Here is a 144179-nt window from a genome sequence, read left to right on the forward strand (position 1 = left end):
CCTCTGGTGGTACAAAGAGGAGTCGCCCCCCCAAAAAGCAGAAAATAAAAAAATAAATAATATATATATATATATATATATTATATATATATATATATATATTATATAAATAAATATTTATTAACAGTTTGCAGAATTACAGTACATTTCAAGCACAAACTCAATACAAAGACTGTTAACTGTGAGTGGACGACCCAATTAAGCATTACACTTGTTTACAATTAACAGGGTCCACATTGTTCAATTCATCAAAACATTTAGAGACGTACAAATAGACACTTCTATGTAGCTAAAGAACAGAACAGGAATTCATCATAGAGAGCCAAACCAGAGTGTGAGTAGCTACGAGCTTTGACCTCGCCGCAAAGCGGGCACTGCTCCTCCTATGGCTGGAACTTTCCCATTGAGATAGAATGAGCACTTCCGCATTCCATTGTTACAATGAGAGTCAACGCTATAGTGTCGCCACTCTCTCTCTTATTTTGTTACCTCTGAGTCTGAGCCGAGCAGCAGCAGCAGCTCTGGAGCTGAACGTGACGCAGGGAAAGTTAGTTTATAATATAGTAAACAGTGTTTTACACTACAGAGTACATTATTAACACAACCCTCTGTGTAACCTTTATAGTTGTTACACTGACATAGTCTTCGTGTTACAGACAGTCTGTGGAAACCGGAGGTATTTATTTCCACACGGGGAGTTCAAAGACCGTTTGTTGTTTTCGTGGCTAACGCTAAAGCTAGCTTTAAGTGCAATCTAGAGTCGGTTCATTTCAGGCTGAAACAAACGGACGTTTTCTAGTGGATGTTTAATAACGTTAACGTTAACTGCTGCTAAACCTGCACCTTTCAACTGACGGAGGGACGTCCCAACTAACGCCTTTAAGGTACCTCTCTTTGTTTTGACTCACCCAGAGGAGTGGAGTGGCCGTTGGGAGGTTTTGGGCCACAACACCAGAGGGAGTGCAACAAACCATGTACAACCCAGATTCGGCACGAACAAGGGACTAAATAAATTTTGCTCCTATGCCACCAAAATGTGAAACGCCCTACCAACAGTCATTAAGACATGTGGATCCCTTGACTCCTTCAAAACCGCTCTCAAAGGGCACCTACGGACGGCTGCAATTCGAAACTGGCCCCCGTAAAATCTGAATCCCCCCACCCCCTTTCCCCTCACTGTATCTGTATATGTATCTTTTCCCTTTTTACCTCCTTTATGATGAATTCCTGTTCTGTTCTTTAACTACATAGAAGTGTCTATTTGTACGTCTCTAAATGTTTTGATGAATTGAACAAGGTGGACCCTGTTGTAAACAAGTGTAATGCTTAATTGGTCGTCCACTCACAGTTAACAGTCTTTGTATTGAGTTTGTGCTTGAAATGTACTGTAATTCTACAAACTGTTAATACATTTATCAATCAATCAATCAATCAAACCTCAATATCTAGCTCCGAGATTTAGCTCATCTCGGAGCTAAAGCGTAGATATTGAGCTTCCAGACGGAGCTAGCATGCTCGACTTTTTTGGGGAAATAATTATAATATATTTTGTGTTGATATTTTACACGATTACTCATTAATTGTAAACATAATGCATTGAAATATAAAGATATATACTTAATTGTACACTATTTCCTTGCTTGCTTCATTGTTTGATCGTAGACCCCTATTAGTAGATATTATAGAACATTGATATTCTCGTTTTGTGTTTTGTTTTGTTGTTTTTGTTCTTTTTTGTCTTGTTCCTGTTAACTGTATTGTCCTGTCTGTCTTTGTTTTTGTTTTATGTTATCTCTGTTTGTTTTTGTTTTGTTTTCTTGTTTTTTTTTCTCCCTTCTGTTTGCTTTGTTGTATTATTTTACCTATGAAAGCCATTTATCTGTTAGAAGGGGCGGAGGTGGCTCAGGGGTAGAGTGCCTGGATGGTAACCGTAAGGTTGCCAGTTCGAACCCGGGCTCCCCCAGAGTTACTGTCGAAGTGTCCTTGAGCAAGACACTGAACCCCTAATTGCTCCCGATGTGCTAGTTGGTGCCTTGCATGGTTTCCGCTGCCATCGGTGTATGAATGTGTGTGTGAATGGGTGAATGTAATGCACAATCTCTGTAAAGCGCCTTGGATAAAGGCGCTATATAAATGCACCATTTACCATTTAAGGGTAGGCACTATAAGCTTAGGCTTCAGCCTACACCTTTTTGGTCAATGTTTCTTTTGCAATAATGACCAAAATAAATAAACTCTTTCTCTCTCTCCTATACACTGACACGAAACAAGACAGGAACGCCCAAAAACGTCACATCCGTTTTTTTACCCTGGGCAGAATTTTCTATGGCTGCCAATCCTTAATCACATACGGTCAAACATCTATGCCGATAATATCTAACTTGCGGAGGTATAGCGTGCCTTTGTCCACGGGCAACAGATCTTTCAAAATATGGCACTGCAAATACGTTTGATAATCGCTACTCTGCGCAATATTGTTTTGGAAATGCCGCAAATTGCATTGCAGTGAACGAGAGCAAATCACAATTTACCCTGGGGGTGGTGACTCCGCCCTGAATACGCGTTTTCGTGTCAGTGTATGCATTTTAATGTCAGATAATTAGGCAAAGTGGTCATACACTGGTACAGTAACCTACATACATTATGGTAATGTCTTGTGGCGCACACCACACACCACCGTAATACATGTTGGACAGTATTTCTGGTTTCTAATCTAATTGTGTAGACTTATTGTAAATTTAGTGATGCAGATGTTTAACAATAATGTGACTCTTGAGAGTGTAAAATGAAATAAATTTTACACCACCTTTAGGACCACCTGGAACCCCCTCAAGGACCACTGGTGGTCCCCGGACCACTGGTTTGAAACCACTGTTAGAGAGTTGGTCTCAAGGCTCATACATAGTCTGGATTTACGGTGGTGAGGTGACCACTGAACTACAACATGACGTCACTGAGGTGACCACCGAACTACAACATGACGTCACTGAGGTGACCACTGAACTACAACATGACGTCACTGAGGTGACCACTGAACTACAACATGACGTCACTGAGGTGACCACCGAACTACAACATGACGTCACTGAGGTGACCACCGAACTACAACATGACGTCACTGAGGTGACCACCGAACTACAACATGATGTCACTGAGGTGACCACTGAACTACAACATGACGTCACTTAGGGCTGGGCGATATGACGATATATATCGTATTTTCGATAGAAAATGTCTATCACGAAAAAAAAGCTATATCGCTTATATCGCCGTTTCGCTTTACGGCAGTATTTTACGTCACAGCGCTTATATACGGCATGCCCAGCAGCCCACCGCGCGCAATGAAAACAGTGAGCCAACACCTTTCGGATGTCTTCTCTATTATATACTCTAAGGCCAACACGACCACAACACAAGCCGAGGTGGTGCTTGCACCTAAAAGAGGGAGATGATGATGATGGCTGACGAGATTCAGAGCGGTGTAAGGGGCACGTTCGGAAATACCACACCGGAGCGAACTCATCTATCAGTTTGCATTGCACAGTGCGCCTAGTGCGCTATTTCCGAACGCGCCCTAAAGTAACCGGTCATTCACTGTTATAAATGCAGGTTTCATGTTGGGTCAAATTGATAAATTGCGTGAGCCACGCATGTTTTACACAGTTGAACAATAAGCTTGTCCGTCGTCGGGTGCACTGCAAACTTCTTCCAAGACGAAGACGTTCCTCTTACCTGTGCAGTCCTCCTGCTGCGTCTGTCTTGTTTTATTGTTCCAAATAAATTATTCCATTTGAAAAGTCCTTAATTCAGCAACAGCTTACAACAACACCACAAGACGCTGACTTTGTTGTGATCATCAAAAAAAAAGGAAAAGAAAAAGCCCCACTCGTCCCAGACTCCCATATACGCACAGATGTGGGCATGGAGAGTTGACGACAAGATCGCGTTCTCTCTCACTCTCTCTCACTCTATCGCCTGTAGTCAATTAAACATCGTTAAGCTGCCCAACGTCTTTAACAAACTAAACTATAACTACAACAGAACATGTTGATTCCCTATACAGAGCTTAAATGAACTGAAACAACTGTAGTGACAAACTGTGACATGAGATATTTATTTTTTCCTTAAGCCAATTTAATGCAGACACAGGCCTGTACTTCTGTGTCGAATGGCAACGTCTTATTTCTTTCTTTTTTCTTTTTAATTGTCATAATAATAATTATTATTAATAATACTAATAAAACTTTATTTGTATAGCACCTTTCATGACATGAAATGCAGCTCTCAAAGTGCTTTACAGAGCAATGGAGAAAAAAAGAAAAGCAAGGCAACGACATTAAAAAACAAGCAGTGATGCAATACAGTGAGGACATGAATAACAAAAAATAAAAGATCAATTAAAAGCAATGTTGTAGAAGTGGGTCTTGAGCTGTGCTTTAAAAATGTCTACAGAGGCTGAACAATTGAGTTCAGCCTCTAATTATTATTATATACATTTTATTTTGTAATATTTTTGTACTTGCTTTGGGCCTGTCTGTGCATGGGAAGGGCATCAGTATTATATTCATATAAGTAGACTGGATAATGTGAATTTAATTGTTTTTTGAGTGGTGCAACCATTATAGACAGCTATGTGTGTCCCTGTCCCTGTATCCGAGCACGAAATAGCATAACTATTGTCACCACCAAGTGTCACTGTTGTGCAGCCTAACACAGACAGAGGCCAGGGAGGAGAGCTTGTACAGTACAGTACAGTACAGTACAGTACAGCCCAAGTACAGTAAAGTACTCGACCTGAACAAAAATCAATTCTTTTAGATAAAAAAATAGGTATCGTAAAAAATATGCTATATCGTGAGTATATCGTTATCGTGATAAAATAAATTCTATATCGTGATATGAGATTTTGTCATATCGCCCAGCCCTAACGTCACTGAGGTGACCACCGAACTACAACATGACGTCACTGAGGTGACCACCGAACTACAACATGACGTCACTGAGTTGACCACCGAACTACAACATGACGTCACTGAGGTGACCACCGAACTACAACATGACGTCACTGAGGTGACCACCGAACTACAACATGACGTCACTGAGGTGACCACCGAACTACAACATGACGTCACTGAGGTGACCACCGAACTACAACATGACGTCACTGAGGTGACCACCGAACTACAACATGACGTCATTGAGGTGACCACCGAACTACAACATGACGTCACTGAGCCGCGGTGAAGAGCAAACCACCGCCCCAGCCCTTCTCTCTGTTTTTACTCACCACCGCTCAACGTTATTTCAGCTCCGGTGGTCAGCTGACCACCGGAGCGGTGGTCACCTCACCACCGGAGCGGTGGTGAGCTGACCACCGAAAATCCAGACTATGAATAGGCCTTTAGGTACCTTCAGCAAATATTGTTATTCCTCACTGTCTCCAGTTCTTACAGTCATTATTCACTTCCCTCATTTCAGAGCGGTGTGTGGAGTCCAGACTGCAGCTGAAGATGAACCCCCCAGACTCAGCCTGGGACGTCTCTGTTAAACAGGAGGAACCTGAAGACCTTTCTATTAAACAGGAACCTGAAGACCCACAACTCAGTAAGTATTGTCACTATGGGAATAATGTTGGCATTTGACAATGAAAATATCTGGATATGTGACTCGTTTTGATACAGAGACAGTCTCACTGGGGCAAGACTAACTGTTCAGGAGAGGAGAAAAACTGATGTTTTCTTTTAACCCAAAATTAGTTAATAGCACAGAGCAGGGGTGCCCAGACTTTTTTGTACTCGAGAGCTACTTTCAAAAAGGCCAGCTCAACAATATGATCTCATTGCTGAAAATAGTTTAACATTTTACCCGAGGGAACTGGAGTTACATAACATGACAAACACACTTGGGATGGGAAATAAAGGGAGGGGAAATGGAAATAGTTTTAGTTTTTGTAATTTACAATTTACAATTTAGGCATTTAGCAGACGCTCTTAATCCAGAGCGACTTACATTTAAGCAAGAACAAAAGCATGGGAATACATCACATAAAAGCATTTATCATGAAACATGCGTAAGCTAAGAAGGTAACAGTGGAATATCTATATGATGAAACTATACATACACTATACATAATAAACTATACATATTCACTACTATGCTATACATATGTACTATGGCGTGCTATGACTATATACAATACAATTATAGTGCTGTCTACATAACATGCTATAAGTCTGTGTCAAATGCTATCTAAGCCAACAGTAATGCTACTGATGTTTGTGCTCAACATTCTTGAGAACTGGTTAACGGGCCATTTTTGGTCAATCAATCAAGTCACCTTAAAGGACCACTTCACCACTTTTCAATTTATCTTCATATAATAGGTCCTCACTAATAATCATGATAAAATGGCACGATGTTTTTCTACTCAGTCTGTGTCTCATAGGAGGGCTGTGGGCAGTTTAGAAACCGTCTTCCAGTGACATCATCATTAGACTTTTTCTTTTTTTTACAAAAATGTTTAGATTTTCATTATCGTGAGAACGATGGCTTCCATTCTCGCATTGCAACTTTTCAGGACTCGAAAGCCTGCAGTTTCTATTAGCTTGGATTCCCCATCGATGATGTCACTGGTAGACTGTTTCTGAACTGCCCACAGCCCTCCTATGAGTAGAAAACAATTGCACCATTATTTCATGATTATTAGTGAGGACCTATTATATGAAGATAGGTTGAAAAGTGGTGAAGTGGTCCTTTAATTCAAGTGTCAGATCCAAATTATATATTATTTCATTTAAATGATATATGTTTTAGGGACATGTCATGTGATCTACCTGCACAGCCTTTGTGATCCACTGGTATATTGCGATCTACCTTTTGGGCATCACTGTACTATAGCATGTCTGAAATAAATGTCCAAATTGGGCCTCATGGCTACAGAAACAGGAGATAGGCTCCTGCCCCTATGGGCCTCATGGCTACAGAAACAGGAGATAGGCTCCTGCCCCTATGGGCCTCATGGCTACAGAAACAGGAGATAGGCTCCTGCCCCTGTGGGCCTCATGGCTACAGAAACAGGATATAGGCTCCTGCCCTATGGGCCTCATGGCTACAGAAACAGGAGATAGGCTCCTGCCCTATGGGCCTCATGGCTACAGAAACAGGAGATAGGCTCCTGCCCTATGGGCCTCATGGCTACAGAAACAGGAGATAGGCTCCTGCCCTATGGGCCTCATGGCTACAGAAACAGGAGATAGGCTCCTGCCCTATGGGCCTCATGGCTACAGAAACAGGAGATAGGGCTACAGAAACAGGAGATAGGCTCCTGCCCCTATGGGCCTCATGGCTACAGAAACAGGAGATAGGCTCCTGCCCCTATGGGCCTCATGGCTACAGAAACAGGAGATAGGCTCCTGCCCCTATGGGCCTCATGGCTACAGAAACAGGAGATAGGCTCCTGCCCCTGTGGGCCTCATGGCTACAGAAACAGGAGATAGGCTCCTGCCCTATGGGCCTCATGGCTACAGAAACAGGAGATAGGCTCCTGGCCCTATGGGACTCATGGCTACAGAAACAGGAGATAGGCTCCTGCCCTATGGGCCTCATGGCTACAGAAACAGGAGATAGGCTCCTGCCCTATGGGCCTCATGGCTACAGAAACAGGAGATAGGCTCCTGCCCCTATGGGCCTCATGGCTACAGAAACAGGAGATAGGCTCCTGCCCTATGGGCCTCATGGCTACAGAAACAGGAGATAGGCTCCTGCCCTATGGGCCTCATGGCTACAGAAACAGGAGATAGGCTCCTGCCCCTATGGGCCTCATGGCTACAGAAACAGGAGATAGGCTCCTGCCCTATGGGCCGCATGGCTACAGAAACAGGAGATAGGCTCCTGCCCCTATGGGCCTCATGGCTACAGAAACAGGAGATAGGCTCCTGCCCCTATGGGCCTCATGGCTACAGAAACAGGAGATAGGCTCCTGCCCCTATGGGCCTCATGGCTCGGCAAGGCTACTTACTTGCTCTATATTCTGCCTTCCTCCATTCATGCACAATGAATGAGACTGGTTAGTGGTACCTTGCAACTCGTGGCCAGTCTGTTCACCCCCTTTCACTATTCTTGATAGAATTATCCCGTGTCAAAAACAGCCTCTATTCTGCTCCTCTGACTGCCTTCCCTGAGGGGCCAAACTCAGGGAAATGTTGTGGCTGGCGACATCTCCTCATCGACCCTCTGGACCTGGCAGCGGGCCAGTGCTAAGAACCCCCTGAAGAAGCCTGGAGGCGCTGTTCTAGTGGCCAGGCTAGTGCTGTAGTATAGGGGTGTCCAAAGTGCGGCCCGTGGGCCAAATGGGGCCCGGTGGACAGATTTGACACGGCCCTCTGCTTCATATGCGAATTGCATTACCCCAAGATTTTTCACATTTCAGTTATTCAGTTTTAAATGGAACCAAATCGACCCTTATGTGTCCATTTGTACACTCTCAGAGTTACAGACCTGTTATGGTCATTCAGGGAACACTCTCAGAGTTACAGACCTGTTATGGTCATTCAGGGCTGGCTCTGTGTTTAATATTACTGTCCAGTCATGTTGTATGTCACAAAATGGAATTTAGGCTAAAATGTCCACCACAAGCCAGCATGGCCATGACCTCTGGTTAACGGACACGTTGTTACGTGTTTAATCCCAAAGGGATTTGTTTAAGGTTTGGACTTTATTCCAATAGGGAAATTCCTATTTGTTTATTGTTTATTTCATTAAAAAAAACAAAAAAAAAACATATATTTGACAATGTATTTCTTTTACTATTTATGTTTTTTGCAAAATTGTCCAGCTCTACACTACATTTTACTTTGGGCCTTCAAATACAGTACTTTTCTAACAGACAGTAGGCAAGTGACCTTTTTGCTTTTGGAAAATAATATTGAAGCAATTGTTCACCCATTCTGACCTGAGATCAGATTCATACGAGGTTTCCACTGGACACACACTGGTCTGATGAACCCATTCTGACCTGAGATCAGATTCATACGAGGTTTCCACTGGACACACACTGGTCTGATTAACTGGTTGAAGTGTGTTAAATTAAATTGTATGGCTTTAAAAGTGTAATTTATACTTGCAGTCTGAGCAAACTCCTACGTAGAACGGTTTAGGCCAAGAACACTCTTTGATGAATGAGGATAAGATGTTTGGAAATGGACCATTTTATTTACAGCTGAAGTCATTCCAATTACCACATGTAACGTTTACCCTTTTAAAAACTAACGTGTTGCATTGTCTTTTGTATTTATCTCTCTCTCTGTCTAGACATCGTGCCTGTGTGTGACGAGCATCCACACGTTAAAGTGGAACAGGAGGAGCCGCTAGAGACGACAGGAGAGGCTGAAGGGTCAGCGTGGACGAGTGATGAAGACGAGGACGAACAACCAGAGCCTCTACAGATTAAAAAGGAACAGGAGGAGCTACTAGTAACGACAGGGGAGGCTGAAGAGTCAGTGTGGACAAGTGAAGATGAGGAGGAGGACGACGATGTTATTGATGACGACAACAGAGACACAGAGCCTCCAGCCAGCACCTCGACTGAAAACATGAAAACACAAGCTTACATAAAGTACTGGGTTGCGATGCAACAATCGACTGGTGAAGAGCAGCTCCTCTCTTCACACCGTTCTGAATCTGCCACCGGGGAGACGAGTGGCGGGGTCCACACCGGAGAGAAACCTTTCCACTGTACATTCTGTGACAAGAGTTTCAAACACTCCTCAAACCTGAAGACACACCAGCGTGTCCACACTGGAGAGAAACCGTTCCACTGTACCTATTGTGACATGAGTTTCAATCAGTCCAGTCCTCTCAAGGCTCACCAGCAGCGTATCCACACTGGAGAAAAACCTTTTAGTTGTAAACACTGTGACAAGAGTTTCACTGGCTTATCTGACCTGAACAGACACCAGCTTGTCCACACTGGAGAGAAACCTTTCCACTGTACACTTTGCGACAAGAGTTTCCGTGGCTCAGACGCTCTCAGGAGACACGACCAGCGTATCCACACCGGAGAGAAAACGTTCCCGTGTAAACTGTGTGACCAGAGTTTCAGTCGGCCGGGCGAGCTGAAGGCTCACTACCAAAGTGTCCACGCTGGAGAGAAGCCATTCCAATGTACACAGTGTGACAAGACTTTCAACCGCTCCAGTCTGTTGAGGTCACACCGGTTTGTCCACACCGGAGAGAAACCCTTTCAGTGTACACACTGCGACAAGAGTTTCTCCCAGTCGAAACACCTGAAGACTCACGAGCTCATCCACACGGGAGAGAAACCTTTCCGCTGTACACGGTGTGACATGAGTTTCAACCGCTCGTCCAACCTGAAGAGACACGAGCTGAGCCATAATGGAGAAAAACCCTTCAGGTGTACAAACTGTGACAAGAGTTTCATTAACTCCAGTGGTCTGAAGACACACCAGCTGGTCCACACCGGGGAGAAACCTTTCTGCTGTACGCAGTGTGACAAGAGCTTCGGTTTGGCCGTTCAGTTAAAAGCTCACAATCGTGTTCACACTGGAGAGAAACACTTCCAGTGTGAACTCTGTGGCAAGAGTTACAACCAATCGGCCCACCTGAAGACTCACATGCGCGTCCACACTGGAGAGAAACCCTTCCACTGTACGCAGTGTGACAAGAGCTTCGACACGTCGTCCAAGCTGAAGGCGCACATGACCATCCACAATGGAGTGAAACCGTATAGTTGTAATTACTGTGACAAGAGTTTCAACGGCCTGACGGACCTGAAACGACACCTGTTGACACACACCGGAGAGAAACCTTTCCAGTGTACAGATTGTGAGAAGAGCTTCCGCGAGTCGGGCGCTCTCAAGAGACACCAGCGCATCCACACGGGAGAGAAACCTTTCCACTGTACACACTGTGACAAGAGGTTTCGTGAGTCCTGTCACCTGAAGACACACAAATGTCCACTCTCAATTGCCCCACTGGCAGGGTCATGTTAAACGGCTGTATGTTGTCTGGGAGTTGGATGGACAAGGGAAAAATATAATGGATATTTACACAAGTTTTCATTAGGACTCGTCTTTTATAGCCTTTCCCAGCTCTTTTGTTTTCTTGACTTTGGCCCCTTTTCCACCGGTTGGGAGCTGGTTCAGTTCAGAACCAGTGTTGTTTTCGTCGACTAAAACTAAGACGAAAAATGTTCGTCGACTACCTTTTTCCACTGACGAAAACTAAATGGAAACTAAATGAAAACTAAGCTATGATGACTAAAACTATAAGACTAAATATACTGACAATTTCGTCAACAAATAAAAACTAGACTAAAATGTACTCTACGAGCTTGTAGATCGGCTATTTTCAGCGTGTAAGTGTAAAACAGTGTAAAAACAGTCCTTATGACGGCATCAGTGCCCACCAAAATACATTTTAGTCGACTAAATCAACTGTAGATTTAGTCGACTAAAATCTCATGACATTTAGTCGACTAAAATCTCATGACATTTAGTCGACTAAAACTAGACTAACACTAACACATTCCAGGTGACTAAAATGTGACTAAAACTAAATAAAAACTATTCCAAAGACTATATGACTAAAACTAAAATAAAACTTTTCTGCCAAAAACAACACTGTTCAGAACCAGTTCTTAGTCCATGAGCCACAGCTCCAAAACGTTAATTATGCATTGAGTGGGCAAAACCATACCTATATTACATTGTTTACACTTTACAGGGTCGATATAACTAAATTAATACATGATAACCCTTCATTGTAGTAGCTTGTTCATTTTTATCACACATTTTGTTATTTTCACCGTGAAATATAATTAACCCATTCTGAACGGGAACCCATTTTGGTGTTAGCATCGTGTTATGCTTTAGCTATTGAAAAATAGCAGATCTACAAGCTCATAGCGCACCACCGAGTGGCGCGCTACGAGCTTGTAGGTCTGCTATTTTTGAAAAATCGAAGAACGACTGACATTTTTAGAATCTGATCTCAGGTCAGAATGGGTTCATCAGACCAGTGTGTGTCCAGTGGAAACCTCGTATGAATCTGATCTCAGGTCAGAATGGGTTCATCAGACCAGTGTGTGTCCAGTGGAAACCTCCGTATGAATCTGATCTCAGGTCAGAATGGGTTAATAGTTATCACTATGAACCTTCCCCAGTTGATTACTTACTCGAAGATGATGATTTTTATTGTATTACAATTTTTCTGAAATTTAAATATTAGGCATTGCAAAAAAGTTGAAAATATGAAGAAGCTACTATTGTGGAAGGGTTATCATGTATTAATTACTTTGCCCTGTAAACAATGTAATATAGGTTTTGCACACTTGGTTCTGAACTGAACAGGTTCCCAACCAGTGGAAAAGAGGTCTGTGAAAACCTTAGGGTAACGGTAACTTTTCCTTTTTTTTTACCTAGAGGTATTGCAAATAATTGTCTCCACCAGGCCGAAGGCGTGGGGGAGAGTATGTTTTGCAGTCTGTTCGTCTTTGTACAGCTAATCTCTGGCACCATTGGCCCGGTCAATGCCAAAATGTGCACACACACACACACACACTCCCTGGATGCCAACGACGAACCTTCGTCCCACATTTTCCAGAACGGCGTTTCTTTACAAAAACATGAGCTCAAATCATGACTTTGAATGTCAAATTGCCATCAAAGGCGAAAAATCGCACCGTTTTCACATTGGCCTGTTCTAGCGCCACCAGGAGACCTGTGCTCTGAGGTGCACTTTTCCTAGTTTTTTGTGTCATTAATCTTTACTATATATGACCACCATGTACACCATATATATATATATATATATATATATACACCACCACATGTACACCATAATTATACGTAACATTGTACAAGATAGAGACTGTCTTAATAGAAGTAATGCCATTTCTCTGTGTTCTATTGCATGCCCAAATGAATGGGCCACTATTTCATTACTTATTAAATATCAGTTAATTGAGGAAAAATACTTTGCATGTATTTTCTTTTTTTGAAGGGCGGTAGCCCCTCCTATGTCCAGCTTTCGGTGTGTGTGTGTGTGTGTGTGTGTGTGCGTTCCAAATGTTTTCCTAACAAACATTAACCCATTCTGAACGGGAACCCATTTTGGTGTTAGCATCATTTTATGCTTTAGCTATTGAAAAATAGCAGATCTACAAGCTCATAGCGCGCCACCGAGTGGCTGTTTGATATAAAGTTCTCCTTAATAAAGTGGACGGGAGGGACTAGTTTAGTCATGTATGTGTGTATATTAGGTGTAGTGTTATGTGATACCAAAATGAAAGCCTATGCAAAGCACTGTAGCACCCATTTTATTTTAACGGTTTATTTATGTCCACATAAAGGAGAAACTTACAGGGACAAATACTATAGGTGCAGTATGTCCTAACCTGCCAAATATAAAGACAAATATTCTACACCGATGACCTACACTATCTCTGAGATGGTGAGTAGGGGTGGTTGGTATTTAACCCATTCTGACCTGAGATCAGATTCATAACGAGGTTTCCACTGGACACACACTGGTCTGATTAAAGACGTTTACGCCGCGGGCAAAGACAACTTGAGTTGTGACTAATCATGACAAACAATGTTTTGGGCCGAACAAATGATTACAAAGAAGAAGAAAAGACAGGTTTTTTTCTTTCTTTTTCTAATTATATTATTTTATCTAATAATAATAATACCACGTATGTGCTGGTTCAAATTATTAATAATAATAATAATAATAATAATAATAATAATAAACCTTTATAGCACATTTCAAAACAAGGTGACAAAGAATAAAAACGAATAAAAAGAATGCAATGCACACCATCTCTCCTGTCGCACCACATCAATACAGCAAAATGTTATCCAACGGCAACACAATGTTCAAAGTTTTGGTTATGAATCTCATCCAATGGTGGTTCCGTCATTCCGTGGCTCAAATGTCGAATACATATAATTGGCCTTGATATTAAAAGAGTTGAAAACATAACGTGTTACCGGTATTTATTTTAGTTAAACTACAGAAGCGTAGACCTGCCCTTTTGGTTCCATTCCTATAAGCCTGTAATAATGCTGCTGCTGTGACAAAACTCAGTCTTAAATCACTGATCAGCACAACTGATGATATTTCTAATGTGATTAATCCGTTCTCAATCCGTTCTATTAATCAGACCAGTGTGTGTCCAGTGGAAACCTCGTATGAATCTGATCTCAGGTCAGAATGGGTTAATCAGACCGGTGTGTGTCCAGTGGAAACCTCGTATGAATCTGATCTCAGGTCAGAATGGGTTAACGGCTAGCCTCGGTCCCAGGCCTAACGGCTGGGTGTGACGCTCATTTCAGCACGGCTGGTGAGCCTGTTTCAACCAATTGCTTATTGGTCAGAATAACTATACCTACCTGTAGTATCTATAAAATATTGAATTCCACTTAATGTGTAGGCCTACGCCCTACGGTATTTTTCTCTCCTTTTTGGGCGACTCCTCTGTGTACCACCAGGGGGAGCTCAAGTACTGGTTCTGGACTGGTTCCCAAACGTTTTCATGTCAAGGACCCCAAGTTTATGCATTAGTCTACGGACCCCCATTTAATGGCCTTTATATCTTTATATTGTACGATCAATGTTAAGCAACAGAAGATTAACTAATGCAATATTTCATCTATTTGTAAACCACTAAACCTTTTAATTAAAACGTAGGCCTATGCAGATTTTTTGTTTGTTAGTTGTTTCTTTTTAGAAAACAATGAAATTCATGGTACATTAACTATGTTTTATGAGTTTTTTTTATGATCTAAATCTAAACGAGTATTTATGGGGCTTCAGCTGCCTGGAACTCAGAATAGTGTGCGTGTGTGTGTGTGTGTGTGTGTGTGTGTGTGTGTGTGTGTGTGTGTGTGGGTGTGGGTGTGGGTGTGTGTGTGTGTGTGTGTGTGTGTGTGTGTGTGTGTGTGTGTGTGTGTGTGTGTGTGTGTGTGTGTGTGTGTGTGTGTGTGTGTGTGTGTGTGTGTGTGTGTGTGTGTGTGTGTGTGTTTCAACCCGGGCGAGAGAGAGGCACGGGCGAGGACTGTGTCTATGAATACCAAACGAGTCGCTCATTTACCAACTCACCCACGCCAAGAATGAAGAACGGTCCCCCTGGAATTTCAGAATGTGCCGACAACTCCAATCCAAACCGTGGATACGGTAACTCCAACTCACTCCAACCCACATTTCTTTCATCATATTTTAGCTAGTCCGGGGGTATTCAACCTTAGAGGTAGGCCTATGGATGCCAGAATTGGCACAGGGGAGGGTGATCACTGGCACACTGGCATTAGTTGAGAGAGAGGTTTATTTTTATTTTTAAATTAAATATTAAAACATTTAATCAGTTTAGGCTAGCCAGTAGGCTAAACCTAGACCACTTTGTGCCTGGCCATTTGGAAAGTCTGGTGACGCGAGGTTTGTTAGATGCGTCTTCTTTGGGGACGCGTTCCGTCCCTATACACGACACGTGCACGTCAAGAAATACTGGTACCACGGCGTGGTACTATGTGTTCTACGAGCATGACACCACTGGGTAGGAAGTGTGTCTAAACACGTCTTAAATCTAAGGCTTAAGACCTAGGCCTACTGTAATGGAATATATAACTGCATTCTATTATAAAAATGCAACCACACATTTTAATAACATTACTATTAACATTCCATTACTCTCTCTCTGGTTGTCTTTTTCTGTGTCCCCCCCATCATCTCTCTCTGTCTCTCTGAATTGGTGGATCCTGTTGTAAACAAGTGTACCATCCTTTATCATGATGGGTCTGGTTCACAAGATTCGATACACCACCATAAGATACCCATGTAGGCCTACCTGTTTAAATACTTCCTTAATGTAAACGAAGTCCACACCCACAACACCAGAGGGAGTACAACAAACCATGTACAACCCAGATTCGGCACAAACAAGGGACTAAATTATTTTCGCTCCTATGCCACCAAAATGTGGAACGCCCTACCAACAGTCATTAAGACATGTGAATCCCTTGACTCCTTCAAAACCGCTCTCAAAGGGCACCTACGGACGGCTGCAATTCGAAACTGGCCTCTGTCAAATCTGAACCCCCCCACCCCCCCCCCCCCTTTTTCCCTCACTGTATAGGCTATGTATCTTTTCCCTTTTTGCTTCCTATATGATGAATTCCTGTTCTGTTCTTTAACTACATAGAAGTGTCTATTTGTATGTCTCTAAATGTTTTGATGAATTGAACAATGTGGACCCCAATGTGGACAAGTGTAATGCTTAATTGGGTCGTCCACTTACAGTTAACAGTCTCTGTATTGAGGTTGTGCTTGAAATGTACTACAAACTGTTAATAAATGTATCAATCAATCAATCAAATGTCGTCCACAGTAACAGTTTTTGTATTGAGTTGTGCTTTCGTTTGAAATCTACCCATTCTGCAAATCAATCAATCCCTCTGTGTTTTAATACCTCACGAATAAATACAATGGTTTTACTGGGCGACTTGTCCGGACATTTTGGGCGACTGTACCAGGCGGGATATCCATAGGCTACTTTTCTGGGTGACGTACATCGATTATGGGCGACTGTACCTGTTACCGTGTCCGTCCCACTCTCTCAAGTCATCCGGGTGAAATATCACCCACGTCTCTAGAGTTCCGCACGCAGAGTGTAAACACTGATCGGGGGCGTGACTCAAGCACGAAGAGGAAGGACGGAGATTCCGCGATCTCGCCAATACGTAAACAAACGGCAGAGAGTGAACGTGATACAGAGAATTCGAGAGAAAGTGTGTTTAAATAATATATAAGTTTGTGGTGAACAAACCGTTGTGTAACTTGTGTCTGAGGTTGTCTGAGTGACAGGCTGGCTCAGTGTGAAAACGGGAGGAATTTAACACACTTAAGTTCAAAGACTTTTTGTTTTGTGGGCTAATAATGCTAATGCTAAATTAGCTTCAAGTGCAGCCGAGAGGAGACTAGAATCCCCTTACCCACTTTAGAGCTGTTTTCTACCACAATGCATTCTTAGGGAAGGCATGTGTTTGTTTTGTTTAAAGTGCAATTTTAACTTGGAATGTTGGCCTGAAAGAAAAGGGACATTTCAGTGTTATAGTGATCAATGTTCTACTGGTTATTACAGCATCATTAGACCAGTATAGGCTATTTAGTATCAATAGACCTACAGTCTATAGGAATATAAACGCTACAGTAACGGACAGTAGGAATATAAACTACAGTAACAGACACTGCAGAGATCTGCTCATAATTATGACAATGGGTAACTCCAAGGCACGCTTCAGCAGACGGCTGGTAAGTTGAAACCAAATCATAATTTGTACAGTCAAAATGCATAAAGTAAACTAGTCAACAGACAATTGCACATGCATCGTCTGCAACAGTGTATTATTGGGGTGTAATTAGTTGGTTATTTAACCTCCGCACAGGATAAAGTTCTGCCCCCGGCCGTCTTTTTTATAAATACAACAACGTTTCGCCCCTCCGGGCTTTCCCAAGTTCTTCAACAACTTGGGAATGGAGGGGCGAAACGTTGATAAAATATGTTAATGACGTTTAGAAGCTTTAGAACACTTTCCTGGGGGTCTTTATGTGTGTAATATGTTGGTTTTAGATATTTTAGATTGTAGCAGTGAGCACAGTGTCTCTGATGTCATGTAGGCCGTATTGTGGGGTCCCTTTTCGTTCAGGTCCGTTCTCACGGAAGGGGGACTACACAATCTTTTCTCCATAAAAGAGATTTATAGGTAGAAAGTCCAAATAAAATAGTTCTACTCGTGCCGTCCTGCAGTTTTTTTGTGGTCAGTGGTCAAATACGGGACTATTTCTTACAAGGCGTAATAATATGTGAAAGGGGAGTGGTGTGGTTTTGGTCACGTGGACCAATTGCGTAGCCGCTTTATTCCCTTCCCATAATAATCTTAGAGCCATGGCGAGCACTAGTTCAAGTAAAAAGAAACCAAAACAGCGGAAAAAAGTGCGGAAAAGGGATTCAAAGGACTCTAAACGATGCTATATGCACTTTTTGTCAGTACAGAATGAGGACGTCCAGGATTTTACCCAGACAAGGTGGCACACTTACAGGTCTCTCGTCAAACAGTGGCTTTGTCTGGACGGCGATCTTAAAGTTATCGCTGAAACTTTTAAACATTGCGTGGACGTTGATTTTGACCATGTTCCCGAGGACGCTGGGTTTCACGCGACGTGTTACTGTCGCTTTATATGTAAAAGACGATTGTGTTTGGCCCAGAAACGCTGCACACAGAAGGTGCAGGGGGGAGAAGCAGAACCAGATGCAGTCGCTGCCTCAGACAGCCGCGGCCCCGTCAGAGCCACATCTGAAACCCCCCGCAAAAAACTTCGGTCTTGGACAGGTTTGCCCGTCCCTTCTGCTGGCCCTGTCCTTCCAGCCATCTGCATCATTTGTAAAAAAGTGGACAAATATATTACTGTTGGTGGAAAACGTCAGAAGGATCGACTTTCACAGGTAGAAACTGTGTCTGCAGGTAAGCGACCCCCCCTTCCCTCTCTCTCTCTCTCTCTCTCTCTCTCTCACACACACACACACACACACACACACACACACACACACACACACACACACACACACGTTAACACGGTACTGGAAAACATGCATGCCAGTTTTGGACTGAAATATTGATTTGTCATATTATGAAAATAACTGCTATTTACATATAGACCTATCATTGTTCTATTAAATCAGAGGTCTTTGATGTGCTGTGTTTGAGGCCAAGGCTTTGTGGGGTCACTCCTCCTCTATCCTTATTATATAGCTAAATAATATATATTATATAGCTTATATAGCGTATTATATTACTTATCATTGATTAAAAATAAGTGTTTATCTACAGAACTGATTCACTATTTTATTAGCTAACCCTAACCCAGGAATGCAGGGGGCAGGTTACAAGTGCCAGCTGGCCCTTTGTTCACTGTGTTATTTACAGCCCCCCACCCAACACACACACACACACACACACACACACACACACACACACACACACACACACACACACACACAGATAGGGAGCATTTTCTTTTATTGCCTTGATCTCCTTGCCCGCCCCCCCTCACTTCTTTTTTTCTTGTAATAACCATATAATGGATAAAAGATACAAAAACAAATTTCACCCACTTTTTTAATTGTAAATGTGTGATTTGACAGTAAAGCTGATTATATATATTTTTTTGTTTTCAGGCCAGTTGCAGAAGGCTGCTGAGAAGAAGGAAGACTCTAGCAACCTTTTGCATATCAAAGACAAAGATTGTGTGTCTCTGGAAGTGCGGTACCACAGGTCCTGTTACAGAGAATACACAAGGCCAACGTCTACGGCAACACATACTGCAACCACAGATGAAGTGTGAGTTATTCAATTGCATTAACACTGCACATTTCAAAAGTAAGGCTTTGACCAACAACATATACTCTGTATTTTGTCTGTCTTTAGATACACATGTTAAGTATTTTTTTGTCTGCGTGTGTGTTTTCAGAAATGAACAACCCTTTGCTGCCAGCTACAGCATATTCTGATTATTCTGATATTGATTTATTCGCTCACAAGAAAGGCTATGACAGTATGTTTAAATTAATTTGTTTCTCATCGTGAAAAAAATCCCTTTATTTATACATTTGTTCTCGTCTTTTTCTATATTTTCATTTTGCAGGCAGGATAAACTGAAAAGTCGGTTGTCCCGTGATTTCCCCCAGTTGGTGTTTCACAGCCCTGCAACGCGCAACATCTCCGAACTTGTTTTTGTTGAAACATTATCAGCAGATACACTGTTAGACAGGCGACCTCATCCATCAGACATGACAACAACTGAGTCAACCGAGGTAAGCCAAACTGAAAGTGACAATCTGGAACACACATCTGGACAATCTACAGAGCACACAAGGACACTGTATAGTGCAGGACTGATATTGAAGAGAATTGTACATGAATCTCCTGGTATGAAATGCCCCTGGCCTCCCACAGCAGAGAATTTGAATGTAGCTGAAGCAAAATCTGTTGTGCCAGTTGAACTATTCAAGGTCATTTCCTGGATTATAGGTGCAACAGAGGAACCAACACTAGACTGTTATGTTGATATTCCCGAAGATGTGAACCTAAAAGTTTTATCTGTTTGTCAAGACATTGTTTATCTTGCTTCTAAAGGTCGGAAGCAGTCGCCTAAGTCACTGTGTCTTGGTCTAACTGTTCGCCATTTAACAGGTTCATCCAATGTTCTGTCACTACTCAATAGATTAGGACACTGTGCTTCATGGAACACAGTTGTCAGTCTAGACACTAGCCTAGCTCAACTACAACTTCTAGAGGGCAGAGACAACATTCCTAAGGGGTTCTCAAAGAAGGCACCTACCATACTGGTGTGGGATAACATTGATTTTGGGGAGGAGACACTGTCAGGTCGTGGAACTACTCACCATACAAATGGCATTATGCTACAAAGTTCTGTTGTTGAAACAATGTCTAGACCAGACAGACAGCCACTGCCGAAGTCAGTTTACTCATTGAAAGCACCTCCTCCCTTCCTTGTACAACACTATCCACAGTCTAAAAGACAAGGGCCACCTGACACACAAATATGTGTGCCACCTGTATGGCCAATCATCTGCCAAAAACGTGAACGATGCAAGGTACAAATCATTCTGTACGGCATCATCAGTTTTGCCAGAACTGTCCATTCCCCCAACAAGTGATGCTCTCCACCAACATTGCAAAAGGGCAAACTACCAAGCAGCAGTGATGAGACGTTCTCTGACTAGTAGGATGTGTGCTCCTTCACCCATTGGCAGTGGATGGGGCATGGAGGATGGGGAGTTAACAGTACAATGGATGACTAGAAATCCTGCCCCTGATAGTGTGTTGCAGGTAGTCCACTGTAATTGCAAAAAAAGCAAATGTGAGACTGAAAGATGTTCATGTATGTCTGCAAAACTGTCTTGCACTGATTTATGTCACTGCCAGGACTGTGAAAATGTGTCAAAGGAAACAGAAGAAAGAGGTACATGGGATGATGACTCTGATGAAAGTGATAGGGATGAGTAACCCAACATGTTACCATGTAGGCCTACTACTTGTTTTGTTTAACAATCAATTTTCATATATTTCCTTGGCGGGGGGGGGGGGGGGGGGGGGTGGATGTACAGATGACAGATGCTGTGACCCTTTGCTGTGACCCACTTGTAAATAAATAAATGCTTCATACCATATGTTGTAATAATTCTGACCTCTACTACTTTAATTTTTAGTCTTGTCCATTTGTTGCATTATTCCAATTTAGGGGGCGTGGTAACATTTTGATAGATTTTCTGCCATGTTGGTCCAAGGTGCCCTGATTTTCTTTTCTACCTTTCATTACACATTAGGTTGAGACATTTTCTATGTATGAAACATAAGCTCTTGGCACAATTTACTGTGTAGGTTTCATTGTACTGTGTGGCAAACACTTAAGTTGAAGCATATTCTTTAACAAATATGCTACATTTCATGATATAAATTCACATATGAGTAAACTAAAGGCACCAATACTTATTTCAGATGTTAAGTATATGCATTTGACATTTGAGAAAAATGTGTGTTGCCAAAAACACATTTTACAAGCAAAAACAGCAGCACACGATTTTCGTTTTTTGGTTATACACTGTTTATACATTTATGGCTTTAAAAAAAAAACAGCAGGATATTATGAGTAGAACTTTTAACCCAAAGTCTAGAAGGGTATTATCTATGAAAAAATGCATTGAATGCGTAGTTCGCTTGACACTTTTTCATGGGTCCCAACACGGCCTAAAAGTGTCTACTGACTGTAACGCTGTGTGATGGTGATCTACTGACTGTAACACTGTGTGATCTACTGACTGTAACGCTGTGTGATGGTGATCTACTGACTGTAACGCTGTGTGATGGTGATCTACTGACTGTAACGCTGTGTGATGGTGATTTACTGACAGCTGGAAGGCTGGAGAGAGGCCGCACCTCCTCCAACCCCACCCTCTGACAGCCCGCCCCTGGTCTCGCCCCTGGTCTCGCCCCCGGTCCCGGCCCTGGTCTCGCCCCTGGTCCCGCCACGCCCACAGAGACCAGCCTGCTCGGCGTGGCCTGCTCGACGCAGAGTCCGGTAAGAAGAAAATGGCCGATTGCTACTTTACTCACGGGGGCTTCTTTGATGTGCATTCTGTTGGCGCTGGCTCCAGAGCGCCGTCAATGGTGTCGGCATGTAATTGGTTAAAAATTAAAATACACATTTTTAAAAGAGTATAAAATGTGCCTCTGTATTAAGACTTCACTACACACGGGTGTGACTGTTGTTGTATAGTTGTACTGTATATTAATATTGCAATATTGATGTGTGGTCTGGTCACACCTACTGGTCTCATGGCACTCTGTTTGGGAACCGCTGATATACTGCATACACTTTGTAGATCGTGCTTTCCTGCTGTGATTGTGTGTGTGTGTGTGTGTGTGTGTGTGTGTGTGTGTGTGTGTGTGTGTGTGTGTGTGTGTGTGTGTGTGTGTGTGTGTGTGTTCCTAAAGGTGTAAGCGCTGTACGGCGTGCGTGAGGACAAATTGCGGGCACTGTAAATTCTGCAGTGACATGCTGAAGTTTGGCGGAGCGGGGAAGCTCAAACAGACCTGTGTTCTGCGCCAGTGTCTCGCCGTGAGTGTCTGGCCTTTTGATTTATGCGTTCTCTATTAATATCATAAAAGTGCTTATGATGGAACTGTCCTCTATCTGTCCTCTATCTGTCCTCCTGTCTGTCCTCTATCTGTCCTCTATCTGTCCTCCTGTCTGTCCTCTATCTGTCCTCTATCTGTCCTCTATCTGTCCTCTATCTGTCCTCTATCTGTCCTCTATCTGTCCTCTGTCTGTCCTCTATCTGTCCTCTACCTGTCCTCTATCTGTCCTCTATCTGTCCTCTATCTGTCCTCTATCTGTCCTCCTGTCTGTCCTCTATCTGTCCTCTATCTGTCCTCTATCTGTCCTCCTGTCTGTCCTCTATCTGTCCTCTATCTGTCCTCCTGTCTGTCCTCTATCTGTCCTCCTGTCTGTCCTCTATCTGTCCTCTATCTGTCCTCCTGTCTGTCCTCTATCTGTCCTCTACCTGTCCTCTATATGTCCTCTATCTGTCCTCTATCTGTCCTCTATCTGTCCTCTATCTGTCCTCTATCTGTCCTCTATCTGTCCTCTATCTGTCCTCTATCTGTCCTCCTGTCTGTCCTCTATCTGTCCTCTATCTGTCCTCCTGTCTGTCCTCCTGTCTGTCCTCTATCTGTCCTCTATCTGTCCTCTATCTGTCCTCTATCTGTCCTCTACCTGTCCTCTATCTGTCCTCTATCTGTCCTCTACCTGTCCTCTACCTGTCCTCTATCTGTCCTCTATCTGTCCTCTATCTGTCCTCTATCTGTCCTCTACCTGTCCTCTACCTGTCCTCTATCTGTCCTCTATCTGTCCTCTATCTGTCCTCTATCTGTCCTCTACCTGTCCTCTATCTGTCCTCTGTCTGTCCTCTGTCTGTCCTCTATATGTCCTCTATCTGTCCTCTATCTGTCCTCTACCTGTCCTCTATCTGTCCTCTATCTGTCCTCTATCTGTCCTCCTGTCTGTCCTCTATCTGTCCTCCTGTCTGTCCTCTGTCTGTCCTCCTGTCTGTCCTCTATCTGTCCTCCTGTCTGTCCTCTATCTGTCCTCTATCTGTCCTCTATCTGTCCTCTATCTGTCCTCTATCTGTCCTCTATCTGTCCTCTATCTGTCCTCTATCTGTCCTCTATCTGTCCTCCTGTCTGTCCTCCTGTCTGTCCTCTATCTGTCCTCCTGTCTGTCCTCTATCTGTCCTCTATCTGACCTCTATCTGTCCTCTATCTGTCCTCTATCTGTCCTCTATCTGTCCTCTACCTGTCCTCTATCTGTCCTCTACCTGTCCTCTATCTGTCCTCTATCTGTCCTCTATCTGTCCTCTACCTGTCCTCTATCTGTCCTCTATCTGTCCTCTATCTGTCCTCTATCTGTCCTCTATCTGTCCTCTATCTGTCCTCTATCTGTCCTCCTGTCTGTCCTCTATCTGTCCTCCTGTCTGTCCTCCTGTCTGTCCTCTATCTGTCCTCCTGTCTGTCCTCTATCTGTCCTCTATCTGTCCTCCTGTCTGTCCTCCTGTCTGTCCTCTATCTGTCCTCTATCTGTCCTCTATCTGTCCTCTATCTGTCCTCTACCTGTCCTCTATCTGTCCTCTGTCTGTCCTCTATCTGTCCTCTATCTGTCCTCTGTCTGTCCTCTGTCTGTCCTCTATCTGTCCTCTATCTGTCCTCTATCTGTCCTCTATCTGTCCTCTGTCTGTCCTCTGTCTGTCCTCTATCTGTCCTCTATCTGTCCTCTATCTGTCCTCTATCTGTCCTCTATCTATCTGTCCTCCTGTCTGTCCTCTATCTGTCCTCTATCTGTCCTCTATCTGTCCTCTATCTGTCCTCTATCTGTCCTCTGTCTGTCCTCTATCTGTCCTCTATCTGTCCTCTATCTGTCCTCTATCTGTCCTCTATCTGTCCTCTATCTGTCCTCCTGTCTGTCCTCTATCTGTCCTCCTGTCTGTCCTCCTGTCTGTCCTCTGTCTGTCCTCTATCTGTCCTCTACCTGTCCTCTACCTGTCCTCTATCTGTCCTCTATCTGTCCTCTATCTGTCCTCTATCTGTCCTCTATCTGTCCTCTATCTGTCCTCCTGTCTGTCCTCTATCTGTCCTCCTGTCTGTCCTCTATCTGTCCTCTATCTGTCCTCTATCTGTCCTCCTGTCTGTCCTCTATCTGTCCTCTATCTGTCCTCTATCTGTCCTCCTGTCTGTCCTCTATCTGTCCTCTATCTGTCCTCCTGTCTGTCCTCTATCTGTCCTCTATCTGTCCTCCTGTCTGTCCTCTATCTGTCTTCTATCTGTCCTCTATCGGTCCTCTATCTGTCCTCCTGTCTGTCCTCTATCTGTCCTCTATCTGTCCTCTATCTGTCCTCTGTCTGTCCTCTGTCTGTCCTCTATCTGTCCTCTATCTGTCCTCTATCTGTTCTCTATCTGTCCTCCTGTCTCAATCAGCTCATGTAACCGTTTGATGCAAAAAAAACATTGTAATTGGTTAGCAGAATTAGTGGGGGTGGCCTATTAGCGATTTTCAATATTTCCAGAATTGCGTCTTTCTTTTAATTATTTTCTCTGACTTGTTTTCCCTAATAAAGTTGTCCTTTTCCCATGTTTTCTACCCACACACATGCAAAGCGTCTTTGAGTATACTCAATTATAATTATTATTATTCGTCGTCCTGTCAGCCTGGCCTGCCCCTGTCAGCGCTGTGTAGAATCTGTAAGGATGGCTCCTTACAGATTACAGATGCCCAGGAGAAGGCCTTCATGATGCTGATGGAATGCAAAACTTGTGCCCAGATTGTCCATCCTGGCTGCCTCACCGTGGGTGACACACACACACACACACACGCACGCACGCACGCACGCACACACACACACACACACACACACACACACACACACACACACACACACACACACACACACACACACAGCTCGTTAATATCCATTAGCACTCCGATTGCCCGGGGTTAATTTAATCCTTTAAATCAGAGCGCCCAGCGATGTGTAGCAACGGAGCACTTTTACCGACGGACCGGATGTTATGCCGGATGTGGCCACAACAACGGGGGGCATGATTAACCCATTCTGACCTGAGATCAGATTCATACGAGGTTTCCACTGGACACACACTGGTCTGATTAACCCATTCTGACCTGAGATCAGATTCATACGAGGTTTCCACTGGACACACACTGGTCTGATTAAATCTACCGCGACTATAGCGACTGGACAGCAGTGGGCCGTCTCGCACAGGATCTTTTCTTAGAATTGGACGGGATGATTTAGATCAAGAGTTATTAACGTTTTAAGATTTTCGGTCTCGACAGCTAAACAGGGGGGGGGACCTCCACCCTGAAATCCTCCGGGAATAAAGTCTATACAGCAACATTAAGGGTTTTTCATAGGGATGCCACCGAATAATCGATTTTCCGATTAATAGTTGCAGTCTCCGAAATCGATTTTAATATTTCATAATCGAAAATCGAAAAAAGAAAAAAAAAGTTTATTTTTATTTTTATTATTTTTTATATAGCCAAAATATTGGCTAATAAGTAAGGCTGCATGATATATCGAACATGTACCTTCATCAGAGTGGAGAATATAAGTATAAATCAAGTTGAGCAAAGCCACTCTTCTCTGCCCCTCTCTCTAAGGTCAGATTCTCACCTAATACTTCGGTAGACTCAGATCCGTATGGGCGGGGAATTGGGATTCTTGCATATTTAATTGGCTGGGGTTTGCCTTCACACTGTCATTCGCAGCAATTGGAAACGCAGCAGGGGGGACCTTTATCAATGTGTTCCATTCATAAACTATAGCCTGCCCTACACAGTGAAATCTATGGTGATAAAATTACACTCATAACGTGCATGTGTCGTGCCGTCTGGGACCCCCCCCCCCCCTCTCTCTCTCTACGCACGCAGCCGCCACACACTGTTCTTTTGGGCATGCAGCACAGCGCTGCATGAACGCACTGATATAACTCCCTCCCCAGTCCCACACAGTGACAGCACTCCATGTTTACGGCACGCACAGACAGACAGACAGACAGACAGACAGAATATTATGTAGGCTATAATACACTGCAGTGTTTTTATGTGTTTTCTTAAGCAATTGATTAATGTACACGTCCTCATTTCGATCAGGGCTTCAGTCTCCTTATTCGACCACGTCTATCCACAGTAACGGGACATCTTTGCGCTGCGTAAAATATGCCTTCTCCGTCTCCAACTGTGTTCAGCTCCTCACCCGCCACATTATGTTTGCTTCATTTCCTTTATTTACTGCGGATTGCATTCACACCTGCACCGAATCGTAGTCAAGTGCGATTCGAAGCGAAGCGAAACCCACGTTTTTGGGCGGAGTAAAATGCGGTTATTTGCTGCGCATTAGGATTCGAATGAGCCTTCACACCTGCCAAACGAAGCGCACTTTCTGACAATGCACAGCAGGATTCATTTTAATCGCAGCAAAGCTCTCTGGTATGAATGTGACCTAACAGACACAGTTAACGATCGCTTGTTAAGTGCCTGCCAGACAGACAATCAGATGAAATGAAGGCAGGTGTAGAGTAGAGTGTAGACTAGTGAACTGAACATGTTCTCTTTATATCAAGTACTTCATACCAGCCCCTTATGAAACTACTTCTCCCCAAATCCAAATGGATTTCATTTTCCATCCTGAATGGCACTGAGAAGATCTCCACCGATTAATCGATTATTAATCGCCAGAGCTGTAGATTATTCGATTGGGCAAATGGTCACTTTGTGGCATCCCTTTTTTCAGGCTTCAGGCCTAAGTGGGTTAAATGTAAGATTGTGTGCGTTTCTGTGTTTCAGGTTGAAGGTGACGGGGTGGTGAATAGAGACCTGCCCAGCTGCTGGGAGTGTCCTAAGTGTGTTCAGGGCATCACTGACCCAGAGGTACGTAAACCACCAACACTCTCACACCCCATGGAAGCTGCTGAAAGTCTGGGTAACATCCACAACCAATATAATATGGCAAAGTGTTGTAAATTGCATTATACTTTAATGTGACGTGTCAAACTAGGGGGTTTTCATGATTCTGAATCCATTCCAAGCGTTAATTTTGCACGAAAAACCCTCCTTGGGCTAAAAACGGCCATAGCCACTTGCCCAATTGTGTTGTGATGGCCGTTTTTAGATATAGTTTGTAGATAGTAAAGTGTGGAGGAATCCCGAGTTGGCCAGACCTCACCCTCACAGTAACTAACAGTAACTAACTATTAAAACCCATAGTCTGAACAGCATAAAACCCATCCTCTGAACGCTGCAACGTGAAGCCATGCTCTGAGGCAGAGACTGCAGCACAGAGACTGCAGCACAGAGACTGCAGCACAGAGGCTGCAGCACAGAGGCTGCAGCACAGAGACTGCAGCACAGAGGCTGCAGCACAGAGACTGCAGCACACGCATCATAAATGCTGTTAAGACCGAGTCATATGTTTGTTTTCCCCGCGTCTCCTGTCTGTACATTTCTCTCACCCAGATGTTTTCTCTCCTCGTAGCGGCCTAAAGAAGAAAAGGTGTTTCCACTGGTAAGTTAAGACCATTCAGTATCGAAGCCCTACAGTACATGTTTAGCCCATTCTGACCTGAGATCAGATTCATACGAGGTTTCCACTGGACACACACTGGTCTGATGAACCCATTCTGACCTGAGATCAGATTCATACGAGGTTTCCACTGGACAACACACACTGGTCTGATGAACCCATTCTGACCTGAGATCAGATTCATACGAGGTTTCCACTGGACACACACTGGTCTGATTAACCCATTCTGACCTGAGATCAGATTAAAAAAATGTCAGTCGTTCTTCGATTTTTCAAAAATAGCAGACCTACAAGCTCGTAGCGCGCCACTCGGTGGCGCGCTATGAGCTTGTAGATCTGCTATTTTTCAATAGCTAAAGCATAACATGATGCTAACACCAAAATGGGTTCCCGTTCAGAATGGGTTAGTTGACGATGACGACTAGTGAAAATAGCCGATCTACAAGCTCGCAACGCGTTGTGATGCGACACATTGTGAGCTTGTAGATCTGTGCGCCACTCCTGCGTGATGAAGCACGGCGTTCATTCACTTAAAAACATACGAAGTTTTTTATGCCTGACAGCAACAGTATAACTCTCCCTCAAAACACACTCTCTTCCCTCCCATCGACCTTCCCCTTTTGTCTGCTCTTCAGAAGAGGAAGTCCTCCTCTCTGTTTCTGTCTCCTCTTACCCTCCCACGCAACGGCAAAATATACCGACGCCGCAGGGACTTGCACGACCCGCTCAGCGACGACTCGGCTAGCAACTCGACCAGCGACTCAACGACCGACACGGCCAGCGAGGGAGACCACAACGGTTTGTGGTTGGCCTGTCTAGAATGTTGGTGCTGATGTTGGAGAGACATAGGAGACCCCAATTTTCACGATAAGGGTCTCTGACGTAACCAGCAGGATAGGAACCTGATGGGCAGTTCGGCTCCCCAGCACCAGAGTGCCTGTCCCAAAAGACCAGCTAATTAGTTCCATTGTTTAGTCAGAGATTTAGACGAGAGTCAGTGTAGAGAGAGAGACACGTAGTGCAGGGAACAGGCAGAAAGAGAGAGGGAGGGAGGGAGAGAGAAAAGATGCGATCGCCTTCTTCAGAAGCAAGAGAACAATATGACTTATTGTGCATATTATATATATAAATTATTTTAGTATATTGCATATACCGTTTTCTGTCATTGCTTGGCCCCTGTTATCACTGCTTGCAGGTATATTTATTATTGTTTTTGTAATGTCTTCTTCTTTCGATCCAGGGCATAATTTGACGTCCAGCTTTAACAACGTCCATCCTAAAGTCTTCGTGAAGAAACCAGTGATCAAGTTACACAGAATAGGTATGTGGCTGTGCTGGTTTTTTATTTTGTTAAGGGGTCAAGCCCAAAGGGACTATATGGTCCCTTATTGTTTGTGTACCTTATGTTAAGGGTAGGTCTAACATAGTTTTGCTGAGGTCAGGGTTAAGGTTAGGTTAAGGAATAGTTTTTTACTGAGGTTAGGTTACGGTCAGCTATTTAAAATGCTCATGGTGTTCTTTCTCTCAACGTCACTGTTGTGTGAATGTTTCTATAGTCTTTTTCTTATTGCTTGGCCCCTATTATCGATGCTTGCAGCTATATTTAAGGGACCAAGACTACTTGGTCCCTTATTGTCATTGTCTGTTTTTTTCCCTCCTCTTCTTCTCCATTATTCTTCCTCCCTAATACATACATGCATGCATGCAGCGTTTACAGTATGGTAGAGGGTCATGCCAAATAGCACTGAACCCAGTCTTACTCCAGTTGGCTTCGTTTGGCCAAAAGCCATGGATCTTGTTTACACATGTGACTTGACTCATGGGGAACACATCTGTCACTTTGACCAGTAAGCTCCGCCCTCATGTTCGAAAAATGCTTAATGAAATGTTCTGCACACAATCTATGGACCATTAACTGAAATCCCAGTTGATGAAGGTTTTGTATGCAAACATTTGTAAAATAAATATAGCTGCAAGCAGTGATCTGATAACGTACACATTGAACAGGCATAACTCACGGTCTGTCTGCCTGTCTGTCTGTCTGTCTGTCTGGCTGTCTGTCTGTCTGTCTGTCTGTCTGTCTGTCTGTCTGTCTGTCTGTCTGCCTGCCTGTCTGGCTGGCTGGCTGGTGTACGAACAGCTGCAATGGTCCTGTCTTATTGGTGCTTACAGCTATACTTAAACTTATTTTTGTAATCTTCTTTAGATCCAGAGATATTTAGATATAATTTGCCGTCCAGCTCTAACAACATCCGTCAGTGTGTGAGGAAAGGATTTGTAGCAGCGATGCAGACCACCGTGTTGAAACGAGTCATCAGGTTACACACAATAGGTAAGTACTGTTTTTATTGTTATTGTTTTTAAGCCAGAAGGGCCTCTGGTCCCTTATTGCTAACCCTAAACCATAGCCGACAGAAATGGCAGCATCGATCTGAGTATCGCTGCATTCAAGGTTCATGTAGAACGGGCTCCATTAGGTCTCCAGTTCTTACAGTCATTCCTCCATTTCAGACCGAGTCCGAGAGTCCGAGACCGAGTCCAGACTGCAGGTGAAGATGAACCCTCCAGATTCGGCCTGGGACGTTTCTATCAAACTAGAACCTGAAGACCAGCCACACCTCACTGACCTCAGTACGTCTTTATCCTATGATAAGCTTGGCAAAACATATCATGACAATGTACATACTGTATCTATATATGATAATGTACATACTGTATCTAGATATGATAATGTACATACTGTATCTAGATATGATAGGACCACAATGGAAACAAGTCCCCAGGACCTTTCAGTTGTTGTCACTGTACCTCTGTGATATTTGCATTGTTTGACTAATTAAGTAATCGATAAGGCAACATGCATAACCCTCATTGAATATGCAATACAAAAGAAAAACTGTTTGTTTGATTGATTGATTGATTGATTGAAATATTTATTAACAGTTTGTAGAATTACAGTACATTTTAAGCACAAACTCAATACAAAGACTGTTAACTGTGAGTGGACAGTACAATAAAACATTTAGGCTAAAAAGGATAACTTTGGATCATGGTTTAACATTTCCAAACCCACCTGTAACACCCTGTAGATATTTAGTTGTCGGTCTCAGTAGGTAGGTAGGTAGGTATTCACATGGAAGATGGAAATAGATTTACATTTGAGGAATCCTGTGTTGACCGTCATGTTATGTTTCTGCTCCTAGACATCCTGCACATGGTTGTGTGCAAAGAGGAGGTTTCTCCTGGACAGGAGAGGAGCTCCAGTCTGCTCCAGGAGGAACCAGAGCCTCCACACATTAAAGAGGAACAGGAGGAGCTACATCAAAGACCAGAGGATCCTGTTGGGTCAGGGACTTTACCGGCAGTGACAAGTGAAGTTGACGATGAAGAGAAGCCTCCACACTGCTTTGAAATCGAAGTTGAACTTGAATCGGACACTGACGTCACTGATGACAGTGATGATTGGGACGAGACCAATGAAGGTCAGTCAGTGTTAAACACGGCGACCAGAACTACATGAGTGGGAAAACTTGGAGTTGGTATAATTATTGAAAAATTAAATTAAAACACGTAGTATTAACAGAAGCTTCATTGCGTAAGAGGGACTTTCTTGATAATGGAAGCTTTGAACCACCATTTTAACTATAGGCATGTCGATACCGATACTTGTATCGGAATGCCCTCCGATATGCCCTTATTTGGTCATATCAAGGGAGCAAGTTACCCTGGCTGCGCAGCTGCGCTGCAGAAACAGACTGATCTACAAGCTCTCAACGCCTAGCGAACGGAGCTGCAACGCGGCGCCTTGAGAGCTTGTAGATCTGGCTTTTTTGCGACCAGTGAGCTGTCACTTTACTTTGAAAAAAATTGGCATATCGCCCAACCTTAGTGTGTATGTGGGGGGGGGGGGGGGGGGGGGTACTTACAGTGCTTTTATTAATTTGACTTGTGTTTGCAGTGTTGTACATTTATTTTTAAATGTTTTGCAGTGTTCTTTTTTGTACTATGTGTTTGCAGAGTGTTAGTGCATGTGTTACTGTACTATTTTCATTTTTACTTGGGGTGTGTGTGACTGTGTGTCTGTGTGTGTGTGAGAGAGTGAGAGAGACTTAAAGTGCCAGTTTTGCACAGCACGATTGTAGCATAATTGTAGCTCACATCTGTGGAAAAAATGTATCCTTATTGTCTCCACCAGGCCGAAGGCATGTGGGGAGAGTATGTTTTGCACTTCGTCCGTCCGTGTGTCCGTCCGTCCGTCCGTGTGTCCGTCCGTGTGTCCGTCCGTGTGTCCGTGAACAGCTAATCTCGGCCACCGTTAACCCGGTCGATGCCAAATTTTGCACACACACTCCCTGGATGCCAACGATGAACCTCTGCCCCAAACTTTCCAGAACGGCCTGTTATAGCGCCACCAGGAGGCCGCTTTGTGCAAAACAAGTTTTTTCACAGTACACCTACAGATTTTGTCCAAACATCACGCAAATTAGTACACAGTCTCTCTAGAGCCATTCAACGAAACGGGTCTTTCAGATTTCTCAGACTCCATCCTGATTGGTTAAGATTGGCTTCCAAAGTTCACAGGAGTGCTCAGTTTCAAACAAAATGCTGCAAATCATGAACACATCGCGTGATTTCCGTGAAATTGTGCACGCACATTCCCACTAGGCCGAGGACGAAATGCCACATGAACAATTTCAACTCAGCCTCAAGGTGGCGCTATAACTGGCCGAAAAGTGTTTTTACCTCTAACTGCACGGATCTGTGGATAACCTGGTGGAGACCTGTGCCCAGAAGGGCACTTTTTCTAGTTAGGAATAATTTGCCTCCTGTGTGATATATAGCTGAATATTAACATTGTATTTTAACATTAACAGTTTCCGTGCCTTGAATGGATTACTCCAGGTTAATGTCGCTGCCGTATCGGACATACCCGCCTTTTGTTTTATGTGTTTAATCCGCCGTAATGTAATGAATCAAAAGAAAATCCGTCTTCGTCGCAGAGTATGAGACTGGATGGCTTCGCTGTGATGACGAAACCGGAAATCGTCACATGCTGTGGGCTGCTAGGGCTTCTGGGAAATTGAGGCCAATGGAAATGCATTGGGTGCAACGCCTCATTGAAACCAATCTTGTGTGCGTCTTCCGCGTGCACCAAGATGGTGGATGCTACACACAGATCATAACAAACCACGGGAGCTTTTTTTGATGGATTTTCGCGGATTAAAAGCCCAAATAATTCAGCGTATGCTCTAAAGGTAATACAACAATCTCGGCAGTGAAGGGGGGTTGATTAAAATGCGGGTTAATCGTAAAAAACAGTCAAACTGTTAATGCTGGACATATTGGTGGTGGTACTTGGTTAAAAAAGGTTGAGAACCACTGCTGTACAGCTGCTTAAATTGTGCTGCCTACCTACTTGTTTGAAGTGAACTTAAGTTACAGACAGTACTTTGCACTTTTTTTTAAAGCACTCTGGTATCGGTATTCAGTATCGGTATCGGCTAACACAGAAATTGTTGGATCGGAATCGGATCGGAAACGAAAAAAGTGTATCGGGACATCGCTAATTTTAACCCACCTCTCGCCTTCTGTCCCTCTCTCTGACACAGGTCAGCCAACATCTTCCAGTCATCACTTGAACAGCACTTCTGTCTTTACTTCAATTGGACCGAGAGAAGTAAATGCATCTCATCTGATTTCCACAGCGAAGAAAACCCACGTCTGTAAACAATGCAACGAGGGTTTCTTAAGCTCATCTCTGCTGAAGAGACACTACCGTATCCACACCGGGGAGAAACCTTTCCACTGTAAAGATTGTGGCGAGTGTTTCAAATATCCATCTCTGCTGACGGCACACCAGCGTATCCACACTGGAGAAAAACCTTTCCACTGTAAACAATGCAACAAGGGTTTCAGCCGCTCATCTCTGCTGAAGAGACACTACCGTATCCACACCGGGGAGAAACCTTTCCACTGTAAAGATTGTGGCAAGTGTTTCAAATATCCATCTCTGCTGACGGCACACCAGCGTATCCACACTGGAGAAAAACCTTTCCACTGTAAACAATGCAACAAGGGTTTCAGCCGCTCATCGCTAATGAGAACACACCAGCGTAGCCACATCAGAGAGAAACCTTTCCACTGTACACATTGTGACAAGAGTTTCAGTGATTTAAGTAACATGAAGGCTCATCAGCGTATCCACACTGAAAAAGAAAAACCTTATAGTTGTAAACACTGTGACAAGAGGTTCAATAGTTTACATGACCTGATGAGTCACGAGCTCGTCCATACCGGAGAAAAACCTTTCCACTGTACACATTTTGACAAGAGTTTCAGTGATTTAAGTAAGGCTCATCAGCGTATCCACACTGAAAAAGAAAAACCTTATAGTTGTAAACACTGTGACAAGAGGTTCAATAGTTTACGTGACCTGAAGAGTCACGAGCTCGTCCATACCGGAGAAAAACCTCTCCACTGTACACTGTGTGACATGAGTTTCAAATATCCATCTAATCTGAAATCACATCAGCATTTCCACAAAGAAAAACTTTATAATTGTAAATATTGTGACAAGAGTCTCAATAGCTTCGCTGACCTGAATAAACACCAGCGTATCCACCCTGCAGATCATAGATATGCACTTATGCAGTCCACTGTAAACAGTGCAACAAGAGTTTTAAACAAAAATCTAATCTGAAGTCACACCAACATATCCACACGAGAGAAAAGCCCTTCCGATGTACACATTGGATTTATGTAACCTGAAGGCACACCAGCGTATCCACACTGAAAAAGAAAAACCTTATAATTGTATCCACCCTGGAGAAAAAACACTCCACTGTACACAGTGCAACAAGAGTTTCAAATATCCATCTCTGCACCAGCATATCCACACTAGAGAAAGAATATTCGACTAAACATTGTGACAATAGTTTCAATCTGTCAGGTGCCGTGAATAAACAGCAGCGTGTAAACGGTGGAGAAAAACCATATAGTTGTAAATATTGTGACAAGAGTTTCAATCTGTCAGGTGCCATGAATAAACAGCAGCGTGTCCACAGTGGAGAAAAACAATCTATCCTGTAAACATTTAGTGACGGGAGGTTCAAATTCGATAACGCTGGTCACTTGAAAGGACACCAGTGTATTTACGCAAAGGAGGAAATACAATGAAAACCTAGTCTAGTTTAGTAAATAAACACCTGTATGTTGGCAGGGAGGTTAAATAGAAAAGCTGAACTATTATGGATATGGATGTTCATACTGCTCCTGTCAACAGAGGCCTCACCCTGACATGGTATGGGGCAGTATCTCTCACCCTGACATGGTATGGGGCAGTATCTCTCTCTCTCACCCTGACATGGTATGGGGCAGTATCTCTCTCTCTCACCCTGACATGGTATGGGGCAGTATCTCTCTCTCTCTCACCCTGACATGGTATGGGGCAGTATCTCTCTCTCTCACCCTGACATGGTATGGGGCAGTATCTCTCTCTCTCACCCTGACATGGTATGGGGCAGTATCTCTCTCTCTCACCCTGACATGGTATGGGGCAGTCTCTCTCTCTCTCACCCTGACATGGTATGGGGCAGTATCTCTCACCCTGACATGGTATGGGGCAGTATCTCTCTCTCTCACCCTGACATGGTATGGGGCAGTATCTCTCACCCTGACATGGTATGGGGCAGTATCTCTCACCCTGACATGGTATGGGGCAGTATCTCTCTCTCACCCTGACATGGTATGGGGCAGTATCTCTCTCTCTCACCCTGACATGGTATGGGGCAGTATCTCTCTCTCTCACCCTGACATGGTATGGGGCAGTATCTCTCACCCTGACATGGTATGGGGCAGTATCTCTCACCCTGACATGGTATGGGGCAGTATCTCTCACCCTGACATGGTATGGGGCAGTATCTCTCTCTCTCACCCTGACATGGTATGGGGAAGTATCTCTCACCCTGACATGGTATGGGGCAGTATCTCTCACCCTGACATGGTATGGGGCAGTATCTCTCACCCTGACATGGTATGGGGCAGTATCTCTCACCCTGACATGGTATGGGGCAGTATCTCTCACCCTGACATGGTATGGGGCAGTATCTCTCTCCCTCACCCTGACATGGTATGGGGCAGTATCTCTCTCTCTCACCCTGACATGGTATGGGGCAGTATCTCTCACCCTGACATGGTATGGGGCAGTATCTCTCTCTCTCACCCTGACATGGTATGGGGCAGTATCTCTCTCCCTCACCCTGACATGGTATGGGGCAGTATCTCTCACCCTGACATGGTATGGGGCAGTATCTCTCTCTCAGGCAACACAGACTTGTCATCATTTAACCCATTCTGACCTGAGATCAGATTCATACGAGGTTTCCACTGGACACACACTGGTCTGATTAAGGAAATTCTCAATACACTGAGATATCGGGACCTAACGCCATCCTCCAGGATGACAACGCTCACCCCCCACAGAGCCAAGATAGAGTACCTGTGATGTGAGAGTACCTACTGAGTTCCTATACGTCTGAGTGTAAAATGTATAAAGTGTAAAAAATGACCAATATGTGTTGTTCTTTCCTTATTACTGTGTGAGAGTGCAATCATCCAATCCACTAAGTAACTCAAATAAAAGGGTTAATAACTGAATACCGCGCTGGACCACAAGATTATAGCTGTGCAAACTGTATGCCCAGGCAAACATTTTAATGAGGACATTTTATAATTGCTCTTCAGATGTCCAGGTATCACTGTTTAAAACTTTCTGTACACTGTTGTTAAATGTATTTAGTTGGATTAGACACTGTTGTTAAATGTATTTAGTTAGATTAGACATTGTTGTTAAATGTATTTAGTTGGATTAGACACTGTTGTTAAATGTATTTAGTTGGATTAGACACTGTTGTTAAATGTATTTAGTTGGATTAGACACGGTTGTTAAATTTATTTAGTTGGATTAGACACTGTTGTTAAATGTATTTAGTTGGATTAGACACTGTTGCACTCCTACATGGATGTTCTCTACAGGTCGAAGGTCACCAGACCCATTCTGTCACTCCCCAAAACATGGGTATTCTTAACAAAATAATATTAATTTAATTAAAAATCACACCCGTGTGAAGTGAGGGGTGCTAATAAAACCCATTCTGGAGGGGAACCCCTTTTGGTGTTTTAACTAAGCATCATGTTATACTTTAGCTATTGAAAAATAGCAGATCTACAAGCTCATAGCGCGCCACGAGCTTGTATAGGTCTGCTATTTCTGAAAAATCGTAAAAATGCGGCACAAATCTTTGAATATATATATCAGAGCGAACTCAACTCATGTTGCTATGATTAGGTGATGTAAAGACAAAACAAACATTTTTTTGATTGATTGATTGATTGAAATATCTATTAACAGTTTGCAGAATTACAGTACATTTCAAGCACAAACTCAATACAAAGACTGTTAACTGTGAGTGGACGACCCAATTAAGCATTACACTTGTTTAATTCATCAAAACATTTAGAGACAGACAAATAGACACTTCTATGTAGTTAAAGAACAGAACAGGAATTCATCATATAGGAAGCAAAAAGGGAAAAGATACAGTGAGGGGAAAAGGGGGGGGATTCAGATTTTACAGAGGCCAGTTTCGAATTGCAGCCGTCCGTAGGTGCCCTTTGAGAGCGGTTTTGAAGGAGTCAAGGGATTCACATGTCTTAATGACTTGGTAGGGCGTTTCTGTTGTAAACAAGTGTAATGCTTAATTGGGTCGTCCACTCACAGTTAACAGTCTTTGTATTGAGTTTGTGCTTGAAATGTACTGTAATTCTACAAACTGTTAATACATTTATCAATCAATCAATCCACATTTTGGTGGCATAGGAGCGAAAAGAATTTAGTCCCTTGTTTGTGCCGAATCTGGGTTGTTAAACTCTATTTATTGTTAATGGCATTTAATGTTTGTGTTAGCGACTAAACAAACATTAAACTCTGCCCACTGTCAATGGCGTTTTTAATGTTTGTAAACCTGAAGCAAGAGCGCCCCTCAAAAACAAGCCAAAAGTTGCGGGAAATAAGCGGACTTGGCAACCCTGCACATTAAATCGACACTACTCTAGCCTAACAGTAGGGGGCAGCAATACTCCGTCTGGCTGGCGCCTGGACAAACTGTGTTGACCAAAATCCAGTCCAGTGGTTTTCAACCGGCTCCGTCTTATGAGCAAATTTAAGACTTCCGCTCTGAGAGCTAGCAGATTTAAGACATCCGGTTGCCTTCAGAATAAAATAATATTTTAATTCGTTAATTAAATAACTATTACGTTACATTATTAGTGTAAAAGTGTGTTCTTTTCGTTAAGAATCACCCAACAAGGATTGTAGTTTAGCCCAGCCGGGCAATAGTTTATTATAAAGTCCCGTGCTAAGAGTAGTAATAAACAACCTGTCAGCTCAGTCTAGTGCAACCAACAACAGGTACCGTGCGAGAGGTGCAACCAACAACAGGCACCGTGCGTACCGTGCGTCACGCACTTGTATAAGCAAGGTTCCTATCCAAACAATAAAGGTTCCTATTTCATCAAGCAATAATATACACCTATTATAACAATTAGTATTATTATTACATTACAGTTATTGTAAAGACACACATTATGTTTCTGTGTAAAAATAAGTAATTAAATTACTAATAAGTAATTAAATAATAATAAAAGTTATCTAAATGGATAAATGCTATTCACTGGAGTGCATGGACTTTATAAAGTGGACACTGGACAAAAGAGGCCTCCGCGAGGCAACTATCTGGACATACCCACGCGTTCGGGGAGATGTCCTCTACCACACTCCACTCTCCGCTAAGCGGGAGAGGTGTAAAATTCACAGCAGCAGACCGTCTACTGTGGTCAATGCTGAAAAAAGTACCGTTTCCGGACCCAGAATGGACACTGGACAAAGAGGCCTCCGCGAGGCAACTATCTGGACATACCCACACGTTCGGGGAGATGTCCTCTACCACACTCCACTCTCCGCTAAGCGGGAGAGGTGTAAAATTCACAGCAGCAGACCGTCTACTGTGGTCAATGCTGAAAAAAGTACCGTTTCCGGACCCAGAATGGACACTGGACAAAGAGGCCTCCGCGAGGCAACTATCTGGACATACCCACACGTTCGGGGAGATGTCCTCTACCACACTCCACTCTCCGCTAAGCGGGAGAGGTGTAAAATTCACAGCAGCAGACCGTCTACTGTGGTCAATGCTGAAAAAAGTACCGTTTCCGGACCCAGAATGGACACTGGACAAAGAGGCCTCCGCGAGGCAACTATCTGGACATACCCACACGTTCGGGGAGATGTCCTCTACCACACTCCACTCTCCGCTAAGCGGGAGAGGTGTAAAATTCACAGCAGCAGACCGTCTACTGTGGTCAATGCTGAAAAAAGTACCGTTTCCGGACCCAGAATGGACACTGGACAAAGAGGCCTCCGCGAGGCAACTATCTGGACATACCCACACGTTCGGGGAGATGTCCTCTACCACACTCCACTCTCCGCTAAGCGGGAGAGGTGTAAAATTCACAGCAGCAGACCGTCTACTGTGGTCAATGCTGAAAAAAGTACCGTTTCCGGACCCAGAATGGACACTGGACAAAGAGTGGAGTGTGGTAGAGGACATCTCCCCGAACGTGTGGGTATGTCCAGATAGTTGCCTCGCGGAGGCCTCTTTGTCCAGTGTCCATTCTGGGTCCGGAAACGGTACTTTTTTCAGCATTGACCACAGTAGACGGTCTGCTGCTGTGAATTTTACACCTCTCCCGCTTAGCGGAGAGTGGGGTGTGGTAGAGGACATCTCCCCGAACACGTGGGTATGTCCAGATAGTTGCCTCGCGGAGCCGTCTTTTGTCCAGTGTCCATTCTGGGTCCGGAAACGGTACTTTTTGTCAGCCTTGACCACAGTAGAAGGGCTGCTGCTGTGAATTTTACACCTCTCCCGCTTAGCGGAGAGTGGGGTGTGGTAGAGGACATCTCCCCGAACACGTGGGTATGTCCAGATAGTTGCCTCGCGGAGCCGTCTTTTGTCCAGTGTCCATTCTGGGTCCGGAAACGGTACTTTTTTCAGCATTGACCACAGTAGAAGGGCTGCTGCTGTGAATTTTACACCTCTCCCGCTTAGCGGAGAGTGGGGTGTGGTAGAGGACATCTCCCCGAACGTGTGGGTATGTCCAGATAGTTGCCTCGCGGAGGCCTCTTTGTCCAGTGTCCATTCTGGGTCCGGAAACGGTACTTTTTTCAGCATTGACCACAGTAGACGGTCTGCTGCTGTGAATTTTACACCTCTCCCGCTTAGCGGAGAGTGGGGTGTGGTAGAGGACATCTCCCCGAACACGTGGGTATGTCCAGATAGTTGCCTCGCGGAGCCGTCTTTTGTCCAGTGTCCATTCTGGGTCCGGAAACGGTACTTTTTGTCAGCCTTGACCACAGTAGAAGGGCTGCTGCTGTGAATTTTACACCTCTCCCACTTAGCGGAGAGTGGGGTGTGGTAGAGGACATCTCCCCGAACGTGTGGGTATGTCCAGATAGTTGCCTCGCGGAGGCCTCTTTGTCCAGTGTCCATTCTGGGTCCGGAAACGGTACTTTTTTCAGCATTGACCACAGTAGAAGGGCTGCTGCTGTGAATTTTACACCTCTCCCGCTTAGCGGAGAGTGGGGTGTGGTAGAGGACATCTCCCCGAACGCGTGGGTATGTCCAGATAGTTGCCTCGCGGAGCCGTCTTTTGTCCAGTGTCCATTCTGGGTCCGGAAACGGTACTTTTTGTCAGCCTTGACCCCAGTAGAAGGTCTGCTGCTGTGAATTTTACACCTCTCCCGCTTAGCGGAGAGTGGGGTGTGGTACAGGACATCTCCCCGAACGCGTGGGTATGTCCAGATAGTTGCCTCGCGGAGCCGTCTTTTGTCCAGTGTCCACTTTATAAAGTCCATGCACTCCAGTGAATAGCATTTATCCATTTAGATAACTTTATTATTATTATTATAATGATTTAATTACTTATTTTTACACAGAAACATAATGTGTGTCTTATAGCATCATATAGCATCATTTAAATGCTTAATTTGTAGTTTTAATGTGCAAATTAAACTTTTTTTCAATACTCTAGAGGGTACTCTTATTTTGAAGAGATCGTCCACCGGAAGCCTTAAATCTGTTCATTAGATCTGTTCACTAGACGCTGCCTTTTCAACCCTTTTCATTTAGCCTCACAGAACAAATAGTTTGAATGTTTTGTTGTCGTTGGATCCTTCCAGCGACGTAGAGTCTGTGGGGGCCACGGGGCCATGGCCCCCATGAAGAATCCTAGGGCCCCTTTCGGCCCCCATGAAGATTTTCGTGGACATTTTACATTTACATTACATATTTTCTGGGAATTCCGAACATTTTGGACCTCTCCGCCGGCAATCTGAGAATCCCATCGTCAAATATTCGGGAAAACAGCGCCTCCCCTGTTGTTCCTCAGGCAACAGTCTGTCTTGAGAGACACCGGCCGTCCAAGAGGTGTTAAAAAGTGCTAATCGGGTTTCTTTTGTAGTTGTTCTTGAGGCGTGACATAATAACACTGATTAAGAATTCACCAAAGAGACCTAACCACAGACTAGTGAGACTACACACTGACTCGAGAAAAGACCCATATCGTCCAAAATAGGCTGATCAGTCGCTGTCTGTGTATAGGCTAATTCATTGGTAAAAGTATGCTAAAGAACTCATTTTTAGACCATTTGGGAAATAAATAAATAAATAAATCCGCGGCGGCGGCCTCGCTTCGCTCGGCCGCGACAGTCCCCCCCAACGCAATTCTGTAGCCTACGCCTACCCAAAGGTAAAACGCACCCGCCGCCTATGATCTCTCTCTCTCTCCCTCCATCTCCCTCTCTCTCTCTCCCTCTCTCTCTCTCTCTCTCTCTCTCTCTCTCTCTCTCTCTCTCATAATAATAATAATATAGTCCTGAAAGTCCTCACCTTGGCTTGGACATTGGCCTATAGAAGCTGCTTTAAAAGTACCAGCGAAAACAACTTATTTTTTTCCGCGCTGCGGCGGGGGGTGCGGGGAGGCGGGGCTGCGGGGGGGGGGGGGGGGGGGGGGGGGGCCCATGAGGATTGATCAAACTCTTCGGCTCTGGATCCTTCTACTCATAATCTACTTCATTCTCTAATTGTGTAGAATGTAGATGTCTTGTGAATTGAATAATTCCAGATGTTTAACAATAATTTAACTTTTGATAGCGTAGAAATGAAACCAAATTGGACCTATAGTGTACACGGGTCCAATTTGGTTTCATTTTACACTCTCAAGAAAGAGTTAAAAGATCTATATATAACAGTGTTGTTTTTGGCATCAAATTTCTGTTTTAGTTTTAGTCTTTGTCTTTTGAATAGTTTTTCTAGTTTTAGTCGACTAAATGTCATAAGATTTTAGTCGACTAAATCTACAGGTGATTTAGTCGACTAAAATGTATTTTGGCGGGCCTTGATGCCGTCGTAATGACTGTTTTTACACTTGCAACCAAGTGTAAAATGACTTATACTGGATCTCTTGTCCACTAGTCCCTTCCTAACATTTTAGTCTAGTTTTTATTTGTCGACGAAATTGTCAGTATATTTAGTCTTATAGTTTTAGTCATCATAGCTTAGTTCTCATATAGTTTCCATTTAGTTTTCGTCAGTGGAAAAAGGTAGTCGACGAACATTTTTCGTCTTAGTTTTAGTCGACGAAAACAACACTGATATATAAGGGTCCATTTGGTTACCAACTCTCCATGGTCAATTAACTGGGGCCCACCTGTCCTGGAATCCCTCTTCAAGGACCACTAGTCTGGTGGTCCCGCACCCAGACCCCGGACCACTGGGTGAGAACCACTGCCATACAGGGCGTACGTATGGGGAGCGACAGCCCCGTCCCCTCAGCAGAGTTGCGTCATTGAGGGGTCAGAAACCTGTCCATGCAGTCTGGATGGAGAGGGACAAACATTGTTTTGAAATACATTGTTTTCAACGAGGGCGGCGCAAAATAAGAGCTATTTTAAGCATGTGTGCAACATGACAACTGTTTTAAAGTATTGTACAGTGACAACTAAAAAGTAATGTTTATGTTGTACTAGTCTGTTACTAAAAAAAAACCGATCTAAAATAAAGGGATTTAAAGTTTGAGAGCAAGAGTGTCTGTCCTGTTGTCTGTTTTGTTCGTCTGTTTTTTCATGTTTATCACATTTATATGTCTTTTTTTATTATGTATTGTATGTGGAACATTTACATTGCCTGTTATTTTTTTCATTTTATTTAACAGAACTACTCATTATCATTGTCGATAATATTCTGATGTTGTCATACAAGAAAATGCCTAATAAAAACAGTATTAAAAAAGAAATAAAATAAAATAAAATAAAGGGATTTAACTAAGATCATTAAAGCCGGGCTGTCGTGAGTCCATGACATTGTCACTCTTATATATGCTCTTCAAGCCTACGTGGAAGAAGAGCCGCCATATTGGACTGAGTTAAGCCTCATGAAGTGAACGGAGATGTCGTAACTCTCTCCTCTAAACGGCGCTGCCGTGCCGTTGTGTTCTGTAGACCGTTGGTCGTTCAATCATCCACCAAAACAAACACACACAGAGAGAGAGAGAGAATCTGCTGTTGGTGAACAGACCGCTGTGTAACTGACTGGGGGTGAGGTACTCTGTAGAGTAACTGACTGGGGGTGAGGCTGTCTGTAGAGTAACTGACTGGGGGTGAGGCTGTCTGTAGAGTAACTGACTGGGGTGAGGCTGTCTGTCTGTAGAGTAGAGTAGAGAGACAGGCTGAAAGGCTCGTTGTGGAAACATTTACACACGAAGTTCAAACTGTTTGTTTTGTGGGCTAATGGTAATGCTAAGCTAGCTTCAAGTACAGCCGAGATTCTATCCTTATTCGTTCCCACGTTGGAGGTGTTTAACAGTGTGTTAGGGTTAGGGAGGTGTTTAACAGTGTGTTAGGGTTAGGGAGGTGTTTAACAGTGTGTTTTCTACCAGAAGAAACCGTCGGGGAAAGAAGGTATGTTTATAATGTTTTAGATTTGTTTATATAGCCTTACAATAAGAATGTGACTTAGTTCAGTAGTATGATAGTAAACATGAGCAGTGTTTATCTGGAATAAAAATAAAACAATGTTTTCATTAGTAGACTAGTACTAGTAGGCAGCATGTCATCATTTACACATCATGACTAAATGATTTAAATTTATATTTTCTAAAATAAATTATATCTACTTAATAGGCCTGCCTCTTTAAAGAGAATTTTTTCTATCAGAGGGCTAATTATAATGGTAACAAGAAGACTCACCCCGGACGGTGCATGCCTGTTTTTCCTCCCGGAATTTTCCCCAGTGAGGGGGATAACTTTGTAATATGCTATTGGCTGTTTGTATTCTTTTTGTAAAAATATAAAAGGATACTCCTGTGGAAAGGCTATATTATTTGACTTATATTGACCCTATAAACAATTTAGTATTATTTAGTATATGTAAGGTTTTGCCCCCTCAAATGGTACCATGTCAGATAATCCCCACATATCCTACAACAACTTCTGTGAACGGACTTCACTGTAGTAGCTTTTCATAAATTATATTTGTAGGCTACTTAGGCTGTTCTGCTGTCATGAAAGTTTATAGTTAGAGAAATTCAAACTTGTCCAGCCTTTCTGGGAGGAAAACAGAAACGGGGCGAGTCTTCTTGTATTCATTATAATAGAATTATTTTTACACACCATATCGGACCATAGTGGTTAACTGCAGAACCATTCACCCACCGACTTCATTCGACAGGGAGGGCAGTGCCCGGTGTCGAGTCGGTCGGACCCACGGTTGTCCAGGACCGCCACAAAAGGCCTCTGCCCGGGCTCTGGACCGGGCCCCTGCCCCCAGGGTCCATATATGGAGCTGGCCTGTTCTGCATATTTGGGCAAGGCCCGAAATAACTCCATATATGGGCATAAAAGGGAGACAGACATAATATCTGGGTGGGGCATCCAATTCCAACTTGCATCGTTCCAAGTAGGCCAGTGGCCAACCGGCAACGCACTAGTGTTGTATTAATTATAATTGCATATTGAGGAAGTGCTATGTGAAAAAGTAGGCCTCTCGCCCCAATTGATTATCTGTTAAGTAATTAATTGATAACCTTATTGATTGATTAACCGCTTAGTTGATCAGCGGCGGTACGAAAATCAGTCTTAATTTCCCTCAATGTCTAGCATAAAAATCTATACTTTGCTGATATACAGAAATATTCCAAAAGGCATATTATATTAAAATGAGTCAAAATGTATTTGACCATTTGAGATACAGGGCCAGGCAATGGCATCTCTGTGTGAGGAATAAAACTAAATGGAAAATGTGCACAATGTCGTCTGTCACTTTAACCCTCTAAGACCCGCATTAATTTCTACTTGCAAAAAATAGATTTCAACCTTACTACTACTTTGTACTACTAGGACTAAGACTAAAAAATATGTTGAAAAAATAAAAAAATAAAGTTTGATGAAAAATTCATAATAATTATATAATAGTTATATAATATAATAATATAATAAATATAATAATATAATAATAATATAATTTACATTTGGGGGATATCTTTCACAATAATGAATAAAACATGTTCTAGACATTCTAATGATCACAAAAAACATATATTACAATTATTGTACCTACTTTTATTAGGGTAAAGGTCAAAAGTCTTAGGTTTCGGCTGAAGTAGCGCTCAAGGAAATGACGTTTATTGTTTATAAGGATCCCCATTAGCTTTTGCCTTGACAAAAGCTAGTCTTCCTGGGGTCCGACACAGACAAACATTTAACATTTAACATAGGCAATACTTACAATTGTTTACAAACACTAACTCAAAATAAAACATAGTGAAATAAAATATAAAATAAGAAAATAAAAAACATAGGAGAAATAAAAAATTTGATTTACATAAGGTGTTCTGTTCTGTTCTGTGAACGTTGATGCTTTACAAATCTGTTTACAGTACCCGTGTATGAAACAGGTGTTGTGATTGGTCGAAAAATATCGTATCCGGGGGAAATAAATTAGACGGACTACACACACACACACACACACAGAGACACTCTCTCTCTGTCACTACTCCGCCTGGCTGCGCACCAACTCAAAGGTTGTTGACATCGGCTGCATTCTTAACATCGGATCGCTGCCGATCAATTTAAAATAAATGACTATCATAGACCGATACAGATGTGTTTGCTGATTATATCGCCCATCACTAATAAATCAAAACGCTAATGAACATGTCCGGATGGGTGAAGATGATGATTAAAGTTTCTTTATTAGGAAAAAGGTTTTCGAGGGGCTCCCAACACAGATACATGTCACAACATTATTGTACGTGTAAACGGTAAAACAAAACAAATTACATACATACACCTAACATGGACACTATACAAAACATTAATCGTTGAAACGTTGAAAACCTTACAACCTCGTTGCGGCTTTGAATCCAATAATATAATGTAGCACATTATGAAGATTCTACGGAGTGCAAAAAAAAAAATAATAATAATAATGATAATAGTAATACAAAATAAAAGAATGAAATAAATTAATAAACATGGTGATATAATGGCATATTTACCGAAAGCAAGAACATAAGACTTTGAAGTAGGAAGACAGTGCACTTTTGAAAACTGGGAATGATGAGATGGATCTAATGTTATTTGGTAAAGTATTCCAGTCTGTAGGGGTTTTAAATGATGAGATGGATCTAATGTTATTTGGTAAAGTATTCCAGTCTGTAGGGGCTTTAAATGTTGAGATGGATCTAATGTTATTTGGTAAAATATTCCAGTCTGTAGGGGCTTTAAATGTTGAGATGGATCTAATGTTATTTGGTAAAGTATTCCAGTCTGTAGGGGATTTAAATGTTGAGATGGATCTAATGTTATTTGGTAAAGTATTCCATTCTGTAGGGGCTTTAAATGTTGAGATGGATCTAATGTTATATCTAATGTTATTTGGTAAAGTATTCCAGTCTGTAGGGGCTTTAAATGTTGAGATGGATCTAATGTTATTTGGTAAAGTATTCCAGTCTGTAGGGGCTTTAAAGGAAAAGGCATATTTACCAAATTCAATACTAACCAAAGGAACATTAAAGTAAACCTGAGTGGAGTGTCTGGTACGTTGTGTTGAAGGGATAGAAGTTAAATAACGTTTTGAGGTAAATAGGATAATTGAAATAGATACATTTAAAAACCAGTTGAAGCCAGTGCAATGTGTCTTCATATAATGTAAAGGTGTCCATTGAAGTCTGTCATACATTATGCAATGGTGTGTGAAAAGGACAAATGGACAGAGTCTATTGTATGGGTGACAGTCTCTCATGTTTCCTCCTAACATAATTAGTATTTTTTTTTTTATCCTTCCCCAGAAATGAGACAAACTGTGAAAGGCGTTCTGGACGTTGATGTCTCATTGGACGATGTCTCATCCAATGGAGACGGAGAGACGGTCAGACAGCAGAGCTCCACGACATCGACATCCACCCAGACCTCTGAGCCAATTGCCATCAAACAGGAAGACCACGCCCACACAGACCACGCCCACACAGACCACGCCCCCACAGACCACGCCCACACAGACCACGCCCACAGCGGCGTCTCTGGACATACTGGTAAATACTGACTCCTATTGGAACACAGTTTTTTTGACCAACTTTACTGTTATAGTTAATTCTGAGGTTGTTTTATTCAATCAATTAGATTCTGTTTTGAGTTTATACTATTATATTGCTTTTAGTAAGAGAAATCTATGAAAATCTGGGAACTAAATCGTAACATGTACTAAAAGTTTGAAATTCAACTTACCCTGATTGGCCAAGGGTTCCCACCGTGGTGGTCCCTGATTGGCCAAGGGTTCCCACCGTCATATGGATTTGCTCAGACACAAAATATGACGTAAATCCTCCATCCATTGTCAACGGGAGAGAGGAAATGTAGGGAATGTACATATTTGTCGTCAAGGTCTTTTATGCAAAACACATTTAACTCAGGAGGAATTCTCAAGTGTCTAGACTCGCCCACACATAAGTAGTTACATTAACCCATTCTGGGCGGGAACCCATTTTGGTGTTGGCGCTATGTTATGCTTTAGCTATTGAAAAATAGCAGATCTACAAGCTCATAGCGCGCCACTCGGTGGCGCGCTATGAGCTTGTAGATCTGCTGGAGAGCAGTTGTAGGTCTGCTTGAAAAAATCGAAGAGCGACTGACATAGAAGACATTTTTAGAATCTGATCTCGGGTCAGAATGAAAACTGTCAGGATGTAGAAGACATTTTTAGAATCTGAACTCAGGTGTGAAGACACAGCCTACTGGGGCTCAGCTCCGCTAGTCCTACTGGGGCTCAGCTCCACTAGTTCTGAAGACACATCCTACTGGGGCTGAGCTCCACTAGTTCTGAAGACACAGCCTACTGGGGCTCAGCTCTACTAGTTCTGAAGGCACAGCCTACTGGGGCTCAGCTCTACTAGTTCTGAAGGCACAGCCTACTGGGGCTCAGCTCTACTAGTTCTGAAGACACATCCTACTGGGGCTCAGCTCTACTAGTTCTGAAGGCACAGTTGCCGTGCACTCCATCACTCATCCGTACTAATTTTAATTAAGGGATAATTCTACCCTAAAATATGAATCTCATTATCTTTTCAATTTACAATTACAATTTAGGCATTTAGCAGACGCTCTTAATCCAGAGCGATTTACATTAAGCAAGAACAAAAAGCATGGGAATACATCACATAAAAACATTTATCAAGAAACATGCGTAAGCTGAGAAAGTAACAGTGGAATATCTATAATGAAACTATACATATAAACTATACATATACTATACTATGCTATACATATGTACTATGATATGACTACATACAATGCAATTATAGTGCTGTCTACATAACATGCTATAAGTCTGTATCAAAAGTCTACAGAAATGCTATCTAGCTATTTTCACCTCTGGTTAGAGAGTTGCAGGGCTTCGGTACCTTCAGCATATTACTGTTATTCTTCACTAGGTCTCCAGTAAATAAAGTAATTATTCAATTCCTTCATTTCAGACCAGAACTCTCCGGACTCGGCCTGGGGCATATATATTAAACAGGTGGAACCTGAAGACCTTTCAATTAAACAGGAACCTGAAGACCCACAACTCGGTACGTATTTTCACTACAATGTTGGCAAAAGTATCAAATGATAATGATAATATCTGGATGTTAATATTATTGAGACCACAATGGAAACAATGTTATCATGTTGGCCCAAACGTTTTACTGTATGTGTGCACTGTGAGCGGACACCAACACACACGGCAGGATCAGAGCAGGGGGGCAGTCAGCCAGATATTTCGTGAAGCCTCATTTGAAATCGGTAGTTCATATAATGGCCTGTTGTGGCGCTGGACTGGACCCAAAAAGCCCCATAGCTCCATAGAGGCCCATGTATTTTGGCCCAACTTCACCTAGACTGTATTACCTTAATAAACATGGTCATGAATACTTTCTTCTTCCAGTCACTAGTTCAAAGTCTCATTTCTAATGTCATAATATTCTTTTTGGAAAATTATGGTCCCATTAATTAAAAAAATGACCATAAAGAAAAAAAACCATCGCGTATGTTCTGAGGGGCGTGGCTACCGTTACAGTCTATGATCGGGATTCCCCTCCCACTCGAGTCAAAATAAAAACCAACGGAGAAGAAGGGGGGAAGTCCCGCCTCGTTGTCTGGGCAGCCAATGGCCAGCTGGTCCAAAACGGAGCCAGCCAATGGCCAGCTGGTACCAAACGGATCTAGAAAGATGGCGACTTACATCAGGAATTACCATATTATTACAGGCTTCATTTTACGTTCATGTTAGACCCGGCGAACGCTTTGTCCATATTTTTTACAGTCTATGGATCAGAGTTCATTGTTACAGTCTCGCTGCATTAAATGCAAACAAAATGGTATAGGTCCTTCTCTCTCCTGGTGTCTGTCAGGGCAGTTAGAGTCCTTTTCCCTAACTGCTATATAACCATACTCTGAATCCCCGGGTCTGACAGGTATACGTTCCCTGTCACTGTACTAGTGGTGTCAAAATATAACTCCCCAGTAAAAAAAAAACTGTTTTAAATAGACACTAGTGCTTTCTTTGCAGACGTGTTCTTCTTGGCTGTCACTCTGCCTCTCCCCCACTTTTTTCTTTTTTTTTTTACTAATAAATCAACCAATCAAATAGCCTGGCCATCATTTAAAGGACGACTTCACCACTTTTCAACTTTTAATCTTAACTGGTTGATGTGTGTTAAAAACGTAATTTGCATTCTGAGCAAACCCCTAGGAGGGTTTGGTAATAGAGCACCGAAGTCCTGATGTAACTCGCTCAGCCTTCGATTCCCCTGGTTCGCGGAAGTAATTTCTCTATGGAGAATAACATGGGCTCATCTTAAAATCGTTTCATATAAGTGTTAATAAAAAATAAACAAGCTGTCTCTGCGTTATTGTCAGGGAGGTGTCTCTGTATCGTTTGCAACAGTCAGTCACTCATATATGATACAGTCTGCTTCTAGCGAAAATGTAACTAATTCAGTAGCAGTAACATTAGCGTTTTCTCTCAGTCAGTTGATTCTTCATATCCATATGAGTGAAACGGCCGGAGTGACATGTTTATTTTTCAAACACAGTTCTTATATGAGGCTATCTGAAATCCCCCCTATGGGGATTATAATGCAAATAAAAAGTACATGAACCTGTAGATTTGCGCCCTCTACCGATATTGACGTCAGACTTCGGTGCTCTATGGACCATTTATTTACAGCTGAAGTTATTCCAATTTCCACATGTAAAGTTTACCCTTTTAATGGTTCCACAAACGAACAACGTGTGGAGAGATGAATACATATAGAGACAATGCAGTCTCTAAATTAAGTATATAATAAAGTATTCATCTTTCTCTCTTTCTAGACTTTCTGAGCCCTGAACTACGGGGGGAGAGGAGCTCCAGTCTAGTCCATGACGAACCAGAGCCTCCACAGATTAAATGGGAACAGGAGGAGCTACTAGTAACAACAGGAGAGGCTGAAGGGTCAGCGTGGACAAGTGGAGATGACGATGATGACGTCAACAGAGACACAGAGCCTCCAGCCAGCACCTCGACTGAACACATGAAAACACAAGCTTATATAAAGTACTGGGTTGCAATGCAACAATCGACTGGTGAAGAGCAGCTCCTCTCTTCACACCGTTCTGAATCTGCCACCGGAGATCATTGCACGGAGACAAGTGGAGGTGTCCACACTGGAGAAAAACCTTTCCACTGTACATTTTGTGACATGAGTTTCCGTGAATCGGGCGCTCTCAAGAGACACCAGCGTATCCACACCGGAGAAAAACCTTTCCACTGTCAACAGTGTGACAAGAGCTTCAGTCGACCAGGTCAACTGAAGGCTCACCAGTTTGTCCACACGGGAGAGAAACCTTTTCAATGTAGACATTGTGACAAGAGTTTCACTCAGGCTCATCACCTGAAGACCCACGAGCGTCTCCACACGGGAGGAAAACCTTTTAGATGTACACTGTGTGACAAGAGCTTCACGCAGTCTCACCAGCTGATTGGTCACCAGCGTATCCACACTGGAGAAAAACCATTCCACTGTGCGCAGTGTGACAAGAGTTTCAATACGTCGTCTAAGCTGAACGAACACCAGCGTATCCACACTGGAGAAAGACCATTTAAATGTAAGCATTGTGACAAGAGTTTCAATACATCATCTAAGCTGAGGACTCACGAGCTCATCCACACTGGAGAGAAACCTTACCCCTGTACACTGTGTGACAAGAGTTTCAACCGCTCACAGAACCTGAAGAGACACGTGTTGAGCCATAATGGAGAGAAGTCTTTCAAATGCACTCATTGCGACAAGAGTTTCATGACTTCAAATAATCTGAAGATCCACCAGCTGGTCCACACGGGGGAGAAACCCTTTAAATGTACACATTGCGACAAGAGCTTCGTTAATTCAAGCAATCTGAAGACTCATCAGCGCGTCCACACTGGAGAGAAACACTTCCAGTGTGAACTCTGTGGCAAGAGCTTCAATCAATCGGCGCATCTGAGGACGCATCAGCGGCTGTCGCACACCGGGGAGAAACCATTCCACTGTACGCAGTGTGGCGAGAGCTTCAACACCTCGTCCAAGCTGCAGGTATAGTGTGTGTTTAAAGCTTCAACACCTCGTCCAAGCTGCAGGTATAGTGTGTTTAAAGCTTCAACACCTCGTCCAAGCTGCAGGTATAGTGTGTTTAAAGCTTCAACACCTCGTCCAAGCTGCAGGTATAGTGTGTTTTTAAAGTTGACGCTTTGGCAGAAATGATGAGGTCGCGACAGGGTCAACAAGTTGTATAAAAGTGAAGATGCTTCATTGATAGTTATAAAATAGTGCACCCACTAAAGGTTGTGAGTGGAGTTATCCATGCCATCTTCTGTCCCTCTTGTCGTAGAGGCATCTGGGCCGGACTAAAGCTTTGTCTGCGTCTGTCTTATTTCTAGTATCGAGGTTCAATGTAAATGCTGTCCTCAAATGCACGCATTGGCTCCATGCGCGTGTACTGCGGTTTCTCTGTGCCAATCAGGCCTTACAATTTACAATTTAGGCATTTAGCAGACGCTCTTAATCCAGAGCGATTTACATTAAGCAAGAACAAAAAAGCATGGGAATACATCACATAAAAACATTTTTCAAGAAACATGCGTAAGCTAAGAAAGTAACAGTGGAATATCTATATAATGAAACTATACATATAAACTATACATATATACTATACTATGCTATACATATGTACTATGATGTGCTATGACTACATACAATGCAATTATAGTGCTGTCTACATAACATGCTATAAGTCTGTATCAAATGCTATCTAAGTCTACAGAAATGCTATCTAAGGGGGTAGGGTAAGTGCTATGGGCCATGATGGAGTCTGAAAAGGTGGGTTTTCAGACTACGGCCTTCACCTCAACTCACCTTATCTGTCCTTGGTCCACGTTTTAATCCTAGTAACGGAAGGGGGTTTGCTCACCGACATGTATGTGTGCTTCCCTGTGTCTATGTGCGTCTTCTGGTGCACGGTGACCACAAAGCCCTTTGTCCCTGTGTGTGTGTGTGTGTGTGTGTGTGTGTGTGTGTGTGTGTGTGTGCGTGTGTGTGCGTGTGTGTGTGTGTGTGTGTGTGTGTGTGTGTGTGTGTGCGTGTTTTGGTGCAGAGGTCGTATAATAATAAGTATTAAGTATTTATTGATCCTGACAGCAGTGTTTTGTTTTTGGCATCAAATTTCTATTTTAGTTTTAGTTCTTTGTCTTTTGAATAGTTGTCATTTAGTTTTAGTCACATTTTAGTCACCCGGAATGTTTTATAGTTAGTCTAGTTTTTAGTCGACTAAATGTCATAAGATTTTAGTCGACTAAATCTACAGGTGATTTAGTCGACTAAAATGTATTTTGGCGGGCCTTGATGCCGTCGTAATGACTGTTTTTACACTTGCTGAAAATAGCCGGTGAGCTTGTAGATCGGCTATTTTCAGAATGCAACCAAGTGTAAAATGACTTATAGTGGATCTCTTGTCCACTAGTCCCTTCCTAACATTTTAGTCTAGTTTTTATTTGTTGACGAAATTGTCAGTATATTTAGTCTATAGTTTTAGTCATCATAGCTTAGTTTTCATTTAGTTTCCATTTAGTTTTCGTCAGTGGAAAAAGGTAGTCGACGAACATTTTTCGTCTTAGTTTTAGTCGACGAAAACAACACTGATTTCCTGAGTACTTTACATAATGAACAATATGGCCCTGCTGCCATTGTATCATATACTATCTATTAATGTCTATCATGATCTGATGTGATGCAGTGTTGTTTTCGTCGACTAAAACTAAGACGAAAAATGTTCGTCGACTACTTTTTCCACTGAAGAAAACTAAATGGAAACTAAATGAAAACTATCTATGATGACTAAAACTAAGACTAAATATACTGACAATTTCGTCAACAAATAAAAACTAGACTAAAATGTTAGGAAGGGACTAGTGGACAAGAGATCCAGTATAAGTCATTTTACACTTGGTTGCATGCTGAAAATAGCAGATATACAAGCTCACACCGCGTCGCGCTGCGACGCGATGTGAGCTTGTAGATCGGCTATTTTCAGCAAGTTTAAAATAAGTAATTATGACGGCAACAAGGCCCGCCAAAACACATTTTAGTCGACTAAATCACCTGTAGATTTAGTCGACTAAAATCTTATCACATTTAGTCGACTAAAACTAGACTAAACACTAGAACATTCCAGGTGACTAAAATGTGACTAAGACTAAGTGAAAACTATTCAGGAGACTATATGACTAAAACTAAAATAGAAATGTGCTGCCAAAAACAACACTGAGGTTGATATCATAAGTCTGCTCATCTCCTATACAGGCTCACCAGCACATCCACACTGGAGTAAAACCGCATAGTTGTACCTCCTGTGACAAGAGTTTCAACGGGCTAAACGACCTGCGGAGACACCTGTTGACGCACACCGGAGAGAAACCTTTCGACTGTCCACGGTGCGACAAGAGCTTCCGTGAGTCGGGCGCTCTCCGAAGACACCAGCGCATCCACACGGGAGAGAAACCTTTCCACTGTGAACACTGTGACAAAAGGTTCCGTGAGTCCTGTCACCTGAAGACACACAAATGTCCACTCTCAATTACCCCGCTGGCAGGGTCATGTTAACCCATTCTGAACGGGAACCCAATTTGGTATTAGCATCATGTCGTGCTTTAGCTATTGAAAAATAGCACGACTGACATTTCTTTAGAATCAGATCTCAGGTCAGAATGGGTTATAATCAGACCAGTGTGTGTCCAGTGGAAACCCCGTATGAATCTGATCTCAGGTCAGAATGGGTTAAACAGCTGTATGTTGTCTGGGAGTTGGATAGACAAGCAAAGATGTAATGGATATTTACACTCTGCTCTGTCAACAGAATCAGGTCTTGTCTTTTGTAGTCTTTTCCCTGCAGGGCTTTTGATTTCATTCTTGCGCCTCTGTCAAGGTTTTTTCTTTTAAGGAGCCGTGATCGGCAGTGCTTTAGTTAGCGGGCCCGTGAATTCAGCTTGTTTTGATTTAGAATCGGAATCTGGGAAAATAATCCAAGATAAAAGCAATAAAAAAAAATCATAATAACTGGAGGTGTTTCCCGTTCGTTGTCTGTTTACTTGATCGCATAGCAAAGGGTGCTAAGTCCACGGGCGCAAAGTCCATAGGGGGATTTTAGATCGCCTCGTAGAAGAACTGTGTCATTGTCATTCATGCCGTTTGACTCATATGGATATGAAGAATCAACTGACTGAGGGTAAACGCTATTGTTACTGCTACTGAATTAGTTTAGCTAGAAACAGACGTGTGACTCCATCCATCCATCTTCAACCGCTTATCCGTAGTCGGGTCGCGGGGGCAACAGCTCCACCAGAGTGCTCCAGACTTAGCCTGGTTAATAAACCAGACTAATATCGCATGGACCGCGGGATATTAGTCTGGGGAGGCTCAGCTTGGATTTCATTTCCAGGGGAGCGGGTTGAAAATTTTTCTCTTTGACGCAATTGGTCAGAGCTACTGTCAGTCAAAGGTCTCAAGCATTGAAAGTCACTGTACCAAAGCCCGCCCATATTGCATACCGTGTCCCGATTGGCCGCCCCATTTCTCTGGTGTAGGAAATGGGCGTACAATTGAGCCTCTCCAGACCGTAATCCGCCGGCAGGCAAATTTATTTTGCCAACGGCTGATTCGGTCTGGTTTATTAACCAGGCTACTCCAGACTTCCCTCTCCAGAGCAACATTAGACGTGTGACTGACTGTCATAAACAGTGCTCCCACTAAGGAAAGTAGGCTTTCTAATGGCACAACCCGCCCTTGTTTTGGTGAGTAGCAAAAACGTTATTTTATTTACGCTAAAGAGGAGAGGCTGGTCTGCATTCATGCGAGCAGCGGAAGTCGAGAGTAACATAGCTCTAAATGCAACACATTAGAGCTATGGTAGAGTGTTATATGTAAAATAATTTTGGTGTTAATCACTCATACTATAAATTACTATATGGTGCAACTGCTTTCTAGAATTCTACAGTTTCGACATTCATCAACGTTATCTTGCTGTTTCATTACACCCAACAGGTGGCACAATTTCAGTTATTTTATTGGTTAACTGAGGGGAGAAAAGATTTGTTTTAGGGGCTTTTCTGCCTATATTGATAGTAGACGGGAAGAACGGGGAGAGAGACGGAGAGTTAAAGGCCGTCAGGTGCCCAGACGTTTGAGCTAAACGTCCAGGCCGAATGTATTTTTAATGAATTATGAAAATTATTAATGCAATACTCTGCAGTCATATGTATGTAGGCCTACTGCACATTGTTTTCGTTATATTCACTTATACTATAAATGACCGGCATATAAACAATACATTTTTATTCATTTATTTTTTAAATAAATTTTTTATCCCACCATTTTGCAACCCATTTTCACCCAGTGTCAATTATCTAATGTCTCTAATCTGGGCGCTACAATTCCCCTCTGCCAACCTGGGAGGGCAGTGGACTGACCTCATGCTTCCTTCTATGCATGAGGAGTCCAAGCTGATGGGGGAGTTTCCCCGGCCGGCCGGACATAGCGCGTGGAAGGAACATGTTATTCCGACCAGTTCCTTTCCCCTCCATCAGGCGCCCCGCCTGGCCAGGGGGGTGAGGGTACACCCGGGGACAGAGAACTTGCAAACTCCACACAGAAAGGCCCTTTCGCCAACCCCGACTCGGGTATGGGCACTGATGACACGGAGGAGAGAACACGCCGCCAGCGCCCACAGGCCACAGCGTCCCCATAGCGGGAATCGAACCCAGGACCTTCTAGCTGTGAGGCGACAGGCAGCACTACTGACTGTGCACAATGCCCCCAACACAATACATTTCTTATGATAGAAATGTGTTTCTAGAATGTTACAGTTTAAATGTCATGATATTTAATCAATCACACCATTGCAATTACTATGTATTATTCATTGGTTAACTGAGGGGGAGGGAATAATGGGTTAATGATTTATGCTTCATATGATTAGTCTACACTTAATGGAATGGCTATGATCAGTATTACGGTAAGTCATATTACAATATTAGATTAGTGGCTCAAATGCTGAATAGATAATGGGCCTTAACAAGGATGAACACCACACTGGATCACTCAATAACGCCAGCTACACCAGCCTCAGTGGCCATGCACGGTAGCCTGCCGTACCTTTGATCGTGGCGCCATCTGCTGACAGAAAGTAGCTATCGCACCATTTACAATTGGATGTGAAAACTGACCCGTTGATTAACGTGCATTGTCCACTTCAAATAATAATAATAATAATTACACCCGTGTGAAGTGAGGGGCGCTAATATATAAATAAATATATAATAATAATAAAACAAACACAAACATTAAGGTTGCCCAGACGGTTGAGCTAAAGTAAACGTCCAGGCCGAATGTATTTTTTAATGAATTATGAAAATTCTTAATGCAATACTCTTTGATTGATTGATTGAAATATTTATTAACAGTTTGTAGAATGTACAGTACATTTTAAGCACAAACTCAATACAAAGACTGTTAACTGTGAGTGGACGACCCAATTAAGCATTGCACTTGTTTACAACAGGGTCCACATTGTTCAATTCATCACTCTGCACACGCCGCGAGCCTATAGTGTCTCGCGTTACCAGACTATTCCACAGTCTCCGAATGATGTTGTAAGGCAGTAAAGCAGTCTGGTATTAACGCGAGACTATATGTGTCTACCGTTTTATTGTGAAGGGCCGGAAGCGGAAGCAGTATTAGTGTTTCCGTGTGGGTTTTTTTTGTCGGCAGGCAGGAGGTGTTTTTATTTATTTACACGTTTATTAGTTTCACTTCAGAGAAAAGAAAACACACTGAGAGACGCTTCTTTCTGCCTGGTTCTGTACCGCGGACCGGACCACCTGGTTCTGGAGGACTAAAGGCTGTCGATAGACCGCGGCTTGGGTCGTTACGTGTCGCTATACCCCGGTGTTTATCTGTTGTAATATCGGTACCGTACCGTGGTCTGTTGTTATTGTAATATCGGTACCGTATACCGTGGTGTGTTGTTATTGTAATATCGGTACCGTACCGTGGTGTGTTGTTATTGTAATATCGGTACCGTACGGACCGTGGTACCGACATGGCGGGTCTGGAGGTTCTGTACCATCTGGTCCAGTCCGGTATCAGCTGCCCTCAGGACGCTGTGGTGGTTCTGACCCACTGGGAGATGATCAAACACGGCCTGAGGTGTCTGGGCTCCGGAGACCAGGTAATAAATAATAACCATAATATGTTTACATAATATCATATTAATAATTCATATAATGTGGTGGTTCTGAGTTCTGACTCACTGGGAGATGATCTGGGTGCAATTTAAAAATGTCTGGGTTCTGGAGAGCAGATATTGGGTAATAATAATCATTCATAATTATGTAGGCCTTAATGTATACATTAATAATTCATATGTGGTGGTTCTGACTCACTGGGAGATTACATCATGGGTGCAAATATCTGGGTTCTGGAGACTCGTAGGTATTTGTGCGTCTCTAAACCAAATGGTATGATGGATTGAACATGGAGGACCCTGTTGTAAACAAGTGTGTCGTCCACAGTTAACAGTTGTGCTTGAAATGCACTGTAGTTCTGCATACTGTTGATAAATACTTCAAATCAATCAATCAATCAAATTGGGTCAATAATAAACATCCATAGTTCATATGTAGGCCTAATATATAAAACCATATATAATTCATATATGTGGTGGATCTGACTCACTGGGAGATGATGAAACATGGCCTCAGGTAATAATAATAATCATGTATACATTAATATTTATAATAATATAATGTGTCTGGGATCTGGAGACCTGCACGTAATAAACTTTCATATTCTCAATTCATTGAAGTATTTAAAACCTTGTTTTGTTTTAATCTTGATGATTATGGCGTACAAGTCATGAAAATCAACAAATTTTAATATTTTACGAGACCACTTTTTTAAACGAGAAATATCGACCATCTGAAAAGTATATATAATGTATGCAGTTAATACTTGGTCTGGGCTATACTTTAAAACTTTTAATTATTTAATCAATAATAATAATAATAATCAATGTGGCATGGAGGTGATCAGCCTGTGGCACTGTTGAGGTGTTATGAAAGCCCAGGTTTGCTATGATAACAGCCCTAAATTAATTTGTATTGTTCAGTCTCATGTCTCACACCTTCCTCTTGACAATACAACCTAGATTCTGTATGGGGTTCAGGTCAGGCCAGTTAAGTACATTAATACCATGGTCAGTACACCAGTTACTAGTAGTTTTAACACAGTAATAACATGGTCAGTACACCAGTTACTAGTAGTTTTAACACAGTAATACCATGGTCAGTACACCAGTTACTAGTAGTTTTAACACAGTAATACCATGGTCAGTACACCAGTTACTAGTAGTTTTAACACAGTAATACCATGGTCAGTACACCAGTTACTAGTAGTTTTAAGACAGTAATACCATGGTCAGTACACCAGTTACTATTAGTTTTAACACAGTAATACCACGGTCAGTACACCAGTTACTAGTAGCTTTAACACAGTAATACCACGGTCAGTACACCAGTTACTAGTAGTTTTAACACAGTAATACCACGGTCAGTACACCAGTTACTAGTAGTTTTAACACAGTAATACCACGGTCAGTACACCAGTTACTAGTAGTTTTAACACAGTAATACCACGGTCAGTACACCAGTTACTAGTAGTTTTAACACAGTAATACCACGGTCAGTACACCAGTTACTAGTAGTTTTAACACAGTAATACCATGGTCAGTACACCAGTTACTAGTAGTTTTAACACAGTAATACCATGGTCAGTACACCAGTTACTAGTAGTTTTAACACAGTAATACCATGGTCAATACACCAGTTACTAGTAGTTTTAACACAGTAATACCATGGTCAGTACACCAGTTACTAGTAGTTTTAACACAGTAATACCATGGTCAGTGCACCAGTTACTAGTAGTTTTAACACAGTAATACCACGGTCGGTACACCAGTTACTAGTCGTTTTAACACAGTAATACCATGGTCGGTACACCGGTTACTAGTAGTTTTAACACAGTAATACCACGGTCGGTACACCAGTTACTAGTAGTTTTAACACAGTAATACCATGGTCGGTACACCGGTTACTAGTAGTTTTAACACAGTAATACCATGGTCAGTACACCAGTTACTAGTAGTTTTAACACAGTAATACCATGGTCAGTACACCAGTTACTAGTAGTTTTAACACAGTAATACCATGGTCAGTACACCAGTTACTAGTAGTTTTAACTCAGTAATACCATGGTCAGTACACCAGTTACTAGTAGTTTTAACACAGTAATACCATGGTCAGTACACCAGTTACTAGTAGTTTTAACACAGTAATACCATGGTCAGTACACCAGTTACTAGTAGTTTTAACACAGTAATACCATGGTCAGTACACCGGTTACTAGTAGTTTTAACACAGTAATACCGTGGTCAGTTACTAGTAGTTTTAACACAGTAATACCGTGGTCAGTACACCAGTTACTAGTAGTTTTAACTCGGTAATACCATGGTCAGTACACCAGTTACTAGTAGTTTTAACACAGTAATACCATGGTCAGTACACTGGTTACTAGTAGTTTTAACACAGTAATACCATGGTCAGTGCACCAGTTACTAGTAGTTTTAACACAGTAATACCACGGTCGGTACACCAGTTACTAGTAGTTTTAACACAGTAATACCATGGTCGGTACACCGGTTACTAGTAGTTTTAACACAGTAATACCATGGTCAGTACACCAGTTACTAGTAGTTTTAACACAGTAATACCATGGTCAGTACACCAGTTACTAGTAGTTTTAACTCAGTAATACCATGGTCAGTACACCAGTTACTAGTAGTTTTAACACAGTAATACCATGGTCAGTACACCAGTTACTAGTAGTTTTAACACAGTAATACCATGGTCAGTACACCAGTTACTAGTAGTTTTAACACAGTAATACCATGGTCAGTACACCGGTTACTAGTAGTTTTAACACAGTAATACCGTGGTCAGTTACTAGTAGTTTTAACACAGTAATACCGTGGTCAGTACACCAGTTACGAGTAGTTTTAACACAGTAATACCATGGTCAGTACACCAGTTACTAGTAGTTTTAACTCAGTAATTAATACCATGGTCAGTACACCAGTTACTAGTAGTTTTAACACAGTAATACCATGGTCAGTACACCGGTTACTAGTAGTTTTAAAACAGTAATACCATGGTCAGTACACCAGTTACTAGTAGTTTTAACACAGTAATACCATGGTCAGTACACCAGTCACTAGTAGTTTTAACACAGTAATACCATGGTCAGTACACCAGTCACTAGTAGTTTTAACACAGTAATACCATGGTCAGTACACCAGTTACTAGTAGTTTTAACACAGTAATACCATGGTCAGTACACCAGTTACTAGTAGTTTTAACACAGTAATACCATGGTCAGTACACCAGTTACTAGTAGTTTTAACACAGTAATACCATGGTCAGTACACCAGTTACTAGTAGTTTTAACACAGTAATACCATGGTCAGTACACCGGTTACTAGTAGTTTTAACACAGTAATACCATGGTCAGTACACCAGTTACTAGTAGTTTTAACACAGTAATACCATGGTCAGTACACCGGTTACTAGTAGTTTTAACACAGTAATACCATGGTCAGTTACTAGTAGTTTTAAGCATCGACATAAAGCGCTCTCTCTCTCTCTCTCTCTCTCTCTCTCTCTCTCTCTCTCTCTCTCCCCCCATCAGTCGAGCAGTGATGACAGGAAGTCAGAGTTACTTCCTGCAGGCTGGAACGACAACAAGGAAGTGTACACGCTGCGTTACCGCGGTGACGATGGGAGCCACGCCCACGTGCTCAAAGCCATCGTCGTTGACTCCTCCCTCCTCTTCAACCTGATGGTCGGTGTTCATTAATTATCCACTTTTAATTGAACGGCTTGGATTAATTTACTAGTTTAATTAACCGCCTCAGTGTTTGTACTGGTTCATGTGCGAGTAAATACAACTTGTGCCACACCTGTGCGTGCCTGTGTGCTTTTTATGTGATGTATTCCCATGCTTTTTTGTTCTTGCTTAATGTAAATCGCTCTGGATTAAGAGCGTCTGCTAAATGCCTAGATTTTAAATTGTGCGTGCGCGTGCGCCTGTGTGTGCATGCGTGCGTGTACCTGTGTGTGCGTGCGTGTGTGTGTGTGTGTGTATGTGTGTATGTGTGTGTGTGTGTGTGCATGCGTGCGTGTGTGTGTGTGTGTGTGTGTGCTTTCAGAACACGACCACACAGCAGGTGTCAGAGTTAACGGTGGTCATCGCTGATCACATCAATGAAGACCAGCTGCACTCATTTGACAGGTATAGGTTGTCACGATTCATACTCCTATTTTAAAGCAGAATAAAAGTCGGTTCGGCGCTGTAGAGCCTACAATGTGACGTCATTTGAGGTTCGGGGGGGGGGGGGGGGCGGGTACCGTCCTAAAGTCGGCTCTTCGGTGCTACTGAAAATATCTGATGAGCCGAAATCATTTCGGCTCTACAGCGCCGAAACAGCGGTAAAATAGGAGTATGAATCGGCCCTAAGGACCAGGCTACACCTACTATCTGGGCGATGGATCTTTTTGCAAAATGTAAAGAAATATTTGTGAGTTTCAGCCACACGCAAAAGGCGTTTTATGTTCCCCAATTCTGATTTTTAGAGGTTGACATAAGCCAAACCACGCATTTCAATAAGCATACCACAATGTGTAGAGTTGCAATTGATGAAGGATTTGATTTTGTTTCCCCCAGGGTCTATAAGGACTCTCAGGCTCTCTCGGAGCAGGTGAGGAGACATCTGGTGTCTCCAGAGGAACGAGGAGGAGGAGGACGGAAGAAGGACAAGAAGACCAAGACGGAGCAGGAAGAGCAGCGAGATGACCACGACCCTCTACGCATCCCTACGAGACACCCGCGTGCTGGAACACACCCACACTGGTGAGTCCAAACATCCCCACGCTCCGGAACACACCCACACTGGTGAGTCTCCACATCCCCACGCTCTGGAACACACCCACACTGGTGAGTCTCCACATCCCCACACTCTGGAACACACCCACACTGGTGATTCTCCACATCCCCACGCTACGGAACACACCCACACTGGTGAGTCTAAACATCCCCACGCTCTGGAACACACCCACACTGGTGAGTCTCCACATCCCCACGCTCAGGAACACACCCACACTGGTGAGTCTCCACATCCCCACGCTCAGGAACACACCCGCACTGGTGAGTCTCCACATCCCCATGCTCAGGAACACACCCACACTGGTGAGTCTCCACATCCCCATGCTCCGGAACACACCCACACTGGTGAGTTGTACCCTCTACGCCAGAGCCATTGAAATGCAACAGAGTTATGACAACTCCGGTCACTTCATGGGGCTTCAGTCCAATAGAGGCTCTCCTACATAGACTTCTATTGGCTTCAGTCCAATGGAGGCTCTCCTACATAGACTTCTATTGGCTTCAGTCCAATGGAGGCTCTCCTACATAATACTTCTATTGGCTTCAGTCCAATGGAGGCTCTCCTACATAGACTTCTATTGGCTTCAGTCCAACGGAGGCTCTCCTACATAGACTTCTATTGGCTTCAGTCCAATGGAGGCTCTCCTACATAGACTTCTATTGGCTTCAGTCCAATGGAGGCTCTCCTACATAGACTTCTATTGGCTTCAGTCCAATGGAGGCTCTTCTACATAGACTTCTATTGGCTTCAGTCCAATAAAATTTATATCCCTTCTCTGTCTCCAACTGTGTTTAGCTTAATTTCATTTATTTGCTGCGGATTGCGGATGGCGGAGTAGAATGTGGTTCTTTGAGGCGCATTACGATTCGAATGATGCTTCACACCTGCCAAACGAAGCGCACTGTCCGACAATGTGCAGCAGGATTCGTTTTGATCGCAGTAAAGCTTTCTGGTGTGAAGGCGACCTTAGATCGTCTTTTAGTAATAGTACAACACAAACATTACAGAGACTTTAAAACAGTCGCACACAATGCAAAAATAATTGTCTGTAGACATTTTTAAATCTCAACTCAAGACTCCCCTCTTCACCCTTGCTTTTAGTTGAGTTTTATTTTTTCACTTTGAGCTGCATTTATGTATGAAAAGTGCTATACAAATAAAGTTTATTATTATTATTATTATTATATAATAGAAGTGTATATTTGTGAGTCTCTAAATGTTATGATGAATTGAACAAGGTGGAGCCTCTTGTAAACAAGTGTAACGCTTTATGGTGTCGTCCACTCACAGTTAACAGTCTTTGTGTTGAGTTTGTGCTTGAAATGTACTGTAATTCTGTAAAACTGTTAATAAATACTAATCAGACGTTTGACCTCCACAATGACTTTGACACTGTGTGTGTTTGTGTGTGTGTGTGTGTGTGTGTGTGTGTGTGTGTCTCAGGTCAGATCCCATGGTTCCTCCATTCGCAGCAGGAGGTGCAGACCTGGACCCGTTAGGGTGAGTCTCCTCCCACCTCTCTCTCCTCTACTCCACCCATTAGGGTGAGTCTCCTCCCACCTCTCTCTCTCTACTCCACCCATTAGGGTGAGTCTCCTCCCACCTCTCTCCTCTACTCCACCCCTTAGGGTGAGTCTCCTCTCACCTCTCTCTCCTCTACTCCACCCATTAGGGTGAAGGCTCATACATAGTCTGGATTTACGGTGGTGAGGTGACCACCGAACTACAACATGACGTCACTGAGCCGCGGTGAAGAGCAAACCACCGCCACCGGTCCAGCCCTTCTCTCTGTTTTTACTCACCCCGCTCAATCTTTTCAGCCATTATAGGAAGCCGCTCAATTTGGAGGAGGCGTTGTTTCCTTTATCCATGATTTATGTCTGCTGTCCTGTGTCCGACATGTCAGCTGTACTGTATGTAACGATGCTGTCCTGTGTCCGACATGTCAGCTGTACTGTATGTAACGATGCTGCCCTGTGTCCGATATGTCAGCTGTACTGTATGTAACGATGCTGTCCTGTGTCCGACATGTCAGCTGTACTGTCTGTATGTAACGATTCTGTCCTGTGTCTGACATGTCAGCTGTACTGTATGTAACGATGCTGTCCTGTGTCCGACATGTCAGCTGTACTGTATGTAACGATGCTTTGCCGTCCATGCACGTTGTAACTGGCTCCTCTCCCACTGTCAAACTGCACTGGCAGTACAGTAACAAGGTATTCCTGTACTTCTCATTATGTGGACATAAATAAACATTTCAAATGTGTGTGTGTGCGTGTGTGTGTGTGCGCGTGTGCGTGTGCGTGTGTGTGTGTGTGTGTAGGATGCGCGGGGGAGGGGGGATGATCGTGGACCCTCTGCGTTCAGGGTACTACCCGCGCGCGCCCAGCGGCATCCCGGACATCCTGCCTCCAGGAGCCGTGCCCCCGGGGGCCCGCTTCGACCCGTTTGGGCCCGTGGGACGACACCGACCAGGGTACGCACACACACCATACACACACACACACCATACACACACACACACACCATACACACATTCAGTGTTTGTTTTTTGGCAGCAAATTTCTATTTTTAGTTCAGCCATAGTCCCTGTAATGAAACTTTTAGTCCTATTTTAGTCACCTGGAATGTCTTAGTGTTAGTCTATTTTTTTTTTAGTCAACTAAATGTCATAGGATTTTAGTCGACTAAATCAACTGCAGATTTGAAAATGTGTTTTGTCCCTGTAGGACTCAGAGCAGCGTATAACAATTTACAATTTAGGCATTTAGCAGACGCTCTTAATCCAGAGCGACTTACATTAAGCAAGAACAAAAAAGCATGGGAATTCATCACATAAAAACATTTATCATGAAACATGCGTAAGCTAAGAACGTAACAGTAGAATATCTATATAATGAAACTATACATATATACTACTATGCTATACATATGTACTATGACGTGCTATGACTACATACAATGCAATTATAGTGCTGTCTACATAACATGCTATAAGTCTGTATCAAATGCTATCTAAGGCCTCTTTTAGACGGCGACGATCTCCATATAACACGTCAAAGTCCCGTTGCGTTCTCATTTTTTCTTACCCTTTACACGAGAACGCACACGTTATGATATGATGTGCTATTATGCTATACTGTCGCTAGGTGGCGATAACGGGCTGCCAAATAGACAGGTCACCCACGTACAAGAAGAAGAAGCCCTTCAAAGTGGCGCAACACTGCTCTGGGCGCGCCACGGGATGGTATATATTTTATAATACATTAGGCTACATAAACGCTGCTGCCGCGGCTGCCGTCTATCACAAGGCTTTTTATTTACATCATGGTTTTACATTCAACATCGCTGATGAGCATCACTTTGTAGGCGAGGAGGGAGGCTTGTTCAGGAACTCCATTATATCATAATGATATAGCTCTGCATCAATGTAATAAACATATGCGCTGTGATCCAACGTGAGCCATGATGTCATAGGTTTTGGGGATTCACCGTTTTGCCTGTTTATATGGAGACCAGAGGGAACGGCGTTCTCAAAGATTTCCACTCTGGGAGGTGGTTTCACTTCGTTGCGTTTTCACCTCCTGAGAACACGGTTCTCGTCTAAATGACAGCAGCAAACGATACTTTATTTTGACGTTTTATATGAACACCATCCTCGTGTAAATAGCACCTAAGTCTACAGAAATGCTATCTAAGGGGGTGGGGTAAGTGCTATGGGCCATGATGGAGTCTGAAAGGGTGGGTTTTCAGACTACGGCGGAAGATTGGGAGTGATGCTGCAGTTCTGACTGCAATGGGAAGTGCATTCCACACTTTTGGAGCCAGAAGGGAGAAGAGTTTGGGACGTGTGGAGCGTTGTCCCGGCGTTTTGATTATAAAACACTATATCTGTTCAGGAAGGTCCGCTCTCTCTTTTTCAACGACTCCCTGATTACAGTAATCAACCAGCCTGCACTGACATCAGCGTTGTTCTTGGCAGCACATTTCTATTTTAGTTTTAGTCATAGTCTCTTGAATAGTTTTCACTTAGTTTTGGTCACATTTTAGTCACCTGGAATGTGTTGGTGTTAGTCTAGTTTTAGTCGACTAAATGTCATGAGATTTTAGTCGACTAAATCTACAGTTGATTTAGTCGACTAAAATGTATTTTGGTGGGCACTGATGCCGTCGTAAGGACTGTTTTTACACTTGCTGAAAATAGCCGATCTACAAGCTCACAACGCGTCGCGCGTAGCTTGTAGATCGGCTATTTTCAGCATGCAACCAAGTGTAAAATGACTCATACTGGATCTCTTGTCCACTAGTCCCTTCCTAACATTTTAGTCTAGTTTTTATTTGTTGACGAAATTGTCAGTATATTTAGTCTTAGTTTTAGTCACCATAGCTTAGTTTTCATTTAGTTTCCATTTAGTTTTCTTCAGTGGAAAAAGGTAGTCGACAAACATTTTTCGTCTTAGTTTTAGTCGACGAAAACAACACTGACTGACATGCATAAGATCTGGTCATCCCAGCTTAGTAAGATGTTCAAAGTACAAATATTTAGGACGGCCGTCGAGCTGATTCTACTCTATGGCTCCGAGACATGGACACTTTCAAAGAAACGGTTGGATGGCACTTACACACGCGCCTTCTAATGAGAGCGCAAAATCTGTCTTGGAAGAGCCACCCATCGACTGATCTAATATACGGCAACGTTCCCTGTGTTTCTTCACTAGTCCACCCATCGACTGATCTAATATACAATTTAATACAGCAACCTTCCCCGTGTTTCTTGCTGTGAGTCCTGCCTCAAAGCAGACCAGACGTAGAAAACTGTCATTCCCTGATGGTATGGCATGGCATGGCTCCCCCATATCTTGCAAGTATGATTGAACCCTACAAACCCTCCCGCGCACTCAGATCAGCCAACGCAGGGAAGCTGGAAGTACCCTCACTAAAAATGCCGGGACAACAACGCTCCACACGTCCCAATTTCCCAAACGCTTCTCCCTTCTGGCTCCAAAACTATGGAATGCACTTCCCATTGCAGTCAGAACTGCAGCATCACTCCCAATCTTCCGCAGTAGTCTGAAAACCCACCTTTTCAGACTCCATCATGGCCCATAGCACTTAAGGCTCATACATAGTCTGGATTTTCGGTGGTTAGGTGACCACCGAACTACAACATGACGTCACTGAGCCGGTGAGCCGCGGTGAAGAGCAAACCACCGCCACCGCTCCAGCCCTTCTCTCTGTTTTTACTCACCACCGCTCAACGTTATTTCAGCTCCGGTGGTGGTCACCTCACCACCGAAAATCCGGACTATGAATAGGCCTTTACCCTACCCCCTTAGATAGCATTTCTGTAGACTTAGATAGCATTTGATACAGACTCATAGGCCTAGATTTTGAAGATGCGTTTTACAATGGGGTAATACATAAATTGCCCTCGCTCTGCGCACATTCGTATTATGAAAGGCATATCGGCCCGTGTTGAACGCACACACATATGGCATACGGCGTTCCTGAATATTTTAGCATTGTGGGAGTGTCCATATGTTAATTATTTTCGCTTTGCGCAATTTGCTATTAGCCCTTGACCTAAAAACACTCAGCGCATAACGATTAGACGTGGGTCTGACCACCTCATAAACGCAAAAAGCACTGTTTGATTGTACACTTGAGCGGCTCTGGGAGGCTGCTAGAGTGTTGCCATGTCTGTTTATTATAAGCGGCTTTTGGGCTTTTCTCCTAATGTTGTTTAAACCAGTGATCCTCACACAGCACATTCCCATGTCAAGGATCCCCAGATGAATGCATTTGCCCAACTAAGGACGGCTAATCCAAAAATTAAATTAAAAATTTCCAAGATTACTTTTGAAAATAGCAGATCTATACCAGCTCACAATGCATCACATTCATTCATTAAAACTATGAACTCTGACTGCAGGGGGATATATAATGATCATTATAACAATGTGCAAGAAAATATTTAAAAAGAAGGAAGAACTTTATATTTGTGGACAATCAAAATGATTTTTTTATTTTAATGTGGTGTCATTAAAAAAAAACTATCTAGAAAATAAAAACATGGCACTTCATTTAAAATAGGTTACAGACCCCTGTTATATGCGCTTCTTTTGGGATTATTTTTATAGACCTATTTAGTTGTTTCTATGTGACATGGCAACAGAGCTCTCTGCTGCGGCAAAGAGAGAGGCTTTCTTTGGTAAAATGTTGAGATTAGAGACGGCCATAATTCTTACATTTCTCAACCTTTAAAAAAAACAAAACATCTCCATAATCCTTGGGAAGTTTGCTTTCATACGCTGTATCACACCCGATTCAAGTCTTCTTCAATAAAATGCTACGAGCGAACTCAGCGAAGACCATACCATCGGGGCCACAGCATTACGCAGCACGCATTCAACTCATTCCTTCGTCGTGACTTGAATGAAATAAAATATAATAAACGTTATTTTACTGGTGTTTTTCAATAGAAACAAATAAAGAGCGTGTGTAGGCTACTGTGTGCAAGTGCAACAGTGCATATACATGCATGCACTAGGCTATATTTCTTCCGTGTCGGGATGGTGATTGAGCTCTTCAAGTTCACAGCCCGTTTGTCTTTCATAAAAAAACGTTGATATTAGCCTATAAACACTCATGGTTCTCTCATTTCTCAACCGTTTTATTAAATGTAAAAATCTCCATATTCCTTAGGAATCTTGCTTTCATTCGCTGTATGGTACATGGTTCTATCGTTATCGAATTAAACAATATCAAACGAACTTGCATGTTCGGGGGTTAGACGATTCTGGGAACATTACGCATGGATTGCCAATTTGCCAATATGCTGCTATCTACTCGCAGTTCCATTCCGATCTGAAAGGTATAGGTGGGTCTGTTCTTTTGAGGCATAAAGGTGATAGCATGCAGTGCAATAGGAATAATTAACCCAAATGTGACAAAGTCATGTCATGTCTTCTATGGTGCCAGCCTGAAGAAATGTAATACCACGATCCCCAAAGGGCGCATTCCGTATGTGACATCAGCTGACTGGTAAAGAGAATAGTACGGACATGTTGATTGGGTACGTCTCAAACACTCCTTAAACACTCCCATGACTAATTCACGGCCGTTTTGCGCACTCCACAGGGTGTCGAAAGCGCTTCTTACCATGCCCATAATTGTTATATGACATTCCACACGCCCCCACCTCTTAAAACTGTAATATTATATGTAATATTGTTCCACTTGCATAATCGACCCCATAGCATGTTATGTAGACAGCACTATAATTGCATTGTATGTAGTCAAAGCACGTCATAGTACATATGTATAGCATAGTATAGTATAGTTTATATGTATAGTTTCATTATATAGATATTCCACTGTTACGTTCTTAGCTTACGCAAGTTTCATGATAAATGTTTTTATGTGATGTATTCCCATGCCTTTTTGTTCTTGCTTAATGTAAATCGCTCTGGATTAAGAGCGTCTGCTAAACGCCTAAATTGTAAATTGTCATCGCTAGGGACACATGCATCAGTAAAGCAGGAACCGGGGATGGCAATGAAGGACCGGGTAGTCTGGCGTGGCGTTGTGGAAACCATGATCTTGACGGTGGTCGAACAATGATGATGTATGTAATGTGTGTGTTATAATTGTCGTGTTGTGTCGTTTGACTGACAGGCCGGATCCAGACCACCTCCCGCCTCCCGGATATGACGACATGTACATGTAGAACTGACATCACTTCCTGTCATCCTGACTCCTGGCCAATAGGGAGGCTTGTCTTTTCTGCCACGCTCCCCGTCAAGCACATAGGGCCTATAGAATGCAAAGCTGAGTTTTTGTTTTTGATTTCAGATAAAAAAATAAATAGTTTTTGGGCTTATGAATTTACATGGATTGTTTTTCTTCTATATGTAGTCATTTAGTAATAATAATAATAATAATTCAACTTGGAACTGGGACGTTCTGGATTAATTGAATTGGTTCCCCACTGCATGGCAGTGAATGGAGCCGGCTGGACCAGCTCATAGCAAACATTATTTATGAACCATTGATACCTTTGTCATATAATCAGTTCAGGAATATAAAAGAAGACATCATTATCACAGGTTGTTTTCTAATCACTTGCTCTTCGATGTGCACAGAGTGCACAGTATATCATTTTATCTGAGGATCTAAACAGCAGCAGGTATATCGTTTCTGGCTCCGAAGTATCGCGATATTTGGCTGCCAGACAGGAAACGGTGGGAAGTCTCGCGATACTTGGTACATTCAGAAAGGTACTTGTGCTCTTTAGATACCATACCTCTATAAGAAATTACACAGTGTACACATCGAAAAGCAACACAGCAGACAATAATGTGTTACATGTCTTATGTTATTTTCCAGAAGTGATTACTTTACAAAAGATCTCAGTCATTCATAAATAGTGTTTGTTCATGAGCTGGTCACTGAGCTCTCATTGACTCCAGTGTTCATGAGCTGGTCACTGGGCTCTCATTGACTCCAGTGTTCATGAGCTGGTCACTGGGCTCTCATTGACTCCAGTGTTCATGAGCTGGTCACTGAGCTCTCATTGACTCCAGTGTTCATGAGCTGGTCACTGGGCTCTCATTGACTCCAGTGTTCATGAGCTGGTCACTGAGCTCTCATTGACTCCAGTGTTCATGAGCTGGTCACTGAGCTCTCATTGACTCCAGTGTTCATGAGCTGGTCACTGAGCTCTCATTGACTCCAGTGTTCATGAGCTGGTCACTGACCTCACTCCTCCCGTTCAACATTCCCAGCTGACAGGCTCATTAACCCATTCTGACCCGAGATCAGATTCTAAAAATGTCTTCTACATCCTGACAGTTTTACATTCTGACCTGAGATCAGATTCTAAAAATGTCTTCTACATCCTGACAGTTTTCATTCTGACCTGAGATCAGATTCTAAAAATGTCTTCTATGTCAGTCGCCCTTGGATCTTTCAAAAATAGCTAAAGCACGATATGATGCTAAGACCAAAATGGGTTCCCGCCTAAAATGGTATAAAGTTATAAATCAATATACCGGTAGTTCATTTTGTTTGTCGTATGTGTGGTTTTCATTTTGTATTGTCAAAATACACTGAGATTACCCTGAACTGAATTTGTCTTTGAAGATAAAGTTTTGCGACCATTTGAAGCTTAAAACTTGCAATTTGTTATATCAGATAATTTTGCTGAGGACCTCCTGGAACCTCTCCAGGGACCCCTGGGGGTCCCCGGACTGCTGAGGACGTCCTGGAGCCAGTCCAGGGACCCCTGGGCGTCCCCGGGCTCCACTTTGAGAAGCAATGCCCATACCGCATAAGGACAAAGGGTTAATAATCTGCCTGCTCATTTTGGGGCAACATTTAAAAATAAATAAGTAGATTATTAAATTATTATTATTAAAGTAGATTATTAAATTATTATTATTAAAGAAGTAGATTATTAAATGACAGACGAACCAAGACATGCAAGACCTGAGGACGATTCTACAAATGCTTTCAAAATTCTGACAGTTTTCTGAAAATCCTCATGTTTCTGTATCAGTCGTTCTCAAACATTTTCATGTCAAAGACCCCCAAAAATATATGTAATTGGCCGCCGACCCCCATCTGAAAATATGTTGTTCCAGGTACCCCCCCAACCCCCCCCCCCCCCCCCAAAAGGTTTGTGGGACATTTTCACAATTTTAGATCTACAAGTGCTCCAACTCCGTGGTACTCCAACGTTGAACCCCTGAATTGACCATGATCTAAATGTATTATAATAATCTGTTTATTATTTGGATGACCCTAATTAAGGATCATACAAAAAAACCTTGATCGATTTACTATTGCAATTTATTTTGGGTCAAATCTTAGGTTGTTGACGTCACTGGCCTATGAAGCGTTTCACTCAAGCTTTGAGCTATGGATGATTATCCGTGCAGGAATGAATGCAGTCCACTAGGGGGCACTGTCACACTGGATAAACAACACAGTGTGTAGAGGCATCTGTGCTCTGAAATAGAAAGCAGGATTTCTACACGTTGGCCTGATTGATTGATTGACAGACAGGTTGCATGGACAAGAGCAGGAAAGTAGGCTATAGTACAATGCAAGATCTGCTAAAAATAATTATTTTATTAATTGAGTAGCCTATGAAGGACCCCAATGGAAACAGGCCTTTTAGTGCTTTCTTGTGTTAACTTAATTAATACAATCCTCTTTGTTTGAACTGTACTTTACTGTACTTTTTTCTGCAAACTGTTAAAGTATTCAATCAATCCAAGAAAGCCTATTTGTCTTGTTTCCATTTGGGGCCTAATGCGGAAAACCACCAACTTGTGAAATTGAAAAGAAAAAAAAATTGTCCCATTAATATTTTAGATAGAATTATATAACGGTGTTGAAACAAAAAAAAACATCACACCCGTGTGAAGTGAGGGGTGCTCTTATCATCTTGATTATGTAAACATTGAGACAAAAGAAACATTTAATTCTATGTATTGTTAATTGCGTTTTTAATACAAACATTGTTACGGTGCGTGTCAAAGTAGAACCCAAATGCAGGCAACACAGGCAGAGTACTTTGCAAGAGTTTTAATGAAGACCAAACTGAAGCAGGCAGGACAAAAATCATAAATCCATCCAGGCAGGTCAAAAGGTAAACAAGGAGTAACATGTATCAAAGTCCAAAAACAACGCAGGGAATCAAACCTGAGGAACACTCGGGAAAGAAGTACTGAAATGCAGTAGTCCGGAAAACACACTAACAAATGGTTATACTCTAGCAAAGAATGAGCAGAAATAGTCCAGTCTTATAGGTGGAGGCTTGTTAGGGGAAGTTGGCACAGGTGAGTAGTGAGAGGGGAACAATTGGGCTGATGAGGCAGTTGGAGACAGGTGTGTGTAGAAACAAAGGGGGGGGGGGGGGGGGGGGGGGAGAGAGTGGCCAAAGTGGAAAGATGGACAGGCAGGGAGCCAGACCATAACAAACATTATACTAAAAACAAACATTAATCCTGTATATAGGAGGGGCTAGCACCCCTCAAATAATTAGGGTTGTGATTTTATTCACACTATTTTAATGATTAATCATCTATTAATTCACAAACTAAGTTAGAAACTTTGGCCATTTAAAAATACTTTACACTTTTGAGGGTGAGTTGGAAAAGATGTGAGTTGCCTTAAGTCTAAGATAATCAGTTTGGCTTGATGTTTATTAAATATATGGTTTTGGTTTGGTTTATTTATTTAGCATGTAGTACAAAAAAATAGACAATAACATATCAAAGAACAAAAATACAATGCAAGGAAACGAAGAAGCCAGAAGGCTTATTTGGAATCCTTTCCTGAAGGAAGAGGTCATTGGTTTAAAAGATTAAAAGTTCATAAAGAACAGTACATAAGTCTACAAGTTGGCAACGGGGGGCAACTGTGCAGTAAAGAAATAAAAACACAGACTGCACAAAAAACAGAAATAAACAATACAACAATACAACAACAAACACACAAAAGAAAATATAACGCATCAAAGTTAAACATGTAATCTACAGAGAGGAAAAAATAAGATATTTCTTTAGATGTTTTTTGAATATTGGCAAGGATAATGAGGATTTAAGTGAAGCATCTAGGGAGTTCCATAGATGAGGGCCTCTAAATTTGATGACAGATTGATGTTTGGAAGTGCGACAATAGGGTAATTCAAAATGATCTCTTTGCCTTGTGGGGTAGGAGTGAATGTCAGAAGTAACACGGAAGAAATTGAGAAAAGAAGACGGAATGTCTTGTATGCATTTTTTTAATTTAAACATAAATAAACAGGTCTGAAAAACGTTTACTTTGTCAATGGGTAATAGTGAGTATTTAATAAAGAGCGGGGCAGACGGCTCATACCGATTTGAATGTGAAATCATTCTCAGAAACCTTTTTTGAATGATCAGTAATTTAGTGAGATGTGTTGAATATGTAGCAGCCCAGACAATATTACAGTAATTAATATGAGGGAAAATTATTATTACTTATATAGCCTTACATTGTATAGATCTGTAGTTTCAGGTTATTGGTAAAACTGACATCAAATTAAATGAAAATAAATCCTATGAAATCACAAACAGTTACGTGATAACAAATGAATGTACAGATATATATATATATATATATATATATATATATATATATATATATAATATATATATATCCGTCCTGTGAAAGTATCATAGAATCTGTGATCTGCTTGAGTCTCTTTGATCATCGATTGCTCTCCCCTGCAGAGGAAGAGGAGTCTGATGCTAATGCTAATGCTAACGCTGCACAACAACACCTCTGGTCTGCGGGGTTGTTTACGTTGCGTAACCATGGTGATTATTAATGCATATTCTGCACTAAGCGGTGAGTCAAAGCTGTGTTTATTATTATTATTGTCCATTCGGTTGATAAGAATGTTTGTTTATTGTTAACGCTACAACGGTGTTAGCATCATAGATATATATCTATTATGGTTAGCATGTTAGCCCTGACCAGAGCAAATCTACTCTGGGACAAACCTAGCCCTCCAAGCAGAACCCAATGGTACTGAAGTTTCTGAAAAAAACTCATCAAAAAACTCATCAAAATTTCAGAAAAGCTTTATGTAGGGTCCCGAAAGGGGCTAGGACAAACCAACAGAAGTCTGCTTCCTATATGATGAATTCCTGTTCTGTTCTTTAACTACATAGAAATGTCTATTTGTATGTCTCTAAATGTTTTGATGAATTGAACAATGTGGACCCTGTTGTAAACAAGTGTAATGCTTAATTGGGTCGTCCACTCACAGTTAACAGTCTTTGTATTGAGTTGGTGCTTGAAATGTACTGTAAATTCTACAAACTGTTAATAAATATTTCAATCAATCAATCAATATATATATATATATGGTTAGCATGTTAGCCCTGACCAGAGCAAATCTACTCTGGGACAAACCAACAGAAGTCTGTGTAGAAGAGTCGCCATTGAACTGAAGCCACATTAAGTTTTTGATTGATTGAACTGAAGTGTTTATTAACAGTTTGCAGAATTACAGTACATTTCAAGCACAAACTCAATACAAAGACTGTTAACTGTGAGTGGACCACCCAATTAAGCATTTACACTTTAGATAAAAAACAGAGAAGGATCCGGGCACACACACAAAAAAAAAAGAAGAGGAACGCCTTTATTAAATTAAAAAGGCATTGAACTGCCAACATGTTACGACCTAACAGGTCTTCATCAGGGCAAGAATGAAGGACAACATCAAACATACTCATTATATAGCAACAGCAATGAGATAATTATAGCAGTGTCAGAGCATTCGTTAATACAGCCGTAATAACATGGACATGCCATTATAGGCACTCAATCAACAGCTGACGCCACACATGTGTGTGACAGCCAGAGGAACACCAAATATTCAACAAAAGGAAAATAACACTTTATTATAGATCATAAAAAAACAATAGTAAACAATAAACAAGGTAGAAAACGAAAAAACTAAAGAAAACACATCAAATCAAATCAATATAATTCATTAAGGCCAGGAGGGGTGAGGGCGTCTAATGGAAATTAATCCAAAAAGTTTCCTGTTGATTCAATTCATAGCCTATTCATAGTCTGAATTTTCGGTGGTGAGGTGACCACCTCTCCGGTGGTGAGCTGACCACCACTCCGGTGGTGAGCTGACCACCACTCCGGTGGTGATCTGACCACCACTCCGGTGGTGAGGTGACCACCGCTCCGGTGGTGAGCTGAAATAACGTTGAGCGGTGGTGAGTAAAAACAGAGAGAAGGGCTGGAGCGGTGGCGGTGGTTTCCTCTTCACCGCGGCTCGTGACATCATGTTGTAGTTTGGTGGTCACCTCAGTGACGTCATGTTGTAGTTCGGTGGTCACCTCAGTGACGTCATGTTGTAGTTCGGTGGTCACCTCAGTGACGTCATGTTGTAGTTCGGTGGTCACCTCAGTGACGTCATGTTGTAGTTCGGTGGTCACCTCAGTGACGTCATGTTGTAGTTCGGTGGTCACCTCAGTGACGTCATGTTGTAGTTTGGTGGTCACCTTAGTGACGTCATGTTGTAGTTCGGTGGTCACCTCAGTGACGTCATGTTGTAGTTCGGTGGTCACCTCAGTGACGTCATGTTGTAGTTCGGTGGTCACCTCAGTGACGTCATGTTGTAGTTCGGTGGTTACCTCACCACTGAAAATCCAGACTATGTATGAGCCTTTAGGCGGTCGCCACCTCTTGGAAAAGGTTTGATGTTTTCTGTCATTGTTGTTATGGCATTGGTTGAAATGTCTAGCAATCGAATAATTGATATTAAATGTGAATGGCATATTTGTGTTCAGCCATTCCATCCCTGGGGTGGCGCTTTGTCCTGCCAATATAAACGATGTTAGGACAGGTACATGTCAAACGATATATGCATGACGTGAGTAGTATTGCAATTGATAAAGTCGTTAATCTTCTAGGTTTTCTGTGTTTTGAAATCTATAAATGATTTAGTCTGTGAGACACTGGAGCAGTGGGGGCAACACATGCACTTGAACATACTTAATGGTTTGTTAAGCCAGGTCTGCTTTTTAATGGTGGAAGGTGGAAGGTAGCTGTGCATGAGTTTATCCCTCAGGGTGGGGTCTCTTTACCAGGTGGAAGGTAGTTGTGCATGAGTTTATCCCTCAGGGTGGGGTCTCTTTACCAGGTGGAAGGTAGTTGTGCATGAGTTTATCCCTCAGGGTGGGGTCTCTTTACCAGGTGGAAGGTAGCTGTGCATGAGTTTGTCCCTCAGGGTGGGGTCTCATCCAAGAGAGAAAATAGGCAGCTTAGGAAATAAAACTCTCAGGGAGGAGTCACTCTCCACAATCGACCAGTTGTTTTTTATAATTTGCTGAATGAATGTGTGAAGACATGTTGCTGTATTGCGTGACAAAAAGGGGCGGTTCTGAGTAGTGGGCTTCCGTTTGTTTTTAGTTAGCAAGTCAGATCTGTTAAGGCTATAGAGCGTCGCAGTCCCTCCCCCTTTCAGAACAACGAGTGGCCCAGGAAATGGTTCTCCATTCATTTTCACCATAGGTGATTCCAAAAGTATTTATTTAAAGACGGTTACGCCGCGAACAAAGCCAACTCGGATCGTGACAAATCATGACAATGAACACAATGTTTTGGGCCGATCAAATAATTTATAAGAAGAAAAACAAAACAAATAATGTTGTCTCCTACCTTTATTTTCTTGTTTATAATGATTTTATCGGCCCAAAACATTGTGTTCATTGTCATGATTTGTCACGATCCGAGTTGGCTTTGTCCGCGGCGTAACCGTCTTTAAATAAATACTTTTGGAATTGCCTATGGTGAAAATGAATGGAGAACCATTTCCTGGGCCACTCGTTGTTCTGAAAGGGGGAGGGACTGCGACGCTCTATAGTGCCTTGTCGCGCGCCCGAGCTACATTTCCCGGTTTATACTATAGCCTCTCTCTTTAAATCTGGTGGTCATGTCAGTGGCTTTCTGACTGAAATCACTGTCGCATAATGCGGCGTAGGCGTTGAAACTGCCCAAAAGAGATATTTCTTATGAGATGAGACGGATGGAAAGAGTCCGCTCGTAAGAGAGTATTTTGTTGAGGTTTCCTTCCTAAACGAGGTAGTGTGAAGCATGCCCGATTCATCTTTAAATAGTAAGGTCAAGGAAATTGATGCTCTGTTGCGAGTACTCAATTGTCAGTTTGATGTTTTTGTTTATAGAGTTTACATAGCGATGGAAGTTGAGTAGTTGAGTCTCAGAACCATTGAATATGAGCAGCAGATCATCAATGTAGCGCCCATAAAAATAAATGAACTATCTACAAGCTCACAATGCGTCACAGCACGACACGGTGTGAGCTTGTAGATCGGCAGAATAAGCATAGCAGGGGTTCATGTGTTTAATGCTATTCATAATAATGAATTGATGTTTTGATATTTGTCAAGTCTAATGTTTTCATATTGTGGATAATATGGATCATTTTATTGTGTCTTTGTTGCACATCCTGCAATTTTGTGTGTGTGTGTGTGTGTGTGTGTGTGTGTGTGTGTGTGTGTGTGTGTGTGTGTGTGTGTGTGTGTGTGTGTGTGTGTGTGTGTGTGTGTGTGTGTGTGTGTGTGTGTGTGTGTGTGTGTGTGTGTGTGTGTGTGTGTGTGTGTGTGTGTCTGTGTGTGTGTGTGTGTGTGTGTCAGATGTCTACCAGTGACGTCCATCTATCCAGTCAGGACTCAGCAGACCTGAGCTCTGCTGCCCCCTGGAGGACTGCTGCCTGCATGACTCCCACCTACTGCACTGACACTGAGACGGCCTGTGAGTCACACACACACACACTAGGGCTGCCGACTAAGGATTTGTATAGTCGACTGATAGATGAATAAATTTGCTGTTAGTCAACTAACTACAACAACTAACAACTAACTCGACTGAGCAAAAAAAAAAAAGTATTATTCCACTAGGTCTGTGGGGGACATAAACACATTTGAACATTCTGACTGTTCAAATCTTTTTTTTTAACAACTGAGAGGCTTGTCATTAGCCAGATTTAGCACAGCAGGTGAGATTGAGATTCTGGAGTCTATCAGGCCAGCGCACTGTGCGATTCAAGTCACAGGCAGTGGCACATTGCCACACAGGCAGACACACTCCACATGCACATTGGAGATTTGAACAGTCAGAATGTTCAAATGTGTTTATGTCCCCCACAGACCTAGTGGAATAATACAATATTTTTGTATATTTTTGTAAATATTGTATTTTTATATACAATTTTTGGGGCAATCGGGTTTTTTCTAGTTATTGTTATTATTATTATTGTTATTGACATTGTTATTACTTGTGAGAGCGTGCAAGTAATGTTGTTTGTCCGTTGCTCCGATGCGTATGTCCGTGCAGGCTGCGTATGACGTAATGATTAATTTGTGCTTGATATGGCATTGGTTTCAGATGACATACATGTATTACATAGCATTACCTTTAATCCACCCGACACTGAAACATATCGTTATTACGTCACCATCGAGAGCCAGTTAAACCCTGGCATTGGTGCATATCTTCTTCACGTCATATGCTGCTATCAAATGACCCAAGTAACCGCACAGTATACCGCTAATCAACGTACAAATTACATATACATATATATCAGGGCTGGGCAACTTTGACGATGGAGAGGGCCACTATATTTCCACACTCACTCCAGAGGGCCATATATTATTGTCGTAGCAAAAATAGCCGATCTACAAGCTCAAAACGCGTCGCGCTGCGAAACGTTTTGAGCTTGTAGATAGGCTATTTTTGCTATATGAATATTTTATTTTCTATTTTTGAGTTTGAATCCTGAAAATTAACATTTTTATGTCATTTCAAATGCCTTTAATTATACGTGTGTTGAGCATTGAGCTACTAATTTAGACTGAAGTAAATAAAGCGGGTCATGTTTGCATGTTGTGGAATTCTAAACAGCTGAAACCAATATTATATCAGTATTCTGACGTTAACCTGAGGGCCACATTAAGTGAAGGTGGGGGCCGCATGTGGCCCCCGGGCCGCCAGTTGCCCACCCCTGATGTATATACATAGAGGCATTTCCTTTAATCCACCATCTTTATTACGTCACCATTGCGAGTCAGTTATAACCCGGCCCTCACTTACCGTAATAATTACATCATTACTTGTTATGCTTTGTAGTGCTTAATTGGTTGTTATTAATTACATAACCAGTCAAAAAAATATATGTATTTAGGTTTTTGTTATCGTGAGAACGATGGCTTCCATTTTTGCATTGCAACTTTTCAGGAATAGAAAGCCTATAGTTTCTATTAGCTTGGAGTCCCCATTGATGATGTCACTGGTGGACAGGTTTCTGAACTGCCCACAGCCCTCCTATGAGACACAGACTGGTTTCTGAACTGCCCACAGCCCTCCTATGAGACAGACTGGTTTCTGAACCGCCCACAGCCCTCCTATGAGACACAGACTGGTTTCTGAACTGCCCACATCCCTCCTATGAGACACAGACTGGTTTCTGAACTGCCCACAGCCCTCCTATGAGACACAGACTGGTTTCTGAACTGCCCACAGCCCTCCTATGAGACACAGACTGGTTTCTGAACTGCCCACAGCCCTCCTATGAGACACAGACTGAGTAGGACATTTTATCATGAACATTAGTGAGGACCAATTATGTGAAGATAGGTTGAAAAGTGGTGAAGAGGCCCTTTTAATAAAAACAATATAACTGCGGTTTAAGTAACAATAATGTGTACGTAGGGGAGCCTTGAAAACACAAAGTACTTCATGCAATATTCCTCGGCCAGGATTTAAAATATGTCCCTCATATAGAGCCCTCTATAGAGCGCCGCAGTCCCTCCCCCTTTCAGAAAAACGAGTGGCCCAGGAAATGAAAACCCAATGCATTCTCCCATCTGCACTTCTTATTTAATTTATTTAAAGACGGTTACGCCGCGGACAAAGCCAACTCGGATCGTGACAAATCATGACAATGAACACAATGTTTTGGGCCGATCAAATCATTAGAAAGAAGAAAAGAAAGTCAGGAGACAACACTATTTGTTTTGTTTTTCGTCTTATAAATTATTTGATCGGCCCAAAACATTGTGTTCATTGTCATGATTTGTCACGATCCGAGTTGGCTTTGTCCGCGGCGTAACCGTCTTTAAATAAATTAAATAAGAAGTGCCGATGGGAGAATGCATTGGGTTTTCATTTCCTGGGCCACTCGTTTTTCTGAAAGGGGGAGGGACTGCGGCACTCTATACCTCATCTGTGGCATAATGGTGGTAGTAGTAGTAGTAAAAATCACATGAATGAAGTGATGGGCGCTCATACCATCGTACATCATTCATGATCACAATTTGCGTCCTCACCTTTGTCATCAATGTTTGTGTTTTACACAAACACTCAAACACTTGTCATTTTCAATGGAATTGAATGTTTGTGTTAGGACTAGATTTGGCTTACACACACCAAAAACTGGATATAGGAGGGACTTTCGAGTTTCGACCCCTCAAAATATGAATTAGTTCAACAGGGCAGAACTGGACTACTGGTCAATCACAGCGCGTCCTTACCAGGTCTTCCATTTACTAACATTACTAACAAGTTGTTCTCTGCTGATGTTGCCTCCTCTCTCTCCTCCTCCTCCTAGGTCTCTCACTCCTTCCTGTGTCTGCAGAGGAGGAGATGAGTCCCATCCTGGTCCAGGTGAAACTAGAACCTCCACATATTATAGAGGAACAACAGGAGATGAGTCCCATTCTGGTCCAGGTGAAACTAGAACATCCACAGATTAAAGAGGAACAGCAGGAGGAGTTACTTCAAAGACCAGAGGATGGTACTGAAAACAGAGAGACAGAGCCTGTAGCCGGCACCTCAACTGAACACATGAAAACACAAGCTTACATAGAGTACTGGGTACGATCACAACCAACTGGTGACGACCAGCTCCTCTCTTCACACTGTTCTGACTCTGACATCACTGAGGACAGTGATGACTGGCCTTCACACTGTTCTGAATCTGATGCTGAAGACGGTGATGAGCGGGAGACCAGTGAACAGCAGTCAGATTTAAACACACTGGAATCACACAAGAGACAACATGTGGAAGGACAAGAAATGCCTTTGAGAAACAGGCAAGAAAATAAATCAAAATCGTTAAAACAAAAGCCGTCCATGAGGAGTGAAACAAAAAAGCAAAGCTTCTGTTGTACAGAGTGTGGAAAGGTCTATGGTTCCAAATATGCTTTGAAAAAACACATGAGGATTCATACAGGTGAAAAGCCCTTTTCTTGCACAGTGTGTACCAAATGCTTTAAAGACGCTGGAACTCTGAAAACGCACATGATGATCCATACAGGTGAAAGGCCTTTTGCTTGCACAGTATGTAGCAAATGCTTTACCACTAGTGGACAGATGAAGAATCACATGATGATTCATACAGGTGAAAGGCCCTTTGCTTGCACAGTATGCAGTCAAAGATTTATTCAAGCTTGCCATCTACAAAAACACATGAGGATTCATACTGGTGAAAAGCCCTTTGCTTGCACATTTTGTAGTCGACGCTTTAACCGAGATGACACTCTGAAAGAACACATCAGGATCCATACGGGTGAAAAGCCCTTTTCTTGTACAGTATGTAGCAAACGCTTTACCACTAGTGGGAAAAGGACGACACACATGAGGATGCTTCACGATGGTCGTGTGTTAACATTGAGTAATGGGTCAACGGTGAAGTCCCAGTAAGTGTTGTGCTCCAGGACCTGGTGAACTGCAAGTGTTGATTTTGTCGACTAAGGGCCGATTCATACTCCTATTTTAGAGCCGAATAAAAGTCGGTTCGGTGCTGAAGAGCCTACAATTTGACGTCATTTGAGGTTCGGGGGGTGGCGGGTACCGTCCTAAAGTCGGCTCTTCGGTGCTACTGAAAATTTCTGACGAGCCGAAATCATTTCGGCACTACAGCGCCGAAACAGCGGTAAAATAGGAGTATGAATCGGCCCTAAAACTGTGACGAAAAATGTTTGTCGACCACCTTTTTTCAGACGAAAACTAAATGGAAACTAAGCTATGATGATTAAGACTGATTACATTGACAATTTCATCGTCAAATAAAAACTAGACAAAAAATGTTAGGAAGTGAGTAGTGGACAAGAGATACAGTATAAAGTAATTTTACACTTGGTTGCATGCTGATAATAGCCGATCTACAATAGACTAGAATCTTATGATGTGTATTATTTAGTCAACTAAAACTAGACTAAAACTAAGACATTCCAGGTGACTAAAATATGATTTTTTTTGTTTGTTAGTCTTGTTTCGTATTGTAATGTATTGTCATGACTGTTTTGTTAAAACTCTTCCACTTGACTTCCTGCCTTCATTGGGACACACGTCGCTCCAATGAATTGCAGCGGCCAGTGAGGCATCTATTTCTTTTATAATATCTATGGTTATCTATATTTATGTTTATAATATCTATGGTTATCACCTCATAATCAACAGAATGTAGGTGATCAGCAGCTTAGAATTCAGCCAGAATGTGATAATAATCACACATACTGGGGAAACGTGGAAGTGAAACTATGGGAGCGTTTTCTTTTTGTGTCCATGACGAAGGTCTCTGGTGGCCTTGAGCCACGTGAGGCACCGCCCAGCGAGTCGCCGTGCCGAGCGTTGCGACGGCCACCAGAGCTGACTCAGCGCCGTTCGAGTTGCGTCCCGATAGGCAGAGAATAGTCAATATTACTAGTTTCCATGCCCTGACCATAGAGTGTCCCGATAGGCAGAGAATAGTAAATATTACTAGTTTCCATGTCCTGACCATAGTGTCCCGATAGGCAGAGAATAGTAAATATTCCATGTCCTGACCATAGAGTTGGAAACGACACGTCGAGCAGGGGGAGTCCTTGACCAGGCTATGTCTGCACCACCCTGCAGTCCAGGTGAACACAGCCAAACGTCTAGAATGCCAGTTTGGCCGGCCATATTATAGCCATATTCCAACGTCCTGATAACGGTTGATTTGTGTATTTAATGCAGTGAAAAAGAGAACATGAAAATGTAAATCTAATCTAATGTAAATTAAAAAGAAGCACAACAAATTCACAATCAAAATCTGGATGTAACCATAAGTGCCATAAGTTTAATTCCTGTCTCATCTGTGTCACATCTTCATTTATAATGTTTTAATCAAAGCTTTGATTGATTGAAGTATTTATTAAATTCCCATTGAAAATGTTTTTACGTCATAGTGTCTGTTTTACGTCATGATGATGTATGATGATTTTTAGGTAGCTACCACCAGGTACATTTTGAATTGCTGTTACATTTAACACTGATTAGTACACATGCACATGCATGCACAGCACACACACACACACACACACACACAGTCAGCTAAAATAATGTTTCGTCACAGAAGGAAACACTTACCTTAGGATAGAGACCGGTGCACTGCCGTCATTCCGTGAACAGCGTTTAAACTAAATTAACGAAATAGTTAAACAATTCCGCATTTGCGGCACCCCCTATGGATGCAAATGGAATTGCTTTGGGCTCCGTTGATTAAACATTAAACATAAATTGACATGTGAAATTTGGGGTGGATTGCACATTCCATTCGTGATTTGTGTCATTTTGTATGAAACGGGCCCCTCCCACAACTTTGGACGCCGATTACAGCCGAACGATGCGGACTAAATGCTAAATGCTGCCTGTGGTGTTTTAATCAGATAGGTCCAGAGATCATTTGTACCGATTCTTGTGAGATTTGCACAAAAGCTGTAGGTGGAAGAGCAAAAAGTGTGTTTTGAAGAAAAGTAAAAATGGCGGAAGATCTATCTGCCGCAACTGTGCGTGGCCTATATGGGGAGATGCGGCCCAAGGAATCCAGGGAAAGTGAAAATTTGATTTTACGACCTACGGTCCAAGAGATATAAGGCAAACTGTAAAGTGGGATGTTATAGCGCCACCATGTGTGTGTGATGAATTGAACATGGTGGACCCTAACCTCGCATTACCAGGCTTTCCACCGCCTCGGAGGAAAGCCTGGTCTCTGTTTCACAAGTCTGTATGATCCGGGCTGGGGCCGGATGATGTGGTTACGTCATGTTGTAGTATTGTTTTGTAGTCGCCAGAGAGCTTTTATTGAGAGGGAAAAGGAAGTTTCCGCTTCCGCTTCTTCCTGTTTGTTATAGGCAAACCATTGCCTACAACATGACGTAAGCATATCATCCGGCTCCAGCCCGGATCATATACCGAAATGAAATGGTGCCCAGGCTAGGTGGACCCTGTTGTAAACAAGTGTAAAGGTCATTACACACTGGCGAATTGGCGACGCGATTTATTTGTGCGAAAGAAGACCATACAAACATTTTAAATAGCTGACCCTAACCTAACTCAGTAAAACTATACCTAACCTAACCTTGACCCTAAACCAGTAAAACTATGTTAAACTTATACCTCTGGTGATAAACCCGCCCCACATTCGCATACTTTGATGAATTGAACAATGTGGACCCTGTTGTAAACAAGTGTAATGCTTAATTGGGTCGTCCACAGTTAACAGTCTTTGTATTGAGTTTGTGCTTGAAATGTACTGTAATTCTAAAAACTGTTAATAAATATTTCAATCAATCAATAAAAAAGTGTGTGATGTAACATCCGCCCGATCATAATTTGTATTATGTAATAGTGAATGAACACGATGGCCTGAATCACATAATCAATATCATCATATTATTAATTCAACAAAATGGTCATGCCACTTCGGTTGCCAAACATGAATGAAAAAGACGCATAGAATCAGCCTTCTGAAATCTGAATAGCGAGCAAAATACGGAGAAATGTGCGCTTGAGTAGTCTATTGAAAGCCCTGATTGAACATGATTTTTCCCCCGTTTCTATACACTGATTCCGTTCGAATGCAGCACGTCCTGTCAACGTCGTATGGACGTCATATGGACGTCTTTTTGCAACGGACTGAATCCTGAGTTTGACTGTCACGTCGTGTCGAAGATGTTGTTTGGACGTCGTATGGACGTCTGGCTGGGACGGCCGGCGACCTGGACGTTCTGGGTTGGTGGTGGTTACAGAGAGGTCTGTTTGACGTCGTATGGACGTCCCGTTGGTTATGTGCTCAGGACGTCGTTTTCTACGTTTTCTACGTTTTGGGGTTGGCGTTTACCGAGAGGTCTGTTTGACGTCGTATGGACGTCGTATGGACGTTGGTTATGCGCTCAGTGAGGCAGAGAGATGGAGATCTGTTGAAAAGATGTCACTATAAATGTCTTTAAGCACAACTCAAAAACTGTTAACTGTGAGTGGACGACACCATAAAGCACTTGTTTACAAGAGGGTCCACCTTGTTCAATTCATCATAACATTTAGGCCCCTTTTCCACTATGGGGTGGAACCAGAACCAGAACCAGAACTTTCCAGGACCCAGAACTACCAAGAACCATGTGTAGTTCCAGAACCAAGTTCTGCTTCCGTTTCCATATAACCAGAACCCAGAACCTGTTAAGTCTGCCCCCCCCCCCCCCCCCCCCCCTATTCCCCCACTGCTGAGTAGCTCGGCCGGCAGGGCCCCCTCCCCCTTGGCACGGCCGGGGGGGTCCCGGAATACAGAGATATTCATGTTTAAATAATGACTGGTTATTATTCAACAGTGGTGGAAAGTAGCTGTATATAGTATTCTACTTAAATACATTTCGGCCATTTGAAAATAGACAAACTACAAGCTCGATGAGACACGTGAGCTTGTAGATTGTCTATTTTCAAATTTATTTGCTTTATTGTACTTTTTTAAACCAATAATATGAACATATTTTTATATGCCACATGTGCCACAGCTGTGGCAGCCACATGCCACAGCTGTCACATATATTTCCTATACATAATAGATATACTGTATATGCACATACTGTAGTTTATATGAACATGGATATATGCAGCATACATTATATATAGGCTATATTTGCCGATATGGATTTCCTTTCCATGTGGGGAGTGGGACAACAGTAAAACACCCGTTTTAAATGCATTCGACCAGTTGTTCTCCAACCTTTACCTGTCTACAATATGTTGCTTAAACTGCAAGAGAAAAATATATATCATATAGGCTATAGCTCATATGATAAATGATAACCCACCTTTTGAATATAGCATTTAACATTGTGTGGGTTGCAATTATAGTGCCTCTTGAGCAAATTGAGCAAATTGTGCCATAACATCCAGTCCAGTTGTAATGTCAATATCAAGAAATGTGCAAATACAAATCATTTAACCGTTGTGCTAGTTGAATTTAATTCTTCCAATGTGTAGTATTGTGTACAGCACATTTCTAGTAATGATATGCCTAATGCCTTGCCCTGAAAAAGAAAGAAAATTCTGTTCTGGCAATTTAGAATAGATTATATGGCGCTCTCGCGCGCGAGCACACGCACGCAAACACATACACGCACGCAAACACATACGCACACGCACACACACACATCTGCAGTTAGCCTAGCTGTTAGCTGTAGTGTAGAACAACAACTGCAAGCAAACAACTCGTCGCGACAGCTTTATGGCTCTCTCTCTCTCTCTCTCTCTCCCTCACGCACACACAAGCTCTGTCTCTCCCTCTCTCGTGGCCATAGTGTTTCTGTGTGCTTTTCCAGGTTATTTTTATGTGTGTCCGCTGTCGCTGTGTCGCACTTAGGAAAAGGGGCCTAAGGCCCCTTTTCCACTATGGGGTGGAACCAGAACTATCCAGAACCTGAACCTATTTTTTTTAGTTCTGGGTTTGTTTCCACAGCGCACAGCGCGGTACGGCACGGTTTCAGACCAGGTTCTCAGAACCTTTTTTCGGCCCTGCTTTTGAGGTAGTACTAACGCTGAGTTCTGGGAACCTATGGGCGGGGCCAGCAGCGCTGCTGCTCTCGATTGGTCGAGCTGAGGTGACAGCACTCTGAGCACTGAGGAGACCGGAGCGAGGAGAAGCGCACACAACACAACAGCGCACATTTTAAACTCCTAAGTGCGACACAGCGACAGCGGACACACATAAAAATAACCTGGAAAAGCACACAGAAACACTATGGCCACGAGAGAGGGAGAGACAGAGCTTGTGTGTGCGTGAGGGAGAGAGAGAGAGAGCCATAAAGCTGTCGCGACGAGTTGTTTGCTTGCAGTTGTTGTTCTACACTACAGCTAACAGCTAGGCTAACTGCAGATGTGTGTGTGTGTGTGCGTGTGCGTGTGTGTGTGTGTATGTGTATGTGTTTGCGTGCGTGTATGTGTTTGCGTGCGTGTGCTCGCGCGCGAGAGCGCCATATAATCTATTCTAAATTGCCAGAACAGAATTTTCTTTCTTTTTCAGGGCAAGGCATTAGGCATATCATTACTAGAAATGTGCTGTACACAATACTACACATTGGAAGAATTAAATTCAACTAGCACAACGGTTAAATGATTTTTATTTGCACATTTCTTGATATTGACATTACAACTGGACTGGATGTTATGGCACAATTTGCTCAATCTGCTCAAGAGGCACTATAATTGCAACCCACACAATGTTAAATGCTATATTCAAAAGGTGGGTTATCATTTATCATATGAGCTATAGCCTATATGATATATATTTTTCTCTTGCAGTTTAAGCAAAATATTGTAGACAGACAGGTAAAGGTTGGAGAACAACTGGTCGAATGCATTTAAAACGGGTGTTTTACTGTTGTCCCACTCCCCACATGGAAAGGAAATCCATATCGGCAAATATAGCCTATATATAATGTATGCTGCATATATCCATGTTCATATAAACTACAGTATGTGCATATACAGTATATGTATTATGTATAGGAAATATATGTGACAGCTGTGGCATGTGGCTGCCACAGCTGTGGCACATGTGGCATATAAAAATATGTTCATATTATTGGTTTAAAAAAGTACAATAAAGCAAATAAATTTGAAAATAGACAATCTACAAGCTCACGTGTCTCATCGAGCTTGTAGTTTGTCTATTTTCAAATGGCCGAAATGTATTTAAGTAGAATACTATATACAGCTACTTTCCACCACTGTTGAATAATAACCAGTCATTATTTAAACATGAATATCTCTGTATTCCGGGACCCCCCGGCCGTGCCAAGGGGGAGGGGGCCCTGCCGGCCGAGCTACTCAGCAGTGGGGGAATAGGGGGGGGGGGGCAGACTTAACAGGTTCTGGGTTCTGGTTATATGGAAACGGAAGCAGAACTTGGTTCTGGAACTACACATGGTTCTTGGTAGTTCTGGGTCCTGGAAAGTTCTGGTTCTGGTTCTGGTTCCACCCCATAGTGGAAAAGGGGCCTTAGAGACGTACAAATAGACACGCCGGCTTCATCATACATCCGTCCTGTGAAAGATTAAAAGTATCATAGAATCTGTGATCTGCTTGTTGAGTCTCTTTGATCATCGATTGCTCTCCCCTGCAGAGGAAGAGGAGTCTGATGCTAATGCTAATGCTAACGCTGCACAACAACACCTGGTCTGCGGGGTTGTTTACGTTGCGTAACCATGGTGATTATTAATTATATTCTGCACTAAGCGGTGAGTCAAAGCTGTGTTTATTATTATTGTCCATTCGGTTGATAAGAATGTTTGTTTGTGTGTTTTTCTCCGTTAGCCACCGTTAGCATGCTAACGCTAGAACGGTGTTAGCATGTTAGCCCTGACTAGAGCGACATTGAGGGGTCAGAAAACAGCATGGCGGTCACGTGGTTCATGTGGTCGCGCGAGCCCATAGACTCCAATGCATTCCGTAAACTTCCGGTTGTCCCTTTTTGAAGCCTTCAAATCTACTCTGGGACAAACCAACAGAAGTCTGTGTAGAAGAGAAGAGCCGCCATTGGACTGAAGCCCCATGACGTTTTTGATTACAGTGTTTATTAACAGTTTGCAGAATTACAGTACATTTCAATTTCAAGCACAACTCAATACAAAGACTGTGAGTGGACGACACCATAAACTCATAAATCATTACACTTGTTTACAATGTAAACAAACCACTTGCCCACTTGTTTACAATGTAAACAAGTGTTTACAATGTAAACAAGTGTAATACAACTTACAAGTGTTATACTTTACAACATTAGGGTCCACCTAGCCCCTCTCGGAACCCTACATAAAGCTTTTCTGAAATTTGGTTGAGTTTTATGTAGGGTCCCTGTTCATGACTATATTTTCGTATGGGAATTCTGGAACGCGGACATAAACATGCTCTCTAAGATCGAATCTGCGGCGTTTGACGGCTTTTTTTTGTTTGCGTTATTCTGAATTCGGGAACTTTAAGTACCTATACATTCCGCTGCGAACATCTCCTGTGGCGCGGAAGCCGTTAAGTATTTTTAATCTTTGTTTGACCGATTTGGTCGCTTTATTTCTTCTTGTTTGTTTACCGTCTATTGTACCGCCTCCCGGTGTGCGGTTGGCTTGTGCCGGCTACGTTCCTGCCCCTGATCTGCTCTGTCATAGCTATAGCGCCACTAGCTAGCCAGATAGGCGGTACAATGAGGTGTCAATAAACAAGGAAGGAAGAGAAGAATCAAAGCGACCAAATCGGTCAAACAAAGATTAAAAATACTTAACGGCTTCCGCGCCACAGGAGATATTCGCAGCGGCATGTATGGGTAGCCTACTTATACTTCACATATTCAGAAACCCTCACACGAAAAAATGTCGTCAAAGAGCGCAGACAGGCGTTATCCATGTTGTTTATGTTTTATGTATGTCCGCGTACCAGGTGGCAGGATACTGCTGGAACAGGACCCAATGCACTGGGTCTAACAAATGTCAGAAACTTCAGTAGCATTGGGTTCTGCTTGGAGGGCTAGGGTCCACCTAGCCATGGTTCATGACTCTCGTATTCATACGAGAGTCATGAAGTAACTGCACCCTGTTTTTGGCACTCGCTACATTTACAACTTTTACGTATATATAAACATTCTGATTTCAAATATAAAGTACTCACAATTTGTCCCACGGGTGTTAGTTAGTTGCAGCACCAGCGATTAGAATTTCTGCATCCCGCGTTGTTTAATAAAAAGCATTTTTATCCGAGCTGTTATTTTGCCATTGGCTTTTAACTATGCGCCCCTATCCGTCGGGAGGAGGGTGGCACTCGGTGTGTTCGATATAGGCACGCTGACCGCCCTGCCAATACAGACTAATAGGCGAGTGCGCTCCCGGTGTGCAACTGGATTTCCCAAACGAACCCCGTTTGAAAAAAGTAGCCGGGGCGCTCGGATAAAAATGCTTTTTATTAAACAACACGGGATGCAGCAATTCTAATCGCTGGTGCTGCAACTAACTAACACCCGTGGGTCAAATTGTGAGTACTTTATATTTGAAATCTGAATGTTTATTTATACGGAAAAGTTGTAAATGTAGCGAGCGCCAAAAACGGGGTGCAGTTGCGTCATGACTGTCATGATAATCATCATGGCAGTCATGTTTCAGGGCTAGGGTCCATCTATTCATCTTTTATGTATAGCACCTTTCATGACATGAAATGCAGCTCAAAGTGCTTTACAGAACAATGGAGAATAAAAGAAAAGCAAGACAACGACATTAAAAAACAAGCAGTAATGCAGTACAGTGAGGACATGAAAAATAAAAAATACAAGATCAATTAAAGGCAATGTTGTAGAAGTGGGTCTTGAGCTGAGCTTTAAAAATGTCTACAGAGGCTGCCTGACGAAGGTACAGGTAGGATTGCATCCAGCTCACTGATGTGCTATCAAAACCAATAAATCAATTCTTGCTTACTGTAAATCGCTCTGGATTAAATGGGCATTCCACTAATTTTCAACATTTTACTATGTCATTAATATACCTTAGAGGTGTTGTGTGGAAATAATAAAAATGTCCCCCCTTGAAAATGTTCCTTGAACTGTAGGTCTGAAAAAAAACATGGTGAATCACATCAAGATGATCACTCAGTAAAATAAACATCCTGATTTTTGGCGAATGGCCTGAATACTGTTAGCCCATCTGAATAGTTTAGGTGTGCATAATAAAGAATAGCAGAATAATAATAAATTACTATCCAAAATAAATTAGAAGTTTTATCTAGTCTTTGGACGATGCAAAAACGCTAATCCACGCCTTTGTTTTTTCTCGGCTTGATTACTGCAATGCAGTTTTTTCAGGACTGCCTAAGAAAACAACTGACAGATTACAACTTGTCCAAAATGCAGCAGCCAGAGTTTTAACTAGAACTAAGATGAGAGAACATATTACTCCAGTTTTGGCTTCACTGCACTGGCTTCCGGTTGTTTTTAGGATTGATTTTAAAAATATTTTACTTGTGTATAAAGCTCTCAATGGTCTCGCACCTTCCTACCTACATGACTGCCTGCCTAAATATGTCCCAAACCTAAGTTCTTCCACTGCTGGCCTGCTCGCTTTGCCTAAAAAAATGGCAACTAAAAAATACGGGGAAGCAGCTTTCTGCTTCTACGGGCCGTCGGCATGGAACAATAAGGTCCCACTGTACCTTCGTCAGGCAGCCTCTGTAGACATTTTTAAAGCTCAGCTCAAGACCCACTTCTACAACATTGCTTTTAATTGATCTTTTATTTTTTGTTATTCATGTCCTCACTGTATTGCATTACTGCTTGTTTTTTAATGTCGTTGCCTTGCTTTTCTTTTTAATTCTCCATTGTTCTGTAAAGCACTTTGAGCTGCATTTCATGTCATGAAAGGTGCTATACAAATTTTATTATTATTTTATCAACTCTCCAGTTTCACATAAATTACAAACTTATACAAAAAAGGCCTAAACATCTATATAATGATGTGCTTCATTGTCATGAACAGAACTGCAGCCTTCTATGAATCTCTAATCTGTTACAGTAAAAAACTGACCTGAATTTATTCCTGCTTTTTTTCCTGTCAACACCAAAGCTCTTTACCAAAAATAGCAGATCTACAAGCTCACAATGCGTTACAGCCCGACAAGGTGTGAGCTTGTAGATCGGCTATTTTGGACTTACCCCCCCCCCCCCCAGAATAAGCATAGCGGGGGTTCATCATGTGTTTAATGCTATTCATAATAATGCAATTATGTTTTGATATTTGTCAAGGTGGTGCACTAATGTTTTCATATTTGTTGAACATCCTGCAATTTCCCAAACGTTCATCCCCAAATTGACACTAATTTGCCCGCGGACCCCCATTTGAAAAGATATGCCAGGCAGATTTTCCCTGGGACCCTGATGTAAATCAATGTTAATTTAACTCTGAGAGTGTATAAATGTAACCAAATGGACCCTAAAGGGGTACACTCTCGTGTGTGTGTGTGTGTGTGTGTGTGTGTGTGTGTGTGTGTGTGTGTGTGTGTGTGTGTGTGTGTGTGTGTGTGTGTGTGTGTGTGTGTGTGTGTGTGTGTGTGTGTGTGTGTGTGTGTGTGTGTGTGTGTGTGTGTGTGTGTGTGTGTGTGTGTGTGTGTGTGTGTGTGTGTGTGTGCGTGCGTGCGTGCGTGCGTGCGAACCATTTGCTTTAGGTTCAGGAGTATGTGTTCTGTCTTAAGGCCCATTCATAGTCTGGATTTTCGGTGGTGAGGTGACCACCGAGCTGAAATAACGTTGAGCGGTGGTGAGTAAAAACAGAGAAGGGCTGGTGCGGTGGCGGTGGTTTGCTCTTCACCGCGGCTCAGTGACGTCATGTTGTAGTTCGGTGGTCACCTCAGTGACGTCATGTTGTAGTTCGGTGGTCACCTCAGTGACGTCATGTTGTAGTTCGGTGGTCACCTCACCACCGAAAATCCAGACTATGAATGAGCCTATATGGTCTGAATTAAAACAATTAAGCACTGATGGCAAGAAAGGATGCTGTGAGACCCTTTTTAGTCCAAATATCTAAGCCAATGCTTATTTTGCGTCGTTGTTTGAATTTGTCCTTTTCGTCCAGGTAGATTTTGTCCACTGTGTTTGTTTGTTTTTGTTCTTTTTGGCACAGTGACTCTTCTATTCATCCTCTCAATCGTTTTGGCAAAATCCTCATCTTCCGCTATGCGTGAACGGAGACCTGTACGGGCTATCCACAGTGCTACACCTTCCTCTTTGAACTGTTGCTCTAGAGTCAGCTTTGTATTTGGTGTGGGCCAGTAAAGACCCTTGTATAGCTGGCCTGCTGTCGTCCTTTTTGGGTGGTTTGTTTGGTGGTTGTAGCCGGTGCTTCTGAAATGTCATTCCAATCTGTTTTTTGCAGGCATGTCGTTTGCATCCATGTATAGCTTCCCATGTGTTTTGTGCACACTGACTGGGTTGTTTACAAGTTACTATAATAGTTTGCTTGCTGTAGTGCTATTAGGTCTGCTTTAAATAGGCTAAACTTGCAATCCAACTGAAACCATAGTTGCCCCACCAGTATAATGTATCTTCAATTGGATACATTGGACTGAAGCCCCATGAAGTGAACGGAGTTTACGTAACTGTCTTACTCTATGGCTCTCAGTTAGGGTAGGTTTTATTGTAGTAACATTAAGCCGACAGTACATTCAACAACACAACGTTGATTTAATGTTATGTTCTACTTGCAAACAACCAGCAGCATACTTTTTGTTAACTTACCTTGATGTGTGCTTTCGTATTCGTATCGTCTTTGTTCGTGAACTAAAATGACCATAGATTTTAGCAGTCTTTATTTTGTTTCTACATTTTTACAAAAAATTGGCGTTGACGAACACATATAGTTTTCGATTACCATTGTAATAGCAATAATTAAATGACCACAAAAATAAACAATTCATATAGCAGGCAATAAATTGCAGATTAAATACAAATAATCATAAATAGAAAATGGCTCTAACATCATCTGTGGCATAATGGTGGTAGTATTAGTACAAGAAATCACACCCGTGTGAAGTGAGGGGCGCTCATACCATCGTACATCATCTCATTCCGGCAAATCACAATTTACGTCCTCACCTTTGTCATCAATGTTTGTGTTTACACAAACACTCAATCACTTGTCCATTCATTGTCAATGGCATTTCATGTTTGCGTTAGGACAATACTTGGCTTACACACACACCAAAAGCTGGAATTAGTTACTGGTCAATCACAGTGCGTCCTTACCAGGTCTTGCAATGCACTAGCATTACTAACAGGGAGGCGTACTATCATCCGACAGAGCATTGCTCCGAAGGAACAATGCTCCGAGGTGCGCTGCGGGTCGGGAGGGGGTTGCGGTTAGGTTTAGGTGTCTGCCCCGGGGGAGGTTAGGGTTAGGGTGAGGGAGGAGGTAGGTTGTCGTTCGGACCAATGCTCCGTCGGATGAAAGGCATGCACTCTTACTAACAAGCTGATGTTGCCTCCTCTCTCTCTCCTCCTCCTAGGTCTCTCACTCCTGCCAGTGTGTGAAGAGGAGGAGATGAGTCCCAGTCTGGTCCAGGTGAAACTAGAACCTCCACAGATTAAAGGGGAACAGCAGGAGATGAGTCCCATTCTGGTCCAGGTGAAACTAGAACCTCCACAGATTAAAGAAGAACAGCAGGAGATGAGTCCCATTCTGGTCCAGGTGAAACTAGAACATCCACAGATTAAAGAGGAACAGCAGGAGGAGTTACTTCAAAGACCAGAGGATGGCACTGAAAACAGAGAGACAGAGCCTGTAGCCGGCACCTCAACTGAACACATGAAAACACAAGCTTACATAGAGTACTGGGTACGATCACAACCAACTGGTGACGAGCAGCTCCTCTCTTCACACCGTTCTGACTCTGACATCACTGAGGACAGTGATGACTGGCCTTCACACTGTTCTGAATCTGATGCTGAAGACGGTGATGAGCGGGAGAGCAGTGAACACCAGTCAGATTTAAACACACTGGAATCACACAAGAAACAACATGTGGAAGGACAAAAAATGCCTTTGAGAAACGGGCAAGAAAATGAATCAAAATCCTTAAAACAAAAGTCATCCATGAGGAGTGAAACAAAAAAGCAAAGCTTCTGTTGTACAGAGTGTGGAAAGGTCTATGGTTCCAAATATGCTTTGAAAAAACACATGAGGATTCATACAGGTGAAAATCCCTTTTCTTGCACAGTGTGTAGCAAATGCTTTAAAGACGCTGGAACTCTGAAAACACACATGATGATCCATACAGGTGAAAGGCCCTTTGCTTGCACAGTGTGTAGCAAAAGCTTTACCACTAGTGGACAGATGAAGAATCACATGATGATTCATACAGGTGAAAGGCCATTTGCTTGCACAGTATGCAGTCAAAGATTTATTCAAGCTTGCAATCTACAAAAACACATGAGGATTCATACTGGTGAAAAGCCCTTTTCTTGCACATTTTGTAGTCGATGCTTTAACCGAGATGACACTCTGAAAGAACACATCAGGATCCATACCGGTGAAAAGCCCTTTTCTTGTACAGTATGTAGCAAACGCTTTACCACTAGTGGAAAAAGGACGACACACATGAAGTTGCTTCATGATCGCCAAAAGCCACAGGAAAAAGAAAAGCCAGAGAAACAAAAGCCGTCCATGAGGAGCCAAACAAAAAAGAAAAGCTTCTGTTGTACAGAGTGTGGAAAGATCTATGGTTCCAATGCTGTTCTGAAAAAACACATGAGCATTCATACAGGTGAAAAGCCCTTTTCTTGCACAGTGTGTAGCAAATGCTTTAACCATTCTGGAACTCTTAAAACGCACATGATGATCCATACAGGTGAAAAGCCCTTTGCTTGCACAGCATGTAGCAAATGCTTTATCACTACTGGACAGATGAAGAATCACATGATGAAACATACAGGTGAAAGGCCCTTTGCTTGCACAGTATGCAGCATAAGCTTTACCACTGGTGGAGCATTAAAGACGCACATGATGATTCATACTGGTGAAAAGCCCTTGGCTTGCACAGCATGTAGCAAATGCTTTAAACACGCTGGCTCTCTGAAAAGACACATGAGCGACGTTCATACCGATGAAAAGCCCTTTGCTTGCACAGTATGCAGTCACAGCTTTAAACAATCTCACAATCTAAAAAAACACATGAGGATTCATACAGGTGAAAAGCCCTTTTCTTGCACATTTTGTAGTCGATGCTTTAACCGAGATGACACTCTGAAAGAACACATCAGGATCCATACGGGTGAAAAGCCCTTTTCTTGTACAGTATGTAGCAAACGCTTTACCACTAGTGGAAAAAGGACGACACACATGAGGATGCTTCACGATGGTCGTGTGTTAACATTGAGTAATGGGTCAACGGTGAAGTCCCAGTAAGTGTTGTGCTCCAGGACCTGGTGAACTGCAAGTGTTGATCTTGTCGACTAAAACTGTGATAAAAAAATGTTCGTCGAAAATTGCCGATCTACAAGCTCACAATGCGTGTAGATCGGCTATTTTCAGCATGCGTAAAATCAGCCATTACGACGGCATTAAGGCCCGCCAAAATGGATTTCAGTCGACTAAATCAACTGTAGATTTAGTCGACTAGAATCTTATGATGTTTATTATTTAGTCGACTAAAACTAGACTTTTTTTGTCACCCGCAACCGCAAATTCATTATCCGCCCGCTGCCCAACCGCATTAATGATATCATCATATGTATATTAACCGCCATCCGCCATCCGCAGGTCTCTAATAGATATACAAACATAGACGCCCCAGCGTGCCTTCAGCAAACGCCTTCAGCACTTCGAAAATAAGAAAGCTGCGGAGAACTGTTGCTTTGTTGTTCATTCTTTAATGTTTTCTGTTAGTAATCTAATCCTCCCTGGCTCTGATGTTGTATTGTTGTATTAATAACTTTGTTTGTGTTTTTTTTTGTTTTGTTTGTCTTGTTTCGTATTGTAATGTAGTGTATTGTCATGACTCTTATAAAGATTTGTTTAAAGAAAAAGTCTTCCGCTTGACTTCCTGCCTTCATTGGGACCCACGTCGCTCCAATGAACTGCAGCAGCCAGTGAGGCATCTATTTTTTATAATATTATATATTATATAATTATATATATAATATTATCTCAGCCCCCACTCTGTGGAACAAAATTCCCCTCGCGGTTAGGTCTGCGCCCTCCGTTGCGTCTTTTAAATCTCAACTTAAAACATTTTTATATTCACAAGCCTTTGCATCACCGACATGATCCTGCACCTTTCCTTTTAGATTATTTATTCTGTCCTATATGCCTGTTGTTTTATTATTGACGTCTTCTGCACTGTATTGTATTGTATTGTATTGCATTTGTGAAGCACTTTGGTACAATGAGATTTGTTTTTAAATGTGCTATATAAATTAATTAGATTAGATTTGATCCCTTACATAATCAAGAGAATGTAGGCGATCAGCAGATTAGAATTCAGCCAGAATGTGATAATAATCACACATCCTGGGGAAACGCGGAGGTTAAACTTTATGTGTCCACGATGAAGGTCTCTGGTGGCGTTGAGCCACGTGAGGCACCGCTGATCGAGGCGCTAGCCGAGCGAGTCGCCGTGCCGAGCGTTGCGACGGCCACCAGAGCGGACTCAGCGTCCCGATAGGCAGAGAATATTAAATATTACTAGCTTCCATGTCCTGACCATAGAGTTGGCCCTGACTGACACATCCAGCAGGGGGAGTGGTTTAGCCGGCTATGTCTGCACCACCCTGCATGCGTGCAGTCCAGGTGAACACAGCCAAACGCCACAACGTCCTGATAACGGTTGATTTGTGTATTTACTATTTAATGCAGTGAAAAAATGAAAATGTAAATCTAATTTAAATGAAAAAGAAGCACAATAAATTCACAATCAAAATCTGGATGTAACCATGAGTGCCATAAGTTTAATTCCTGTCTCATCTGTGTCACATTATCTTTCATTTTTAATGTTTTAATCAAAGCTTTGATTGATTGAAGTATTTATTAATTTCCCATTGACAATGAATAGAGTTTTATGTCATAGTGTCTGTTTTACGTCATGATGACCAGAGCATCATCACTTCACACAGGTGTGACTTTTAGGTAGGTACCAGGTAAAGTTTGAATTACTGTTACATTTAATGCACGCACACACACAGTCACATTAGCTTTGCGGCAAAAATAATGTTTGTCACAGAAGGAAAACCGTACTGTAACGGCAATCCTTCACCTTCCAATGTATATTTGGTAAATGTATACTTCACAGGTGCTGGCAGTGCCGGATTAACCCCTGTCAAGGCCCTGGCGCTTCATCAAATCAAAGGGCCCTATATGTGATTCAGCGAATTAATTAATTAACATGTGTGCGCTCAGCGCACCGCCGCACACGTATCCGCACCACTGCTGCTGCACTGCCCTCTGACATACAAGACACAGCCAGGCACTATGCACTCACTGTGACTATCATTTTACAAATTACAATTTAAGGACTAGAAGATTACTGTATGGTTATTAGTACAGACAACAAGAAACAACAGTTAACAAGAAAACTCATGGCAAATTTGACAATGATGAGATGGGGGGGAAAAGATTATGCCGTTTCATGTCATTGTCAATTTTATTTTGTATAATGTATTCAGTCAAACAGCTGATTGCACCGCATATCAAATTGAAGTTACAAAATACAACATATGATTTAAAGTGCAAGACCAAAAGGCCCATATAAATCTTCGTTACACACCGAAGACAGAATCAAATTGTAAAAAATAAATAAAAGTGTTTACTGCAAAGTGCAAGTCAGAGCAAAATCAGACCAAAAGGCCAGGATTAGAAAATAACAATTTAACACAAAATATGAAAATACAGTGCAGTATAATAAACATTTACACTAAAACTTAGCAAATCCAGACCTTTTAGTCTAAGACAAATGTCTTCTTCCTGGATTTGCGCACAGAGAAATCCTTTACAATATCGGCAAAATCCAGTTTTCGAACAATGTCACTCTCCATTGACATGCGAGAGAGATCGTATAGTCTCATAATATAGATATTACACTGTTACTTTCTTAGCTTACGCATGTTTCATGATAAATGCTTTTTTGTGATGTATTCCCATGCTTTTTGTTCTTGCTTAATGTAAATCGCTCTGGATTAAGAGCGTCTGCTAAATGCCTAAATTGTAAATTGTAATCAACAAACATTAAAGTCCATATTGGGACGGGGAATTCATGATTAGGCTTTAAACAAACAAAGTCCATAGACTCGCCTGGCCTATGATAACTGTGCATGGTGGTGCATGGCTGCATGCTTAACAAGAACAAGCTAACATATCCTGTCATATCTGAATAATGTCAAATCTGGGAATACATTTCTTACCAAGAATTTTCTTCACCAATGTGTGTGTAAAGGTGTCTATTAACATATCCCACATTGTCCAGCAGGGGGAGTGGTTCTACCAGGCTATGTGTAAAGGTGTCTACTAACATATCCCACATTGGTTTCTATTCAGCCAGATATTTTAGCACCCGTGCTCTTTTTTCCCTTTTTTCCCTTTGTGACACTTTTGCCGAAGTTACTGTCATGTGAATAGGCCTACAATCTACAATCTGCACAGTATGACATAATTCTCACATCTAATTAACCTTTTAACCTATACATATTGCCTATATGAAATGAGCAGATATACAAGATCACAACATTGTGAGCTAGCAGATCTGCTGTAATAAATAGGTCTACTGACCGACTGACTATCTATAGCTCAGTTATGTTTAGAAAGCCACAATAATCATTTCTGGGAAAATATAATTAATATGTTCTCCAGACCAGTTCTCCAAAGTATGTTCTCCAAACTGTTTCATGCCAAGGACCCCCAAATTGATACTTATCATTCATGCGGATTTGAAAAGATATGCCAGGGACCCCCATTTGAAAAGATATGCCAGGGACCCCCATTTGAAAAGATATGCCAGGGACCCCCATTTGAAAAGATATGCCAGGGACCCCCATTTGAAAAGATATGCCAGGGACCCCCATTTGAAAAGATATGCCAGGGGCCCCCATAAGAGAACATGTTCAGGTTCTAGCAGTGATTCTAAAGATATGCCAGGGACCCCCATAAGAGAACATGTTCATGGTTCTAGCAGTGATTCTAAAGATATGCCAGGGACCCCCATAAGAGAACATGTTCAGGTTCTAGCAGTGATTCTAAAGATATGCCAGGGACCCCCATAAGAGAACATGTTCATGGTTCTAGCAGTGATTCTAAAGATATGCCAGGGACCCCCATAAGAGAACATGTTCAGGTTCTAGCAGTGATTCTAAAGATATGCCAGGGACCCCCATAAGAGAACATGTTCATGGTTCTAGCAGTGATTCTAAAGATATGCCAGGGACCCCCATAAGATATACATATGTGTGTGTCAACTCATTTTATGAAGCAGCTATTTGACTGGCCCTGGCCAACACTATTATCCACTCAGATTTCACACGCCTATTGTTTTAAACATTTGATTGATTGATTGAAATATGTATTAACAGTTTGCAGGATTACAGTACATTTCAAGCACAAACTCAATAGCCTACAAAGACTGTTAACTGTGAGTGGACGACCCAATTAAGCATTACACTGGTTTACAAGAGGGTACACAATGTTCAATTCATCAAAACAGACCCTTGAACAAGATGTAAACAAGGCAGAGCTTTATTGCTGTTTGTCTATTAGCTCCTATTTCTTTCATCAGATGAACATACCATAGAGCATATTAAACACACAGCATACATCTGTGACGTCATGTTATAGATTACCTCTGTGCTGTAAAACTGCTGTTTTGTACCGTGGTTCAATAAAGTTAGTAAGAAACGGATGACGTCAGTGTAGTGCGCGCAGGACCCGAAGACATTTTGCAGCCGAGCCAAGAGATCTGGTACCCACAGCTGTCAACGTCGTATGGACGTCATATGGACGTCTTTTTGCAACGGACTGAGTCTGCAGGTCGTACGTATCCTGAGTTTGACTGTCACGTCGTGTCGAAGACGTTGTTTGGACGTCGTATGGACGTCTGGCTGGGACGGCCGGCGACCTGGACGTTCTGGGTTGGTGGTGGTTACAGAGAGGTCTGTTTGACGTCGTATGGACGTCGTATGGACGTCCCGTTGGTTATGCGCTCAGGACGTCGTTATTGTACGTTTTGGGTTTGGCGTTTACCGAGAGGTCTGTTTGACGTCGTATAGACGTCGTATGGACGTCCCGTTGGTTATGCGCTCAGTGAGGCAGTCAGAGAGATGGAGATCTGTTGAAAAGATGTCACTATAAATGTCTTTGTGCAAATTTAATTGTAGATTTGATGACGTCTTAAGATACATCATTTGTAAATGAGTTGTAGAAAATGTAATGAAAATGAAAATAAATCCTATGAAATCACAAACAGCTTCGTGATAACAAATGAATGTACACATATATATATATATATATATATATATATATATATACTACAGTCTACATCCGTCCTGTGAAAGATTAAAAGTATCATAGAATCTGTGATCTGCTTGTTGAGTCTCTTTGATCATCGATTGCTCTCCCCTGCAGAGGAAGAGGAGTCTGATGCTAATGCTAATGCTAACGCTGCACAACACCTGGTCTGCGGGGTTGTTTACGTTGCGTAACCATGGTGATTATTAATGTATATTCTGCTCTAAGCGGTGAGTCAAAGCTGTGTTTATTATTATTGTCCATTTGGTCAAAGCTGTGTTTATTATTATTGTCCATTTGGTTGATACATTAATAATGTTTGTTTATTGTGTGTTTTATTGTCGCTCCTTTAGCTCTGAACTTCTAAAGCTAGCCATGCGCTTCGACAGTGGTCTCCAAACCCAACGTAACCAGCTAAAGAAACATTGTAACTACCTTGCTGGACCAAATCCGCAAAAAGCAACTTTATCAATGATAAAGCCGAGGAAAACAAAAACAATCTTCTTGAGCTCTGGAAGCTATAAACAATCAACTAGGCTGCTGTCAGAAACTAATAGCCAGGTTTACAAACATAAACATCAAATCGAACGACACCCTCATCACTGACGACAAGGCAAGCTAGATAAACATCTTCTTTACAAACATAAACTTTATATTATGATGAATTGAACATGGTGGACCCTCTTGTAAACAAGTGTAATGATGGTGTCGTCCAGTCTTTGTTTTGAGTTGTGCTTGAAATGTACTCTAATTCTGCAATCTGTTAATACATACTTCAATCAATCAATCAATCAATCAATCAATCAATCAAACTTGTTTACAACAGGGTCCACCATGTTCAATTCACCATAATATTTAGAAACTTACAAATAAGCACTTCTATAGAGCCAAAAACAAGAGGAGGTACTAAGGCAGCTCTGGTCCATAGCCCTAATGCTCTGGTCCATAGCCCTAATGCTCTGGTCCATAGCCCTAATGCTCTGGTCCATCATCATCATCATACTATAATTGAGCGAATGTCTGAATGTCTGTCTGAATGTCAGAAACACCACCTTATCTCCTCATTGCCTGCACCAATCGCTCCCACACTATTAGCACACATCTCTCCATGCCAAAAAAAATCTGCACGCTCCCAGAATCCAGCTAGGCTACATTTTACCGACGCTACTGTCATATTTACTGTACAGATATTGTTTTTACATCACCACACGATCCCACGGGCAAAGTTGTTGTGACGTCATAATCCTCACACTTCTCCACCAGCACAGAGGCCAGCCATCCGAAGGATCCTCCCCCTTTCACTGCTCCTGTGTGTGATGTGACCTGTGAACTACTCTACACTGTCTGACTCGCCCACTCCACCAACAACCAACAACAGTTACTACACCGACTCATGCTTGGACTGGAATACTCTGGCATCACCCCCCAAAAAACGCATCATGCCAAAAAGAAAACGCACCGCACTTTCTGAACGCACGCGTGACGCCAAACATTTGCGAGCCAGTCGCGCAAACGAAACCGAAGCAGGTAAGCATATCTGAACACATTTAATCGTTTGCACGGCCGGGCCGTGCATCATTGCTTCTTTATGTGCTTGCTGCGTGTGCATTTCCCAACTCTGTGATTTATCCATACATCGGTGTGTGTGTGTGTGTGTGTGTGTGTGTGTGTGTGTGTGTGTGTGTGTGTGTGTGTGTGTCGCGTCGCGTCGCCCTCCAGCTGCAATTGCGAGTGTGCGCCTGTGTGTGTGTGTGTCGCGTCGCCCTCCAGCTGCAATTGCGAGTGTGCGCTGAACGCACACTCACGCAGTAATCCATCCCATGCACATTATTATTCGCCTATATTTACTACAGTACGCCTACACGCTGGGCCCAGTGTGTGTGTGTGTGTGTGTGTGTGTGTGTGTGTGTGTGTGCGCCCTCCCTCCCCCCCCCCCCATGGCGCTGGTGCCGTGGAATGTAAAAAGGAACAGTAGGCTACTCTTTGAACCTCACGACGGCCATTTACACAAAGCACGACCGTTCACTTGACTTACTCAATTAAGACATCTGTTCAAAACGTTTTTTAATTGTTCCAGCCTACACAGATCTATTCAGGCCCATTCAATTAATCTATCTCTACATTAGTTGCCTGTTCAAAACTATTTTAACATTCACCTCAACTACGCTCGCAGCCTACACAGATCTATTCAGGCCCATTCAATTAATCTATCACTACATTAGTCATGATTAGTTGCCAATCACTCAGCAACTCCATAACCACTAATCAATGAATTGGAGCAGCCTTGGCACATAAACACAGATTACATGGACATTCAGAATTTCTACAGAACAGACATTTGATGGGGATGCCATTGTTGCACCTTCAGCTTTGTCAATGTATGCTTTCTCATTCCTATACAGCCCATTGCATTGTTTGGTGTGTGCGTGTGACACACAGAGAGTGACACCTCCCCCCTGCTCACAGTATGTGTGTGTGTGTGTGTGTGTGTGTGTGTGTGTGTGTGTGTGTGTGTGTGTGTGTGTGTGTGTGTGTGTGTGTGTGTGTGTGTGTGTGTGTGTGTGTGTGTGTGTGTGTGTGTGTGCGCGTGTGTGCATCTATGTTAAATTATGTATGCACTACTGATATTATGCTGTCATAGTAACACACACAGCAAAACAATACATACACACACACACACCAACCACACAACCCTGACCACTAACACAGCTTTCTCACTTCTCAGCTAGGCAGAGCCGCCATGCCCAAGATCGCCAGAGACACAGTCACACCAGATCCATGGAGCAGCCTCTGGCCACAGGTACCTACTCTTCTTCTACCAGTCATATTGTATCTACTACATTTACATTTAATTGCACATCATTTCTGTACCAACAGCAATAACACATTAACTTTGGACCACATATGCAACAACTGGATGCATTACTGACATACAGTTTATCATTACTTCGCATAACCCAATATCTACATTTTTCCTCTACCATCTCAGCACAGCAGCATGACGACAGGCACCAAACACGGACACATACCTGTTCATTGGAAATGCCTCTGGCCACAGGTAACACACTAATATCATTACCCACATGGTAGTACCAACTTCACAAAAATTTAATGTCTGTCTGAATGTCTGTCTGAATGTCAGAAACACCACCTTATCTCCTCATTGCCTGCACCAATCGCTCCCACTTTTCACACAGGCATTGACCATAATAATATGGAGGTCTTAACGAAGCCATTTTTCCAATAAGATTCATAATGAATTTATTAGTGAATAAAAACCCGTTTATTTGTCCGTGGTCTATCTCCGACCGAGCCACACTATTAGCACACATCTCTCCATGCCAAAAAAAATCTGCACGCTCCCAGAATCCAGCTAGGCTACATTTTACAGACGCTACTGTCATATTTACTGTACAGATATTGTTTTTACATCACCACACAATCCCACGGGCAAAGTTGCGCTGATCTGCTCCACAGTACACCACCTCAGGCCCCTCCCCCTTTGCACAGACAGGCGATTGACGATTCAAACCACACACGGGTAAAAGCAGGCAGGCACCATTGTGGCAGACAGGCAGCTGTTACACACGGCGCATAGCCTACTAAGGTTATTTAACCACTTTGCAATGCAATGTTTGAACGTCACTTCATATTATAACTTCAAACCAAACGCGGGTGACACGCCTGGTCACTGACGACGCGCGTCGCGCAGTTACAGATCTCATCTTTCCTGCACCTAATGTGAAACATTGAACAACACGGCCACGATCACAACGGAATGATTATCTATCGGGGTGGCTCTGTTGGATCACTTGATATAACTTTTAACCAAACGTGGGTGAAACAGCGTGCAGCCGCGCACGTAAAGAGTGCACGTGCGCACGCACATGGAGTTGACGGATTGATTGAACAACCCTTGCTTAGCACCTCGCTAAAAGCGTGTGCGCAGGCTACTCTGAGGTGGGCAACTACTGGGCACCCACTGTCGTTATAATAGGAACCTTCTACCCTTGCCTGGCTGGATTAGTGTGTGTGTGTGTGTGTGTGTGTGTGTGTGTGCGTGTGTGTGCAGACTACTTTCGCTGTGAGCGTGTGTGTAAACTACTTAAGCTGTGTGTGCGCACGTGCGTATGTTTGCGCGTGCGTCATCGCGTGGCCGTTTTCAGTTCGCTATAAACACAACACGAGATACAACTGTCTTGAACATTATAAACCACACACACACACAGCGTGAAGTGGCTACAGCGCACGCTCCGTGAAAACAGCTAATCTACAAGCTCACAACATCACAGGTTGCAAAAGCCATGAGTTCTCTCAAGCCAAAGCTCACAATTGAGACCGTTTTGGACGCAAATCCACCTGCAAATTGGATCTGTGCGACTGTCCATATGTGCATGCTCTTGCCATGAAAACGTTTCCCTACCATGCATTTGTAAGAATACTTTCATGTTATACTGCTGTTTTTATTCATAAAAAACACACACACACACACACACACACACACACACACACACAAATATATTATACAAGTTGAAATATATCAGAACGGGTAAGGACTAGTAGAAATAATATAACGTATTCACTTCAAAATGATGTCCTGGTGTGATTTTCATCTTGAACAAGCGATCCAGTACCAATTGTGGTTTTGGCATTGATAATTGGAACATTATGAATAGAAATTACATTTTCTGTTTGGCTTTTAGGCTTCGTAATAAAAACCTGCACGGGTCAGATATGACATTATCACTATCATTACTGCCATTTTTATAAATGTTATACAAAATAGCAGAAAGAGCTGATTTTCCATGTCAACGGCATGCATTCTGTTCCTTCATTCCAGAGCTCCAAGACCGCTCTATGGAGTCCAGCCTGCAGGTGAAGATCAGTTCCCCAGAGCTCCCAGCTGCAGGACGGGAGAAGAGATGGAGACGATTACCACAGCACTTCCACAACTTTTACCTGGGTGTGTGTGGTTTTTACTGGGGACTCTGGGTGGATGGGGATTGGATGGATCCCCTCATGGGGGACTCTGGGTGGATGGGGATTGGATGGATCCACTCATGGGGACTCTGGGTGGATTCCGCGTGCGGTTAGGGAAAGGGTTAGTAATATTGGGCGAGTCGGAATGGCGAGGGAACAAGGTTCTCTCGTCAAACCACGTGACTCCCATTGGAAATGCACTGCGAGCCGTGAGACACAGAGGAGACAGCTGTCTGTCAGGTGTCTCCGGGTGAGTGACAGTCTGGCATGTTTCCTCCTAACATTATTTTGTCTTTTTACAGTGAGAGTTAAACAGGAAGTGAACCAGGAAGACCACACCCACAGCCGGCCATATGTGGACATATATGGTAAATACTGACACAACTATTGTTGTTGTCCTGATAACCTGCTGTTTAGATGTTGTTGCCCTTATAAGCTGCTGATAACCTGCTGTTTAGTTGTTGTTGCCCTTATAACCTGCTGATAACCTGCTGATAACCTGCTGTTTAGATGTTGCTAAAGGGTACCGGCTTTAGTTTAGACACCCTATTGGTCAGACTGTCATTAGACGACAACACAGAACACACCACCAGGCCAATCACAACCCCGAACACACCACCACCAGGCCAATCACAACCCCAAACACACCACCAGGCCAATCACAACACAGAACACACCACCACCAGGCCAATCACAACCCCGAACACACCACCAGGCCAATCACAACCCCGAACACACCACCAGGCCAATCACAACCCTGAACACACCACCAGGCCAATCACAACACAGAACACACCACCAGGCCAATCACAATGTGTCTCTCGATAATTATTTCCTCATCAGTTAATGTGATGGTCTCTTCGCAGCTGAACACAGAAGTGTGCAGAGCCGTTCGCTGGACACGCCTGACACCTCAGACATGCCTGACACCTCAGACATGCCTGACACCTCAGGTAATTACTCACTCTGACCTCATAGCCTTCCTCCAATGACCTTTGACCTCATAGCCTTCCTCCATTGCATCCACCAGAGCCATCTAATAGAAGAGTTCGGACATCGAGGGGGCAGAAACCGAACGCTGTTCATGCAGCCTGAACGGAGACAAGCTGGAGTTGGAAATACATTAGGGACTTTCAGCAACGACGGTTTTCAGGACAGCTCCACTAGGCGGAAGTACGGCGGCTATGACGCCGTCACCGTAGCTGTATCTCCTATTCCTTGTCCCAGATGGCATTTTTGGTCAAAACAGCGTTTCTTTGACGGCACAGAGCCGACGCTGTGGAGCTCCCCAGAGCTCCGGTCTGGATTCAGATTGTCAACAAGGCTGGCCCAGCTCCGTCTAGTTTCCAAATGTAGGTCTACTGCGAACTGACCGGAAATGGCGACTTTTCAAAATAAGAGCTCAAATTAAAAAAATGCTGGCGTGAATTAGGTCCTAATTTTTCAATAAATTATACCAGTAAATGGGTTAAAGTCCCTATTGTTTTCAACGAGGCCGGCGCAAATAAGAGCTATTTTAAGCATGTGTACAACATGACAACTCTTTTAAAGTATTGTACAGTAACAACTAAAGTCTCTTTAATGTTTATGTTGTACTATTACTATAAAGGGATCTAAAATAAAGGGATTTAAGATCATGAAAGCTGGGCTGTTGCCTGAGTCATTTCTGCCTACTAAGCTATAAGCTATTTACCAATTGATATGTATATCGAATCGGCACAATTTACAATTTAGGCATTTAGCAGACGCTCTTAATCCAGAGCGACTTACATTAAGCAAGAACAAAAAAGCATGGGAATACATCACATAAAAACATTTATCATGATACATGCGTAAGCTAAGAAAGTAACAGTGGAATATCTATATAATGAAACTATACATATAAACTATACATATATACTACTATGCTATACATATGTACTATGACGTGCTGTGGCTACATGCAATGCAATTATAGTGCTGTCTACATAACATGCTATAAGTCTTTATCAAATGCTATCTAAGTCTACATAAATGCTATCTAAGGGGGTGGGGTAAGAGAATTATAATTGATAGGTATCGGATCAAATCTGGAGGTAAGTGAATCGACCCACCCCTAACACTAACTACTCACCCACCTCTAACACTAACTACTCACCCACCCCTAACACTAACTACTCACCCACCCCTAACACTAACTACTCACCCACCCCTAACACTAACTACTCACCCACCCCTAACACTAACTACTCACCCACCCCTAACACTAACTACTCAGCCACCCCTAACACTAACTTCTCACCCAACCATAACACTAACTTCTCACCCACCCATAACACCAACTACTCACCCACCCCTAACTCCAACTACTCACCCACCCATAACACTAACTACTCACCCACCCATAACACTAACTACTCACCCACCCCTAACACTAACTACTCACCCACCCCTAACACTAACTTCTCACCCACCCATAACACTAACTTCTCACCCACCCATAACACCAACTACTCACCCACCCCTAACTCCAACTACTCACCCACCCATAACACCAACTACTCACCCACCCATAACACCAACTACTCACCCACCCATAACACCAACTACTCACCCACCCCTAACACTAACTACTCACCCACCCCTAACACTAACTACTCACCTACCCATAACACCAACTACTCACCCACCCCTAACACTAACTACTCACCCACCCCTAACACTAACTACTCACCCACCCCTAACGCCAACTACTCATGTTCTTCCATTCATGTTACACTGAAGATAACAATTACACTGTGAAAAACACCATGCTCATTTATTACATTACTTTACATACAAATTACACACACACACACACACACACACACACACACACACAATGGCACAGAGGTAACTCCTCAGGTTTCTGATTAATGAGGGGAAAGGAACTGGTTGGAATAACAAATAAATAATAAAACATGTTCCTTCCACGCGTTACGTCCGGCCGGAGAAACTCCCCACTGTCAGGTGAAAAGAAGCAGCTTGGACTCCTCATGCAACATCACAATGTTCTCTAACCTAAACCCTAACCCTTACAATGTTCTCTGCTTTCTTCCCAGATCTTGCTGTCTTTAAAGGCAACCCTGACCCGTCAACATCCATCGCTGCGGCTCCTTCGCCTGCCCCCAAAAGTGAATCACTTGACGTGCAAAGGCTTGCTAACACAGACGCACATCGACTAGCACGTGCACCGGAAACGCCTGCCCAACGTAAAGGACGACGGCGTGCTGCCCGCGCAGCTGCCTGCGCAGCTAGACGTGCGGGGGAAACGCCTGCTCAACGTGAACGACAACGATGCGATGACGCTACTAGAAAAGCTGCTATGCGCGCAGCGGAAACGCCTGCCCAACGTGAAGGACGACGGCATGCTGCCCGCGCAGCTGCCCGCGCAGCTCGCGCTGTTGCTCAGCGAGCTAGACGTGCGGGGGAGACGCCTGCTCAACGTGAGCGACGACGATGCGATGACGCTACTAGAAAAGCTGCTATGCGCGCAGCGGAAACGCCTGCTGAACGTGAAAGACGACAACGTGCTGACACTACTAGAAGAGCTGCTGCGCGCGCACACCAGTGTGACCAATGTGGTAAAATGTTCAGGCAACTGGTCAATTTACAGTCACACCTACGAATTCACACGGGAGAGAAGCCCTACCACTGTGACCAGTGTGGAAAGAGTTGCCGTACTACTGGGAACTTAGCGTATCACAAGAGAAATCACACTGTAGAGAAACGCTTCGTATGTGATCAGTGTGGGAAGAGATTTCAGTCGATGTCTAATCTCAGAGTTCACCAGAGATGTCATACAGGGGAGAAACCCTACCAGTGTCAATGTGGTAAAATGTTCAGTCAACTAGGCAGTTTCAAGTCACACCTACGAATTCACACGGGAGAGAAGCCCTACCACTGTGACCAGTGTGGAAAGAGTTACCGCAATAGAGAGACGTTAACGCAACATCACCGAAGGCACACTGGAGAGAAGCCAGTTCGTTGTCCTTTATGTGGAAAACGTTTTGGAACTTCTCAGGAATTAAAACTTCATACGCGTAACCATACAGGAGAGAAACCTTTCGAATGCAAACAATGTGGGAAAACTTTTAGATGGACACAAAATTTCAGAACTCATCGGTGCAACTGAACGAGACAAACCTTAGTTAGATAGATAGATACTTTATTTGTCCTTTCGGAAATTTGTTTTGTGCACAGCAGTCTCTCAGGATATACATAAAACATATATGCGAACAAACAGATCACACGGTACATGGACAATAAAGAAACAATGCCAACAGAAGGCCACCAGTCATGGTTCCAAGAAGCATCACATCACACTTTATGCACCGAACTGAGATGGGGCCTGTTTGTTCATAAGTCCTATACTTATGGGAACAAACGATCTTGAGGCCCTAGCCTGCAGGGAAGGTACCCTGTACCGTCGCCCTGATGGTAAAAGATGGTATTGGCTGTGTAACGGGTGTGTGTTGTCCCTAGTAATAGCTTTCCCCTTCCTGAGTACCCAATGGGTCTCATACATTGAGGTCATACTCTCAAATCGTACCCCAGATATTTTGCTGGACACGTTGATGATTTTATGGAGTTTGTTCTTATTAACCAATGATAATGAGCCATACCATGAAACAACAAACAAGGATCGATGAAAAAGTGCCATAACATTCTTTTCAACGTTATACTGTCTCAGTCTGCGCACAAAATGCAGCCTCTGCTGACCTTTCTTATAGTTGGAATGAGTGTTGGAATTCCATGTCAGCTTGGAATCAATCGTTGTACCCTATAGTACCTGTATTCCTCCACAATCACTACCCCATCCCCACCAATGATATTTTTAATTAGCAATGTTGTCAAGGCAACTGGCCGATAGTCGTTAAGGACTTTGGGATTAGACATTTTCGGCACTGGAACTATAAGCGAGGTCTTCCACGCTTTTGGAATATAGTGTGTATCTATCCATTTTTTTCTACTCAGTCTGTGTCTCATAGGAGGGCTGTGGGCAGTTCAGAAACCGTCTTCCAGTGACATCATCGATGGGGAATACAAGCTAATAAAAACGGCAGGCTTTCTATTCCTGAAAAGTTGCAATGCGAAAAAGGAAGCCATCGTTCGATAATGAAAATCTAAACATTTGTGTATAAGAATCTTGTTAAATAATCTGCCTAATGATGATGTCACTGGGAGACGGTTTCTAAACTGCCCACAGCCCTCCTATGAGACACAGACTGAGTAGAAAAATCGTGATTATTAGTGAGGACCTATTATATGAAGATAGGTTGAAAAGTGGTGAAGTGGTCCTTTAACAGATTGCGTTCAGTGGAAAAATCAAATCTGCCATAAAAGGTATTTAGCTCATTGGCAAAAGACATATCATCACTAGTGTTGATGACCTCTTTCTTTTCCTTTACAACTTACAACCGTAACTAAGTTAAACCTTAGTTACAACCGTAACTAAGTTAAACCTTAGTTACAACCGTAACTAAGTTAAACCTTAGTTACAACCGTAACTAAGTTAAACCTTAGTTACAACCATAACTAAGTTAAACCTTAGTTACAACCGTAACTAAGTTAAACCTTAGTTACAACCGTAACTAAGTTAAACCTTAGTTACAACCATGAACCACATTGGGTTTCAAAGCTTTCATGCAAAGTCCCACCTCAAACTATGCTATGCTGTAAAGATACTTAAAGGAGCATTCAGTGAAAAAACCCCAGTCCACCCGGTAACAGAATGTGCACATGCACCCACTACAGTGGGGGGGGGGGGGGGGGGTTAGTGTTAGGGTTAGTGTTAGTCTAGTTTTAGTCGACTAAATGTCATGACATTTTAGTCGACTAAATCTACAGTTGATTTACTCGACTAAAATGTATTTTGGTGGGCACTGATGCCGTCGTAAGGGCTGTTTTTACACTTGCTGAAAATAGCCGATCTACAAGCTCACAACGCGTCGCGCGCTTGTAGATCGGCTATTTTCAGCATGTAAGTGTAAGTGTAAAATGACTTATACTGGATCTCTTGTCCACTAGTCCCTTCCTAACATTTTAGCCTAGTTTTTATTTGTTGACGAAATTGTCAGCATATTTAGTCTTAGTTTTAGTCATCATAGCACAGTTTTCATTTCGTTTCCATTTCGTTTTCTTCAGTGGAAAAAGGTAGTCGACGAACATTTTTCGTCTTAGTTTTAGTCGACGAAAACAACACTGGCACTGGCACACACACACTTCCTGATGCTACACAAGAATACGCACATTTAATTCTATCCCTCAATAATAATGTTTCTTGGAATTCTTTGGAAATGTAAGACTGATTATGGATGGTGATTCCAGGACCCTCGGCTAAGCTTCATCGTCACGATGAAGTTTAGCCGAGGGTCCTGGAATCGCCATCCATGAATGACCTGAACAGTACTGAACTTGTTCTGGTTAAGATGCCACTGGAGACGATGGCGATCTACGGCGGGTTTCAGGGCAATCTGAAAGAACTAAAATATACTCTTTTATCAGGTTGAAACAGATTTACTGAATTGTATTTCTATGTTCTATGTTAATTTTGTTATGTCTCTGGCTGTGTTTGTATCTATGCCTCTTGTTTTGCTTCATATAGTCTTAAAGGGGATAAAACAAGATGTTGTGCCTTCATAGGGAACCACTGCTTTGTGTCTCCATATAGGGAACCACTGTTTTGTGTCTCCATAGGGAACCATGCACTGCTGGTCATCAAATTGTAATAATAGTAATGAAACCTGTTTCGCGGACACTGATGAAAGAAGTGGGACACCTTTTAGACTTAGAGAGAGAGAGAGAGCACACTTGTTTAACTCTCAAACAGAAAGAGTCTGTTGATTGGTTGAGCTCGCCTCAATAATAATAATATAATAATAATCATACACAAAGGTTCTTTTCTGCAGTGTGTAGGCGTACAGCACCACCTGGCGGCCGTTGACTGTAACAGCAAAATGTAACATTGACAAGTTGTCTGACGAATGAATGACAGGTAGACAAATCATAAATGTGATGTGAAAACATTATAAATGATTAAATACAAATCTTATGCTGCTGGTTTGGCTTGTATAGTATCTTCATTTACAATAATGTTAACGTCACAGAATATAATATATATATATTATCTATTATTCAGTGTACAACATGTCGGCAAACTGTGGAACAACCGTCCAATCAGAGGCTCCCTGCGAAAATAGCAGATGTACAAGCTCACGACGTGCAGCGGATGTGACGCGCTGTGAGCTTGTAGATCGGCCGTTTTCGATCAATGCGCGACACCGACCTACGGACGGCCATCTATGACGCGCGGGCATGGAGGAGGCGGGGCTGTAAATCTGATCCACCAATCACGGGCCGACGCTGCCTCCTCTCGGGGTTACTACCCAGCATGCCTCGAGGAATATCATTATTTTGTATTCATGACAAACAACAATACCGTTTTACAACAACAACACAAACACGGCATGAAATAAAAATGTTATGCAACAAAAACATAAAATGTAAATCAAGACATTTTTAAATGAATGATTTACACCATGACACTATATGCTGTCTCCACCAAGACCTATAAATATCTCCCCCAGCGGTCCGTCCTATGTGTCAGCATCACTGCTACACACATACTAAAATTGGAACGATACAGAGAAGATTAGCATGGCTCACTCGCGCAGAGATGACACGCACAATCGTGAAGCGTTCTCAATTTTTGATTATTATACAGACCTGTTATGGTCATTCAGAGCTACAGACCTGTTATGGTCATTCAGAGCTACAGACCTGTTATGGTCATTCAGAGCTACAGACCTGTTATGGTCATTCAGAGCTACAGACCTGTTATGGTCATTCAGAGCTACAGACCTGTTATGGTCATTCAGAGTTACAGACCTGTTATATGGTCATTCAGAGTTACAGACCTGTTATGGTCATTCAGAGTTACAGACCTGTTATTGTCACTCAGGGCTACAGATAAATACAAATAAATCATCAAATACACAGTTAGAAAATGAAGTATGCGATCAATAATAATTGTAGTACATTGAAGACTTTTTGATTTGATTGATTGAAATATTTATTAACAGTTTGCAGAATTACAGTAGGCTACATTTCAAGCACAAACTCAATACAAAGACTGTTAACTGTGAGTGGACGACCCAATTAAGCATTACACTTGTTTACAACAGGGTCCACATTGTTCAATTCATCAAAACATTTAGAGACATACAAATAGACACTTCTATGTAGTTAAAGAACAGAACAGGAATTCATCACTTGCATGTCATTATTAAAATTGTAGTTGCATAATGTGTGTGTCTGCGGTTGTAAATAATTCCTCCTGAACTTATATTAAGATAAAGTAATGTTTATTTTGTTCAGTTTTAGGCCTATATGTATTTTTTTTTAATAATCGGAACGCATTCACAAAGAGAGGTGCAGTGACTGTTCATGTCCTGTAGAGGGCAGCAGGCTGCCATGGAATGAAATGCTGCTGGTCTGCTGCTTATTGTTCTCAGTAGGAGAATGTAAACAACAGCGTTAGCATGCTAGGCTAGCAGAGAACACACGCACGCACGCACGCACACGAACACACCATTAGCATGCTGCTAGCAGAGAGAACAGAGAGAGCTGGTTTATTGACAAACAGACATAATGTTTTAATTCCTGCTATTTGATGGCCTCTATGATGACGCCGACAGCCTGCAGCAGCATGTCTGCTGGTCAGGAGACAGAAGAAGAGTTTAAACAGGAGGAGAAACCTCTCCATTGTTCAGTTTCTGTAGCCTCCAGGTCAGTGTTGTTATTATTATTATAAATAATGTTCTGTAGCCTCCAGGTCAGTATTGTTATTATAAATAATGTTCTGTAGCCTCCAGGTCAGTGTTGTTATAAATAATGTTCTGTAGCCTCCAGGTCAGGACTTCGGATCTATGGGTAGTTCCCCAGGGTCCATTTTCAATTCATCAGAACATAATTGTAAAGACATACAAATATAGACTTCTATGCAAAAAATAATAATAAATCACTGCAGCGTTGACAATGAATGGAGAATGTATGTCATGTGGATGAGCAAATCCACATGTCACGCCATGATGATAAGAGCGCCCCTCACGTCACACGGGTGTGATTCTTCGTGTAGAACATGTCAAATGTACAAGCTCACACTGTGCCGCATTGCGGCACAGTGTGAGCTTGTAGATCTGAGCTTGCTTGCTATGTTTCCATAGACCCATGTTTGATAATCTTCCACGTCAAGTCCTAGAATGAGCCAATGCCCTAGAAAAACGTTAAAAAAGGACCATAATGTCTCAGCGTCTTCTTGGTTACTGCTCTGTTCCTCCTTCAGGTTCCTCAGAGGTCTTATAGCTCTGTTCTCCTCAGGTTCCTCAGAGGTCTTATAGCTCTGTTCTCCTCAGGTTCCTCAGAGGTCTTATAGCTCTGTTCTCCTCAGGTTCCTCAGAGGTCTTATAGCTCTGTTCTCCTCAGGTTCCTCAGAGGTCTTGTAGCTCTGTTCTCCTCAGGTTCCTCAGAGGTCTCATAGCTCTGTTCTCCTCAGGTTCCTCAGAGGTCTTATAGCTCTGTTCTCCTCAGGTTCCTCAGAGGTCTCATAGCTCTGTTCTCCTCAGGTTCCTCAGAGGTCTTATAGCTCTGTTCTTCCTCAGAGGTCTTCTAGCTCTGTTCTCCTCAGGTTCCTCAGAGGTCTTATAGCTCTGTTCCTCCTCAGAGGTCTTATAGCTCTGTTCTCCTCAGAGGTCTTATAGCTCTGTTCCTCCTCAGAGGTCTTATTGATCTGTTCCTCCTCAGAGGTCTTATAGCTCTGTTCCTCCTCAGAGGTCTTATAGCTCTGTTCTCCTCAGAGGTCTTACAGCTCTGTTCTCCTCAGAGGTCTTATAGCTCTGTTCCTCCTCAGAGGTCTTATAGCTCTGTTCCTCCTCAGAGGTCTTATAGCTCTGTTCCTCCTCAGAGGTCTTATTGATCTGTTCCTCCTCAGAGGTCTTATTGCTCTGTTCCTCTCAGGTTCCTCAGAGGTCTTATAGCTCTGTTCCTCCTCAGAGGTCTTATAGCTCTGTTCTCCTCAGAGGTCTTATAGCTCTGTTCCTCCTCAGAGGTCTTATAGCTCTGTTCCTCCTCAGAGGTCTTATAGCTCTGTTCCTCCTCAGAGGTCTTATTGATCTGTTCCTCCTCAGAGGTCTTATTGCTCTGTTCCTCTCAGGTTCCTCAGAGGTCTTATAGCTCTGTTCCTCCTCAGAGGTCTTATAGCTCTGTTCTCCTCAGAGGTCTTATAGCTCTGTTCTCCTCAGAGGTCTTACAGCTCTGTTCCTCCTCAGAGGTCTTATAGCTCTGTTCCTCCTCAGAGGTCTTATTGATCTGTTCCTCCTCAGAGGTCTTACAGCTCTGTTCTCCTCAGAGGTCTTATAGCTCTGTTCTCCTCAGAGGTCTTATAGCTCTGTTCCTCCTCAGAGGTCTTATAGCTCTGTTCCTCCTCAGAGGTCTTATAGCTCTGTTCCTCCTCAGAGGTCTTACAGCTCTGTTCTCCTCAGGTTCCTGCAGGTGGAGTTGGAGCTGAACGTCCTCCTCAGAGGCGTGGCCGTGGGCGAGCCGGTCAGACACGTCTACAACCCGTTGGAGTACGCCTGGGAGCCTCACCGCCGCTACGTGGAGACCTACTGCCACGCCGGGCAGAGTGTCCTGTTCCTGGGGATGAACCCTGGACCCTTCGGCATGGCCCAGACAGGGGTGAGCATGGAGGGGTGAGAGGATGGAGGGGTGGGGGCATGGAGGGATGAGAGGATGGAGGGGTGAGAGGAGGGAGGGGTGAGAGGATGGAGTGTGAGAGGATGGAGGGGTGAGAGGAGGGAGGGGTGAGAGGATGGAGAGGTGAGAGGATGGAGGGGTGGGGGCATGGAGGGGTGAGAGAATGGAGGGTGAGGGCATGGAGGGGTGAGAGGATGGAGGGTGAGGGCATGGAGGGGTGAGAGGATGGCCCAGACAGGGGCTCCTCAAGGTTCCACTGACTAAGCCAAAGTCAAAAGGTGACCGAGCGTTTTCGGTCGCCGCATCAAACCTGTAGAACAGGGGTGTCAAAATATAGGCTAATAAGTAAGACTGCATGATATATCGAACATGTACCTTCATCAGAGTGGAGAATATAAGTATAAATCAAGTTGAGCAAAGCCACTCTTCTCTGCCCCTCTCTCTAACAGACACAGTTAACGATCGGTTGTCAAGTGCCTGCCAGACAGACAATCAGATGAAATGAAGGCAGGTGTAGAGTAGAGTGTATAGACTAAGGTTGGGCGATATGCCGATTTTTTTCAATCGCGCATCGTCTGTCCGAAAATCGGCGATTGACGATGTATTTGTGTCATAAAAGTAAAGTGAGAACAGCTCACTGCAGGTCGTTTTTGCAGCTCTGTTCGCTACGCGTTGAGAGCTTGTAGATCCGTCTGTTTTTGCAGCACAACTGCGCAGCCAGGGTAACAAAATAAGAAATAAGTTTAGATGAAGTGAAGTTGGAACGGACAAGCAGCTGTAAGCTAAGCTAACATCACAACCACTGGCTGGTGACAGTGTTATTTGTCGCAGGCAGCAACATGTAGCCTGCCCTAGTAACTTCTCCTGGAGAAGTCTTGCCTCCCCGCACCGGCGTCGGAGGCTCAGAGGGGCGCTAAGCTAACGATCCCCGAGCCTATACAGTATAGGCTCGGGGATCGTTAGCTTAGCGTGTAGCTACTGTTTCAACACACTGAACTTCATCTATACTAACAGCCTGTATGTTATTTTTTCCCCTGACTTCACGGGTGGCGCATTGGGATTGTGATGAGACACGAGACAGCAGTGTGCATTCTGTTGTGACTGTATATTATTAAACTGCATGGGTCTGGACTCCGGAGCGTAAACATGTAGGCTACAGTACAGTAACAGTAGCCTTCCTCGGCTCGCCGGTCCCTCGGCTCACAGAGACTCAGTGACAGTGAGTGAGCAACTGAGAATCAAGGCTGCGGGGACGGACCATAACATGAGGGGATTTCCACCCGGCCGCTGTTACTACTTCCCTGGCCCAAATTGATTCACATGTTGCTCACACTTTACAGGTTAAAACTCGTCCCGAAAAATCGCCTAATAAAAATATTCGGCGATTGGATTCGTATATTCGCGATTGACGATGTATTCATATCGTCACCCAACCCTAGTGTAGACTAGTGAACTGAACATGTTCTCTTTATATCAAGTACTTCATACCAGCCCCTTATGAAACTACTTCTCCCCAAATCCAAATGGATTTCATTTTCCATCCTGAATGGCAGTAACTAGCATACAATGAGAACTGAGAAGATCTCCACAAAGGTTTACTCATCAAAACTGATTATAAAACTGTAACCATCAAAGCATGCACTCAACATATAATGGTTATGTGACCATGGCATGAGCATAATATAAAATCTTATAAGTTTGATCTGATATTGATTAATTGTGTGTGAAGGGGGAGGGGCCGCATCGCGACTTGTTTCTGTTCAGAGAGAGAGAGAGAGAGAGAGAGCCCACAGATGTGTGGGCATGGGGAAATCATGGAATGGTTTGAACTAAGAAAATGTAAAAATAAGGCATTTTCCCATACAGTTTTCTGACTTTTTATTTGGCTGGGTCTGAGCACTATGTGTGTGGCTCTCTGGCTGGCTGGGTCTGAGCATACATAGATAGATAGATAGATAGATAGATAGATAGATAGATAGATAGATAGATAGATAGATATTATAGCAGTGACTGACTGAGACATCAAGCGTGCGTCCGCAACTGGTTGTGGCCCCCATCAAGTGACCTTTTTACCAATGCGTCCCTCGCCCCAAGTTGAGTTCGACACCCCTGCTGTAGAACAACCTACCTTTAATGATCAGATCTGCACCCTCTGTGGACACCTTTAAACCTGTGGAACAACCTACCTTTAATGATCAGATCTGCACCCTCTGTGGACACCTTTAAACCTGTGGAACAACCTACCTTTAATGATCAGATCTGCACCCTCTCTAGACACCTTTAAACCTGTAGAACAACCTACCTTTAATGATCAGATCTGCACCCTCTGTGGACACCTTTAAACCTGTGGAACAACCTACCTTTAATGATCAGATCTGCACATAAATAAAGATGTCCAGATTTTTTACCTTTAACACTTTTCAAATATAGCAGATCTGTCCTATCAGCTCCTATCTGCATCATATCAGGTCCTTTCCCTTCTCTGCATCCTATCAGGTCCCTCCTAATCTGAGTTCCCAGAAGTTCTATTTTTCGCCACTAGGCGGGCGAGAAAGACTTCTGTGAAAAAAGGACCGTATCCCTGTGAGGGAAGTACGTTGCGCTCAGAATCTGAGCGGACACTCCCCTTTCCGGTCTGAAGCACTGTGCATACCATGAAAATAGTCCGAAGGGAATCCAATTCCAAATTGAATTGTAGTAGGCCACCACCGCTCAAGGAGCAATTGTTTCCCTTCCGTCTTATTTAGATGTAGCGCCCACTCCATGTGGAACCCGAACCCGCCCCTGTCTATTGATTCACATTTCATTTGAAACGCAACCCACTGGGCCACGCCCCTGCTGCACAGGATCTGAGGCCAATTTTCCTAGACTAGGTCCCTCCTAATAATCAAACCCTCCCTTTCCCTTCTCTGCATCCTATCAGGTCAGTCCCATCAGGTCCCTCCTATCAGATCCCTCCTAATAATCAAACCCTCCCTTTCCCTTCTCTGCGTCCTATCAGGTCCCGTTCGGTGAAGTCAAGTCGGTTCGTGATTGGCTGAAGATCACGGGTGAAGTGGGTCACCCGCCTGACGAGCATCCCAAGCGGCCAATCACAGGGCTGGCCTGCACGCAGAGCGAAGTGAGCGGAGCGCGCTTCTGGGGATTCTTCAAGAAGGTACCTGTCGGTTTATGGTATACTGTATATACTGTACAATATACTGTATAATGATATACTGTATACTGTATTATACTGTATTGTCATTCCTCTCAACTTATAAATGAGTTGTTTTTGGCAGCAAGTTTTAGTTTTAGTCATAGTCTCTTGAATAGTTATCATTTAGTTGATGACTGAACCCCTCCCTCCAGGTGTGCGGGGAGCCCCAGGCGTTCTTCCGCCACTGCTTCGTGCACAACCTCTGCCCGCTGATGTTCCTGGGCGCCAGCGGCAAGAACCTGACGCCTCCGGAGCTGTGTCGCGGCGAGCGCGACGCGCTGCTGTCGCTGTGCGACGCGGCGCTGTGCCGCGCCGTGGAGGCGCTGGGCGTGACCACGGTGATCGGCGTGGGCCGGGTGGCGGAGCAGCGGGCGCGCCGGGCCCTCGCGGCGGCCGCGGGCTTCGGCCACGTGCGCGTGGAGGGCATCATGCACCCGTCCCCCAGGAACCCGCTGGCCAACCGGGGCTGGGAGGCCGTGGCCCGGGCCAAGCTGACGGAGCTGGGGGTGCTGGCACTGCTGGGGGTCCATGACGGAGCATAAACCTGGGGTTCAGTGTCTTGCCCAAGGACACTTCCACATGTAGACAGGAGGAGGGGCCGGGGTTTGAACCGCCGACCCACGGATCATTGGACGAGCTGCTCTACCTCCTGAGTCCTGAGCCACAGCCGCCCCTCAGTATGTGATTATTTAGTATTTCTGAGGTGATTATCACATACTGGGGGTATTTATAAAGGTGATTATCACATACTGGGGGTATTTATAAAGGTGATTATCACATACTGGTGGTATTTCTAAGGTGATTATCACATACTTGGGGTATTTCTGAGGTGATTATCACATACTGGGGGTATTTCTGAGGTGATTATCTCATACTGGGGGTATTTCTGAGGTGATTATCACAAACATTCTCTTGATTATCGGGTGATAACACCCCCATATATCTGTGACTTACTCCACGGTACCCATATGTTCCTAGAAGGTACCCATATGTTCCTAGAAGGTACCCATGTGTTCCTAGAAGGTACCCATGTGTTCCTAGAAGGTACCCATGTGTTCCTAGAAGGTACCCATGTGTTCCTAAAAACTAAAGGTGATCGTTGAGCCTTTGCTAGTTTTGACCTCCCAGGCTATGGGACGACCACCGGGACCACCCGAAATCTGTGGACCTTTTTTTAAAACATTCAAAGACCCACCTTTTCAGACAGGCCTTTGCAACATAGTATATTATATACAAGTAAGACGCACAAACGCGGGAAGCGAACGCAGCTTGTAAATTGCAATAACAACAATTAGAATACATTACGTACTTTTTTTTCCTTTTTTGTTAGTAATTTTCTACTGTGTGTGTGTGTGTGTGGTTTTACCAGTACGTTTGCGCTGTTTTTCATTTTCTTTGCCTTATTCTTATTATTTTTATTCAAATTATTAATATTACTATTGTTACTATTGACATGTTTTGCTTGTTTGATTGTTGTGAAGCACTTTGTGACTATATATTATGTCTGAAAGGTGCTCTAAAAATAAACTGTACTGTACTAAGCCTGTACTGTCGTTGAGGTTAGAGGACCAGATGGAGTCTTCAGATTAATGTTTACTAAGCCTGTACGTCGTTGAGGTTAGAGGACCAGATGGAGTCTTCAGATTAATGTTTACTAAGCCTGTACGTCGTTGAGGTTAGAGGACCAGATGGAGTCTTCAGATGAATGTTTACTAAGCCTGTACGTCGTTGAGGTTAGAGGACCAGATGGAGTCTTCAGATTAATGTTTACTATAAACCTGTACGTCGTTGAGGTTAGAGGACCAGATGGAGTCTTCAGATTAATGTTTACTATAAACCTGTACGTCGTTGAGGTTAGAGGACCAGATGGAGTCTTCAGATTAATGTTTACTATAAGCCTGTACGTCGTTGAGGTTAGAGGACCAGATGGAGTCTTCAGATTAATGTTTACTATAAGCCTGTAAGTCGTTGAGGTTAGAGGACCAGATGGAGTCTTCAGATTAATGTTTACTATAAACCTGTACGTCGTTGAGGTTAGAGGACCAGATGGTGTCTTCAGATTAATGTTTACTATAAGCCTGTACGTCGTTGAGGTTAGAGGACCAGATGGAGTCTTCAGATTAATGTTTACTATAAACCTGTACGTCGTTGAGGTTAGAGGACCAGATGGAGTCTTCAGATTAATTTTTACTATAAACCTGTACGTCGTTGAGGTTAGAGGACCAGATGGAGTCTTCAGATTAATGTTTACTAAGCCTGTACTGTCGTTGAGGTTAGAGGACCAGGTGGAGTCTTCAGATTAATGTTTACTATAATCCTGTACGTCGTTGAGGTTAGAGGACCAGGTGGTGTCTTCAGATTAATGTTTACTATAAGCCTGTACGTCGTTGAGGTTAGAGGACCAGGTGGTGTCTTCAGATTAATGTTTACTATAAGCCTGTACTGTCGTTGAGGTTAGAGGACCAGGTGGTGTCTTCAGATTAATCCATTCTGGACGGTCCGGAACCCCTTTTGGTGTTTTAAACATTATGTTATAATTTAGCCATTGATAAATAGCAGATCTACAAGCTCATAGCACGCCACCGAGTGCCGTGCTATGAACTTGTATAGGTCTGCTATTTTTTGAAAAATCGTAAAAATGTGGCGCAGATATTTTACATTTAATACATATTCTTTCAAAGTGAATGTTTTTAACTCAGGTCTAAATGGATTGATGCAAAACATGCCACGTTGCACACAGAATGGAGCTAATGTGGAGTTTGCATGTTCTCCCCGTGTCCCCTAGGGTAGGTACCCTCACAAAAACATGCAGTAATCCTGGTCTCTAAACTGCCTCCCCCTGGCCAGCCAGGGCGCCTGATGGAGGGGAAAGGAACTGGTCTCTACACTGCCTCCCCCTGGCCAGCCGGGGCGCCTGATGGAGGGGAAAGGAACTGGTTGGAATAACGTGTTCCTTCCACGCGCTACGTCCAACCAGGGAAACTCCCCCCTGTCAGGTGTAAAGGAGCAACTTGGACACTCAGGCATGAAGGAAGCATGAGTTCAAGTCCGTTGCTCTCCCCTTGTCCCCCATATATGGGGACTAGGTTGGTGGAGGGTGTGTAGAGCCCAGGATCACATTAGATGATTGACACAGGGGTGAAAAATGGGTTACAAAATCGTGGGATAAAAAATATAGTTAAAAAAAGAAAGAAAAAAGAATGGAGCTAAACCCTCATCTTCACATCTTACTGTGAAATGCTCTGACCCCCCCTCTCCCCCCCAGCCCCCCCCCCCCCCCCCCCCCCTGCAAGTCTTACTTACACCACACACACACACACACACACATTGCATCATCCTCCGATTTATCTCTCTTTCTAAGTAACCGACCTACAAGTTCTACACGTGTTGGATCGTGTTGAGTTGGAGACTCCAGTGGGCTTGTAGATCGAATGGCTATTTTGGTTCCATGACGACGCCAGTCCACAGGCCTGCAGTTAAAATGAGGAGGAGATCCAGTAACGACAACAAAGCAGCAACAGGCCTGTCTCTGAGAGAGCACACATAGTCTCTCATAGTCTCTCACCCCAAGTGAGGGAGCATACATAGGGCTGTATTTTGCGTGTCTTAAGTACCAGGTCTTATTCCCTAACTTGAGTAAACTAAAGACCTGGAGGCGTGGTCAATGCTCTTTGGCCACTCAGAATAGCCAAATGGCATTGATCACGCCTCCAGGTCTTTAGTTTACTCAAGTTAGGGAATAAGACCTGGTACTTAAGACACGCAAAATACCCATAGTCTCTCATAGTCTCTCACCCCAAGTGAGAGAGAGCATACATCGTCAGCCCTAGCTTTTCTCACACTGGAGTGGCTGCAAAAACAAATCCTAAAAACGCAACCATATTTTAAAATACAGAATATAATTTCTGCACGAATAGTGATGATGATGACTTAGTAATCAGGGACACCAATGAATTCCTGTTCCGATTAACCACCGTTAAAGGTTTTATGACATTCATTTTAATTTATTTTTGTTTTTGTTTTAGGTTTTATGACCTCAATTACACCCAAAAAACCTGAACTTTGAACATTCAGTGGATTTTCTGTGGTCTGAAGTTTTCTTTAGGGTTTGGAAGCCTTTTGAGCTACAATGAAAACAGGCAACACAGTGAAACAGTGACATCTGCTGGCAAATCCCATTGACATATATGGGATTTGCATCACAAACAGCCGGGGAAATCAGAGCACCTGTTTGAGCCAGAAAACCCCAGATCACAGAAAATCTACTGAATGTTAAAAGTTCATGTTTTTTGGGTGCAATTGAGATTAGAAAACCTTTTTTTTAATGTCACAATCCCTTTAAGAAAAAGATATCTGTGATGATTAGTTTATATTTAATAACAGTGTGTTTGAAAAAGATATCTGTGATGATTAGTTTATAATTAATAACATGTGCAGCTGGTGTGGAACACTTGGCAACGTTGGACGTGGTTGCATTTGACCCTGATTTATCCTTTGGCAGTACAACGGTGCCTCGCACCACAAATAGCCCGAGTTCCCTACCAGGAAAGTCCCCCCCCCCCCCCTCAGGGTGGCTGTGCCACCTTTGTACCACTGAGCATATGTTGGGCAGCAGAGCAGAGGTCGCTGGACATCCTGGCATTCCTCAGGGTAACTGACCCATATTCCATCTCGCTGCTGGTCAGCACTTACTTACACTGTAGGCATTCAGCAGACGCTGTGAATCCAGAGACACGTCCAGTATAAGCAAGGACAACACATGGTAATAATAGTCATCTATAAGGATCATCAAGCAGACCTAAACAACCTATCAATAGACTAACGGTAGAATATCGATACTCTGTTCCATTGAAACTAGGTGCTGCACGATTCTTGATCAAAATGTGAATCTCGATATTCCTCCGCAATAATTGAGTTCTCGATTCTCACACGATTCTCTTTTATTCTCCATGAAAATATGTGTTATCTTCAGTTTGTAGTTGCTGAACAACATTACTACATTAATTATATATAAATATGTATTGTCTTTAGTCTGTAGTTGCTGAACAACATTACTACATTAATTATATATAAATATGTATTGTCTTTAGTCTGTAGTTGCTGAACAACATTACTACATTAATTATATATAAATATGTATTGTCTTTAGTCTGTAGTTGCTGAACAACATTACTACATTAATTATATATAAATATGTATTGTCTTTAGTCTGTAGTTGCTGAACAACATTACTACATTAATTATACTAGTCCTTACCCGTTGTGAGATATTTGCCCCCCCCCTTGTGGCCGTGAAGGGTACTGCGCCCGGGTGCGTTTGTAATTGACTAATACATTAATTAATAATCATTAATGTGTCAAATCGGGCTTCGTTATGCCCTCCATATTCATATGGTCAATGCCTGTGTGAAAAGTGGGAGTGATTGGTGCAGGCAGTAAGGAGTTACGGCACTGTTTCTGACAGACACACACACACACACGGACACACACTCAGACATTCGGTTAATTATAGTATGATATAAATATGTATTGTCTTTAGTCTGTAGTTGCTGAACATTACTACGTTCAAAATGTGTCACCTGGAGCCATAATTGTCTACTGTCTTTAAACATCAAAGTGCTTAAAGACTTAAACCTCTTAAAGTCTCTCTATTGTAGCAAAACACGAGAGTAACTACAGACAACTGAACTAGTTCTGCACCGTTCTTCACAAAATGAGGTGTCATACAGTAGGTGTGTGAATCTAGAGCATTTTTTACATTAATTGTGCAGCACTAATTTAATCTATAAACATTATATAAAAGGAAAGGGACTATGTTTACCCAGGGTAACTGGACTAAGGAAAGGAAAGGTACTATGTTTACCCAGGGTAACTGGACTAAGGAAAGGAAAGGTACTATGTTTACCCAGGGTAACTGGACTAAGCTCAAGAACTTGTTTACAGCCAGGCCCTGCTCATAGAACATTTCATGGTAGGGGTTCAATGCCTTGTCCAAGGGCACTTCAGCTGTGGTAATTTTAACGTGCCGGTCCGGGGATACGAACTATAGCGACCTTCACGATATCAAGACCGCTCCGCAAACCGTTCGGCCACCGCTGCCCTATGATGCCAACAATGACCTAGCATCTGTCTACATAGCATGCTATCTAGTCAACATGTTACCATCTGTCTACGTATACTGAAACTACTACTGCAACTACAACTGTATAAAAAAGATGCAGGATTTGGAGCTGGAAACAAAACCTTATAGATGTGCAGGGCAGTCACACGTCTATAACGTTAGGTCACGTTCACTAAAACAAAGAAAATCTGTCATCAGAAATCATTCTATTTATCCAAAAACAGATGCTACTATACTATGTTGTACAGTAAAACATGTAAATTACAATGTGACACCTGAGCTTGTAGATCTGTGGTGACGCGTTGTGAGCTTGTAGATCTGTGGAATACTCTACTCCACATGTAAATCACAATGTAACCTGTTGTGAGCTTGTAGATCTGTGGAATACTCTACTCCACATGTAAATCACAATGTAACCTGTTGTGAGCTTGTAGATCTGTGGAATACTCTACTCCACATGTAAATCACAATGTAACCTGTTGTGAGCTTGTAGATCTGTGGAATACTCTACTCCACATGTAAATCACAATGTAACCTGTTGTGAGCTTGTAGATCTGTGGAATACTCTACTCCACATGTAAATCACAATGTAACCTGTTGTGAGCTTGTAGATCTGTGGAATACTCTACTCCGCATGTAAATCAATGTAACCTGTTGTGAGCTTGTAGATCTGTGGAATACAGAATAAGGACAAAAAAAACCTCAGCCTGACTGAGCTGCATGGTCAGCAGGTCAGGAGGTCGCCTGTTTATTGAGACCAATCAATAGTCTGATTAAAACCAGATAATGTTCCATTCAGGAATGGAAGGTGTAATGATGTCGGATTGTGAAAGATTGAAGAGTACCATCTATGTTTGGTAAACACACTGCATATAAATACTGTGTGTGTGTGTGTGTGTGTGTGTGTGTGTGTGTGTGTGTGTGTGTGTGTGTGTGTGTGTGTGTGTGTGTGTGTGTGTGTGTGTGTGTGTGTGTGTGTGTGTGTGTGTGTGTGTGTGTGTGTGTGTGTGTGTGTGTGTGTGTGTGTGCACGTGTGACACATATACTGTTGCTGTCTATTTTCAGGGTCATTGGGCTTCATAGCAGATGTACAGCCCCCCTCCCCCCTCCACTTCCTCCAACTCCACTTCCTCCAACTCCAGTTCTTAGAAAAGGCAGAAGGATCGCTTCATCAACAACAACTAAAGGATACTAGATGGACGGTATCCGGTAACCGCCATGTTTACATGGATGATATTGTAGTCTCCGGTAACGACCAGCCGTGGTTGTGATTGAAAGAAAGGGATTTGGAGTCCAGCCTTCACAGATCTACCGTGGCGCCGTGACGTCAGGGAACTGCATCTCCCATGAGTGAGCGCAGCATCCACAAGGTTTATACATATGGTCCACGCAGCCGTCCCCACGCTTCAGTTGTTGATAGAAAGTTGAGCCAGAGAGACCAGGAGAGGATCATCACAGACCGAGACGCACACACCGCTTCACAAGACTGAAGATACTTCTCTAGAGAATCTCTGCTCAGACTGAGACGCACACACAGCTTCACGAGACTGAAGATACTTCTCTAGAGAATCTGCTCAGACTGAGACGCACCAAGGCTTCACGAGACTGAAGATAAATCTCTAGAGAATCTCTGCTCAGACTGAGACGCACACAGCGCTCCACGAGACTGAAGAGGAGAAGTACATCTCTAGAGAATCTCTGCTCACCATCAGGTAGGTTTTAAAGCCACACCTGTTCTTACTGTGGTTAACCCATTTTGGACTGCGGTTAATTAACAGTTTTATTTAAAAAAAAAACTATGTTTCTATGTAACTGGTGCTCAACCTTTTTCATGTCAAGGACCCACAGAATTACCTGTATTTGGACCCCCATCTGAAAACATGTTGTTTCCAGCGACCTCCCAGATGCAAAGATTTGAGTTAAAAACGTTCACTGTAATGTTGAAAGAATAAATATTTGCGCCACATTTTCAGGATCTTTCAAAGATAGCTAAAGTATGAGTGATTATCAACTTTTTTCCCCCTCCTGAAGAGGACAAAATAATAACACACTTACTGTAGTAGGCTACATACTTGTAGTCTGCGTTCCTTGAATAACAAGAACACACCAATGTCTTCCTCAGTCTTAGGGACTTCTATTGGTATTTCTGTCCCTTCATGACAAATATGCAAACAAAGGAAATGTCTATTTAATGAAATCATCTATTTACCTACTGTAATGCAAATCAATGCATACCGTACATTCATTGGCGTGGCATCTATAAGTTAATTTGTTTTAAGGATGTCAGTGACTAGTTAAATAATCAGAGAGAGAGAGAGAGGTGGTACCATCTGGGTGACCTGATTCAGGACACCTTCCACCCATGTGTCCCCAGGAGGATGGGTGGGTGGATGGAGGGAGGGATGGACGGGTCGGTGGATGGATGGATGGATGGACAGGTGGATGGATGGATGGGTGGATGGATGGATGGACAGACAGGTGGATGGATGGATGGATGGAGGAATGGATGGACGGGTGGGTGGATGGATGGCAGCCCTGTCTCTCTTCATTATGTCCAGCTGTGAGAGTTTGTCTATACCTGCGAGAGACGGCATAAAAAAATGCCAAACATAAATCTTCCAAAAGAGAGAGGGACGTCCTACCACTTGAATCCTCTGTTATAGACGTAACCCATTTAGACATTAGACGCTTTCATGTCAAGGAGAAGATTAAAAAATAAAAAGTAAAAAAAGATTTCTCAAAAACGTTGAGGATCTCCAAGCTTGTACATCTGTTTTAAACCGCAGTTCTATATCCTAAAGTCTTTTTTTTTTCTACATATGTTGCCAGATCTATATATATAGCTTCAAATCTTAAATTACAACAGATGCTTTCCAGGTTTTAATGGGGGGTTTTAAAACTGGAACTGATTTGTAATAGTTTGTCCTGCTCTGTTATTGAGACGGTCAGATTATGGTGTCAAAGCAGGTCAGGATGTGCCACACGTGCGAAGCGATGTTTGTAAACACATGGCGCCGTCGGTCGTCATCATCGACCGCCGGCATGCTGTGACTGTTGGCCCACCGTGGCATGCCATTCCTGCACCCGTGCTCTCTCTCTCTCTCTCTCTCTCTCTCTCTCTCTCTCTCGCTCTCATATCCACTTTCCATCAGCTGTTTTCATCCAGGCGGTAAAGGGGTACACATTAATCAGACCAGTGTGTGTCCAGTGGAAACCTCGTATGAATCTGATCTCAGGTCAGAATGGGTTAATCAGACCAGTGTGTGTCCAGTGGAAACCTCGTATGAATCTGATCTCAGGTCAGAATGGGTTAATCAGACCAGTGTGTGTCCAGTGGAAACCTCGTATGAATCTGATCTCAGGTCAGAATGGGTTAAAAGGGGACACATTCCTGCGTATCACCCATGTTTTCCCTCGGGCCTGTAAACCATCCATAGGGCTATAGGAGTCGGACAAACGCATTTGTGTCACCTTTTAACCATTATTTTAAACTCTATATAGCTGTTGAGAAATAGCAGATCTATAAGCTCGTACGAGCCGCGCTGCGAGCTTGTAGATCTGCTATTTGTTTTTAAATATCATGACAATGTGGCGCAAATCTTTGAATCTATATCTTCTTTCACGGTGAACGTCCCTGGAACAAGGCAGCCACTTACATATTACGTTTTAGAACCACTGTCATAGAAAATATGTTTTTTTCCAGAAGACATTTTTGTAGAATCTGTTGTCGGGTCATAATGGATTAATTCACCGGTATCACGTGTCCATGTTTTCCTTCCAGCCCAGCGACAGCATGGACAATAAGCAGGAGGTCCAGGTCTTAATGTTTCCATGTTTTCCTTCCAGCCCAGCGACAGCATGGACAATAAGCAGGAGGTCCAGGTCTTAATGTTTCCATGTTTTCCTTCCAGCCCAGCGACAGCATGGACACCCAGCTTCAGGTCCAGGTCTTAATGTTTCCATGTTTTCCTAGCAGCCCAGCGACAGCATGGACACCCAGCAGGAGGTCCAGGTCTTAATGTTTCCATGTTTTCCTTCCAGCCCAGCGACAGCATGGACACCCAGCTCCAGGTCCAGGTCTTAATGTTTCCATGTTTTCCTTCCAGCCCAGCGACAGCATGGACAATAAGCAGGAGGTCCAGGTCTTAATGTTTCCATGTTTTCCTTCCAGCCCAGCGACAGCATGGACACCCAGCTCCAGGTCCAGGTGGTGTTCCGTAACGTAGCCCCGGTCTGCTACCCCCAGAGTCCAGTGGAATGCCACTACAGCCTGACGGCAGAGCACAGCTGGAGCGGCCGCGACTGGATCGGACTGTTCCAGGTTAGACCTCCTCGCATCTCCATTATCTGCATGCTTACACTTTAACCCATTCAGGCCTGACCTCGAAATTAAAAAGAAATCTTCTAAATCCTTCAGTTTTCTGAAATATATATTTTCACGATTTTTCAAAAATAGCCGATCTACATTCTACAAGCTCGTAGCGCGCCACCGAGCGCGCCACCGAGCGCGCCAACAAGCACGCCACCAGAGTGACTATAGTCGCGTTATATCGATTCACGTTTGAAAGGCCCTTAAGTGTTGTTTTTTTTTCCTCCCCGTAAATTCACGCTCTATCTGATCGTGAAACCACAGCATCACACAAAAGCATCAACAGTAGCTGATGCGCAAAGCTCAAAACGTGATCCGACGTGACGTGTTTTGAGCTTGTAGATCTGCTATACTTTTGCTGTTTTTGAATCCAGAATTTTAACAATTTTGGCCATAATGAGGTTTCCACCCGACTGAGACAATATTAACTAGGAATGCTTTCTCTCGAGGTGCCGAGCAGAGCTCAGAGCGCCGAGGTTACTACATAACCATGAGGTTAATTCACACTTTGTCAAGTCCCGCCCATGGTTCATGTTTAGACAAAAATCCTCTCTCTCTCTCTCCATCCACTACCATTGAAATAAGGTGTTTTCCAGTTGCTTCGTATTGATATTCTGTGCATTCAATTCTTATTTTAAACTTTAAACGTGTCAGTAAAAAGGAACATCACAGGTAGATCATGTTTGTTTTAAAGTTTCTTCCAAAAAATGATGTTTTACCAAATTCAACATAAACTAGAACTGCACTCTGTCGAGTGCATACTTGCTTGTTGCACACTAGTAGGCCATTAATGCCCTACTAGTGCGCAAGCAGAGCGCGCAAGTACTTTCGACCGCTACAAACTGTCAAATCTCAGTAATGACTACTTGGTAGTAATGACTACCAATGACACTCTGGCATTGGGTCCTTTAATCCACATATTTCTTACGTCATCATTGAGAGCTATACATATATACTATGTATATATGTATATGTAATTTGTAAGTTGATTAGCGGTATACTGTGGTTACTTTGCGCCGTACGCAGTCCCAGCCAACCACTTTTGATGTGTATGCACCGTCCCAGCAAATTGTGCCTGATACGGCAGTGGTGCCAGATTACATACATGTATACACAGGAGCATTACCTTTAATCCTCCCAACACTAAAACATATCGTCATTACGTCACCATCGAAAACCAATTACACTCTGGCATTGGGTCCTTTAATCCACATATTTCTTACGTCATCATTGAGAGCTAGTTATACATATACACACACCATGTAATCTGGTCCCAGCAAATCAGGCACAATTTGCTGGGACGGTGCATACGCATCAAAAGTGGCGGGTTGGCTGGGTCGGTGCGTACGAGCCGGGCGAAACTACTTTTGCGGTCTGCTTGCGCAAGTAACAAGGAGGAACCAGGGCGGAAGAGAGCCTGCTGGTTGGTCAGTCAGAGACCAATCGGACGGGCTGACCAATGAATGGTCAAATTGTTCTCTGCTACAGGTGGGCTGGACGTCCGTGAAGGATTACCACACCTACGTTTGGGCCAGCGCCCCCGAAGGCCCGATGATGGATTACACCGAGGGGACACAGGTCAACGGGTGTGCTCTGTTCACTGGTAGGTCAAAGGTCAACCCCAGCCCTAACCCCAGCCCCTAACCCCAGACCCTAACCCCAGCCCCTAACCCCTAACCCCAGCCCCTAACCCCAGACCCTAACCCCAGCCCCTAACCCCAGCCCCTAACCCCAGCCCCTAACCCCAGAATGTGTCTCTCTCTGCAGCGTTATACCTGCCCAGGCCCTAACCCCAGAATGTGTCTCTCTCTGCAGCGTTCTACCTGCCCAGCCCCGGCGAGACGCAGTACCAGTTCGTGTACGTGGCGGAAGGGGGAGAGGTCAGAGGTCAGAGTGGCTCCTTCACCTTCTCCACTCCCAAACCTCCCGTGGAGCTGGAGACCCTGAAGGAGGAGCAGGACGGAGAGGAGATGTCCAGGGCTACGCTGTTACAGGTGACTGGAGAATATAGTGTCCAGAGCTACGCTGTTACAGGTGACTGGAGAATATGGTGTCCAGACAGAGCTACACTGTTACAGGTGACTGGAGAATATGGTGTCCAGACAGAGCTACGCTGTTACAGGTGACTGGAGAATATGGTGTCCAGACAGAGCTACGCTGTTACAGGTGACTGGAGAATATGGTGTCCAGACAGAGTTACACTGTTACAAGTGACTGGAGAATATAGTGTCCAGAGCTACGCTGTTACAGGTGACTGGAGAATATGGTGTCCAGACAGAGCTACACTGTTACAGGTGACTGGAGAATATGGTGTCCAGACAGAGCTACGCTGTTACAGGTGACTGTAGAGTATGGTGTCCAGAGTTACACTGTTACAGGTGACTGTAGAATATGGTGTCCAGAGTTACACTGTTACAGGTGACTGTAGAATATGGTGTCCAGAGCTACACTGTTACAGGTGACTGTAGAATATGGTGTCCAGACAGAGCTACGTGGTTCAGGTTACCAGATTATGGTCCAAACCTCCAAACCTTTTATCCCATACTGTCAGTGACGTGATTCTTAGGCCCTCATCCTCTCTCCCCCCCCCCCCCCTCCCCCAGACCCAGCTGTCAGAGTGCCAGCGGCTGGTCTCAGAGGTCCAGCGTGCCCTGGACATGGAGAGGCAGGAGGTGGAGCGGCAGACGGAGAGCGGCCGTAGGGCACGCAGCGTGTGGGAGGAGGAGAGAGGAGCCATGAAGGAGGTGGTCTCTGAGCTCCGCGAGAAGCTCCGCCTCGCCCTGGAGCAGCTGAGGAGAATGGAGGGCAGACACCAGGTATACACACACAGCGCCCCCTGGAGGCCCGTAGAGGAGAGACACTCAGACACCAGGTATACACAGCGCCCCCTGGAGGCCCGTAGAGGAGAGACACTCAGACACCAGGTATACACAGCACCCCCTGGAGGCCCGTAGAGGATCTGTTGTATTCCTGCCTGTTAAATGGTAAATGGTGCATTTATATAGCGCCTTTATCCAAGGCGCTTTACAGAGATTGTGCATTACATTCACCCATTCATACACCGATGGCAGCAGAAACCATGCAAGGCACCAACTAGCACATCGGGAGCAATTAGGGGTTCAGTGTCTTGCTCAAGGACACTTCGACAGTAACTCTGGGGGAGCCCGGGTTCGAACTGGCAACCTTACGGTTACCATCCAGGCACTCTACCCCTGAGCCACCGCCGCCCCCGTTCTGTTCTGTCGCTGTGTCCATTATTTCATTCCTTCGTTCACTCCTTCTCCCGCTGCTCTGTTTGTTGTTTGTTTTTATGTCCACCTGACTTCTATCTAGACCAATCGCATTGCCCGGAGCTCAGCGTGCAAAACCACCTGACTTCCATCTAGACCAATCGCATTGCCCGGAGCTCAGCGTGCAGAACCACCTGACTTCTTTTTTTAAAATATATTTTTTATTTCACGATTTTGTAACCCATTTTTCACCCCTGTGTCAATCATCTAATGTGATCCTGGGCTCTACACACCCTCCGCCAACCTGGGGAGAGCAACGGACTTGAACTCATGCTTCCTTCATGCCTGAGTGTCCAAGTTGCTCCTTTACACCTGACAGGGGGGAGTTTCCCTGGTTGGACGTAGCGCGTGGAAGGAACACGTTATTCCAACCAGTTCCTTTCCCCTCCATCTGGCGCCCCGGCTGGCCAGGGGGAGGCAGTTTAGTGACCAGGATTACCACCTGACTTCTATCTAGAGTAGACCAATCACATTGCCCGGAGGGAGACATCTCTGTCAGTAAAAACAGACTTCTTGTCTTGTGTCTGAAAGGACGTTCAGTTCACTCGTGAGAACATGACGTCAGAGCTGAGCAGCCTCTGGACGGAGAAGGCAGAGAATCAGCAGAAGATCAGCGACCTGGAGGAGACCATCAGGACCCTCACAGACCGCGCTGCAGAGACAGACACACTGATGGACAGGTAACTGACAGAGAGACAGACACACTGATGGACAGGTAACTGACAGGGAGACAGACACACAGCTAGACAGGTAACTGACAGGGAGACAGACACACTGATGGACAGGTAACTGACAGGGAGACAGACACACTGATGGACAGGTAACTGACAGAGAGACAGACACACTGATGGACCGGTAACTGACAGAGACAGACACACTGATGGACAGGTAACTGACAGAGACAGACACACTGATGGACAGGTAACTGACAGGGAGACAGACACACTGATGGACAGGTAACTGACAGGGAGACAGACGGGTAACTGACAGGGAGACAGACACACTGATGGACAGTTAACTGACAGAGAGACGGACACACACACACAGATAGACAGGTAACTGACAGAGAGACAGACACACAGCTAGACAGGTAACTGACAGACAGACAGACAGCTAGACAGGTAACTGACAGAGAAACAGACAGGTAACTGACAGGGAGACAGACACACAGCTAGACAGGTAACTGACAGGCAGACAGACACACTGATGGACAGGTAACTGACAGAGAGCCAGACACACAGATAGACAGGTAACTGACAGAGAGACAGACACACTGATGGACAGGTAACTGACAGGGAGACAGACACACAGATAGACAGGTAACTGACAGGGAGACAGACACACAGCTAGACAGGTAACTGACAGACAGACAGCTAGACAGGTATGTGACAGAGAAACAGACAGACAGCTAGACAGGTAACTGACAGAGAAACAGACTGGTAACTGACAGAGAGACAGACAGACAGCTAGACAGGTAACTGACAGGGAGACAGACACACAGCTAGACAGGTAACTGACAGAGAAACAGACTGGTAACTGACAGAGAGACAGACAGACAGCTAGACAGGTAACTGACAGGGAGACAGACACACAGCTAGACAGGTAACTGACAGACAGACAGACACACTGATGGACAGGTAACTGACAGGGAGACAGACACACTGATGGACAGGTAACTGACAGACTGCTAGACAGGTAACTGACAGAGAGACAGACACACAGCTAGACAGGTAACTGACAGACAGACAGCTAGACAGGTAACCGACAGAGAGACAGACAGACAGGTAACTGTCAGAGAGACAGCTAGACAGGTAACTGACAGGGAGACAGACAGGTAACTGACAGAGAGACAGCTAGACAGGTAACTGACAGGGAGACAGACACACAGGCTCCACGCCACGTTGTGAGCTTGTAGATCGGCTGTTTTCACGACATGTATGGAATCTCTTGGATTTTTCTTTTATTTCATCATGAAATTACTGAGAGAAAAAAAGCACTGCATTTTGTTTTAAATTCATGAAAATCAAGAAAAAGCTTTTTTTGGACAAACATTTTTGAAAATAGGTTTGTAACTCGTCCGTCCCACAGGATGAAGGAGAGAGAGAAGAAGCTGTCCACTCAGATGAAACACGAAGAGGACAAGAGGAAGGCTCTGCAGGTTCATAATATATCATCATCATCATCATACTATAATTCAGTCAGTGTCTGTCTGTGTGTTTGTGTGTGTGTTTGTGTGTGTGTGTGTGTGTGTGTGTGTGTGTGTGTGTGTGTGTGTGTGTGTGTGTGTGTGTGTGTGTGTGTGTGTGTGTGTGTGTGTGTGTGTGTGTGTGTGTGTGTGTGTGTGTGTGTGTCAGAAACACCGCAGTAGCTCCTCACTGCCTGCACCAATAGCTCCCACTTTTCACACAGGCATTGACCATAATAATATGGAGGTCTTAACCATTTAACAAATTATGAATTAATAATGAATTTATTAGTGAATAAAAAATGCGAAAACGCACCCAGGGTGCAGTACCCCCCGCGGCCACAAGGGGGGGGGCAATATCTCAATATCTATTCTTATATATATATATATATATCTATGTCGTTCTCAAACTTTCTCATGTCAAGGACCCCCAAAGATATCTGTGTTTGGCCGCCGACCCCCATTTGAATTATGTTGTTCCAGGGACCCCCCCCCCCCCGCCAGAAGCAAAGATTTTAGTTTAAAACGTTCACACGTTTGAATATATATTCAAAGATTTGCACCACATTTTCACGATTTAAAGAAAATAGCAGATCTGCACTATGAGCTTGTAGATCTGCTATTTTTCAATAGCTAAAGTATAACATAATGCTTGTTCCCGTCCTGAATGGGTTAAACCACTGTGACCAGTGGGTGGTGTTTGTTGTCACGGTAATGTGAGCAGGGTTGCCAAGTTTGCTTATTTACCGCGATCCAACATTTCGTTGATGTATTTACTATAAATAGCCATAGGTTTGGGGAGCAGTGTGAGTCATACTGAGTGACAGAATGTCTCTGGTGTTTCTACTTATTAAACCCTGGATAAAGTATGTGTGTAATAGTATAATAAATGACTAAAACATTCATCATTATAGACATACATAGTATTTATAATGATAAATGCATCAAATCCTTTTTTATTAGGATTATATGACCAAATTGTCGATAATTATTGGGCTTGTTTCGGCTTGTTTCTCGAGGGGAGATTTATCTTATTTCTCTGGCAAGTCGAGTCGGCTTGTTTTCGGCTAGTTTTTGGAGGTGGGTCGGCTTATATTTCTCTCATGAGAGTTGGCAACAGTGAATGTGAGACTGTGCTCTAAAGCTGCCTGCCTAATGGGAGTTTATTTATTCCAAGCCGTCGGGCCGTAGAAGCAGAAAGCTGCTGCTTGCACACAGTACACACCCGATATATATATAACTATACTCACATGGCAGAGCTCTCTGTCAGCCATCCAAGGCACATTTACATCTCCAGGCGTCAGCAGTGTGAGTGACATTATGGCCACATAGCATCAGTTAATACCCCCATACCTTCACCTCGTATGCCCCGACTTCACACTCTGCTGCGTTCACATGCTGCAAATAGCCGATCTATAAGCTTACAATGTGTTTTGCTGTGAAGCGCCGTGGCCTTGTAGATCAGCTATTTGTTTTGCAAACGACACCGCACGGTGCACGACAAAGTGTTTATTTATTTTCCAATGATGTTTTATTGGTTTTATACATTTATTTATAATAATATCCGTATACACAACGGGGGACAAGATCACACAACCTAGATATCTTTACAGCAGTGGTTTTCAACCAGTATGATCTTTAACTCTTGAAAGTGTAAAATGAAACCAAATGGACCCGTACAGGTCCTTTTGGCTTCATTTTAAATCATTGTTAAACATCTGCATTAGGCTACTTCATTTGCAACACAATCTAGACACAATCAGAGAATGTAGAAGAATTGTTATTTTGATCAACGACAAACATGTTTTTTTAATGTTTTTTTGTTTGTTTGTTTTAATTGCTATAATCCGGTATGCAAATGACAACATGCACAATGGATTTTCATTATATTTCTTATTATTTATTATTCTTTTGTGGCAACGAGGGCCAAACCTAACCTGACTTTGCCAGATGGGGGCAGTATTGGGTAACCATGTTCCCCAACACCACAACCATCTGGGACCTCTCAGGGAGTTCAGCTAACACCGAACCGCTCCCGGTTCGAACCAATCAGCGTGAGCTAAGGGCGGGATATGTGCGAAACCGGATGTGAAGCTATATAGACACGTCAATATGATTGGTTGTGTTTGCACGCCCACACGGTGATAGACGGTCCCATCCAATCATCTACCAAGTATCTTGAAAAAAAGGAACAGCCCCGTCATCGAATTTGCTTCCGCGATCCCAGATCCCCATAAGCTGTGAAACAAATTTGTGTAGCAAGCTTCTTGGATCTGGCAGCGTCAGGTTAGGCCAAAGTGTGTGAGATTTATAGATTTTGGGGCATAACTACATAATATATTAGCAGCTTGTCACCATGTGTCGCATACTGTACACTGTGCAAAACAAAAATTAAATGAACCCTCCATCCATCTTAAACCGCTTATCCGTAGCCGGGTCGCGGGGGCAACAACTCCACCAGAGAGCTCCAGACTTCCCTCTCCAGAGCAACATTAGTGACTTCCAAGGCCATTGAGTCGATGTCTTTCCTCCAACTGCGACTTGGTCTCCTCCCAGTGGGACGTGATCCTTGGTCTGCCCCGGGGTCTCCTCCCAGTGGGACGTGGTCCTTGGTCTGCCCCGGGGGTCTCCTCCCAGTGGGACGTGGTCCTTGGTCTGCCCCGGGGGTCTCCTCCCAGTGGGACGTGATCCTTGGTCTGCCCCGGGGTCTCCTCCCAGTGGGACGTGGTCCTTGGTCTGCCCCGGGGGTCTCCTCCCAGTGGGACGTGGTCCTTGGTCTGCCCCGGGGTCTCCTCCCAGTGGGACGTGATCCTTGGTCTGCCCCGGGGTCTCCTCCCAGTGGGACATGCCTCAAGGGCAAAAGGGCACTACTTCGTGTCTATCTGTTCCCATCCTCTCCTGTCCTCCTGTCCTAACCCCCCCCCCAGGTGGAGATGGAGGGGTCCCGGGCGGAGGTCCGGGAGCTGCGGGAGCGCCTGGCGTCCGGGGAGCACGTCACCGAGGCGCTGCGCAAGGAGCTGTACGAGGCGGGCCAGCAGAGAGACCACACCCACGCAGACCTGCACAAGGCCCGCCTCCACAAGGCCCAGCTCAGCCTGCAGATGTCCGACGAGAACCTGGCCTTCTACGAGGGCCGTGCCGCCTGGGCCCTGGAGAGAGAGGCCCTGAGGCAGGCCGCCGAGGTGAGATAGACCCCTCTGATAGACCCCCTGATAGACCCCCTATAGACCCCCTGATAGACCCCCTAAGGCTGTCCCCAAACATTCAAGGTTCGAATGTTCGCTCGTTAGGGTTGGCACTCGAATCTTAATTAATGGGCTTGAACCATTCGTTTTTTTATTTAATTTTTTTAATACAAATAAATATTATTATTAATAAATACTTTTTTATTAACTCGAAAATATATCTCGGAGAGAATGTGATATGAGCATGTCAAAAAAAGTAAGTTTCTAGTGCATTCCTGTCGGAAGTTGTTGTGCTGTCCCTCTCCAAAATCCCCTGTGCACATTAATTTGGTGATGGGCCTGCAGCCAATCAGCCAATCAGCAACAAACACACACACACAAGTCATTTTGTTTGTGAGGGAAGTGCAGCAGTGCACTAAACTACATACATACATGTGTCCAGCTTGTTTATGTTTGGTTTCCAACTTTCCATCCATTGTGTGTATAATTCGACTGCGTTGCGCGGCGGCGCGGCCGATCTACAAGCTCACAAAGCGCCGCGTTGTGAGCTTGTAGATCTGCTCTAATTCTGCAGCACATGCCTACACGACACTGCGCTGCTCAGAGGGGGGAAACAGGGGGCCCGACGACAGGGCGGCCGGGCGTCGCTTAACGGGAGGATGAAAAAGTGACGCCGGTTGGGAGGAGGAAGCGACGCGCGGCCGTCGGAGGCCCCCCTGGGCGGCCCCCGGCCCCAAACCGACGGCAGCAACTGCGATGGAACGGGCTGCAATATTAGACATTTTTCAGGGAGAACTCTCAGGGCCTCTAGCCGTCGGGGCTCTACGCAGTTGCGTAGTTTGCGTAGTGCTAAAAACCGCCCCTGCACACACACACACACACACACACACACACACCAGCACGATCGCACAATTTGAGAAAAAGGTTAGTTCTCTCTATCTCCCGCTGCGCTCGACAATGCTATATACTTCTCCAGTACAGCAGTGCAGAACCGAGAGAGTGACACATGCTTTTGGATGTAAACTGCGCAGCTAATAGCGGGTGAGACGCGCTGTGCGCTCTGATCGAGACGGTGATTTTTTTTATCAATTAGAAACAAATGGTCCGAATGTTCACTCAGAAATTCCTGCCGAAGTTCGAGTCCTAAAATAAGGGCTAGGGTACAGCCTTACTTCATGGTAAAGTGTCGTTCCCATCCCCCAGAGACACTGCAGTGATCAAACCTCTTCATGTTATCGTTCCCATCCCCCAGAGACACTGCAGTGATCAGACCTCTCGTTCCCATCCCCCAGAGACACTGCAGTGATCAGACCTCTCGTTCCCATCCCCCAGGTGGACCAGAACAAAGTGCAGCAGCTGAGCGCCGAGCTGCGGCAGAAAGAGGCGTGGCTTCAAGAGGAGAGGGCGGAGCGTGAGAAGGTGGAGGCGGAGCTGACCAGAGAGAGAGACGATGATTACAGGGTGAGTCTCATTGAACTACTGCCAGAGAGAGAGAGAGAGAGAGAGGGTGAGTCTCATTGAACTACTGCCAGAGAGAGAGAGAGTGAGGGTGAGTCTCATTGACCTACTGCCAGAGAGAGAGAGAGAGAGAGAGGGTGAGTCTCATTGACCTACTGCCAGAGAGAGAGAGAGAGAGGGTGAGTCTCATTGAACTACTGCCAGAGAGAGAGAGAGAGAGAGGGTGAGTCTCATTGACCTACTGCCAGAGAGAGAGAGAGAGAGGGTGAGTCTCATTGAACTACTGCCAGAGAGAGAGAGAGTGAGGGTGAGTCTCATTGACCTACTGCCAGAGAGAGAGAGAGAGGGTGAGTCTCATTGACCTACTGCCAGAGAGAGAGAGAGGGTGAGTCTCATTGACCTACTGCCAGAGAGAGAGAGAGGGTGAGTCTCATTGACCTACTGCCAGAGAGAGAGCGAGGGTGAGTCTCATTGACCTACTGCCAGAGAGAGAGAGAGAGAGGGTGAGTCTCATTGACCTACTGCCAGAGAGAGAGAGAGAGAGGGAGGGTGAGTCTCATTGACCTACTGCCAGAGAGAGAGAGAGAGAGGGTGAGTCTCATTGACCTACTGCCAGAGAGAGAGAGAGAGAGAGGGTGAGTCTCATTGACCTACTGCCAGAGAGAGAGAGAGAGAGGGTGAGTCTCATTGACCTACTGCCAGAGAGAGAGAGAGGGTGAGTCTCATTGACCTACTGCCAGAGAGAGAGAGAGAGGGTGAGTCTCATTGACCTACTGCCAGAGAGAGAGAGAGAGAGAGAGAGGGTGAGTCTCATTGACCTACTGCCAGAGAGAGAGAGAGAGAGAGAGAGAGGGTGAGTCTCATTGACCTACTGCCAGAGAGAGAGAGAGAGAGAGGGTGAGTCTCATTGACCTACTGCCAGAGAGAGAGAGAGAGAGGGTGAGTCTCATTGACCTACTGCCAGAGAGAGAGAGAGAGAGAGGGTGAGTCTCATTGAACTACTGCCAGAGAGAGAGAGAGAGAGAGAGAGAGGGTGAGTCTCATTGACCTACTGCCAGAGAGAGAGAGAGAGAGAGGGTGAGTCTCATTGACCTACTGCCAGAGAGAGAGAGAGAGAGAGAGAGAGGGTGAGTCTCATTGACCTACTGCCAGAGAGAGAGAGAGAGAGAGGGTGAGTCTCATTGACCTACTGCCAGAGAGAGAGAG

General features: G+C 43.4%; 9 protein-coding genes across 13 annotated transcripts in view; all 9 read left to right on the forward strand.

The window, feature by feature from the left end:
* Nucleotides 1-8052: 8052 nt before the first annotated feature.
* Nucleotides 8053-11242, forward strand: LOC310863801 (uncharacterized protein; the record flags this gene model as incomplete). Its single annotated transcript, XM_083772293.1, has 2 exons — nt 8053-8065; nt 9310-11242. 2 exons carry the CDS (start codon nt 8053-8055, stop codon nt 11007-11009), a joined length of 1713 nt encoding a protein of 570 aa, XP_083628419.1. The 3' UTR covers nt 11010-11242.
* A 6050-nt stretch (nt 11243-17292) lies between these two features.
* LOC310863802 (F-box/LRR-repeat protein 19-like) lies at nt 17293-29150 on the forward strand (the record flags this gene model as incomplete). Its single annotated transcript, XM_083772294.1, has 8 exons — nt 17293-17328; nt 22010-22176; nt 22593-22716; nt 25358-25495; nt 27517-27600; nt 28205-28234; nt 28888-29050; nt 29146-29150. The coding sequence occupies 8 exons, from the start codon at nt 17293-17295 to the stop codon at nt 29148-29150; spliced, it is 747 nt and encodes a 248-aa protein (XP_083628420.1).
* Nucleotides 29151-29464: 314 nt separating this feature from the next.
* On the forward strand, nt 29465-35474 carry LOC310863332 (uncharacterized protein). Its single transcript, XM_083771584.1, has 5 exons — nt 29465-29573; nt 30459-30584; nt 30764-30883; nt 31456-31734; nt 33862-35474. Exons 1-5 carry the CDS (start codon nt 29471-29473, stop codon nt 34950-34952), a joined length of 1719 nt encoding a protein of 572 aa, XP_083627710.1. The 5' UTR covers nt 29465-29470; the 3' UTR covers nt 34953-35474.
* Nucleotides 35475-44084: 8610 nt separating this feature from the next.
* On the forward strand, nt 44085-55199 carry LOC310862663 (uncharacterized protein). Its single transcript, XM_083770660.1, has 5 exons — nt 44085-44321; nt 47711-47953; nt 49391-49486; nt 51273-52513; nt 54776-55199. The coding sequence occupies exons 2-5, from the start codon at nt 47713-47715 to the stop codon at nt 55073-55075; spliced, it is 1878 nt and encodes a 625-aa protein (XP_083626786.1). The 5' UTR covers nt 44085-44321; nt 47711-47712; the 3' UTR covers nt 55076-55199.
* A 3036-nt stretch (nt 55200-58235) lies between these two features.
* psmf1 (proteasome inhibitor subunit 1) lies at nt 58236-71414 on the forward strand. 2 transcript variants are annotated; one of them, XM_083770662.1, is made up of 8 exons: nt 58236-58523; nt 58566-58697; nt 62270-62422; nt 62790-62872; nt 63305-63490; nt 64968-65024; nt 65848-66000; nt 71202-71414. In XM_083770662.1, the coding sequence occupies exons 2-8, from the start codon at nt 58569-58571 to the stop codon at nt 71251-71253; spliced, it is 813 nt and encodes a 270-aa protein (XP_083626788.1). In that variant the 5' UTR covers nt 58236-58523; nt 58566-58568; the 3' UTR covers nt 71254-71414. The 2 variants fall into 2 exon arrangements, with proteins under 2 accessions (XP_083626788.1, XP_083626787.1); XM_083770661.1 differs by having other exon boundaries at nt 58237-58697.
* Nucleotides 71415-75226: 3812 nt separating this feature from the next.
* LOC310863803 (uncharacterized protein) lies at nt 75227-101419 on the forward strand (the record flags this gene model as incomplete). Its single annotated transcript, XM_083772295.1, has 6 exons — nt 75227-75247; nt 75791-75877; nt 79745-79862; nt 96438-97124; nt 97209-97292; nt 101388-101419. 6 exons carry the CDS (start codon nt 75227-75229, stop codon nt 101417-101419), a joined length of 1029 nt encoding a protein of 342 aa, XP_083628421.1.
* A 3372-nt stretch (nt 101420-104791) lies between these two features.
* LOC310863804 (uncharacterized protein) lies at nt 104792-112113 on the forward strand (the record flags this gene model as incomplete). Its single annotated transcript, XM_083772296.1, has 8 exons — nt 104792-104944; nt 106143-106217; nt 106407-106475; nt 108258-108380; nt 108700-108765; nt 109264-109350; nt 111478-111699; nt 111731-112113. Exons 1-8 carry the CDS (start codon nt 104857-104859, stop codon nt 112111-112113), a joined length of 1113 nt encoding a protein of 370 aa, XP_083628422.1. The 5' UTR covers nt 104792-104856.
* A 4890-nt stretch (nt 112114-117003) lies between these two features.
* Nucleotides 117004-123597, forward strand: LOC310862876 (single-strand selective monofunctional uracil DNA glycosylase-like). Its single transcript, XM_083770992.1, has 4 exons — nt 117004-117205; nt 118957-119152; nt 122172-122327; nt 122519-123597. Exons 1-4 carry the CDS (start codon nt 117090-117092, stop codon nt 122906-122908), a joined length of 858 nt encoding a protein of 285 aa, XP_083627118.1. The 5' UTR covers nt 117004-117089; the 3' UTR covers nt 122909-123597.
* A 6208-nt stretch (nt 123598-129805) lies between these two features.
* Nucleotides 129806-144179, forward strand: part of LOC310862834 (calcium-binding and coiled-coil domain-containing protein 1-like) — an 18188-nt gene continuing 3814 nt past the window's right edge. For 3 of the 4 annotated variants that reach the window (XM_083770941.1, XM_083770938.1, XM_083770940.1), the window contains exons 1-9: nt 129806-130198; nt 132658-132807; nt 134344-134458; nt 134671-134849; nt 135459-135671; nt 136677-136825; nt 138234-138303; nt 141258-141512; nt 142848-142976. In XM_083770941.1, the coding sequence (XP_083627067.1) occupies nt 132670-132807; nt 134344-134458; nt 134671-134849; nt 135459-135671; nt 136677-136825; nt 138234-138303; nt 141258-141512; nt 142848-142976 (1248 nt within the window). In that variant the 5' untranslated portion in view covers nt 129806-130198; nt 132658-132669. The remainder of the gene's footprint in view (nt 130199-132657; nt 132808-134343; nt 134459-134670; nt 134850-135458; nt 135672-136676; nt 136826-138233; nt 138304-141257; nt 141513-142847; nt 142977-144179) is intronic. The other variant, XM_083770939.1, reaches the window with a different exon arrangement.

Source organism: Protomyctophum parallelum (genome assembly GCF_964188405.1).
Source record: "Protomyctophum parallelum genome assembly, chromosome: 8".
Taxonomy (NCBI): domain Eukaryota; kingdom Metazoa; phylum Chordata; class Actinopteri; order Myctophiformes; family Myctophidae; genus Protomyctophum; species Protomyctophum parallelum.

What these genes read in the sequence shown, in the direction of transcription:
- LOC310863332 (XM_083771584.1), top strand. Translation starts at nt 29,471, where the DNA reads ATGTCTTCTTCTTTCGATCCAGGGCATAATTTGACGTCCAGCTTTAAC. An exon ending in GATCAAGTTACACAGAATAG is followed by an intron (nt 29,574 to 30,458) that starts GTATGTGGCTGT and finishes AATCTTCTTTAG; the next exon opens with ATCCAGAGATATTTAGATAT. An exon ending in TTGGGACGAGACCAATGAAG is followed by an intron (nt 31,735 to 33,861) that starts GTCAGTCAGTGT and finishes TCTCTGACACAG; the next exon opens with GTCAGCCAACATCTTCCAGT.
- LOC310862663 (XM_083770660.1), top strand. Translation starts at nt 47,713, where the DNA reads ATGAGACAAACTGTGAAAGGCGTTCTGGACGTTGATGTCTCATTGGAC. An exon ending in CGGCGTCTCTGGACATACTG is followed by an intron (nt 47,954 to 49,390) that starts GTAAATACTGAC and finishes CCTTCATTTCAG; the next exon opens with ACCAGAACTCTCCGGACTCG. An exon ending in ACCTGAAGACCCACAACTCG is followed by an intron (nt 49,487 to 51,272) that starts GTACGTATTTTC and finishes CTCTCTTTCTAG; the next exon opens with ACTTTCTGAGCCCTGAACTA.
- psmf1 (XM_083770662.1), top strand. Translation starts at nt 58,569, where the DNA reads ATGGCGGGTCTGGAGGTTCTGTACCATCTGGTCCAGTCCGGTATCAGC. An exon ending in GTCTGGGCTCCGGAGACCAG is followed by an intron (nt 58,698 to 62,269) that starts GTAATAAATAAT and finishes TCCCCCCATCAG; the next exon opens with TCGAGCAGTGATGACAGGAA. An exon ending in CAGCTGCACTCATTTGACAG is followed by an intron (nt 62,873 to 63,304) that starts GTATAGGTTGTC and finishes TGTTTCCCCCAG; the next exon opens with GGTCTATAAGGACTCTCAGG.
- LOC310862876 (XM_083770992.1), top strand. Translation starts at nt 117,090, where the DNA reads ATGGCCTCTATGATGACGCCGACAGCCTGCAGCAGCATGTCTGCTGGT. An exon ending in TCAGTTTCTGTAGCCTCCAG is followed by an intron (nt 117,206 to 118,956) that starts GTCAGTGTTGTT and finishes TGTTCTCCTCAG; the next exon opens with GTTCCTGCAGGTGGAGTTGG. An exon ending in TCGGCATGGCCCAGACAGGG is followed by an intron (nt 119,153 to 122,171) that starts GTGAGCATGGAG and finishes GCGTCCTATCAG; the next exon opens with GTCCCGTTCGGTGAAGTCAA.